General features: G+C 43.5%; 1 protein-coding gene across 2 annotated transcripts; it reads left to right on the forward strand.

Moving 5' to 3' along the window:
* The first annotated feature begins 10,468 nt into the window (after nucleotides 1-10,468).
* On the forward strand, nucleotides 10,469-86,869 carry CRMP1 (collapsin response mediator protein 1). 2 transcript variants are annotated; one of them, XM_075857974.1, is made up of 14 exons: nucleotides 10,469-11,157; nucleotides 56,371-56,459; nucleotides 57,772-57,956; nucleotides 65,324-65,488; nucleotides 65,907-65,968; nucleotides 67,838-67,918; nucleotides 74,249-74,317; nucleotides 78,941-79,061; nucleotides 79,928-80,084; nucleotides 80,619-80,760; nucleotides 81,599-81,769; nucleotides 82,279-82,458; nucleotides 83,469-83,634; nucleotides 85,974-86,869. In XM_075857974.1, exons 1-14 carry the CDS (start codon nucleotides 10,789-10,791, stop codon nucleotides 86,063-86,065), a joined length of 2,049 nt encoding a protein of 682 aa, XP_075714089.1. In that variant the 5' UTR covers nucleotides 10,469-10,788; the 3' UTR covers nucleotides 86,066-86,869. The 2 variants fall into 2 exon arrangements, with proteins under 2 accessions (XP_075714089.1, XP_075714098.1); XM_075857983.1 differs by lacking the exon at nucleotides 10,469-11,157 and adding an exon at nucleotides 33,066-33,259.
* Nucleotides 86,870-144,179: the final 57,310 nt, after the last annotated feature.

Raw genomic sequence — 144,179 nt, forward strand, 5'->3', positions numbered from 1 at the left:
GGGAAAGTGAGCCCTAATCTACCCACCGCCCTGTCCCTGCCTACTTGCAACGACCCGCCCTAGGCGACGAGGTACAACTGGGCGGCGGTCCCTACGCTGGCTAAGTGCACAGGAAGACAAACAGGGAACACGCAAGGGAAGGGGCAGTAGCCACGGAACACCACGAGGGAACGGGGCGGCGAACGAACAGTCAGGACCAGGACGAAGTGAGTACACCCGAGCGGGCACGGAGACAGAAGCAAGCCAGGGGCAAAGCAAAGCAGGTCAAGCAGAACTGCAGCAAGGCAGAAGCACGGCAGAAGCAGGCTGGAGCAAGCAGCAGTGGGGCCAGGAATCCAAAAGAATTACAAGCACTGAGGGAGAGCACAGGGCAGGTAATAAAGGGCAGGGGGCGGAGCTAACTCCGACAGACCAGGCCGCGATAGGCTCTCCCACTCCTGAGCCTGCCACCCTGGTTGGTGGGAGATGGTGTCAGTCGAACAGGTCTGGCCTCAGGTGTGGATTGATTAATCCCAGGAGTATAGCTAGATGAAGTACCTGGCAGATCCCTAACAGTACTCCCCCTTTTATGAGGGGCCACCGGACCCTTACTAAGGGGACCCGGTTTAGTGGGGAAGAGGAGGTGGAACCTCCTGATCAATACCCCAGCGTGAACATCACGGGCAGGTACCCAAGTCCTCTCCTCCGGCCCGTATCCTCTCCAATGGACCAGGTACTGGAGGGAGCCCTGGACCATCCTACTGTCCATAATCTTGGCCACCTCGAATTCCACCCCCTCAGGGGTGAGAACGCTAACAGGAGGTATCCTCGAGGGGGACCAGGACGGGGAGCAGCGTTTAAGGAGGGAGGCATGGAAGACGTCATGTATGCGAAAGGGTCCGGGGGAGCTCCAGACGGAAGGATACAGGGTTGAGGACTTCAATGATCTTATAAGGTCCAATAAATCGGGGAGCAAACTTCCTGGACGGGACCTTAAGGCGCAAGTTCCTGGACGACAACCAGACCAAATCCCCGATGACAAACCGGGGGTTAGCAGAACGTCTACTATCCGCCTGAATCTTTTGTGCGCTCTGGGACGCCTCTAGGTTCTTCTGAACCTGGGCCCAGACAGTGCACAGTTCCCGATGAACCTCCTCTACCTCAGGATTATTGGAACAACCAGGGGAGACGGAGGAGAACCTTGGGTTAAACCCGAAATTACAGAAAAACGGGGAGACCCCTGACGAGTTACTGACCCGGTTATTCAGGGAAAATTCAGCAAGGGGAAGGAATGAGACCCAATCGAATTGACAGTCAGAGATGAAGCACCTTAAATATTGTTCCAGGGATTGGTTGGTCCTTTCCGTTTGGCCATTAGTTTCGGGATGGAAGGCGGAGGAGAAGGACAGATCAATCTCCAACTTTTTACAAAAAGCTCTCCAAAATAAGGAAACAAATTGTACCCCTCTGTCAGAAACTATATTGACTGGGGCCCCATGGAGACGCAGGATGTGTTTCACAAACAAAGAAGCTAACGTCTTGGCGTTAGGTAGCTTCTTAAGGGGCACAAAGTGGCACATCTTGCTGAAGCGGTCGACTACCACCCACACCACCGACTTGCCCTGAGATGGAGGCAAATCGGTGATAAAATCCATGGAGATATGGGTCCAAGGTCTCTGGGGAATGGGCAAGGAACGTAGTAGGCCCGCAGGTCGGGACCTAGGGGTTTTGGACCTAGCGCAAACCTCACAAGCGGCGACGTAAGCCCTAACATCTTTAGGCAACCCAGGCCACCAATAGTTTCTGGTAATGAGGTGTTTGGTGCCCAAGATGCCAGGATGACCAGATAGAGCGGAGTCATGGTTTTCCCTGAGTACCCTCAGCCGGTATTGCAGGGGAACAAACAGTTTGTCCCCAGGGACGTTCCCGGGAGCTGCACCCTGATCAGCCGCGATATCAGAAGCTAAATCAGAATCCGTGGCAGAGACGATTATACCAGGGGGTAAAATACAAGCAGGATCCTTCTCGGAAGGAGGATTGGCCATGAAACTACGTGACAGAGCGTCAGCCTTAATATTCTTGGACCCAGCCCTATAGGTAACCAAGAAATTAAATCTGGTAAAGAATAGTGCCCACCGAGCTTGTCTAGGATTAAGCCTCCGGGCCGATTCTAGGAAAACCAGATTCTTGTGATCCGTAAGGACCGTTACCTGGTGTCTGGCCCCCTCCAGGAAGTGCCGCCACTCCTCAAAAGCCCATTTAATGGCTAGAAATTCGCGGTTGCCAATATCATAGTTACTCTCCGTGGGCGAAAACTTCCTAGAGAAGTAAGCACAGGGGCGGAGATGGGTGAGGGAGCTGGTACCCTGGGACAAGACGGCCCCCACTCCCACCTCGGAAGCGTCAACCTCCACAATAAATGGCTCCTCTTGGTTGGGCTGAATCAGCACGGGGGCCGAGATAAAGCACTTCTTGAGAGTCTCGAAGGCCTGGACGGCCTCAGGGGGCCAATGGAGGACATCGGCACCCTTGCGGGTAAGGTCCGTAAGAGGCTTAGCGACGACCGAGAAGTTGGCAATAAATCTCCTGTAATAGTTGGCGAACCCTAAAAAACACTGTAATGCCTTAAGGGAGGCAGGTTGGACCCATTCCGCCACAGCTTGAACCTTGGCAGGGTCCATGCGGAATTCATGAGGAGTGAGGATTTGCCCTAAAAATGGTATCTCCTGTACCCCAAAGACACATTTTTCAGTCTTAGCAAACAGATTATTCTCCCGAAGGACCTGGAGCACCTTCCTGACATGCTCCACGTGGGAGGACCAGTCCTTGGAAAACACCAGTATGTCATCAAGGTACACAACAAGAAAATTACCCAGGTACTCTCTCAGGATTTCATTAATAAAATTCTGGAAGACAGCAGGGGCATTACACAACCCAAAGGGCATGACCAGGTATTCGAAATGACCCTCGGGTGTGTTGAACGCAGTTTTCCACTCATCCCCCTCTTTGATGCGGATAAGGTTATATGCCCCCCGTAGATCGAACTTAGAAAACCATTGGGCTCCCTGAACCTGATTAAAAAGATCCGGAATCAAAGGAACTGGGTACTGGTTCCTTACGGTGACCTTATTCAGGTTACGATAATCAATGCACGGCCTAAGACCACCATCCTTCTTCCCCACGAAGAAGAAGCCAGCACCTACAGGAGAAGTCGAGGGGCGAATGAAACCCTTGGCCAGGCATTCTTGTATATACACCCTCATCGCTTCACGTTCAGGACATGAAAGATTAAATATCCTACCCTTAGGAAGCTTGGCACCAGGCACCAAATCGATAGCACAATCGTAATCTCTATGGGGGGGCAACACCTCGGAGGCCTCCTTAGAAAACACATCGGCGAAGTCCTGAACAAACTCAGGAAGCGTGTTTACCTCCTCCCGGGGAGAAATAGAGTTAACGGAAAAACATGACATAAGACATTCATTACCCCATTTGGTGAGATCCCCAGTATTCCAATCAAATGTGGGATTATGCAACTGCAACCAGGGAAGGCCTAAAACCAGATCAGACGATAATCCCTGCATCACCAGTACAGAGCACTGCTCCAAATGCATGGAGCCAACCAGGAGTTCAAAAACAGGAGTATGCTGAGTAAAATAACCATTAGCAAGGGGAGTGGAGTCGATTCCTACTACAGGGATAGGATAAGGTAAATCAATACAAGGCATCTTTAGAGAGACATAGCAAATTCCACAGACATGATATTAGCAGATGAGCCAGAATCCACGAAAGCACTGCCCGTGGCAGACCGGCCAGCAAACGAGACCTGAAAGGGAAGCAAAATTTTATTGCGTTTCACATTAACGGGAAATACCTGTGCGCCCAAGTGACCTCCCCGATGATCACTTAGGCACGGAAGTTTTCCGGCTTCTTATTCTTGCGCCTGGGACAGGTGTTCAGTAGATGCTTGTCGTCCCCACAGTAGAAGCAGAGACCATTCATTCTGCGAAACTCCCTACGTTGTCGAGGGGACATGGAGGCCCCGAGTTGCATAGGTACCTCCGAGTCCTCCGTGGAGGGGCGAGGAGACGGGACCTCGGGGGGGATCGCAGAAAAGTCAGAGGGGAGCACACTGAAGCGTTCTAGCTGACGTTCCCTGAGACGTCGGTCAAGTCGTACTGCTAGGGCCATAACCTGGTCAAGGGAGTCAGGCGAGGGGTAGCTAACCAGCAGATCCTTCAGGGCGTCAGATAATCCTAACCTAAACTGGCACCTTAGGGCCGGATCGTTCCACTGAGAAGCTACGCACCACTTCCTAAAATCAGAACAGTATTCCTCAACCGGTCTCCTACCCTGACGTAAGGTCACCAGCTGACTCTCGGCTAAAGCAGTCCTGTCAGTCTCGTCGTAAATGAGTCCGAGGGCAGAGAAAAAACGATCAACAGAGGAAAGTTCAGGGGCGTCAGGAGCCAAGGAGAAGGCCCACTCTTGGGGCCCTTCCTGGAGTCGGGATATGATGATACCCACCCGCTGGTTCTCGGAACCTGAGGAGTGGGGCTTTAGGCGGAAATACAGTCTGCAACTCTCCCGGAAGGAGAGAAACGTCTTACGGTCCCCTGAAAACCGGTCAGGTAACTTGAGGTCGGGTTCTAGAGGTGAGGTGAGGGGTACTACTAAAGCAGCGTCACCCTGATTGACCCTTTGGGCCAGGGCCTGGACCTGTAGGGAGAGGCCCTGCATCTGCTGGGTCAGGGTCTCAAGGGGGTCCATGACAGCGTCAGCGTAGGAGAAATGGTAGACTAGGTAAGGTCTTGTAATTATGTAATGGCAGGAAGGAGGTGAAGGGAAAGTGAGCCCTAATCTACCCACCGCCCTGTCCCTGCCTACTTGCAACGACCCGCCCTAGGCGACGAGGTACAACTGGGCGGCGGTCCCTACGCTGGCTAAGTGCACAGGAAGACAAACAGGGAACACGCAAGGGAAGGGGCAGTAGCCACGGAACGCCACGAGGGAACGGGGCGGCGAACGAACAGTCAGGACCAGGACGAAGTGAGTACACCCGAGCGGGCACGGAGACAGAAGCAAGCCAGGGGCAAAGCAAAGCAGGTCAAGCAGAACTGCAGCAAGGCAGAAGCACGGCAGAAGCAGGCTGGAGCAAGCAGCAGTGGGGCCAGGAATCCAAAAGAATTACAAGCACTGAGGGAGAGCACAGGGCAGGTAATAAAGGGCAGGGGGCGGAGCTAACTCCGACAGACCAGGCCGCGATAGGCTCTCCCACTCCTGAGCCTGCCACCCTGGTTGGTGGGAGATGGTGTCAGTCGAACAGGTCTGGCCTCAGGTGTGGATTGATTAATCCCAGGAGTATAGCTAGATGAAGTACCTGGCAGATCCCTAACACTCCCATACTGTTTTAGAGAGACTGTCCCTGCTTTTAACCCTAGACAATAAAAATTGAGTCTACCTCTATGATCATCCAAAGTCTTGGGAGCTATGTGTCTTAATGCCTTAGATACAGTTACACATGGGTGTGGGCAGTCACAATAGGTGATAATGATACAATTATATCTAAGGTGAATACATGACAATACTGCTACATCAAGAGTAAATACATAATGATACAGATGTAACTGTCCCTTTTTTCCTCTATTTTAGGTATACTGATACCTCTAGACCCCAAATTCTGCCTTTTTGGTATATTAGACGAAGAATTATGCCAACATCACACAAGAATTTTCTTGAGAGCAACTTTATTTCTTGCCAGAAAAAATACAGCATTACATTGGATGAATAAACGGCTCCCGAAATCTCAGGACTTGCATTCGTTTGCATTGTTCCTTATAAAAAAAATGGTATATCAAAACTGCGGTTATCCGCAAAAATTCTCCAAAATTTATGAAGTCTGGAATAATTCTCCACTTACCATTTCACCTACTGACGGTTCCTAAGAGGCGTTCTTGTTTCCCACTATCCTTATTCTTCATGACCACATTTGTTTGTATGTGGAGAAATTGCAGATCCAGTTACTGTTACCATTAATGCAGTTTTATTCATCCATTCAATAATATTAGGTTTTAAAAGTATATGTTATTTTTCTTTCCTCCCAAATGTCACAATGTTTATTATATAGCGTGATATGACATCTAGAATAAGGTTCCCCTTTTTGTTTATACTATTTATATGCCTTTGTGTCCTCTTTTGTATACAATTATCTAGATGTGGTATATAATCCATTTCACTCCTGCATGAACCTCATCCCTGCTGTAGCTGCATTTCAAAAAGCTGAAACTTTTATTTTATGGTACTCTGCTTTCCTGTCTTGCTATATAGTCTAATGTTATCTCAAAGTTTTGTCAAAGTGTTTGATCGTCGTTAAGTTTTATGAGCATCCAGACCTGATAGTTTGTTTGTTTATCTCTGCAGAGCTTTTCACCTCATGTGTCTAGTTGATTTGATTAATAACTGAACGAGCTTAATTAGGCCTAGATCTGAGCATCTACTCCCCTATAAATTTAGATGTAGCATATGGGGAAGGCACTCTTGCAGGGGGGCACGACGGCAGAAGTCATCGCTGTCAAAGTGTCCTTGCAGTTATACATGGCAGTTAGACAGGGTCAGTGACAGGTAAGCTGCATTACCAAACCAGACAAACTAGCCCACGCACTCAATATTAGATTTCTAACTATCTGTAAACAAACATGTTTGCCACCGCTCTCATCATTATAGCTGCTCTTGGTTTGCAATCCTATCGCCCATTTAACACTTGCCCAAAAACAGTCCGCATCAGTCCTTCTCTCCTGGCCTCACCCATGTACAGCTCCCATTCACTATTCACTTTCCTCAGTCAACTTAACCCATCTCATCCCACTGCCCAACATAAAAAACGCTCTCATAAATCACTGAACCATCTGCTGTCTCTCTCCATTCTCCTGCTATTAGCTGCAGGGGACATCTCTCCCAACCCTGGGCCTCCCTTTTCTTCTGCCAAGCTCAACCACTTACCTGCCACACATAGAAACCCTGCAAATCTTCTTGCCATTCCTTGTATGTCTTCTCCTGTCTCTTTTAACTGTGCTCTCTGGAACTCTCGGTCCGTGTGCAACAAACTCACCTTTATTCATGACTTATTCCTTTCTAACTCTCTCAACCTTCTGGCTCTTACAGAAACATGGCTACACCTGTCTGACACTGCTTCCCCTGCTGCTCTATCTTATGGTGGTCTCCAGTTCTCTCATGCCCCCAGACCTGAGAACAGGCAGGGTGGAGGAGTAGGTATACTTCTTTCCCCACACTGCACTTTCCAGGTCATTCCCCCGGTCCCCTCACTCACATTTCCCTCTTTTGAAGTCCGCACCCTCAGACTCTTTCACCCTTTTCCCCTCCGAGTGGCAGTTGTCTACCGCCCACCGGGCTCACCCCGCCAATTCCTGGACCATTTTTCTGCCTGGCTTCCACAATTTCTATCCTCTGAAACACCCACTCTCATCATGGGTGACTTCAACATCCCCATTGATAACCCAATCTCCTCATCTGCCTCCCAGTTTCTATCTTTAACCTCGTCCCTCGGTCTGTCACAACTTACTAACTCTCCTACACATGAAGACGGGCATTCACTTGACCTGGTCTTCTTCCGGCTGTGCTCAGTTTCTGACTTTATTAACTCTCCTCTCCCACTTTCTGACCACAATCTTCTCTGCTTTACTATCAAATATTCTCTGCCTCCTCAGGTCATCCCTACGTATCAGACATACAGAAATCTACATGCCATTAACACTGTGAAACTCATAGACAGTCTACAGTCCTCATTGTCCCCTATCTCTTCCCTCTCCTGTCCCAATCTGGCTGCCAAACTTTATAATAACACTCTCAAAAATGCATTGGATGAAGCAGCCCCCACTACACTCCGAACCACCCGACAAAGACGACGACAACCCTGGCACACGCCTCAATCCCGCTTTCTTCAGCGGTGCTTGAGATGTGCCGAACGACGGTGGAGAAAATCGCATTTGGATGCAGATTTCCTCCATTACAAATTTATGCTCAAAACTTACAACTCTGCCCTTCACCGCGCCAAACAAGTCTACTTCACTTCTCTCATCTCCACACTATCTAATAATCCAAAACGCCTCTTTGATACTTTTCACTCCCTCCTTAGTCCTAACGTGCAGACACCAATCACAGATCTCAGTGCTGAAGACCTGGCCAATTATTTTAAAGTTAAAATTGACAACATCCGACATGATATTATCTCCAGTCCCCTAGTAAGATCGATCCCCTTCCCCCCCCCCGCACTCCCTCTTCTTCACTCTCAGCATTTGACCCAATAACTGAAGAAGAAGTCTCGAGGCTCCTCTCTTCTTCTCGTCCTACTACCTGCCCTAGTGATCCTGTCCCCTCACACCTCCTCCAGTCCCTCTCCCCAGCTGTCACTAGTCACCTCACTAAAATATTTAACCTCTCTCTTTCCTCTGGTATCTTTCCCTCCGCTTTTAAACATGCCATTATAAACCCATTATTGAAAAAACCAACACTTGACCCATCCAGCGCTGCCAACTACCGACCAGTCTCTAATCTGCCCTTCATCTCCAAACTCCTGGAACGCTTGGTCTACTCTCACCTTATCCGCTATCTCTCTGCTAACTCCATTCTTGACCCCTTACAATCTGGTTTCCGCACTCTACACTCCACAGAAACTGCCCTTACTAAAGTCTCAAATGATCTCTTGGCGGCTAAATCGGACGGTAAATCCTCTCTCCTGATTCTTTTGGATCTCTCTGCAGCCTTTGACACTGTAGACCACAAACTCCTACTTAACATGCTCCACTCTATTGGCCTCAAGGACGTGGCTCTCTCTTGGTTTTCTCTCTGACCGCTCATTCAGTGTGTCATTTGCTGGTTCCACTTCTTCTCCTCTTCCCCTTGATATCGGGGTTCCTCAGGGATCAGTCCTAGGTCCACTCCTCTTTTCTCTCTACACAGCTCCTATTGGACAAACCATCAGCAGATTTGGCTTCCAGTACCATCTCTACGCTGATGACACCCAATTATATACCTCTTCCCGTGACATCACCCCTGCTCTAATACAGAACACCAGTGATTGTCTGTCCGCTGTCTCTAACATCATGTCCTCTCTCTATCTGAAACTGAATCTTTCTAAAACTGAGCTCCTTGTGTTCCAACCATCTACTAACCTCCCTAAACCTGATGTCTCCATCTCTGTGTGTGGCACTATCATAACTCCTAAGCAGCACGCCCGCTGTCTCGGGGTTATTTTTGACTCAGATCTTTCCTTTACTTCTCACATACAATCACTTTCACGCTCCTGTCATTTTCACCTAAAAAACATCTCCAGAATCCGCTCTTTTCTTACGGAGGAAACTGCCAAAACTCTCATTGTTGCTCTGATTCACTCTCGTCTTGACTACTGTAACTCATTACTAGTCGGTCTTCCCCTCACTAAACTCTCCCCTCTCCAATCTATCCTCAATGCAGCAGCCAGGCTCATCTTTATGACCAACCGCTACACCAACACCTCTAATCTGTGCCAGTCACTGCACTGGTTGCCCATCCCCTTCCGAATAAAATTCAAACTTATTACTCTCACCCACAAAGCTCTCCACAGTGCTGCACCTCCTTACATCTCCTCCCTCATCTCTGTCTACCACCCTACTCGGGCTCTACGTTCTGCCAACGACCTTAGATTAAAATCCTCCATAATCCGAACCTCCCACTACCGTCTCCAGGATTTCTCTCGTGCTGCACCCGTCCTCTGGAATGTGCTACCCCAGACAATCAGATTAATTCCCAATATCCACAGTTTTAAACGTGCCCTGAAAACACATCTATTTAGACAGGCCTATAACATTCCCTAATCTGACTCCTTTTCATGGCCCTCCATTTAGATTAGTCATCAGAATAAGATTCCCTCACACTCCTTCTCTTCATGTCCGTCATACACGGATACTGGCTGGTGACCGGCTCATGCAGCTTTATGTTACCACCGCATGTGTATAAAAATGGCCGGACCATTGTACAGAACAAACACTATTACACTTTGTGTCTCCCTTATGTCCTCATAGATTGTAAGCTTTTCGAGCAGGGTCCTCACTCCCCAGGTTTGAATTGTAAATGAACTTTGTCACTATGTAATGTCTGATATTGTTTTCATGTTCCCTCTAAATTGTAAAGTGCTGCGTAATATGTTGGCGCTATATAAATAAAGATTATTATTATTAGATTATTAGATGTATTATATGCTTTAATGTGCATTTAGTAAAAAAAAAAAATTATACAAATGTAACTTGTCAGATTATATGCACTGTGGGTCGTCTTGCAATATTGCTTTATATCTATGGATCTTCTCCTGTGTTTGGCTGCAGTCCAGGGTCCAGTCCAGTCCAGCCTTTTCTCCAGCTGCTAGCCAATCCTTCAGGAAGAGGAGGGTCCCATCTATCTCCCATGAGTGGTTCTCCTGAATGAGGTTGCTTCCTAGAGGTGTCCCCCTAGAGCAAGGCAGTGCCTTGAGTAGTGAGTGCCTGCCTGTGCTGCTGCTGTCTCTCCCTAGCAGGCACCAGCCCTTTCCACCAGCAGAGCCTGCTGCCTGCCCTCCATGTGCAGACCACCTCCAGGATTGGAGCCTCCATTCATTGCACATTTCCTCTCCTCATCTGCAGCTGGTAACAATAGGGTCCTTGTGTCTTTCTATCTAGACACCGCACTGCTGCATTTTTATATGAGCATCATCATCACCAGCAGCAGCAGCAGCAAGAGCACATCATCCATCCAGTGAGAGGAGGGCATTAGGGGTGCAGCATGGCATCAGAGAGGAAAAGAAACTGGAATAAAGAAGATGATCTCCCTGTCTATCTGGCCAGACCAGGGACCACTGCCCAGACCCCCAGAGTGAAGTATGGGGGCATGTTTGCCTCTGTAGAAGGGGCTTATGAGAACAAGACTATAGATTTTGATGCCTACAGTGTGGGCAAGAAGGGGACCCGCACCCCAAGAAGCAGCAGCAGGGCGGATCTGGATGGGGATAATTTCAGTGAGACAGCCAGTGATGTGAGTGAGATCTCTGGCTCTGTCATCAGCTCTCCTGGAGAAAGGGAAGACAGGACCCCAGGCATTGAGATCAAGTATTCCGGTGGGAAGGAGCTGCTGCAGGGGCAGGACAATGGCAAGGTACAGTGTGATGAGAGGGAGAGGCTGGGGGCATCTGCACCAGCAGCAGTGGGGGCTGGGATGGGGACCACCACATTGGCCTCAGGGTGCTAATACATTTGCAAAAGGTTAATTGTCTGTTGTTATTAAATAATTTACCCCTTTTGTTTCCAGGTGATATTTCAGCAATATTTAGCTTTTACTTTCCATAATAAACAGACTATATACATATTTATATATTGATGTTTAATATCTGGCATTGTTGTATTGCTGATGTTATAACATCAGATCAAAACCAGAGGCGTTATGCATCAGATTCAATGGTTTTCTAAACCAAAGAGCTAGTAATTTTGTAGCAATGTCTGATAGACCAATAAATGTATCATTTCCAAGGTCATAATGAATTGCTATTTAGTGTCTATGCTCTGATTATTATATCCTATGTAGGTATTTTGCCTAGAAATTGTGTCACCCAAGATGCAGATATTACGGCAAATAATGGGCTGTATATTAATATGACATATAAGTGATAGGCATGGTTACATTATGAATTAATATACCACATTTCATTATTGGACCTGTATGACATGACACTGCTAATGCACATTGCCTATTGGAAGCATGGCCTGGTGTGCAGTAGTCTAGCTTGGGAATGAAATATTGCATTTACGGTCATACAATACATGTTATAGCATTGGCATTAGGCGATAATTGATAGTATGGAGTGTGTCAGTCAATATTTAAGCAGTGGTTGTATCATTTAACCCTTACCTATACCGAGCAGCCTATATTTCCAATGGGTAAGTCATTGCATTCTGGAAAAGTAAGGGTGCTCTCATACTTTGCTGTAGTGTAACAAAGAGAGGTATTGCTGAATCTGGGAGGCCTCCAGACCTCCTCTCCCTATGCCTGCCTTCTGTCCCACCACATTTACTTTGCATTTTAATATCCTTGAACTTGCCAATCGAAGACCGGCTGACAGTATGTTAGTTTATAAAAAGGCCGACATTCATAGGGAAAGCAGGAACAACCGGGGAGGTGTCTTAACCATGTCCTGCCTTCGACAAGTTTTTTGGTTTTTATTATTTTATTTCTCTCTCTTTTTTTTTTGTCAAAGTCTTTCTAAAGTTTATTGTAGATTTGTAGTCTCTCGGAGGTTTTTTGTCAATGTCAGCCCATAGACTTTTCATTGTATTCCACCTATTCAACTGATCATACGAAATAGCCGGTTTTCCCAATACTGCGGCAGTTGCTGTTGATGCATCATTGAAGCTTGCAGCTAGAAATTGCGCAATTGAAGACATTGTCCAGCCCCGGGTAGTCTAATCGGAAAATTAGGTAGAATTCGTATTCCATACTATACCAAGTAGAATTAGTTTTCCACAAGAAATGTGGATGGCTGATGAGGGTTGTTCTATCAACTACAAGTATGGTTCTTAACTTTTTGTATCTGGATTATTATTTTTTTGAGTACAGGTTTTTTTTTATTATTTGGGCACATGTCTGGGTACATCAAAATGTTACTCCCATAGTGTGAAACAGAATTAGCATGTCTTGTCCAATGACTTTTTAGAAATGGCTTCTTAGAAAACTCACAGAAGAGTCAAGGCTGCTAGGATATACATTATATCATATATCATTATTTGGTTGGCAGTTTAAGAGTTATTCATTGGTCACTTTTGTATTTTAATGCCTAAAGGATTGTAAAGTTTAATTACATTTTTCATGTACTTCTGACAAGTCATATAGATATGTCAGAAGTTTTATCGTGGGGGTCCATGCGCAGAGACCTCACACCCATCACTTCACCAAAAGGACTTGCACTTTGGCACTTATTGGTCCCTTTTGGCCTCTTATTGCTACACTCAGGAGACCCGAAGACCATTCATTATAGTCCATGGCCTGTCTACAGGAGCCAACAGAGCCTGGCACTCTGACCAGCACTGCAGCACTTTCGTTATTGGGATTGGTGGGGATCTGAGTGCATGGACCTCAGGAATTCTGGCTAGTGCTAGCAAATAGACACATTTTTGATGTTTTTGAAGTTGGGGGTGCCCGCTTTATAAGTAATTTTTCGTTCTCTAATTGGTCCATTACAAATTTGTCTGAGAGTACTACCCTGACCAGGACTACCACCGACCAGAAGTGCTGACGTGTCAGACACTTTAGCTTTTATGTGCCTTTTACTTACTGATGTATTTATTCACAAGGACTAAGGGTATGTTCACACGTAGTGACCAAAAACGTCTGAAAATACGGAGCTGGTTTCAGGCGACTCACGTTTTTCGAGGCGTATTTTACGCCCGTTTTTGGAGCTTTTTTCAATGGAGTCAATGAAAAACGACTCCAAAAACGTTCCAAGAAATGTCCTGCACTTTTTTTGATGAGCCGTCATTTTACGGGCCGTATTTTGACAGCGACGCGTAAAATAAAGGCTCGTGGGAACGGAACATCGTAATTCCCATTGAAAGCAATGGGCTGATGTTTGTAGGCGTATTAGGGGCGTTTTTTCAGGCGTAATTCGAGGCGTAAAATGCCCGAATTACGTCTGAAACCACTGCGTGTGAACATACCCTCAGTGTCAATTTCTGGGAGTTAGGAATAGTATCTGTTTTAGCTCTGAAATGACAATGTTACCCAATGTAATCCCAAAGCAGAGACCTCAGCAACACCACTGAATGGTTGTGACTCTTTACACGCATGTTGATGCAGCTGGTCTATAGCCTGGCTCCATCCATACAATGTGGTCTCTGCAATCTTGGCTTGAGGACCACATTGAGACACATTGTAGTTGAAGTTCTGAAACATATAACAGAATTGACAGACAGAGTATTTGTAGTGTCAAAACAGATAATGGCGTTTTCTATCTCTTGAAGAACCCATTGAGAAGACCAGACACATTTATTATCATGTGAAGGGTTTTCTTGAGTATGTTATTGCTGGAGAACACAGTTGTGAATGCAGGATGCTGCCAGTCATGGTGAATCCATAAAGACCTTCTTTAGGGAACCATTGACCATACAGTAGAAAACAATGGACGGTTGTCTCCATTACATCTTTATACGGACCATAAACGTTCTGATAATTTGGTTTATGCGATCAACTACTTGTACCAGTGATTGTTTTTATCTGTTTAATTTTTCCTTTTATGAAGGGTTTTAAATCAATTGTCTAAGAATTTCCCATGTGGATTATTGCAGATATTTAAATTGTATTGATTTTTGCTTTTCTTTGGAAAAACATTCGAACAATAATAAAATGATGGAATGCTCATCTGATCAGTGGCAGGTCTTTACGTCTATGGCCAATTTTAACACCACTAAATCAGAAATCCATTGAGTTTCCATTATAGTCATGCACTATTCTACGACGGAGGCTCTTGACAGAGCCTCCAATGCAGATGTGAATAAAGCCTAAGTCTCTGTTCACACTGGCATTCTGGGGCTTTCGTGAGGTTTTCCGTAAGATTTTCAGTTGGCCGTTCTGGTATTCGGGACAGCAAGAATAGCATTATCTGCAGAACTGTTCTTACTGTCAAAAATACCAAAACCCTGAAGGACACCAGTCAAGTCGCTGGGGACTGTGGGCATTTGCCGGTATCCATTTGATAACGGATTCGGAATAACTGCTATGGCTCTATTATTATCTACACAACCTGAACATAACCTTAATCAATATTACCAAACCAAAGGCTTGGGAGCCATGTGTGGCTAGTGGGTTTCTTGCTTTGTAGTTTTTACTACTTTAGTTACTATTGTGCACCAATAGCACCAGTGATGTCATTGTATTTATAATATTTGGTGCCAGGAAATAAATATATCACTGGTACCTGTCTCCTGGGACATATTCATATAGAGTGGGGGCCCAGTCTTGGTTGGTCCCATCCTCTTTACTACTGGGTGTTGAGAACCCTTGCAGGGCTCCTTTCTCTAGTGCAGAAGTGCACAACCTTCCATGGTCTGAGGGCCACATTATCAGATCATGCAACTTCCGAGAGCCACAATAAAACTTATTCCCATCTGAGACAAATATGGCAAATTGATAGTAGGTATCCTATATATCAGGAGAATGGGTGACCTCTGCTTCCCTCCTTGGCTCTCTAAAGAGAAGGAGATAATGTGGCCCCACTGCATGCAGCGATCACAGTGTCCCCATAACAGTGGCAGCCATACTGTGCCCCCCTCATACAAGTGCCGACCACACAGTGCCCCATTACCTCTTAACTGTTCCTGCTTGATGTCTGACACCTTGTTACAACAGGGAGCTTACATGTATCTTTCAAGTCCTGCACTGATATCTGTGATCAGTGCAGGGAAGGAAGTACAGAGCTGCCACCTCTTGATGTACTCTGCATCAAGCAAGACAACCACGTCTGTGTCCTGATGGTTGGGGTCTGCACAGAATAGCATCGTGGGCCAAAGTTTGTGCACCGCTGCTCTGGAGCAACTGCATTTCTAGCAAACAAGGAGATGAGAATTGGCCAAATAGTCATGGGCAAGGAGGTGGAAACAAACACCAGGGTCTTCTGTTTTGTGGGATAAAATCTGGCACTATAATGTGGGGCCCATTATAATATTTTTTTGTATTGCCTTAAGAAAGGTACTTATTATTTTAGTGGCGATCCATCGCGCTGCCGGGTTCTGTAAGAGGATCATTTTCATTGGACAGTTTGTGGAGTGGGGTTTTTGGCTCTCAACACATCTTCCATTTAAGGGAAAATAAATAACTATGTCACATGAAGGCTATTAGAGTGTGGATTCTATCTGTGTGTTTTATCTATCCCTACTGGCTTTTGTTCTGTATAAGGTGGGGGTGGTTATGGTGTGATGGCAGCGCCCCTGCAGGAATGCCATAAAAAAATATGAAACAAAACATAATGTTAGCGTAATCACTTTAACCTTTTACTTTCACCTTAACATTATGAACAGTTCATCTGCCGTTGCTGAAGGTGCACTCCACAAATATTATATACATTCTTATATACATGTGAGAGCTACAGCACTTAGTTACAACTATATACAGGTGGAGCAGGCTTGTTGTTCTGTGCCAGAGTGGCAGAGTCAGGGCCAAGGACACCCTTCCCTTGATGGAAGGAGATGTCTGCTCAGGCCTAGTAGGTCTCAATATGGTGGCTGTGTCTGAATGATTCGGGCCTATTGCCCCTTTTGTAGTTTGTGGTGACTGGCTGCGAACTAAGAAGGCCCCTAAAGACCTATTGTATGAGAACTGGCTATTTCTAAGTCGTTTCCTTATTGCTGGACACTGCAGGCTCAAACTTTACTTTAACTATCCCAGACATCTTCTTTACGTGCCTCCTCTAACCGCCTAGCTAGCTCTCTATACCGGGTGGGCTACCTGTTCAACCACTGCTGGCTCTCAGGGACCCTGCTGCAGCTACAGGTTCTAGCACAGATACAGCCTAACCCGGTCCTCACCGGTCCTCGTATGGCGCCCCAGATTCAACTCTTTTCTCCCAGACTCCTGGCTTCTCTAGTCCAGTCCACTAAAGCAACGGAAATGGCAAAATGCTCACTCCCTCAAAAGCCACTACACTTTCCTCTCTACACCTCACAGAACACAGTTCAGGTCACTCCAAGCTTTCTCGCAACACTGAACACCAGTTGGCAGGCTCACCGCTGTTTCATAGATGCACGCACGTGTGTTCGTCATCACCCTGTTACAGGGCCATGCAAACGCAGCCTAAGATGGCGTCGAGGTTCGTACATCTCCGCACCAATGTGTAAGTGAAAACAAGTCAGTATCTGCCTCACCTCAGTTTATATCAATGCCAATATCAAATGTTGCAAGACAGACACCCTTCTTCTCTATGCAAGTCATCCTCTCCCATCATTGTCAGATCTTGGCGGGTTCATCCAAGACACAAGTGCCACCTACAGTGGGGGGAAAATACAAGACAATCACAATTCAAAAATGCAATCAATATAGCCATACGATAGCACATAAAGACACATTGTCAAAGAAGTCACCACATGACATATACAGGCCCTGAGTATAATAAATCAATACAATCGCCCCATCTACTTGGTAATGCAATTCCCACATCTTACAACTGCAGACGATGTAAACCCCTGTTGTAGAGTTTATGACAAAATAAGGCAAAGTGAAGATGAAGTTCCTGATGTACAACCAAAGACATTTATAATTATTTATATGACTTTAGTGGGAAAAAGTCCTTCCTATCCAGCATTGCAAAACTGGGCAGTCCAATTGTATACGGCATAGATCAACCCTGAGGATGTAGACCATCTGGGTAGGCCAGTTGTGGCCAACAGAAAATTTTAACCGAAAATATAGCAGTAATTTTTTTAGATATCTTTGACTTGTAGGATTCGTCCCCCATGAGATGTTGAACTTTAGCAAGCTCTCTGACAAATGGATGCCACCATGACTGAATGTGAAATGGACATGCAAGTGCCATCCACCTCTGGGACCCTCACCTATCTCTAGAACGGGGGCACCTGATCGGCGTCTTTCCTTCTGCTGCTGCTTTTTAGAAACACCCGAGCGTGTTTTGCTAAGCTGTTTCCGTAACTCCCGTACAAGTGAATGGGAGTTACAGAAATGGGCAGTGGCGTAACTAACGCTGTAGCAGCCATAGCGGATGCTACGGGGTCTGCAGCATGAGGAGGCTGATGCCGCTGGTCGGCATGGCCCCCCCTATGCTGGTGGCTCCGCTAGCAGCCGCTATGGCTGCTACAGCGGTAGCGACACCACATTCAAAAGTATTTGCCACATTTAATAGTATATACTATGTATTGAACACTATGGCAGAGCAGGGAGGTATCTCCCTGTTCTGCCATAGACTACAGGCCACGTTCGGCCTGCAGCCAATCAGGCACAGGGATCCCTGTGCAGGCTGGCGTGATGACATCACTGGCTCACGCTGGCCTATGCAAGGATCCCGCTGGCATTGAAGAGCAATCTAGAAGGGGGGCTGTATAGCACTGTCTACGGGGGGGCTGTATGGCACTATCTATAAGGGGGCTGTATAGCACTGTCTACAGGGGAGGCTGTATAGCACTGTCTACAGGGGGGGCTGTATAGCACTGTCTATAGGGGGGCTGTATAGCACTGTCTACAGGGGGAGCTGTATGGCACGGTCTACGGGTGGGGGCTGTATGGTATAATCTACAGGGGGGATAAATGGCAAAATATACAGGGGGCACTATCTACCAAGGGGGACTGTGTGTAGCACCCAGGGGAGGGGGCCCATTCAAAAGTTTGCTATTGGGCCCAGTGTTTCCTAATTATGCCCCTGGAAATGGGCAACGCAAGCATGTCTGTTTTGCACAAAAATTTGAGACTTTTAGCAATTGTAGACCATGCCTGGCATTTTTCCCAATGGGACATCGCTATGAAAAAGGGGCATGGCCACCACTGCCTGACAGATTTTTAGAATTTTATGCCATAAAGTAACGTAAATTCTAGCAGAAATCTTCGGCAGCTTGGAGCTGACATAGAGTTTACCGTCGGTCCCATGGACAGCAGAAGATGCGGCTAATTTATTAAGCGGCAATAAATGAATTGCATCTTAATGTTACGGGCTACTGCCTAAGACTGGCGTATGAAGCACCAGTCTTAGTACATGTGGGACTATGTGTGAGGAAGCCTTAGACAGTTTTGGCGCCTCTTTAGATAGTTTTGAAAAGTGTCTAGAAAAGAGGCGTGGCTTAGTGGTAAGGGGGGAGTGGCTTAAAATGCACTGAAGTGTGCCGAAATTTTGGAGCAAAATATTGGTCTAAAGTATGCCAACCAACTCCTAGAAATTAGGTGCAGGAGCCTCTCCTATGTATTGTAGGCTCGTACAGCAGCAGCATTTTCTCAGGCATACATAGCAGTAGAGTGGGAGCAGGTTAACACAACAGAATAGAATCTCATAGGCTAGACCAAGTTATAAAGAATTATAGTCTCTTCTAAACATCTCTAAGTATCTCCAGAGTGGCTACACAGGAGTATTCCCTCAGAAATATACCACCATAGACAGGGCCAGCTCTAGGTTTATGTGGGCCCTTGGGCGACACAGACTTAGTAGGCCCCTTTGCGAGGGAACTCACGACAGCAGTAAAATGGCAGAAAACATCACTTTGTGCCCTCATATAGACATTTGGCCCTGTTTATGCCCCATATAGAAGTTAGACGCCGAGTTTGTACCCTTATAAATTTAGTGCCCTCTGTATAGTGCCACACAGCCCCCCCTCCCAGGTAGTGCCACACAGCCCCCTCCCAGGTAGTGCCACACAGCCCCCCAGGTAGTGCCACACAGCCATCCTCCTTGGTAGTGCCACACAGCCACCCTCTCTGAAGGTAGCAAACTTTGGGGTTCCCTCTAGGAGTGGAATCCCCAGCCAGAGCATTGCCGACGCTCTGGCTGGGGATTTCGATTCAGGAGAAGCCCCTGACGTCACTGTCCATATATGGACAGTGTTGTCAGGGGCAACCCCAGAGCCATACTCCCAGGCAGAGCACTACTAGAACTCTGCCTGGGGCCAGGGGCGTAGCTAAAAGCTCATGTGCCCTGGTGCAAGAATTCAGCTTGTGCCCTCCTACCCCTCCCCAACACCACCAGACCCCTGCGGACACCACAGGATAATGCTCTCCATAGCTGCCCCCACACAGTATAATATCCCCCACAGCTGCCCCCAACACAGTATAATGCTCCATTAGCTAACCACCACAGTATAATGCTCTCCATAGCTGCCCCCAAACAGTATAATGCCTCTCATAGCTGACCCTCACAGTATAATACCCCAATAGCTGCCCCACAGTATACTGCCCCTATAGCTGCCCCCACAGTATATTGCCACCCATTGCTGCGACATACAGTATAATGCCCCACGCAATAAAATGCCCCCACAGCTACCTCACGCAGTATAATGCCCCCCATACAGTATAATGCCCCCCTTAGCTGTCCCATACAGTATAATGTCCCCCATACTGAATAATGCCCCCTCAGCAGCTGCCATATGAGCCCCCTCCCATACCCAGTATAATTCCCCCATATGTATGTACCTAATAGAAAAATAATAACATAATTACTTACCTATCCCCGTTCCCACGATGGGTGGAGGATCCTTCTCCTACTCTGCAATGTGCTGTGAGTGACTCGGCGCAGACAGGCGCGATGACGTCACTACATCTTGCCTGCCTGCGCCGAGCCACTTGCGGCACAGTGAATGCTGGAGCAAGGCTCCAGCATTGAACCCAACTAAATCTGCATCCTGCGGACGCAGAAATAAGTTGGAAACGGAACCAGCGTGGTCAGCGCTGTGTGGCCACAGGGGCCCTGTGGGCCCCCCAGGCTTAGGGGTCTGGTCGCAGTTGCGACCCCTATAGCTATGCCACGGTCTGGGACACTTCTGCTCCTGACAACACTGTCAATATTTGGATAGTGACGTCAGGGGCTTCCCCAGAGACGGAGTCCTGGAGCAGAGCCGCTAGCGCTCTGTCTGGGACTCCTTCTCTCCTCCTTACATCACTGTCCATATATGGACAGTGATGCCGTGACGACGGCAGCATCAGCAAGCTGGCGGCAGAGAAGGCCACCGCCAAGTGTAATGGGCCATGGTACTTGCCCGGTTTTGCCGGGTGCGCATGGGCCCTGGCCATATAGTCTCTCTTCTGCACAGCACTCTCCTAACCAGGCTAACAGCAGTATTCCCTCCTAGACAGGCTTCAAAGGGGTTGTCCTGATCATGTGAAGGATACACAGGTGCACGGCTCGTTACAGTATGTGTATCAGGGCTGTGTCTTGTAAAGAGCCGTGCATCTGTGTGTCCATCACATGACCATGGACAGAATTTTATCTACTGGAAGAATGACAACTACTGAATGACAACAAGTGGAGATCTTGAAAACTGTGAGAAATAAATACAGAAAGTAAATTGGAAAATTATATAACTTTTCATTATACAAAAAATAACATTAGTTTGCTAAAACCGCACAACCTCTCCTCCTCTACAGGAATTTACACTGTTTTCTTTCACAGCAGTATTGTTTCCCAGTCAGGTTTACCCAGCAGTAGATTTTTTGTTTTGGTGGTTTACACAGCACTAAGATCGCCATGGCAGTCTAGGCAGGCTAACACAGCAGTAATGTCTCTCCTAGGAAGGTTAGGCAAGCAAACACAGCAGTAATGTCTCTCCTAGGAAGGTTAGGCAAGCAAACACAGCAGCAGAATGCGTGGTGCAAAAAAATATCTGTAAGACATTATAAGATTAAGGGCTTATTTAGACGAACGTGTAAGACGTCCGTGCAACACGCGTGATTTTCACGCGCTTCGCACGGACCTATGTTAGTCTATGGGGCCGTGCAGACTGTCCGTGAGTTTCACGCAGCGTGTGTCCCCTGCGTAAAACTCACGACATGTCCTATATTTGTGCGTTGTTCGCGCATCACGCACCCATTGAAGTCAATAGGTGCGTAAAAATCACGCGGAAGCACTTCAGGGTGTCGCGCGTGATTCGCGCAACAGCAGTAAAAAGTATGAATGAAAACAGAAAAGCACCACGTGCTTTTCTGTTTACAAACATACAAACAGAGTGTTATAATAATGGCGGCTGCACGAAAATCACGCAACCGTGCATCATACGGGTATGACACACGGAGCTGTTAAGTACCTTTTGCGCACGCAAAACGCAGAGTTTTTTGCGCGTGCAAAACGCACCCGCTCGTGTAAATCCGGCCTAAATGGAAAAAAAACATCAGCCCTTTAACCCCTTAACGCAAAATCACGTAACTCTACGTGAATAGGGTTAAGGGGAAGTATAAAGTGAGCTCACGGGCTGTTACACGCAGCCGACACCTCATTGCAACGGGCGGAATCAAAGTTCACTTTGCTTCCGCCCGTTTAACACCTTAAATGCCGTGGTCAATCGCGACCACAGCATTTAAAGTGTTAGAATCAGGAGGGCGCCCCCTGAAACAAGCCATTGTTCCCCCCCGCGGCGCGATCGGCCGGTAACAACGGTTGCTATGGCAGCCTGGGGGCCTAACAAAGGCCCCCAGGTCTGCCATCTTTGTACTCATTTGAAGCTCTGCCTACAGCAGGGCTTCAAATTAGATTGTCAGAATCACGATATACTGCAATACATTAGTATTGCAGTATATCATGCAAGCGATCCAAGGATCGCTGCTTCAAGTCTCCTAGGGTGACTAATAAAAAAAAAAGTAAAAAACAGTTAAAGTCGCATATACCCTAAAATGGTATCGGTGAAAACTACAGCTCGCCCCACAAAATTTAAGCCCTCACATCGCTAAATTGATGGACAAATTAAAAAGTTATTGCTCTCAGAATACGGCGACACAAAAGATTTTTTTAATTTAGCAAATAGTTTTATTTTTTTAAAAGTGGTAAAATCTAAAACAAAACATATAAATTTGGTATCGCCGTAATCGTACCAACCTGCAGAATAAGGTGAATATGTTGTTTATGCCGCCTGATGGATGCTGTAAAAACACAATCACGTTTTTTTGCCGATTTCACCCCTCAAATATTTTTTTTTACAGCCTCCCAGTACATTATGCAGTAAAATAAATGGTACCATGAAAAACTACAACTTGTCCCGCCAAAAACAAGCCCTTGTATGGCTATATAGACGGAAAAATAAAAAATAAATTATAGCTTTTGGAAGGTGGGGAGGAAAAAACAAAAGTGAAAATCCGAAAAATGGCTGAGGAGAGAAGGGGTTAAAGAATCGGGAAGGGGAAAAAATATCTATATATAAGAAAAAATTACACATTGGATATATAGAGCGTTTTTCTATATGTTCCCCCTTTTTCCAATTAGTATGTATTTGCACCCTGTGAATTTGAAGTTGATGAATATCCAACAGTAGCGTACCTACAGGGGGTACAGAGATAGCCGTTGCACTAGGGAATTTGTGCCTCAGGAGTCCAAAATATCCCTCTGCTACATAAGAAGACACCAGTGTTAGAAATGGCGCATGGTAGGTGTAGGGCGTTTTACGGATTTTGCATTGGGGCCCAGGAGCTCCGTGTTACATCTCTGGTAATTAATAATACCAGTGTAGCAATTTTGAGTATATAGTTCCAATCTGGCACAAGTTTAGACTATTTTATCCCTTTCAAGAAAACCATATTTTACACTCAGCATTTGCAACACCAAGGACAAGCCGTAAGGTTATGCAAATCAAGGAAGTAGCGGGTGTCGCTACAATCTGTAAATGATCACATTTTTAACCACCTTGCTCCAATCTGTGAAATGTGGAGGGGCAGAAAAGCCAGATTGAAAGCAAAGTTTTTTAGCCACATGAAACGTCAAAAATCAATTGGTGTGGGATGATTGTGCGATGCCTCCTGTTCGTGGAGTTATCGCCACTTGTCGCACACTGAGAGGGACAGAATCCTTGAACTGAGAGACCTTGGTTTATCACTCCGGCAGATCGCTACGCGCCTAGGCTGAGATGTCAGCACTGTTCAACATTGCGTGTCCCGAAGCTTGGGAGAACAACAACGAACAGGAATGACAGCAAGAGGTGCGCGGAGGAGAACATCTGCACGGACGCATCATCTGATTGGAAGAAAGGCACGTAGGGATCCATTCTGTACTGAAAGTGAAATTGTACATCAAATCCCAAGCCTAGGGCGGCAACCAGTGTCGACACAAACCATCGGAAGGCGTTTGCATGAGACGTCCAGCTACAGGTGTTCCATTTTCTGATGACAACAAATAGAATAGGGAGGAGGGTGAGGAGACCAGATAGGAGTCTCATGGTCTCAAAGAGGAATCTTTGGGATTAATCTTATGAGCAGCCCTAGAAGTGAAATCAGGTGGGGTTGATGGCCAGGTCTTGGTAATGGTTTATCAAGCGGTTAGGAAAGAGGAAGCAAAAACTACATATAGGCTGTATTCACATTGTGCATTTTTGGTGTGTGCTTGTGGCATTTTTGTTGCGTTTTGAAATGCTGCAAAAAAAGCAAAAAAAGAAAGCATCGGAAAATACGCATGTTATTTTAAATGTTAGGGTATGTGCACACACAAACTCAAAAACGTCTGAAAATACGGAGCTGTTTTCAAGGGAAAACAGCTCCTGATTTTCAGACTTTTTTTAGCAATGCGTTTTTCGCAGAGTTTTTTACGTCCATTTTTGGAGCTGTTTTTCTATAGAGTCAATGAAAAATTGCTCCAAAAACGGCTCAAGAAGTGACATGCACTTCTTTTTTGTGGCTGTTTTTTCACGTAAAAAAACGGCCCATCAGAACAGAACGCTGTTTTCCCATTGAAATCAATGGGCAGATGTTTGGAGGCGTTCTGCTTCACATTTTTCGGCCATTTTTTGGCTGTTTACGGCCTGAAAAACAGCCGAAAATAAGCCATGTAAACATACCCTTACAGCTGTAGAATCATTTTAAATGTAGGTTTACAGCTGAAACACTTTGTAAAAAAAAAAGTTTTTCAGATGCATTTTTTGACAGTTTGCAGAAAAAACGCACAATGTGAACACAGTCATATATCCACTCTTAACCAGATTGACAGACAACCAGGTGTGACAAGTTATCTATGAGGATATGCTCACAAGGCTTAGCAAAATACGTCTGAAAATACGGAGCTGTTTTCAGGCGAAAACATCTCCTGATTTTCAGACGTTTTTGTAGCAACTCGCGTTTTTCGCGGAGTATTTTACGGATGTTATCGGAGCTGTTTTTCAATGGAGTCAATGAAAAATGGCTCCAAAAACATCCCAAGAAGTGTCCTGCACTTCTTTTTCGCGGGCGTATTTTTATGCGCCGTCTTTTGACAGCGACGCGTAAAATTACACCTCGTGGGAACAGAACATCGTAAAACCCTTTGAAAGCAATGGGCAGATGTTTGTAGGCGTAATGGAGCCGTTTTTTCAGGCGTAATTCGAGGCGTAAAACGCCCGAATTACGTTTGAAAACAGTGCGTGTGAACATACCCTCAGGCAATAGGCTTTTCCCAGCTAGAGATTGTTTCAAGGAAGGCTCAGTTCACATCCCGCTTTGTGCACACGTCTGTGGCATTACTGCGTGGCCAATAACAGGGTGTTTGACAGCCGCGCTGAACATAGTGCCGGCACGGTTGTTGACCGCGTCGCAACCGTGTTTGGGCCACTTCGTATGGCCTTACCCTCAAATTTATTTTTGTTGTCTCCAACCTCTAAGGGCTTGTCCACACGTAACGGAATTGCTGCAGAAAATTTCTGCAGCATTTCCGTTGAAAGTAGCAGACTTTCCGCTGTGTAAAAAAACGCACCATTTCCTGCGTTTTCACTGCAGAAATTGGTGTGTATTTAGCTGCATTTTTCACAATGTTGGGCGATGGTGACATCTCCTCTGAAAAACGCAGCAATTCACTCACTTTCCGCAGAAGGAATTAACATGCTACAGTCCGAAAAATACGCACCGCAGGTTAATTTCTGCTTGGAAATTTTGTTAAATCTCACCCACTTTGCTGATACTGTATTCTGCTGTGTATTTTCCATCCGCAATTCCGGACGGAAAATACGCAGCATACTGTTAGGGTATGTGCACACATACTAATTACGTCCGTAATTGACGGACGTATTTCGGCCGCAAGTACCGGACCGAACACAGTGCAAGGAGCCGGGCTCCTAGCATCATACTTATGTACGACGCTAGGAGTCCCTGCCTCGCTGCAGGACAACTGTCCCGTACTGTAATCATGTTTTCAGTACAGGACAGTAGTTCCACGGAGAGGCAGGGACTCCTAGCGTCGTACATAAGTATGATGCTAGGAGCCCGGCTCCCTGCACTGTGTTCGGTCCGGGACTTGCGGCCGAAATACGTCCGTCAATTACGGACGTAATTAGTGTGTGTGCACATACCCTTACGTGTGGACAAGCCCTTAAACATGAAGCCAGGGCTATACTTAGATTTTTTTTGTAGCACTATTGATTGATTTTAACTGTTGAGTGACAGCTGCAGTCCATAAGATTGAATGCAACTCAATGTATTCATGTGGACTGCAGCTGTAGCTCAAATATTAAAATCAATCAGTTGCACTACATAAAATCTAGGTTTAGCTCTGGTTTGAGGGTATGTTCACACGATGTGTTTTCAGATATAATTCGGGCCGTTTACGCTTCGAATTATGCCTGAATAAATGGCACCATTACGCCTCCAAACATCTGCCCATTGTTTGTAATGGGATTTACAAATTGCAAAAAAAAAGGTTTTCAAAATACGGCGCGTAAAAAGATGCCGTGTAAAAAGAAGTGCAAGTCATTTCTTGGGACGTTTTTGGAGCCGTTTTTCATTGACTCCACTGAAAAAAAATGGCCGTAAAATAAGCTACAAAAACGTCTGAAAATCAGGAGCTGTTTTCGCTTGAGCCGTGTGAACATACCCTTAGTGTTAGGACTTATTCACACGAACGTGTTAAACGTCCATGTGACGTCACACGGCCCTATATACACCGTGTTCCAAATTATTATGCATATAAGTGTCATAAACATTTAATTATTAGTTTTTCAATCAAACTCATGGATGGTATTGTGTCTTAGGCTGGGTTCACACGACCTATTTTCAGACGTAAACGACGCGTATTATGCCTCGTTTTACGTCTGAAAATAGGGCTACAATACATCGGCAAACATCTGCCCATTCATTTGAATGGGTTTGCCGACGTACTGTGCGGACGACCTGTCATTTACGTGTCGTCGTTTGACAGCTGTCAAACGAGGACGCGTAAATATACAGCCTCGGCAAAAGAAGTGCAGGACACTTCTTTCAGACGTAATTTGAGCCGTACTTCATTGAACTCAATGAAGCACAGCTCAAAATTTACGGCTGTCAGAGAAGCCTCGCAAAATGCGAGGAGCAGCATTTACATCTGAAACAAGGCAGCTGTTTTCTCCTGAAAACAGTCTGTCTTTTCAGACGTAAAAGCCTCTCACCGTGTGCACATACCCTTAGGGCTCTTTGGATCATTGTAATCAATCTCAGACACCTGTGATAATTAGTTTTCCAGGTGTGCCCAATCAAAGGAAAACTACTCAAGAAGGACGTTCCACATTATTAAGCAGGCCACAGGTTTCAAGCAATATGGGAAAGAAAAAGGATTTCTCTGCTGCCGAAAAGCGTGAAATAGTGCAATACCTTGGACAAGGTATGAAAACATTGGATATTTCAAGAAAACTTAAGCGTGATCATCGTACTGTGAAAAGATTTGTGGCTGATTCAGAGCACAGACGGGTTCATTCAGATAAAGGCATAATGAGGAAGGTTTCTGCCAGACAAATTAATAGGATTAGGAGAGCAGCTGCTATAATGCCATTGCAAAGCAGCAAACAGGTATTTGAAGCCGCTGGTGCCTCTGGAGTCCCGCGAACCTCAAGATGTAGGATCCTCCTGAGGCTTGCAAGTGGGCATAAAGCTATTATTCGGCCACCCCTAAACAATGCTCACAAGCAGAAACGGTTGCAGTGGGCTCAGAAATACATGAAGACTAATTTTCAAACCGTGTTGTTTACTGATGAGTGCCATGCAACCCTGGATGGTCCAGATTAATGGAGTAGTGGATGGTTGGTGAATGGCCACCATGTCCCAACAAGGCTGCGACGTCAGCAAGGAGGTGGCGGGGTCATGTTTTGGGCTGGAATCATGGGGAGAGAGCTGGTAGGCCCCTTTAGGGTCCCTGACGGTGTGAAAATGACCTCTGCAAAGTACGTAGAGTTTATGACTGACCACTTTCTTCCGTGGTACAAAAAGAAGGGACCGTGCCTTCCGTAGCAAAATTATCTTCATGCATGACAATGCACCATCTCATGCTGCAAAGAATACCTCTGTGTCATTGGCTGCTATGGGCATAAAAGGAGAGAAACTCATGGTGTGGCTCCCATGTTCCCCTGACCTCAACCCTATTGAGAACCTTTGGAGCATCCTCAAGCAAAATATCTATGAGGGTGGGAGGCAGTTCACATCATAACAGAAGCTCTGGGAAGCTATTCTGACATCCTGCAAAGCTATTCAAGCAGAAACTGTCCAAATACTCACAAATTCAATGGATGCAAGAATTGTGTAGGTGATATCAAAGAAGGGGTCCTATGTTAACATGTAACTTGGCCTGTTAAGTTTTTTTTGGATTCATGAAATGTTTCTTTCTTCATTGTTTTATTATTATGTTATTTTCATATATTTTCCATTTTTATTTATTTATATTTTATTACTTATTTTTTGTTTTCATATCTATGTTGTCATTATTAATTTGCTGTACTGAATAGGTCTTCCGACAAGGTAGACTTGATTATATGTAACAACACGTGCTTTTCTGTTTACAAACATCCAAATGGAGTGTCATAATGATGGCGGCTGCGTGAAAAGCACGCAGCCGCGCATCATATGCTGCTGCCACATGGAGCTGGTAAGTGGTTTTTGCGCACGCAAAACGCCGCGTTTTGGCGTGCGCAAAAACGCCACGCTCGTGTGAGTGAGGCCTTGGTCCGAGAATTCTTCCACCATCAAGAAGTTTACTTTGAAGTTAGAAAAAGGGAAATGGTGTGAGACAAGAAGTCAAATAATCCAACACACCTTTCCAGAACTGAGCACGTTGGTTAAACTTCCAATCAATATTTATGAGCTGGGATCAGGAGGGAAGTCATAAGGTCACTAGGCACTGGCATCCCGTTGCCCACTTTTTTTTTTAGGGTTTGACAGCTCTGCTTTCCCTTCTATTTTTTTCCCTTAGCAACACATCAATATAGATTCCAGCAAAGAAGGAAAGCAGTAGAAGAAAAAAAAAGAGCTGCTGTCATCTGAAAGCCACTCCAGTCTTACTTTCCTTTCTTGTTCATATTGATCAGTAAGATATTTGGCAACAATGATTGTTGTTTTTATCCATGTGTGCTTGTGCAAAAATATTGTATGTTTTTGAGTATTTAACCCCTTCCCCTGCATGCATTCTGGGCCCTAATGACCAAGCAATTTTTTTAGTTTTTCCATCGTCACATTCGAAGAGCTGTAACTTTTTTTATTTTCACGTCGACATGGCGGTATGAGGACTTTTTTTTTGCGGGATGAGTTGTATTTTTCAATGGCACTGCTTTGGGGTATGTAGAATTTTTTTATTAACTTTTTTCTTTGGGGGAGGGGGGGATATAAAAACCCCCCAGCAATTTAGCCATTGTTCTATGCATTTTACTAAATATGTGTAGTTTTTTTTATGTTTTACTACTTTTGCAGAATAAAAACACTCTTGAACTAAAATAATTTCAGTTTGCATCGCTGGTTTCCAAGAGCCATAACTTTTTTATTTTTCCGTCAATGTCTCCATATGAGGGCTTGTTTTTTTGCGGAACTTCATTTCTACCATTTTGGAGTACATTGGACTTATTGATTAATCTTTTATTATCATTTTTGGTGGGGGGAATGGGAAAAAAATAGCAATTTTGCCGTTGTTTTTTTTATGGGGTTCACCTTGCGGTTTAAATAATATGATCACTTTATTTTTTGGGTCATTACGATTGCAGGGATACCATATATGTGTAGGTTTTATTTTATTTTTACACTTTTACTAAATAAAACCATTTTTTTATGGCAAAAGAATGGTTTTATTTCTTTTTATGTGTGTCTTTTTATTCCACATTAATTATTTTTTGAGGGGTTAAACGGCCGTAATCGCAGTAAACTTCAATCGCTACCGTTGGAGCAGGAGCCCGGCTGTCATCAGACAGCCGAGCCCCGGCTCCAGCCTGCACGGGAGACCCGTGCAGAACGTTGATTAGGCCGCCGTGAAGAGGCGGCGGCCTAGAATAAAGCCCATTAATGACCGCGTGAAAAGGCGTATCGGCCGTCATTAAGGGGTTCAAATATTAAAATAGTAGTAACAATAATAAATAATAATACTAATCTTGCCATCATGTTTCATTTCACTTTACAAACAAATGAACAATGAGACAAAAGGAAAGAGGTCCCTGCCCATAAGAGCTTACAATCTAAATGGAATGGGAGCAGTGACACAATAGGGACATGCTGCTAATTTTGTCTGCTGGCAGTGACATAATAATTTTAGCAAACATTTCCCCCCTCTGTTTCAGTGGACATAGGTTTGTTTTTTTTCTTCTATGTTACTGTATGAGACCTCAAATTTTGCAGGACGAGTTGTAGTTTTTAATCAGAACCGTTTTGGGGTACATATAATGTAGTGAAGAACTTGTCAATGTCGCCATTGTTTGTTTTAAGTTATTTTTAAGGCAATCACCTTGCAGTATAAATAATAAGTTAACTTCATTCTACGGGTCGTTACGATTATAACGACACCAAAGTTCTATAGTTTTTCTTATGTTTTACTATTTTTGCACAATAAAACACTCTTTTTACCAAATGTTTTTTTTTTTGTGTTGCAATATTCCAAGATCCAGAGCGTTTGAAATGTTTCTGTTGCCGGAGCTGCATAAAGGCTTGTTCTTTGAGGGACGTTTTGTAGCTTTTATTGGTAGCATTTTTGGGTACAAAATTACTTTTTGTTCCTGATTTTGGGAGCTATTCTGGCTTTGCCTTTTTTGTTTTTCTTTTTAGCGTTAGGCTCTATTCACATGAGCATGTTACGTCCGTAATGGACGGAACGTATTTCGGCCGCAAGTATCGGACTGAACAGCCGGGCTCCTAGCATCATAGTTATGTACGACGCTAGGAGTCCCTGCCTCGCTGCCGGACAACTGTCTCGTACTGTAATCATGTTTTCAGGATCGGACAGTAGTTCCACGGAGAGGCAGGGACTCCTAGCGTCGTACATAACTATGATGCTAGGAGCCCGGCTCCCTGCAGTGTGTTCGGTCCGGTACTTGCGGCCGAAATACGTTCCGTCCATTACGGATGTAATATTCTCGTGTGAATCCAGCCTTATAGTACGGGGTGTTACAAATGTGGCGATACCAACTACGTGTCGTTTTTTTATTCTTTTTTTTTCTTTTAAGAAATAACGCAATATGTAAGGGAAAAAAAGCTTTTATTTTATTCTCTACTGCAAAATCACTTAGGTGCCACGGTGGATTGTGTTGTGGCATCTGAGGGGTTAAACAGCTGGGTCATGGAGTAAAAAAAAAAAAAAGACCCCCATTTGTGACAGAGTAAGTATGTTCTCGGATTAATAAGATGATAATAACATGTTACCCCTCCCCCTGGGGTCATCTGAAGTGATACAGGGACAGGAGAGGGATAACAGATCGTCCTCCTCTCCCTGCACCCTGCATGCACGTCCCCCACTGCCCTCCCCCCTCCCCACACAGGCGGAGTGAGAGCTGCAAGTACAGTATATGCAGCTCCCACTTCAATCTGCTAGGACTCCAGCTAGAATGGGGATAGAGCCACGATCCTGGTCTCATTTTAAAATCAAGATTTTTGGTTTTAAAACTGAAATTGCCAGAGCCTTTAGAGTAGAAGCATGGGCTAAACTGTAAGGACCTTTTCCTGCAGCCCAAGCACAGCTCGGGATAAACTGTTAAGAGGTTTACCATTCTCCCAACCAGTATCTGAGCCAACATGGATATGAAGTGCCGAGTGATGATACAAGGGGAGCAAGTTGGGGACATAGGAGAGTTGAGATATTTGCGACCAGGCAATGTTGTGTGTGGACCATGGACAATTGTTTGTTGCTTAGATAAAAAATAACATGGGATTTCAAGACATACTTAAAACTGGGAATGTTCAGAGCGAGTCTAAGGCCACGTTCAGACGTGGCGGAATTGCTGTGGAATTTCGCTGCGGACAGTCAGCAGTGGAATTCTGCAGTGGAAGTTTTTTACATTTGTTTCTATACATTTTTAGGAAACTTACTTCAGACATTGCGGAAAATAACTGTGCAGAATTTAGGCTGCGGTGCAGAATTTCCCCCTCCGCAGCATGCTCATTATATTGCAGAGAAGAAGTGGAATTTCACTGCGGATTGCAAAAAATCTGAAATCTGTGGCAAGTCCGCTGTGATATCTGCAACGTCTGAATTACCTGTCAAATGTGCAAATGTTGGTGCAGATTCGTTGCGTAATTGCCCCAAATCTGCACCAACATTTGCAGCTGAAAAATTCTGCCACATTTGAACATGGCCTAATTGTCTGGGTCAGTTCTGGGCAGTGAGTTCCATAGAATGGGTGCAGCGCGGAAGAAGTTCTGCAGCCAGAAGTGAATAGATGTATTAAGAGAGCATGAGAGTTGTAGAACATTGGCTGAGCGAAGAGCATGAGTGTGTTGGTAGATTGAGATGAAGCTGAAATATATGATAATGCAGCATTGTGGCGAGGTTTGTAGCCTAGTGGGAGAGTTTTGAATGTTAAGGCTAGGTCGTCAATATTTCTCTGACCTTTGAGATCTTAACCAATCAGCAAAATGAAGGGTCCGCATTGCCACATCCCCTTCACTATTTACACATCGTCGTTGCGTGGCTGTCCTTGGTGCTATAAAACAGTCCATTGACTTGAATGGGACTGAGCTACAGTACCAGACACAGCTGCCTGTTGTGACTGTGTATATGTGGGGGTCTTGTAGTTTGGACCCCACTATCAAATACTGCTGGCCTATCCTAAGTTACAGTAACCAAGGTGAGAAATGATTAGGGCCTAGATTAGTGTTATAACCATATACAATGTGTGTGACATAACTGCACTCTTTACTATAATAATGAATATGGACTATTGTATAATGTATGTACACCTATACCATGTTCAGTGATTGTTATCTATACAATTTAGACATGAGTTAGAATAATATATTTAGTGTCTGACAGTGAGATATAATGCATAGCACACAGTATACACGGCATGTCAGTCCTTTCTATCTGCATGTGTGAAGGAATAAGAGCCCAGTACACTGTCCTGTTATTGGCAGCTGCTTGTGGGATCATGGAGATGCTTAGTGAGCGCTTCCTGGGCTGAGCTTAGCAGAGGAAGATGTAGTGGCACTCTACCGCCTCTAGGAGGAGCTCTATGCAATCTCCAGGGCAGGCTCTGCCTTGCATCGCTGCAGCTGATAAGCTGGCACATATAGATTTATTTTTATATATCTATATCCTATTTTTCTGTACAAGGAACTTCCTGCATTTTTTTTTTTAACTTGTTTTATTGCAAGATAAATCATGTCTTACCAGGGGAAGAAGAACATTCCTCACATCACGGTAAGCAGATAGGGGTGGGGGGAGCGCAGAGATTTCAGCACCAGGCGCTGTCCCTTTGTTAGAGATGCTGGCTGCATGCATTGATGATCAGTGTATAGGATGAATGGGGGACAGTGATCGGGTCATTGTGGGAGACTCCTGGGGGGGCAATATATGTGACAGGAAGGGGAGTCCATTCTATTTGCATTTGCAATGTGTTCTAAAATCCATTATATTCTATTCCTCAGCTATGTATCAAGTATGAGCACCCCCAGATCCATAAATCATGTCTCTGGTTGGAGGCTACCCTTCTTTGCCTGTGTGTAGAAAGATATGATAGTTGGGTGTTACATTGCACAACGCATCTAGTGCTAAGCTGCGATCACTGGGGGGTAATAATCTCTAGGCTGTGTATGTAGAATTTAAGGGTTATTTGTCCTTTAAAGAGATAGAAGCAGAAAGAAAACATATCTGTATACATTATTCATAGGTCTGGTCTCTAGGCTTGATGAAATGTAGGGCATCCAGGGATGGCATGTATGATGCAGATGGCACAGAGCAGACAGGGTGTACAGCTATCAGTCTCACCCTGTCTTATAGTCAGAATTGGAGTGTTATAAAAATAGTTCCTCTTATAGAGACAGAACAGCAAGCGCCATGACAGAGGCAGCACCCCCAGATCTATTCCTTGCACCACCTCATGCAGAGCTATTGAAGTGGAGGATCAGTGGTAGAGTGGACAATGGCTTCTCCGGCATTGAGTTCTCCTAAATAATAGACACTGTCCCTTTAATACATGTCACTATGAATACAGCTCTGCTAAGTGTAGGGGCATTAATAAGACCGGCTTCATACAGAACGTAGCATTAGTCCTGACTTGTAAGGAATAGGTTTTCCAGATAATTGACAGTCTTGGGGAATGATTTACGGCTGACTGATTGTATTGTTCATATGTGGGTCACATCAGTGTCTAACACGTGAACTGAATCGCATAATGAGTAAAAAAAAAAAATTAAAAAAAAGAGGGAATATAATATACATATATATATATATATATATATATATATATATATATTACAAAAACTAACCCAAATTATATTTAAATTTAATTACATTTATACTAGTTTATTGTATATTTTATTCATGAACTTAATTTCATGACATATTTGCATTTTATCAGTATAGATATACTTGTTAAGTGCGTTCCAGAATGTATTGCTATATATTTTTTCCCCCTACATTTAGATACAAGACCCGAACTGTGTTTCATAAATACAGTGTGTATGTGTGTGTGTGTGTATATATATATATATGTGTGTGTGTCTGTGTGTGTATATATATGTGTGTGTGTATATATATATATATATGTGTGTGTGTGTGTGTATATATATATATATATATATATATATATATGTGTCTGTGTGTATATATATATGTATATATATGCGTGTGTGTGTGTGTGTGTGTATATATATATATATATGTGTGTGTGTATATATATATATATATATATATATATATATATATATTATTCCAAATGATAAACAGCAGCACTTTGCGAGATAAATAGCTAAGGGTGCCAATGGATTTGACCTCTATCCAGGGTCCCAAATAATATTGCATGAAGGAATTGCAAAATTCACTGATTAAAGTAATGTATTCTCCCATGTCAATGCAACATTTTAGCCCTATCCCAGGACTTTTTCAATCCCATGACAAAAGCGTCGGGAGACACAAAACAGCCATTTACCAGTCAGCTGGGTTCAAGTATCCTCATGTGCATAAAGTTACTACTGTTGTGTCTACAATAAATCATTGACTGGGGTGAAGGACGCAGTAAGTTCTTTGACTTTAATTACTTAAAGGCTGGAGAAAGCACTCAAAGAGGCTCTGTCACCAGATTATAAGTGCCCTGTCTCCTACATAATCTGATCGGCGCTGTAAGTTTTTATTTTGAAAAACGATCATTTTTGAGCAAGTTATGTGCAATTTTAGATTTATGCTAATTAGTTTCTTAATAGACAACTGGGCGTGTTTTTACTTTTTACCAACTGGGCGTTGTACAGAGGAGTGTATGACGCTGACTAATCAGTGACCAATCAGCTTCATACACTTCTCATTGTTCCAGCCCAGCTTCTTTCACTGCACAATAACAATGGGCTGGAACAATGAGAAGTTTTTCGCGGCGTCGATTACGGACGTTATTGGAGTTGTTTTTCAATGGAGTCAATGAAAAACGGCTCCAATTACGTCTCAAGAAGTGACATGCACTTCTTTGACGCGGGCGTCTTTTGACAGCGGCGCGTAAAAAAAGCCTGTGTGCACAGAACATTGTAACCCCACTGATTTCAATGGGCAGATGTTTGCCGGCGGTTTGGAGACGTATTTTCGGATGTAATTCGAGGCGTAAAATGCCCGAATTACGTTCGTAAATAGGGCATGTGAACATACCCTAAGAGTGGCTCCATGTATTACATTTGTGGCCCAACTGAACGCCAGGGGCTCCAGGATCCAGACCCACGACAATCAACTAATCACCAGGGCAGCTGTTTTTAAAAAGGGGATTGTCTTCATGATGTCTGCCCCCCCTCCATTACCGGGGGTGGGCAACGGAAAGTGTGGGGCTCATGTTTGTACGTTATACGCATTAACTGATTTTGGTGCTTCTGTTAATTACAGTGAAGGAAACCATGGAGCAGACAGTGACCGGTTAATGCTCCTGGATTTCGATCTATGTAGCCAAAACGTATCCGACTGTATGGAATAAAGTTGGATACGTCGCCCGGGGAATGGCCTGGGGAAACTACTGAAGTCACTGTCCATGAACAGGGCTGGTGCCTTCTACTAGCATTCTGTCCAGAGACTATAGCGCTGTTCCTGATGTCCATATACGTAAAGTGACGTCAAAAGCTTTGCAAAGCCTGAGTCCACGGCCGGAGCGTCGGCAACATTCTGACCAGGGATTCCGGCCCTGGAGAATCACCTGACGTCACTTTACATATATGGACAGTGATGTCAGGAGCCTCCCCAGGGACAAAGTCCACGGGTAGAGCACTTGTGATGCTCTGCCTGGGAACTCCGGCATTGGGAAGCTCCTGACGTCAGTCCACATACTAATGTCAGGAGCGGTATACGTTTTTTTGTGATATCTCTCAGGATGGAATAGCAAGGTCTACTACGCTATTCCATCCTTCAAAAATAAGGTACATCGGCGGCTACCAGCCCGACGTAGGCTAAAAGGATGTAATGGAGACCTATGAATTATCGTCTACGTTGTTTATAGTGTACGTTGGGAGATTTCCTGACGTACACAATAAACTTAGGGCAACAACATGATGTGAAGGGGCCTTAAGGGAGGGGGAAGCGCTTGTGAGGATGTGAGGAGAACTAATGCTCCGTTCTTACGTTGCCATTAAAGTTCAATGTGTTTTTCAACTGCAAAAATCAGAGGCTTTCCTTTTGATTTCTTACTCAGATGTGCCACAAGCGTGTACCATATCCGCATGAGAATAAGGCTCTGTTTTTGCTGCATTTTTTGAAGCGGAAACCTCCTATTGATATCAACGGGTGGCGAAGGCCGGAGGCAGAGCTTCAAAGGAGTACAAGGATGGCAGACCTGGGGGCCCCCAGGCTGCTATAACAACCATTGTTAACAGACGATCGTGCTGGGGGGGGGGGGGTTGTGATGGCTTGTTTCAGGGGGCGCCCCCCTGATTCATAACTTTAAATGCCACGGCCGCGATTGACCGCGGCATTTAAGGTGTTAAACGGGCGGAATCAAAGTGATCTTTGATTCCGCCCGTTGCAGTGAGGTGTCGGCTGCGTAGCACAGTCGTCACCCGCTGTGTAGGGAGTGAGCTCAGCCCGTGAGCGCGCTCCATACTTCCCGTACATACCTAACCCGTATCACGTACAGTTACGTGATATTGCGTTAAGGGGTTATTAATCAGCAGCACGTCCTAAATTCCATGCAGATTTTTTTTTATGCTTCACGTGAGTGAGGTTTTGACAAACCCCATTCACATAAGTTAGGCCTTATTCAGACTAACGTGTTAATCGTGCATGTGAAGGACGTTTTTTTTAATGGCTGTCACATGGCTGCATGTTTTTCTATGGGGTTATTCACACGGTCGTTGCTTTAACGGACCGTGTAAAGGGCCTGTAAAAAAAATAGGACATGTCCTATTTTTGTGCATTTTCACGGATCCCTCAATAGACTCAAGTCTATGAGGGATCTGTGAAAATGGGTCACGCACGGGTGCAAATCAGCCGTGAAACACGGCCGTTATTCACGTCTGATTTCACACACGTTGGTCTGAATATCGCCTTATATTGTAATTTGTAGTGAATTTTCAGTGCGCAATCCACACCAAAAATAGGAGACAAGTGGCCTTATTCAGACGTCCATGTTCGGTCTGTGATATACGGACCGTGTATCGGCCATATTTTCCGGACTGACCACAGTTCAGGGAGCCGGGTTTCTAGCATCACAGTTATCTATAATCATTTGAGTCCCTCCCTTCCCGTAGGAATACTGTCCCTGGTCTCATACTGAAAGCATCACTACAATATGGGGCAGTATTCCCGCGGAGAGGCAGGGACTCCTAGCAGCATTGATAATTATGATGCTAGGAGTCCGGCTCCATGAATTGTGATCGGCCTGGGGAAATACGGCCGATACACGCTCCGTATATCACGGACCAAAAAAGGCTGTCTGAATAAGGCCTTAGTATAGTTACATAGTGCGGTCAAATCCCAAAACGTGATTTGATTGCACTGTGAGAATATAGCCTAACAGAACTATTTTTTCATGTCTTGTATCCTTTTTTTTTTATGCAGTTTTCGGAATCACAGCACAAATCACACGGTTTTGCCGTGATTTTTATATTAAAAAAACAAACGCTAGGAAAACTTAAAAAACCACAAACATTTTTTTATATACTCTATTTATTCTACAAGTGGGGTCAGGAGGGATGGGAAGCAGGATGGAGAGGAGGAGACATTCACCAGCCTGCAGGTCCAGTCGGCTGTGTAAAGGAAGTGTCTGGAGGGCGGGATCTCCACACGGAGCTTCTGCATCTCATGCTGCATCTTCCCCTTCTGTTATTCCTCTACGATGCTTAAGTTGGTTTCTTATTCATCCTGTTCGTGAAGTTACAACAGGTCTGCAGGGGGGGGCGCGAGGGTTGCTTTTCTTCAGCCATGTGGCCGGGCCCCTGACGGGGGTACCACTAGTACTGCCCTGATGGCGGCCCTGACTGGACTTATTCTACTTTTATGTCCGGTCAATTAGGCAGGTCAAAATAGAGTGATTGGTGGGGCTCTGAACTCTTGAACCCAAAATATGTTTAAAACTAGGGGCTCCATGTGTAGATATCTACCTGCATTGGCTTTTTTCATCTCTCCCAACTCATCTTAATTGTAGTGACAGAAAGAACTAATTTTTTCTGATGCTCCCATTGATCTATCAGCATTTATACAAGTGTACACAAATGTCCTTCCCCATGCTGACAGTCTTGTGTACATTAATCCTATAGTCACACCTCTGTGGCTTCTTTGATAAATACACAAATGCATCTCCCTTTTCCTCCCACATGACAGCCCACATATATCATAGGAGTTATGAATATGTCCATGTAGCTTATGACTAAAGGCCACAAGAAGCCTTTTAAGGGCCTGTTCATATTAAATTTTTCACTTCCATCAAAGGTATACGAGGAGTCCCGACATATACCTCCGATGGAAGGCACCCACGTATCCCACTGTATAGGCATACAGTGGGATACGTCGCCTGAGATTCCCGGGCACAGCGCTACTTTAAGTGCGGAGCCTGGGGAAGCCCCTGACATCACTCTCCATATATGGACTGTGGTGTCAGGGGCTTTCAACTACGGAGTCCCCGGCCAGAGCATCGCAAGCAGTCTGTATGTGGACTCCTGTCTTGGGAAAGCCCTTGACATCACTGTCCATTAATGGACATGGATGTCTGTGGCTTTGAGATGCCAGATTCTGCTGCTGGAACAGCCTGATGTAACTGCCCATATATGGACAGTGATGTCAGGGGCTTCCCCAATCCCGGAGTGCTCGGCCAGAGCACTACCGATGCTCTGGCTGGGGACTCCATAGTTGAAAGCCACTGACATCACTGTCCATACATGGACAGTGACGTCAGGGGCTTCCCTGGGGCCGGAATCCCCAGGCTGAGTGCGACCTGATGCTCTCCCGGGGATTCCAGCCCTGGGAAAGCTCCCTAAAGTATACATTTAACGTATACCTGTGATGGATGCCATATGTTTTTTTTGCGGGATCTCTCAGGATGGAATAGCGTAGTATACTACGTTATTCCATCCTCCAAAAAAAAGGTATACCGACGTATACCAGCACAACGGAGGCCAAAAGGACACTCTTTTGGACCCGTCAGGCTAATGGAGCCGTAGGGAGCTTTCCCACTGTGCACTCTAAATGTAGGGCCAAAATGTGATGTGAACAGGGCCTAACACTTAAAATATTTCTAGAAATAGTTTGATCTTTTAAACATAATAGACATCAGCTTATATTATTATATTCAATCCTTAACTGTTCTCAAGAGGGCGTTAAAAATCTAAATCCATTCTGACCTCATAAAAACAAACTACTCTGACCCTAATGGCATTGACATTTTGCTCTGTTTATGGAGCCAAATACATTTTTATTTTCTTCCACCCTTACTCATGGTTAAGTCACCATATATCAGACGTGTATTGATAATACATTGTGATCAGTTAACCGTCTCCTTTTTCTGTCCTTGTGGTTTAGGAATCTGTACAGAACAATAATTTCATATTGATCCTTCTCATTGTAATTTATTGACATGAAACGTCGCCAGCTCTTGTATTGAACTGTGTACAGGATTTTTCCATGGTTGTGAGTGCGATGAGACCCAAGGCTGTGAGGCGTGAAATGTGCACGTATTATAATAAATTATCACCTTCCTAGGTTTATTATTCCAAGTCATCTGCCATTACAACTGACAACACAAGCGTGAGGGTCTGGTGTAACAGTCTTAGAATTAGGGTGTCAGATTGGGAGGCGGCGTATACACCGTCACTTATGTGCCAACAGCTGGTTGTAATACCATAGACACATTCCTGGCACTGCACAAACACAAATGCCCCTAGTCTCTGATTTATTATCTTCTGACATTGACTGACTTTATTTAACCCAGTTAAGCATTTATAAAAATTAAGCCTTGTGTAATTATTTATTTTCTTTTGCCCTATTTACTATTTAAAATGGCAAGAAATGTATCACATGGTAGACCAAGAGGAGAAGTTTTTGTTTCTAAGTTGCCTGCAGGCTGTCGTGTGGACGTTCCTTCCATGGTGTTAGGACTATCTTCCCATTGTATACAAAAGCACCGAGGGCACACAGGTAGGACTAGGGGAGCTACACAAACAAGCTTGACAAACATACACACATACATCGAGGGGAGGAGACGAGACAGCAGAGAAGAATCTGAGCATATATGAGTGACTGAGTGACTAAAGAGAGTTCTTCACAGCCTCCAAAATGGCTGACAATCATTGTAACTTTCTCTCCCCAGTTAGGAAGAACATCACTGGAGCGCAAACTGCTGCTTTAACAAGTGAAACTTTGGGGGTCATTGAGTGGTGTGCAAATAAGGCCATATTTATAGGTTCAATTATTTTTAAGTTAGTCAAAAATTGGTAACTATTTTTGTATTTTATATTTAGTAGATCTGTGTAATAAGACTATTTGTGAGTCTACTGAAATTGGTATAACTTGTAAACTTGTACACAGTTTGAAGATCTGAAATGTCGATTTTCCTTTCTATAAGAAATGTCCACATTTTGGGGACGACTTTTATGAATCCAAAATTTGAGATCATAGGTTATTGGGTTGGAGTCATGGGGGTCCATTTGTTTGGGGAGTAACTGGAACAAAGGCAGGACTCAATATATATCATCTTAGTAATATGTTACCTCGTGTATAAATGAAAACATTGCATGAAATATTCTGTTCCTTAATCATCTAATTTCCATTCATATATTTTAATAATATGTTTATTTTGTAGGCGATGAAAAATTATTTAAATGTAATGAATTTGTTATTCATAAACTGAGCTTTGGAATATAAAACTGATACACCATTTGGTTCCCGATAAAAACATATTGCCGTTTCCTCCTCTATGGCCTGCCATCAAACAGCCTGGCACGAAGCAAATCATACTAAATTACCCTTACTACTTCTCCTATCTTTCATCTAGTGCCGCTCCTCTCTGTCAGGCCCTCCACTGGCTGACAATTATCCAGCAAATACAGTTCAAAATAGTAATAGTTACCTACAAAGTCCTCTGCAACCTATGTAGATATTACATACATCCCAAAGCATAACCTCTGCAATGACACAACCATTTCTCTTCTCATATGCCTCGTAACATTCTCACCCCAGATCTTCTCCTATTCCTTTAGCTTTCTCAAACCTGAATCACCCCTTCACATTTTCTCCTCCAAGACTTCTTACATGCATCCCCATTCCTCCTTTCTAAATCACCTCTTCACATTCTGTCCTCCAGGTCTTCTCATATGTGTCTAGTTTCCTCCTTTCTAAATCACCTCTTCACATTCTTACCCCACGTCTTCTTGTACATATGCCTTTCCCCTTTTTCTTCCTAAATCACCTTCACATTCTCACCCCCAGGTCTTTTCCAATGCTTTTACCTGCCTCCTTCCTTAAAGCGAACCTGTCACCAGCATTTCACCTATTGAACTTTACTTATCCCTCACTGGCCGCTGCTATCAAAAGTTCATTGCCATTATCCCCGCTCCTAAACACCTCCTCTAACTGTAAATAACGGTCTGCAAACATTTTGCAACTTTTATCATAGTAATCCGGTGTCCCTTTGTGCGCACACCCCAGAAGAGGACATCAATGCACATGTGTGGGATTTTGTGTGCTGGGGGGAGGTGATGAGCTGTCAATCAAAAGTAAGGAGGCGGGGTAAACTCGGAAAGACTTGAGGATTGAAGATATGACTCTTTTGAGACGAAGATTTGACTCTTATGCTCATTAGCATATGATGTGGGAACACTAAAAAACTGAATACTAAAGCTACAGAGCCGACTAAGAAGACAATTATAGGTTATATAGAAATGATTTTTCACCCACTACCCCCTGGTATTGCTGGTTTAATAGGTGAAATGCTGGTGACAGGTTCCCTTTAATCATCGTTTCACATTCTCACTCCCAGGTCTTCTCATATGCTTCTTGTTTCCTCTTTCCTTAATAACCTCTTTACTTTGTGAATGCCAGGTCTTTTCCCATGCCTCTCCCCTCCTCCTTCGCAAATTGCCTCTACACATTCTCATCCTAGCTCTTATACCATGTTTCTCCCTTCCTCCTCCCTAATTTACCTCTTCACTTGGTCACCCCTAGGTCTTCTTGAATTTCTTTTTCCTCCTTTTCCCTTAACCACCTCTTCACATTCTCACCCCAGGTCTTTTCGTATGCCTTTCCCTTCCTCCTTCCGGAATAATTTTTCACATTTTTTCACATTCTCACCCCCAGGACTTCTCCCATGCCTCTTCCTTTCTCCTTCCTAAATTACCCCTTGGCTTTGTCACCATGGGTCTTCTCCCATGCCTCTTTCCTCCTCTTTCCTAAATCACCTCTTCACATTCTCACCCCATGTCTCCTCCTATTCGTCTTCCCTCCTTCTACCTATATCACCTCTTCACATTCTCCCTTGCTCTGGAATATTCTAACGTAATCCATCCTTTTATTTCCAACTCTCTCCATCCATCATAACCCTTTTGCAAAATGTTGGCTTTTAATGGTGCTGAATAAATCATTATTAATAATACTACAGATGGAAAAAGTGATGTCTGTTTGAAGGAGAACTGGTTACTAGTGAAGACCTTTTTGGATTAGGTAATTTTACAGAACTAGTTGGTGTAATTTCCATGAAATCAATATTGACATAAGACAACCACTGAATAACATCTGGTGTCAGAGGCAGCCGAAATAGCTGATCGTGCGGGGTCTGGCTGTCGGAACCCCACACATCATATACTGATGACCTATCCTGTGGATAGGTCATATGTATGAAAAACCGCCCCATGCCCAGACAACCCCTTTAAGGTTTTTTCCCCTAGATGGATGAGCAGATGAGTAGCTACATATCTAATCACCCCCTGCACCTAATCAGGACATTTGTGGGCTCTGTGACTGAGATATTTACTGGCATCTGGATCATAGAGATGGTGGTAATTGTGTGAAGATATGTGCATGTAGATACAGGCATAAGTGGCATGTATGGACTCCACACACATTACAGTTTTATTTTTAGAAGGGTTGTGTGTCTCAGGCTCTTCTTGGGTCAAACTTTTAGTCTCAAATATGACTTTTTATTAATTTTTTACCAAATGTTACACTTTGATGCAAAATAGCATGGAGGCGCCCATTGATGTAAAGTCCTGGGTGCCATTTTTTCAATATGTAAGGTATCTACATTCAGAAAATATATGGGTAAGGGGTTATAATGTGATTTATTTTATAATTCAGGTTTTATTCGTATGTCAAAAGTGTGAAAATAGTCGTGGCAGCAAATGGATAAGAACTATAAGCCGTTTCAAATCCCACAGGAAAATGAGCAATCAGCAGAGTCTATTGGCAGTATTATTGAATGAGTACTGTTGCCAAGGAGAACCAGTATGATAATAATATTATACAATTCCTTCATTCCATCATTAATGGAACCTTGTCGATGCTGGATTATCAAAGTTCTGGATTGTTGGACATTGTTGGAAAACTATATCATTAGACACTCTGATAATGGTTAAAAGTATAATTTTTTTTCGGTATTAGACAATTAGTTAAAACTAGTTATATGAATTAGACTTGAATAATTCCATGTTACTACTTCATTTAATATGTCCTATAAGTGAGTGATGTTGTAATGTGTATTTTTATCTGAGTGCTTATGGGAGCTCGATGTTATCTACTGACACCTAAACAATCTAAATGTTCAAGAATTTGAAGCACAAAATGTATGTTATCTATTGGTCCTATTATAATCCAGGATCTCCCTCCTGAACAGACTTTCATATATTGAAGGAACCAAAACTATCTGGCCAAAAGTATGCAGACATCTGACCATCAAACCTACAGTATATGAGCTTGTTGGATTTCCTATTTCCAAACCATGGTTGTTAATATGTTCTGTGGCTAACAGCCTCCACTTTTCTGGGAAGACTTTCTACAAGATTTTGGAGTGTGTCTGTGGGAATTTGTGCCCATTCAGCCAAAAGAGCATTAGTGAGGTCAGGCATTGATGCTGGCATACATCCAAACCGTCCCGGATTCAGAAGGACAGCCCCGGATTCCGGGCGGTGTCCCACTGTCCTGGCCTGCTGGTGGTATATCCCGGTGTCAACTGCATTTGCGTCCTCAGGACGCAGATACAGTTGAATCTAATGCTGAAGCAAGGAACAGTCAACTCCTTGCTTCAGTGTGTGAAGCAGTCGTGAGCCGCTCAGCACAGATAGGCGTGATGCAGTGACATCATCGAGCCTGACTGCACTGAGCCACTCATAGTACAGAGCGGAGGAGCAGAGGGATCTCATCCACTCGAGGATGCCCCGGGCACAGCGCTACTTTAAGCGCTGAGCCTGGGGAAGACCTTGACGTCACTGTCCATAAAAGGATGGTGATGTCGGGTTTTCAACTATGGAGTTCCCGACCAGAGCAATGCAAGCTCTCTGGCCGGGGACTCCTGTCTTGGGAAAGCCCTAGACGTCACTGTCCATATATGGACAGTGACGTCAGGGGCTCCTCCAGGAGTGGAATCCCCAGCGAGAGCGTTGCTGACGCTTTGGCCGGGGATTCCGCTCCTGGACAGGGGCTCCCTTTAGGTGAAGCCCCTTTCCAGGAGTGGAATCCCCGGCCAGAGCATTTCCGTCACTGGCCGGGGATTCCGCTCCTAGACGGAGCCCCTGACATCACGGTCCATATATGGACAGAGATGTCAGTAGCTCCTCCTGGAGTGGAATCCCCGGCCAGAGCATTTCCAACACTCTGGTGGGGGATTCCCTTCCTAGACGGAGACCCCGAGCAGCACTGTCCATAGATGGACAGTGACGTCAGTGGCTCCTCCTGGAGCGGAATCCCGGCGACATTCTCTGGCTGGGAATTCCGCTCTTAGAGGGAGCCCCACTGGCGCTATCTTCAGAGGGAGCGCTATAGACAAGGGGGTGGCACTATTTTCAAGGGGTGTAAGGCACTATTTACATGGGCATTGTGGCACTATATGAGCTCTATCTACAGGGGACACTGTGGCTCTATCTACATGGGCATTGTGGCAATTTATATGTGGGCACTGTGGCACTATGTGCACTGTGGCACTATCTACAGTGGGCACTGTGGTAGTATGTGAGCACTGGCACTATCTATGTAGGCACTATTTACAGTGGGCACTGTACCACTATCTTCAGGGGCATTGCGGCATTATCTACATGGGCACAGGGGTGTTTTCAGGGGGTTGGGACAAAATAACCCTGATAAATTAAATCCATCCTTTTTTTAATGGCCATGAAAAACGGATGGCAAATAGCCATTAAAAATGGACAGACGGACTGGAAATGGATGAAAATTTGGAGACACACTGATGCAAAACGTCCATGAAAAACTGACAGTTGATCACTTTTTTAATAACAATTTTTTCACTGTCGTGTGAATGTAGCCTATGTATTTATTTTTTAATTTTTTTAATTAGGCATTATACTGTATGGTGGCAGTTAAGGGGGCATTATACTCTATGGGGCAATATACTGTATGGGAGCAGCTATGAGGGCATTATACTGTATTGGGGCAGCTATGGGGGTATTCTGCTGTATGAAGGCAGCTATGGGGCATTATGCTGTATGGGGGAATTTGTGTGGGCATTATACTATATGTGGGCATCTGTGTTGGCTTTATATTGTATGGGAGCAGCTATGGGAGCATTATACTGTGTTGGGGTTCTATGGAGGCATTGTACTGTGGGGAGGCATTATGGGAGCATGATACTGTGTGGGCTGAACTGGGTATGTATAGGCGGGGATTGTGCGAAGTAAAAGGCGTGGCTTAAAAGGGAAAAAAATGTGTCCCTCTTTGCGATACTTGAAAGTTGGGAGGTATGGATGCTGCTCCAATTCATGCCAAAGGTGTTGAATGGGGTTGAGCTCAGGGCTGTGTTCTTCCACACCAAACTCCTTACACCATGTCTTTGTGGACCTCGCTTTGTGTACTGTTTGTCAAGAATTGTTATACTTCTCGGGTATAAATTAAGAGGCATAGAACATAAACTTGCTAGTAAATATTGGTTGCCTTAAAGGGCTAATCAATTTTAATCTTCTGACACTTCAGAAATACTAGAACCCTTAATTGAAGAGACCACAAACGCCCTGTAAAATTAGGGAAACCCACTACTTAACCTAAAGGAGATTCATCGGGAGTTGCCAGGTTGTCTGTATGGAAGTTCTCTGGAACAGTACAACGTTGTTGTCCTTCTGAGTGAAGGATGCTGGGCCAGCTCCTACCTTGGGTCCTCAGCTGAGTTAGAAATACCACTTCCCTATAGATTTCTATGTATAAGAAGCACAGTAAAAACCCAGATATTCCCTATAAGTGTTAGAAAATAGTCATATACTGGTTGTCACAGTTTAGTTTTTTCGATCTTCTGGAAGCATTGAAGGGGCTGTCTGAATTGAACAACCGTTTCTCACTAACCCCTCTTTGAACAACTGTTATCTCCAAAGGAAAGATCTTAATCTCCCCAGCAGCTCCTATAACATTACACAGCGACCAATGAAAGCAATAGGCCAAGAGTATAATGCATGGATGAGACTGGTTCTCCAGATGGAGAGCTGCACTTTTTATTTTTATCTGTTCACTGCTCTGAATGATAAAGGGGGTTACTAAGCAGGGGACTCCCTCTCAAACATCCACCTGCTATAATGGGATATATGGACAGGGGTGCCTAAAGCAGACTGTTCCTTTAACTGCAAGTCACTTATAGAGTGAGAATTTTAAAACCCCAAAATTTTTAATATTCTTATCTTCTTGATTTGGTGCAATTCCAGCACTGCTATTTCCCCCTGATCCTGATCCTTGTTCGCAACTGTATGTAATGACGTGCTACCCATGTAATGTCAAATCACGTGACCGTGGGGGCTAATCACAGCCACATGATGTAACATCAGGGTGGACAGATCTTTACCACTGTAGGCCTCAACTGGACATGGACAGCACATCATTATGTACAGTTGGTAATCAAAAGGGACCAGAATTGCTGGATGGTAAGGGTATCACAATTTTTTTTTTAACATTTTCTTTCTGAAAATCTTGTCAGAGACATGCAGTACCCTCTGTCACTGAACCCTGATTCAGGTCTTAGCAAACAATACAGCCGCTCTGTATACACAACACAAAGCAGCAGCGTCTCAAAAAGTAAAAATACTGTTTAATACAATGTATTTCGGAAGTTTCACCAATCACTGATCGAAAAAAAAAAAAAAAACCACGATGTGAAAGGTGTACATAGCCTTTAATTGCTATGTATACCTTGTATCTAAAATGAAAAATGAATGAACAATCGTCTTAAAGAAGACTTGTCAGCTCCACTGACATGTCTGCTTTAGTAAATATGTGTACCATGATATAACAATGCTGGAGCATCTTTTCTTACAACTTTAAGGGTATGTTCACATGTGCACGTCCGTTACGGCTGAAATTACGGCGCTGTTTTCAGGCGAAAACAGCTCCTGAATTTCAGATGTAATGGCATGTGCAGGCGTTTTTCGCAGCGTCCATTACGGACGTAATTGGAGCTGTTTTTCTATGGAGTCAATGGAAAACGGCTCCAATTACGTCCCAAAAAGTGACATGCACTTCTTTGACGCGGGCATCTTTTTTATGCGCCATCTTTTGACAGCAGCCCATTAAAAAAATGACCGTCTGCACAGTACATCGTAAAACCCATTCAAATGAATGGGCAGATGTTTGCCGACGCTTTCAAGAAGTATTTTCGGCCGTAATTCCAGGCGTAAAACGCCTGAATTACGTCCGTAAATAGGGTGTGTGAACATACCCTTAGTGTCTTCGTCTCGGTGCTCACAGTCTTAGACTGTGTAGGGACACATCCTGTTGACCAGGTAAATGGTAGCACACAGTTGCCAATTGCATCATACATTTCTTGGAGGAATAACAGAGGAACGTCACAACTCAGAGTTCTAAAGAAAGATGTTCCAGAATGGTTGTTGGGGAAAACAAGTATTTACTAAAATAGACATGTCAGGACAGGTGACAGGTCCTCTTTAATTACAATTTCCTATTTTGTGTCTACACCTCCTATGCAAACCTATGTGTCTACATGGTAACAAACGACAAACAAACTGTAGTCTAATTCTGTCATACTCCCTTCCATCTGCCCCTTACTTCTTAGTAACTTAAGGAACAGAGGGCAGTATGATGGCAGGATTAAACTAAACAGGGATGTAGTCTGTTACCATGGAGACTCATGAGTCTGCATAGAAGCTGTAGACAGATTTTTAATCAAGACTATGAAAAGTTGCATCATTTTTTCTTTCAAAAATAGAACAATACAAAAAAATTATTTTCTAAGAGGGATATAGACTTTAAATCTGGGGTGCACAACCTTTTCTGGTCGAAGGGCATCATTGTCAGATTGTACTGCTTTCATGGAGCGCAATGAAACTTATTCGCCATCTGGAACATTTATGGCATATCGATAGTATATGTCATAAATGGCAGATGGAGTTCCACTTTTGAGGGTGTTTGGCAACTCCCATTAATTACAATGGATAGAACAGCATGCATGCTTGGCCGTGCCTCCACCTTATCTCATTCTCTCCGGAGTACCAATATGCAGATAGGGCATAAATATGTCGGATTGGAATACCCCTTAGGCCTCATGCACACGGCCGTAGCCATGTGCACGGCTGTGATTTTCGGGTCGGACGGCTGCGGAGTGTCACCCGCGGGCCACCTGCAAATCATGGGCCATGCACATGGCCGCGTGCATTCATTTCTTTGAGCGTGGACCGCAAAACACGGCCGTAATAAGACATGTCCGTTCTTTCTGCAGTCCGGGCTCCTTATCCATGCACGGACTGTGGAAACCACGGTCGTGTGCATGGGCCCATTGAAATTAATGGGGCCGCAATTCACCCGCATATTACGCAAAAATATGTTTGTGCGCATGGGGCTTTACACTGGATAAAACTGACGTACTGCATTATGCTTAGTGCAGGACCTGAGGAGGCAATTAATGACAGGGATTCAAAAAGCACCAAATTAAGAATACCAGTCGTGCACTCCACCCTCGGCCTGTGCTCGTCATAACACAGTAAAAGATTATGAGCCCTATACCTGTGCCAGATGCACAGTGTCCCACAGTAGTGTAAACCACACATTGCCTCTAGTAGTGCCAGCCCCACAGTCCCCCCTAAAACAGTTGCAGCCACAGAATGCCGCTGGGGGCAGCACAGAACGGCTTTGCGGGCCGCATGTGGTCCCCGGGCTGCAGGATATCTACCCTTTGCACTAAATGCTGTATAATGTCCTTGTACTTTTATTGCAGACTGTGCTACATTAAAAAGCAGTTTATTAAGAAATAAAAGATTTAGTAATTAAAAAAACCTGTGACTCACCTGGTCCTGTGGCTGAGGGGATTTCATTTATTTTTTTCAAATTTCTTCATTTTGAGAGTGTTTCGGAATTTTTTGAAGCATTTAAGAAAAACGTTTCTTACTTTGTTTAAAAAAAAAATATGGCCGCCTTGAATTGTAAAAATGTAATTCATCACCCGGGACCTCAAGTGACCTTTCCTGTGATGAAAAAGTAGATTACTCTTCTGTGCAATTTTGTTTTCTGCTGTTATTTTTCCTTCAAGGACAGAGATATGTGAATGTTATATGTGAACACGTTACTTACAATTCTGTTACTACAATTTTGTGTAAATTAAGGGTAAACATTGGATATAATATAGAATTTCTGTGAAAAGGTAATGAAAAAATAAACCATTACCTAAGGTGGGAGATGCCAATAAAATACATGAGCACAGGAAAATTATTTTGATATGCACACAAGCAATGGATTCTTCATATTACTGGAATTTTTTAATATCCAAACTATTCGAAAGAATTTGTTAAAGCTTCCCAGAACCTCGTCAGCTCCTCCTAATGAAGGTTCCTGGCTCTTTTTCACACTGACTCTTTTAGGATGTTTTGGGGAGAAATATTGGACCCTCTTTGGCAAAATTTGATTGGAGTAGCCTAACCTTGGGTGTAAGGGAGTCCCCAGGATAGCCTTTGGTGGGTGGAAAACCGGGAAGGTGAGACTGATCCATAGCCACAAATACTGGGGAACAGACAAGAGACACAAACATAACCAAAGTTCCACCGATATGCTGCAACCAGGGAGAAGCTCAAAAGCATGAGCGAAGCAAAGGGTCAGAGCGAGGAACATCCCGGAATACAACACTAGGCATAGACACTCAGATAATGTGGCAGGTTTACTAAGACTGGCATTGCATATGCCAGTCTTAGTCTGAAGTCCGCAGAAGTAAGATGTACCACATTTATTAAGGGGTGCACATCCCTTGATCAATTTTCGTAATAATTTACAAAGTCAGTTTCTGGCATAAATTATAGCAACTTTGACAGGCCACAGGTTTTCTCACCATGTGTGGCCAAAGTGTGCCATAATTTGCGACTTTATAACGCCAAAAAACTGGCATAAAACCCTTTATAAATTCACCCATATGTGTATCTGGAGATGGCGGGTTAATCCCACACCATTGCTTAAAAAACCCCATAAGAAAACACGTTTTGAGTTCACCAAACACCTTGTGGCAGATTCTCCAAACACATGAAGAAGGTTCTCTGGTCAGATGATACTAAAATTTAACTTTTTGACCATCATGGGGAACACTGTGACGCAAACGTAACACTTCCCATCACCCCAAGAACACAATTCCCACAGTGCTGCAGGGTGGTGGCAGCATCATTCTGTGGGGGGCAGGGACTGGAAAACTGGTCAGGATTGAAGGAAAGACGGATGGCAGTAAATACAGGGCAATGTTTCAGTCTGCCTGAGATTTGAGATTGGGAAGGAGGTTCACCTTCCAGCAGGACAATAACCCTTAACATCCTGCTAAAGCTTCACTGGAGGGGTTTAAGGGGAAATATTGAAATGTCTTGGAATGGCCAAGTCAAAGCCCAGACCTCAATCCAATAGAGAATCCGTGGCACGATTTGTAGACGCTGAACACCAACGCAACCCGTCTAACATGTAGGAGTTGGAGCAGTTTTGCCTGGAAGAATGGAAAAAAATCCCAGTGTGTAGATGTACTGAACTAATAGAGACAAACCCCAGGAGACTTGTGTCTGTAATTGCAGCAAAAAAGGTGCTCTATAAAGTACTGACTTTCAGGGGGTGAATACTTATACACAACAAAGTTCTCAGGTTTTTGTCTTAACCCCTTCCCGACATTTGCCTTATATATAAGGCGCTGTCGGGCAGGGCTTCCCGCAAAGCGCAGTACCATTACGTTGCGGTGATAGTGCGGGCTCAGGAACTGAGCCCGCACCATCACCGCCGGGTGCGAGCTGTATGTTAAAGCTGGCACACTGAGGTAACGGCCAGGACCGGAGCTAGCATCCGATCCGGCCGATTAACCCCTCAGATGCTGCGTTCAATAGAGATCGCAGCATGTGAGGAGTTTTTAGCCAGTGATCGCTGGGTTGCCGGTGGCTGCAATGGCAGTCACCATTGCAGCCAGTATTAGGTAAGGCCTCTCGGTCAGCCAGCAACGGAAGCCTCCTATGTCCCGCTCGCCGACGGGGTCTAAAAGGCTTCTGGTACTATCGGCAAGATGGCGCCGGCTCAGCTTCCAGCTCAGAAGCTGAGCCGGCGTCATCCACATTGGCTGTCCGCTGTATGTTACAGTGGATACCCCTCTGTAACGGCAGAAACTGGAGCTAGCTCCGATTCCTGCCGATAACACCTTCGTTGCAGCGATCCAATGCTATCGCTGCATCTTAGTGGTTTAGAGCAAATTGGCAGCCTGCCATGCGATGGCAAGGATGCCAACTGCTACTATGGCAACAGGAGGCCTAACAATGGCCTCCTGTCTGCCATTACGGAAGCCGATTAGGCCCAGATCGGCTTGCTGTCAGTGAACAACTGACAGTTCTAATACATTGCACTACATAGGTACTGCACTGTATTAGAACATCAATAAAACATTTGGACCTTCAAGTCATAAAATAAAAGTTTCAAGTAATAACATAAAACACGATCGCCCTTTTTCCCTTTATCAAGTCATTTATTATTGGAAAAAAAAATACATATTTGGTATCGCCGCGTCCGTAACGTCCTGAACTATAAAAATATTATGTTATTTGTCCCGCGCAGTGAACCCCGTAAAAAAAAAACTAAAAAATAATGCCAGAATTGCTGTTTTTTTTGGTCACATTGTCTTCCAAAAATTGAAATGAAAAGTGATCAAAAAGTCGCACGTATCCAAAAATGGTACCTATAAAAACTATAGCTCATCTTGCAAAAAACAAGCCCTCATACTGCACCGTCGACAAAATTTTTTAAAAGTTATGGCTCTTACAACTTGGCGACAGAAAAAATACATTCTTTGTACAAAAGTAATTTTATTGTGCAAAAAGTTGCAGAGCAAAAAAGTCCTATAAATTTGGTATCACCGGAATCATACTGAGCCGTAGAAAAAAGATAGCATGTAATTTATTATGCGTGGTGAACGCTATATAAAAAGAACTAAAAAAATATGCCAGAATTGCTGTTTTTTGATCACCTTGCCTCAAGTGATCAAAAAGTCGCATGCACCCCAAAATGGTACCAATAATAACTACAGCTCGTCCCGCAAAAAAAACAGCCCTCATACCACTACGTCTATGAAAAAATAAAATAAGTTAAGGCTCCAATAAGTCAGGAAAGAAAAATATGCGGTTGTGCAGGCCCGAGGGGAACATTTCTTGTGTTTCAAGTGGCGATTTATCAAGGCCCTAAAACTAGGGAACCAGGAAGGGGAGGGCCCAAACATATCTGCTGGATGCGAGGGTGCCCGTATTATACCAGGACAACACTTCCAAGCAAAATTCCCCAAACTGCAAAGGTGCGGAGTGTGGACCAAAAGGGGGTTAAGCAAAGACATTTATCAGTGCGACACTGGCCTATGCAGAAAGGATTGCTTTACAGCGTAACAAATATTTATGGATTATTTTATTGTTTACCCCATTATTATACCACCTGGCTGTGCCCCTGATGTACTCTGCCCAGCTGACATATGCCCCACATTATAAACTGAAATACCAGTAAAACTCCAAACAAAACTACTACCAAGCAAAATGCACGCTCCAAAAGCTAAATGGCGCTCCTTCTCTTCTGAGTCCTACAGTGTGCCCAAACAGCAGTTTACTTCCACATATATGGCATCGCTATACCCGGGAGAACCCTTTTAACAATTTTTGGTGTGTGTGTCTCCAGTGGCACAAGCTGGGCACGTCATATTTCCCACTGAAATGACATATCTAGGGAAAATTTTTAATTTTTCCTTTGCACCATCCGCAATGCAATAATTTATGGAAAAGACCTGTGGGGTGAAAATGCTCACAACACCCCTTAATAAATGCCTTGAGGTGTGTAGTTTCCAAAATGGGGTCACTTCTCAGCGTTTTCTTTTATTATTTCATATCCGAACCTCTGCAATTGTGAACCAATACTGTGTAAGTTGCCAAATTAGGCCTCAATTTCTCATGGTACTCTTTCACTCCAGAGCTCTGTCAATAGTTCAGGCAAAAGATTAGGGCCACATGTAGGGTGATTCTAAATCCGGGAAAGACTGCATAATAATTAGTTAGCTGTCTTGTTATGGTGGCACGAGCTAGGCACCACATATTTGCATATCTATGGAAAAAAAATCTAATTTTCACTTTGCACACTAATTTCTGCAAAACCTCTGCGGGGTTAACATGCTCGCTACACCCCTAGGTGAATACCTTGAGGGGTATAGTTTACAAAATGGGGTCACATGTGGGGGGTTTCCACTGTTTTGGTAACACAGGGGCTTTGCAAATGCAACATAGCACCCAGAAACCAATCCAGCAAAATCTGTACTCCAAAAGCCAAATGGCGCTCCTTCACTTCTGAGCCCTGCCATGTGCCCAAACAGCAGTTTATGACCACAAATGGGGTATTGCCGTACTCGGGAGAAATTGTTTTACAAACGTTGTGGTTCTTTTTCTGAAAAATTAAAAATTTTGAGCTAAAGCTACGTCTTATTGAAGAAAAAGTGTTGGTTATTTTCACTGCCCAATTCTAATAAAATCTATAAAACCCCTGTGGGGTCAAAATTCTCACTACACCCGTAGATGAATTCCTCAAGGGGTGTAGTATCCAAAATGGGGTCACTTGTGTGAGGTTTTCACTGTTTTGTCCCTTCGAGGGCTTTGCAATTGTGACATGGCCTCCGCAAACCATTCCTGCTATACTTGAGCTCCAAAAGCCAAATCGTGCTCTTTCCCTTCTAAGCCCTGCCGTGTGTCCAAACTGCCATTTAGAAATAGCCCATATGTGGGGTATTGTTTTAAATCGGGAGAAATTACTTTACAAATGTGGCGGTGCTTTTTCTCTTTTAGTCCTTGTGGAAATGAGAAAAAATTAACTAAACCTACATTTTCTTTGAAAGAATGTAGATTTACATTTTTACGGCCTACTTCCAATAATTTGTGCAGTAAACCTGTGGGGTCAAAATGCTCATTATACCCCTAGATAATTTCCTTGAGGGGTCTATTTTCCCAAATGGGGTCACTTTTGGGGGATTTCCACTGTTTTGGCACCGCAAGAACCCTTCAAACCTGACATGGTGTCTAAAATATTTTCTAATAAAAAGAAGGCCCCAAAATACTCTAGGTGCTCCTTTGCTTCTGAGGCCGGTGCTTCAGTCTATAAACACACTAGGGCCACATGTGGGATATTTCTAAAAATTTCAGACTCTGGGCAATAAATATTGTGTTGCATTTCTCTGGTAAAACCTTCTGTGTTACAAAAAAAATGGATTACAAATTAATTTCTGCAAAAAAAAGTGAAATTTGTAAATTTCACCTCTACTTTAATTCCTGTGAAAAGTCTAAAGGGTTAAGAAATTTTCTAAATGCTGTTTTTAATACTTTGGGGGTGAAGTTTTTAAAATGGACTGACTTTATTGGGGGTTTCTAATATATAAGGCCCTCAAAGCCACTTCACAACTGAACTGGCCTCTGTAAAAATAGCCTTTTGACATTTTCTTGAAATTGTGAGAAATTGCTGCTAAAGTTCTAAGCCTTGTAACGCCCTAAAAAAATAAAACTATATTAAAAAAACCATGCCAATCTAAAGTAGACATTTGGGCGATGTTAATTAACAACTATTTAGTGTGGTATAACTGCCTGTCTTACAAGCAGATACATTTAAATTTAAAAAAATGCTCATTTTTGAAATTTTTCACAAAATTTTGGTGTTTTTCAAAATTAAATATTGAATGCATCAAGCAAATTTTGCCAGTAACATAAAGTCCAATGTGTCACGAGAAAACAATCTCAGAATCGCTTGGATAGGTAAATGCATTCCGAAGTTATTACCACATAAAGTGAAACATGTCCGATTTGAAAAATTAGGCTCTGTCAGGAAGGTCAAAAGTGGTCAAAGCGGGAAGAGGTTAATTATTGTTTGTGTCACAATAAAAAACAGACTTGGTAGACATGTTGTTGTACAAACCCCTCATTTTAATTAAAGGTTATAATGCAAAAAAACAGGAAAAACACCAAGAGGGGGTGAATACTTTTGCAAGGCACTGCAGCCTAACACTGAAATGTTTTTAAATTGAAAAAAAAAAAACCTAAAATCTGATTTTGTTTTTTTAAAATAATTAGCACATTTTTGTATTTTCGGTCTGGAATTTTACCTAGTGATGATTTGTTTTGTATCTGGAACATAGAGAATGTGATCAGATATTGAATATTATATTCTCATAAATAAACCATATATTTATTCTTTTATTTTAGAGTGACCGACTCCTCATCAAAGGAGGGAGAATCATCAATGATGACCAGTCGTTCTACGCCGATATTTACCTCGAAGATGGCCTTATCAAGTATGTGCTTACAATCCCCAATTATTTTTTTTCATGAGTTCACCTTCTGTAATCTTTTTTCTAAAAATAAGTACATTACACATGATACATACGGTGTAGATGATTACCCCTCCCCTTGCCTTGTCCTATTAGGCAAGTCATTGCCACCGGCTATCAGGGTATGCTAGGCATTGTAGTTTTGCAACAGCTGGAGAGCCACATATTGGAGATCACTGCTTTAATATAAAGGAGAACAGATACCAAATCGCCATGCTTTTTAGGGTGTTTTCTACTAAAAAATGTCTTACTGCTGGGCCACTAAAAACTTTAAGGTGGTCCAACTGCTTCCCAAATCCGTCAGAGGAACAGATGAACGGAAAGCAGAACAGAAACGATAGTTTTCGTTTGCATTACCAATTCATTTCAATGTTAATGCTTCTGTTTCAGTTGGATTCCGATTGTTTCCTTTTTTTTTTAACATTGAAATCAATGGTAATGCAAACAAAAGCTGTCGTTTCTGTTCGGCTTCGTTTATCCGTTCCACTGACTGAATAGATGAACGAAAACCCCAAATGGAACCCGACGCTGATGTGAACAGGCCCTTAGGTCTGTTAGAGTTTTCTGTCTCTGAGTAACAAGAATGTTCCTATTTACTGACAGCAAACAGAGAAATTGAAAATGTTGAGGAATCGATACACAAATTGTTTAGATGCAGAACTTTTCATTATACAATGAATACTCTTTAATCTGGGAAAAACTCCTTTTGAAGGTAAAACGAAGTTATTAAAATGGGCATTCCCATCATTTAGGCCTCATGCACACGACCGTATTTTTGCCCCTGAAATTTATCCGCGTTTTTGCTGATAAATTGCGGACCCATTCTTTTCTATGGCCCCATGCACATGAGGCGACAAGCCTTCTTTACCGTGAGAACTGTGAATCTATGGAATAGCCTACCGCAGGAGCTGGTCACAGCAGGGACAGTAGATGGCTTTAAAAAAGGGTTAGATAATTTCCTAGAACAAAAAAATATCAGCTCCTATGTGTAGAAATTTTTCCTTCTCTTGGTTGAACTTGATGGACATGTGTCTTTTTTCAGCCGTACTAACTATGTAACTATGTAACTATGTAACTATGATCGTGATTTACGGCTTCACAAATGCTGGTGATTTGTTGTGGAGTCCGGATGTGACATCGATGAACAACAAGAGTTTCGGACCCGTGGTTTTGCAGACTGCAAAACCATAATGGTTGTGTGCATGAGGGCTTAATGTTAGGATATGTTGCTAAATAACAATAAGCAAAATAACGTTATTTTTTTTTTAACATTTAGACAAATTGGAGAGAATTTGATTGTTCCTGGTGGAGTGAAGACCATTGAAGCCAATGGGCGTATGGTTGTTCCTGGTGGGATCGACGTTAACACATATCTCCAGAAGCCGTATCTGGGCATGACGACACTTGATGATTTCTACCAAGGAACTAAAGCTGCAGTATCAGGAGGAACCACCATGATCAGTGAGTAGATGAAGAGTATATCTATACAGTGCATTCGGAAAGTCTTCAGACCCTTTCAATTTTTTCACATTTTGTTATGTTGAGGCCTTGTGCTAAAATAAAACAATTCACGTTTTTTCCCCCATCATTCTGCACTCAATACCCCATAATGACAAAGTGAAGACAGAATTTTACAAATTTTTGCAAATTTATTAAAAATGAAAAACTCAAATTTCGAATGGACATATTAAGTATTCAGACCCTTTGGTAGGATAATTGAAATTTAGCTCATGGGTCCCCCATTTCTGTAGATCATCTTTGAAATGTTTCTACATCTTGACAATCGGAGTCCACCTTTGGTAAACTCATTTGATTGGACATGATTTGGAAAGACACACCCCTGTCTATATAAGATTTCACAGCTGACAATGTATATCAGAGCAAAAACCAAGCCATGAGGAGGAAAGAACAGCCTGTAGAGCTCAGAGACAGAATTGTGTGGAGGTACAGATCTGGAGAACGGTACAAAAAAACATTTCTGCTGCACTGAAAGTTCCCAAGAGCACAGAGTCTCCATAATTCTTGAATTGAAGTAATTTGGAACAACCAGGACTCTGCCTGAGATGGCCGCCCCACCTGAGATGGCCGCCCCACCAAACAAAGTAATTGGGGGAGAAGAGCCTTGGTAAGAGCGGAGACCAAGAACCAAATGCTCACTCTGAATGGGCTCCAAAGATCCTGTGTGCAGATGGAAGAAACATCTAGAACAGGGGTCGGGAACCTATGGCTCGCGAGCCAGATATGGCTCTTTTGATGGCCGTATCTGGCTCGCAGACAGGGCTCCTACCTGTCTATGGGAGGGATGCACGTTGCAGCCGCACAGCTCAGTATAGTACACATGACTATGAGAGCGGGGCTGCGGCTGTGTAATTCAGCCACAGCCCCGCTCCTGAGTCCTGACATATGCGCGCGGGGTCAGCATCATGTGATGCGGCCGGCGCTGCACTAATGATCTGCGGCATTGAAGACAGAACATGGCGGGCGCGCTACAAAGCACCCCCATGTTGTCTTCAGTGCCTGAACTGCCGCTCATTAGTGCAGCGCCGGCCGCATCACCTCATGCTGACCGCGCGCGCACTTCCTGTCAGGAGCGGGGCAATGGCTGTATTACACAGCCGCAGCCCCGCTCTATAACGCCGGAGATCAGAGAACCTCTCATCTCCGCCGTTATTCCCGTGAATGCTGCGATCACAGCTGACTGCAGCATTCAGGGGAAAGTGAGAAGGGGGGATGCCCCTGGATCGCATCACAGGGAATTCCTGTGACGCGATCGAGGGCCATACCATATATGGGCAGACAGCCCAGGGTCTATTGACGGACCCCAGGGCTGTCTGACCATATCTCTTGTTGTTAGGATATACCCAAGTATGTCCTAACAACAGCCTGTGTGCTATCTGTCCACAGGCTAATGTACTGGCACATATCTGATATATGTCAGTACATTAAAGTTTAAAAATAAAGTAAAAACAAAGTATGGTTACATTTTTAAAAAAATATACACCTTCACCTTTTTTACAATAAACATTAAAATAAGTCTCAATACATAAAATACACACATTCAGTAATGGCGCGGACAACAATGTTTTTGCATCATTTATGATGTGTACGCTGTAAAAAAATGAAATAAACACGGCTTTCATTCACTTATTAATGTGAGGCGCGAGGTGCGATGAATTTACCCTCCATGTTCCTCACATTAATAGTAATTAACCCCATCATGTACCTCGCCTATCTGCGCATGCGCGAGTTCAAAGAGACAGAGAGTCCTGGGTCCTGCCGCCGATGGCCATAGTGAAGCGCTCCTGCACGAAATGGTGAGTATATCTTAAATTCTATATTTTAAGGGTAAAAGTTGGGGGTCGTCTTATACGCCCAGTCGTCTTATACGCCGACATATACGGTAGTTCTTTGATGGCCTGATAAGCATTGGCGGCAGTGGTGAGCGGCAGGGAGCATGGACTACATTTCCCATAACTCCCTGCATAGCCGCGCCGTCTGCAAGCACGCACCTGCGTCCCCTAGTGAAGCGGCATCTGCCTCCTCCCTTGTGTCTCCCTTGGACGTTCCAGAAACCCCTGGCTGTGCTGCTGCTTTGAAGGTGAACATTATAACATGGAAATTGTTACACAGCCTCATGGTCAGCAGCAGTGAGCTGCATCAATAAAGGGGCTGTGTAATACAGTGTGTCCCACCAACCCCCCCTTCCCACTTCACCCCTGAAAATAATCCCACATAATCCATAATATAGCCCCCCCCCCCCCAAAAAAAATAAAAATATGGCCTTAAAAAACATCTGCCACCCATATTACACTCTTGGGGGCTTTAAATTAATCTCTTGTGGGCATAAGAAACTGATTTAAAGGACCACTATCAGGGCAAAAATCTGTTCTGAGCGCTTTATTACAGCTCTGGAGGTCTCCCAGATGGGTCTGAGCCTCTCTTTTTTGTTCATTTTCTGTAAGACCAACACTTTTAAAAGGGCCACTGACAGATACAATTGCTCCAGCGGTCACTTAGTACACAAAGGAGTGTTCCTCTCTGCTGCACTAAGCCACCGCTGGACCTAAACAATAATTCGCTGTAAAATAATAAAATAGATAATTGACATAACTGACAATGCGTTGTGTGACATGTCCAACATTCCAGCTTCTTTCTTCTGCGAATGCCTCAAAGCTGGCATTCTCTCAACATCAGGTGGGAAGAATGCCAGCTTCCAGTCATGCGCAGGAAAAAGAAGAAGCCAGACTGCTGGACTGATGTCATGCATCGCAAGCTCACAATGTAAGTTATTTATTTAATTTTTTTACTGCTAATTACCATTGTTTCAGTCCAGTTGTGGCTTTATACAGCAGGGAGGAGCATTCCTTGCTGTACTAAGTGAACATTGGAGCGATTGATCTGTCAATGGCCCTTTAAACATATTGTACGGCTCTCGCGGAATTATATTTCAAAATATGTGGCGTTTACGGCTCTCTTAGCCAAAAAGGTTCCTGACCCCTGATCTAGAAGGTCATCCATCAATGCAGAACTCCACCAACCTGGGCTTCATGACAGAGTGGCCAGAAAGAAGCCTCTCCTCAGTAAGAGACACATGAAAGCCATCTGGAGTTTGCATAAAAAGCACCTTAAAGAGGCTCTGTCACCAGATTTTGCAGCCCCTATCTGCTATTGCAGCAGATCGGCGCTGCAATGTAGATTACAGTAACGTTTTTATTTTTAAAAAACGAGCATTTTTGCCAAGTTATGACCATTTTCGTATTTATGCAAATGAGGCTTGCAAAAGTACAACTGGGCGTGTTGAAAAGTAAAAGTACAACTGGGCGTGTATTATGTGCCTACATCGGGGCGTGTTTACTTCTTTTACTAGCTGGGCTTTCTGATGAGAAGTATCATCCACTTCTCTTCAGAACGCCCAGCTTCTGGCAGTGCAGACCTGTGACGTCACTCACAGGTCCTGCATCGTGTCGGCACCAGAGGCTACAGTTGATTCTGCAGCAGCATCAGCATTTGCAGGTAAGTAGCTACATCGACTTACCTGCAAATGCCGATGCTGCTGCAGAATCATCTGTAGCCTCTGGTGCCGATGTGTCCTCGCTCGTCTGACACGATGCAGGACCTGTGAGTGACGACACAGCGTGATCTCTCGAGAACACGGCTGTGTCTGCACTGCCAGAAGCTGGGCGTTCTGAAGAGAAGTGGATGATACTTCTATACACAACGCCCAGCTAGTAAAAGTAGTAAACACGCCCCGATGTACGCACATAATACACGCCCAGTTGTACTTTTACTTTTCAACACGCCCAGTTGTACTTTTGCAAGCCTCATTTGCATAAATACGAAAATGGTCATAACTTGGCCAAAAATGCTCGTTTTTTAAAAATAAAAACGTTACTGTAATTTACATTGCAGCGCCTATCTGCTGCAATAGCAGATAGGGGTTGCAAAATCTGGTGACAGAGCCTCTTTAAGAAATCTGAGACTGAGAAACAAGATTCTGATTAAACCAAGATTGAACTTTTTGGCCTGAATTCTAAGCATCATGTCTGTAGGAAACCAGGCACTTCTCATCACCTGCCCAATACCATCCCTACAGTGAAGCATGGTGGTGGCAGCATCATGCTGTGTGGGTGTTTTTCATTGGCTGGGACAGGGAGACTGGTCAGGGTTGAGGAAAAGATGAGTGGAGCAAAGTACAGACATATTCTGATCCAGAGCGCTCTGGACCTCAGAATAGGCCGAAGTTTCACCTTCCAACAAGACAAAGACCCTAAGCACACAGCCAAGACAACACAGGAGAGGCAACTCTGTGAATGTCCGTGAGTGGCCCAGCCAGAGCGTTGACTTGAACCCAATCAAACATCTCTGGAGAGACCTGAAAATGGCTGGCCACCGACGTCACCATCCAACCTGACAGAGCTTGAGAGGATCTGCAGAGAAGAATGGCAGAAAATCCCCAAATCCAGGTGCTCAAACTTCGTGGCATCATGCCCAAGAAGACTGAAGATTTATCGATGCCAAAGGTGCTTTCAACTAAGTCCTGAGTAAAGGGTCGGAATACTTATGTCAATGCAAGATTTTAGTTTTTCGTTTTCAATAAATTAGCAAAAATTTCTAACACTCGGTTTTCATTTTGTCATTATGGGGTATTGAGCGCAGAATGATGGGGAAAAATTTAATTTTTTTTATTTTAGCACAAGACCTCAACATAACAAAATGTGAAAAAATTGAAAGGGTCTGAAGACTTCCTGAATACATTGTATGTTCCTAGTACAATGGGTATTACGGTGTCTTCATTATTTGCTGTCTGCGAAGATGTCAATCAGACATGAAATACATATTGACAGGTAACTATATAGTAGCAGGTGGGTCTATCTATGAAGCCTATAGTCCCTATACACTATGACAATGTCCAGTCAGTGCTGACAGTGTAAAACTGTTTAGGGAACACAGCCTATTGGCAACGGGAATGGTAACACCCAGTTGGCAATGTATTCATACATTTCCAGGAGGAATAACAGAGGAATTGAACAATGCAAAGATCCAAGGAAAAATGCGCCGGAATCGTTATTTTATGACGAATACAAGTAATTGCTAAAATGAACCTGTCAGTTTTATTTGAATGACGCAGCAGGTTTTTTTGTGTGTTTTTTTTTTATCTTTGCATTTTAAAAGACAGAACTATTATATTTTTCTGTCAACATAGCTGTATGAGGGCTTGTTTTTTTTGTAAAATTTGTATTTTTCAATGGCACAATTTTGCGGCACATATAATGTATAACTTTTATTATTATTTTTAGAGGGGGTGGGTTGAAAAAAGCAGAAAATCCGCAATTTTTTGGGCTTTTGTTTTTACGGAATTCACCGTGCGGTATAAATGATATGTTAACTTTATTCTGCAGATTAGTACGACTACGGTGATACCAGATTTATATAGTTTTTATTATGTTTTACTACTTTTGCACAATAAAATTTTTTGGGGGTTTAAATATTATTTTTGGTGTTGCTGCATTCGAAGACCCATACCATATTTACTTTTGTCAGCCTAGCTGTGTGAGGGCTTGTTTTTTTGCAATATTTATTTTTTCGGGTAGATGCAATTACGTTGATATTAAATTTACATAGATTTTTAAATTTTACCACTGTTACAAAGAAGAAACTTTTTTATATTTCCATCGATTGTGCGATTTGAGGGATTGTTTTTTTGCGGGATGAACTCTAGTGTTTATTGTTACCATTTAGGGGTACACACAAATTTTGTTATCACTTTTTATTCCGTTTTATGGGAGGCGGGATAATAAAAAAAAAACTGCAATTCTGGCGTTGTTGTTCAGTTGTATTTTTTTTACAGCGGGATAAATAACGTACAAAGATGGCAGACGTAAGTATTCAGACCCTTTACTCGGGACTTAGTTGAAGCACTTTTGGCATTGATAAGCCTTCAGTCTTCTTGCTTGTGATGCCACCGGGTTTGCGCACCTGGATTTGGGGATTTTCTGTCATTCTTCTCTGCAGATCCTCTCAAGCTCTGTCAGGTTGGATGGTGACGTCGGTAGGCAGCCATTTTCAGGTCTCTCCAGAGATGTTTGATTGAGTTCAAGTCAGCGCGCTGGCTGGGCCACTCAAGGACATTCATTAGACCGGCCGCCATGGAAACCCATCAGCCCCCCTTGATCGCGTTGCGGGGACGCTGATGGGGGACAGAGGAAGCTTAGATGATGCGGTCACTATTATTATAGCTGACACCCGCACTTCGTGTTAAATATTTGCCACCAGCACCGTAAATGTACAGCGTAGGGCGGGAGGAGGTTAAGAACTGACAGAATTTTTTAGCTTTTGCCTTGCCGCATTCAGTCAGCAATAACTTCTTTATTTTTACACCACTCCCTGTGATCACCTTCTCAGAGAAGAGGCTCCCAGCCTCTGATGTCCCAGCCATGTTTCCCACCGCTACGTTTAAACTCATGGTAGGAGACACAGCCGCGATCATCATTGGAGATATCTTGCAAATGTTCTGTTAAAGGGGTTGTACATGATTAGAAAAACATGGCTTCATTCTACAAGATACAGCGCCACACTTGTCCATGGGTTGTGTCTGGTATTGCAGCTCTTCTCCATTTAAATGATTTTCGGAAGAAAGCAGCCATGTTTTTGTAATCCTGTACAACCTTTTTAAAGGGGCATTCCCATCTGGGACATTTATTGCATTTCAAAAGTGTATGTCATGAATATCTGACAGATGAGAGTTCAAATTTTGAGACTCCCACCTACAGGAAAAACACAGCGGCGAGTTTCACACCTCCCATAAACCACAATGGAGAGGGAAGCCTATGTAACTATGTAAGGGATATGACATAAATGTCTCAGATGGCAATACCCCTTTAAAAGATCACTGCTGATTTTGCCTAGTGCAGGGTATGAGGGGCACTGCATAAAACAGGGATTCAAAGACCACCAAAGAGAGCATATCACTCATGCACTGCCCCCTTTGGCCTGAACTAGGCATAGCACAGTAACAATTTTGCCTGGATTGCCCCTTCAAGTTTCTTAAAATATAACTCCTATAGCCATGCTAACTGTGTCCTGAGGGCCTGGGACCCGCAGAGCAAAGCATCACAGGCCACATATTGTGCACCCCTATTCTATATACTGTGGGTCATATATATGCCTTATGTCAAAAGTGGAGTTGTTTGTATTACTTCTGATCCATAAACTCCGGTATATTTTTGTATAAACTTTTATGTACATCAATGACACTGCCATATAAACATACTGATATACAACGTATCCTTGTCCTTTGCTCAAGAATGTTAATGTCTATTTCCTTCTAGTTGACCATGTGGTTCCCGACCCTGGATCAAATATTTTGGCCTCATTTGAAAAATGGCACGAGGTGGCCGATACCAAATCCTGCTGTGATTACTCCCTCCATGTGGACATCACCAGCTGGTATGATGGAATCCGAGAGGAGTTGGACATTCTGATACAAGACAAAGGTATGTACTGTGGGTATACAGAGACCTGTCACTACTTAGTGTAATAAATATCACAAGCAGAAAAGTCAAGTTCTACGGAGTGCAGCTGTGTTAAAGGAGCTGTCCCGCCAGGACAACCGCTGTCAATATACCCATATGCCATACAAGCTGAGGCATGTTTCCCACCTCATTTTACTAGTGAGTTTACTGCTAGAACATAGATCCATGACGGCTTTGAGCTCATAGTATATAGGTAAGGCCAAAACTCCAGCTGCTCCCTCCTTACTCTAGACCCTTCACAACCACATTATGAAAAAATAAAAAATACCGCAATCCAGCGCTCAGTCCAAGCCCCCATCTTCTCCCTGGCTGCTAGGGCTGAAGGTGCTGTTGACATTTATGTATATACACAAGAGCTAACAGTGTTCCCTCTTTACAGGTGTCAATTCATTCCAGGTGTACATGGCCTACAAAGATCTATACCAAATGACCGATAGCCAGGTACCTACATGCTCCAGTATACTGTATATTGTATTTATATGGCAGTAGTATATAAGTTATAGACATTTTATCATTGTAACATGTGGTCCCACCCAACGTTGCACGATGCATCGAAATATCGATACTATTTAGATGCCGTGCACCCTCAAACAGTTCAATACCGTTAATTCATGTATTTCGATACAACGAAACACACCAACGCAGGTGTAAACCCAGCCTCTGAATGTAGTGAGAACGTGGCCGCGGCTGTGTAATACAGCCATTGCCCCGCTCCTGACAAGTGTGCGTGCACGGTCAGCATGATGTAATGCACGGATGACAGGGAACATGACGGTCGCACTGCAAAACACCCCCATGTTCTGTCTTCAGTGCCGGCGCTCATTAGTGCAGCACTGGTCGCATCACCTCATGCTGACCGCACGCGCACACTTCTCAGGAGCAGAGCAATGGCTGTATTACACAGCCGCAGCCCCGCTCTGATCGCCGGCGCTATTCCCTTGAATGCTAAGTAATGTTAAGTTTACATTTTTTTATTTTTTTTAAAAATACACACACATTTTTTTAAATAAACATTAAAATAAAAGTCTCAATACATAAAATATACACATATTCAGTATCGTCGTGACTGTAATAACCTGCACAACAGATTTATAGTGTAATTTATGACGTTTACGCTGTAAAACTTTTTAATAAAAACTGCTTTCTTTCACTTATTAATATGGGGCACGATGTGTTATGAATTTAGTACCTCCATGTGCCTCACATTAATAGTAATTAACCCCATCATATACCTTACACATTAACCCAATGTTGTCCATTATGACTGTGTGAAACATGATGGGGTTAATTACTATTATTGTGAGGCACATGGAGGTTCCAAATTCATCACAACACGTGCCTCATATCAGAAAATGGAAGGACTTTTTTTTAAATTTATTATTGGCAAAGTATTGTTTTGGTATCGATAATCGCAATACTATACAAAGTATCACTATCGAAGTCCCAATACTGGTATCGTGACATCCCTAGTCCCACCATTGTGAATTTTTGTTACTGTGGGGAGTAACTATGAGCTTCCATCTTAAGGCCTCGTTTACACGAGCGTGATATACGTCCGTGCGACGCGCGTGTTTTTCACGCGTGTCGTACGGACCTATGTAAGTCTATGGGGGCATGCAGACAGTCCGTGAGTTTTGCGCAGCGTGAGTCGGCTGAAAAAAACTCACTACATGTCCTATATTTGTGCACTGTTCGTGCATCACGCATCCATTGAAGTCAATGGGTGCGTGAAAATCACGCAGGTCACACGGAAGCACTTCCGTGCGAACAGCGTGATTCGCGCAACAGCAGTCAAACTCTGAATGTAAACAGAAAAGCACCACGTGCTTTTCTGTTTACAAACATCCAAACGGAGTGTCATAATGATGGCGGCTGCGCGAAAATCTCGCAGCCGCGCATCATACGCTGATGACACACGGAGCTGTTATGTACCTTTTGCGCACGCAAAACGCTGTGTTTTTTGCGTGCGCAAAACGCACACGCTCGTGTAAACCAGGCCTAAAGGAGTTGTCTGAGCTTACTTAAAAAAGGTTGTCTGTTTCTTTCAGAAACGGCTCCAATCTTCTTTATTGACGGTGTTTAGTATTGCAGTTTAGCCCTATTCAATTGTTTGGGCCTGAGATATAAAACCAAACAGAATCTACAAACAATAGTAACACTTTTTGTTGGGGGGGGGGGGGGGGGTCAGACTACCTTATTTAATCCCGGACTACCCCTTTACAGTATTTCTATGTGTGATTACTATGCTGTCTCTACAATTTATATATTTCTGTATTTATTACTATATTGACTCTTTGTTCTTCTTTTTAGATGTATGAAATCTTTACCTTCCTCAAGGGACATGGTGCTGTAATTATGGTGCATGCCGAAAATGGAGATTTAATAGCTCAGGTGAGTGAGTTTCTGTTAGTTGGACTTCACACAGAATATTACCAATGAGCAGCAGCATTTTATCACGCAACATGAATCAAATGTGTGGATTTTCTTGTAGTATATGAAAGACTGTAGACTCTCATGTGCATAAATTTGGTGATAGATAAAAAACAAGAACAAAGAAAAATATGCACCGTGCACGCCGCAGGACCTTGGCTAGGAGTCCAAGCGAAGACAAAAGAAGAAAAAAAACAGCACTCCAGACTTGAAAAAGTAAAATAAAGTGGATACTTTATGAACTCATATATGTGATGCTTCACCTCACTCCTTGAATCCTATCTCAAGCAATGAATAGTTGTACAAGGAGGGTATATAAACAAATTAATACTCATTAACGATGATTCAAGGGGTTTTCCCAGAATCATAAGATATCACCTATCCACGGGATAGGTGATAATTTTCTAATCGCTAAGGGCCCCTCCGCTTGGAACCCACCGAACGTGAAAACGGAGGTCCCTAACCGCCAGATCCTCCTCACTGCACCCCCGCAGTGCCTGAATGGAGCGGAGGTTGAGCATGCACACGCCGCTCTATTCAATGTTTATGAGAATAACGGTGACAGACGAGCGCTGTACTTGGCTGTTTCTGTCATTCTGGCATAGACTTTGAATGGAGCGGCAGTGCGCATGCTCGACCGCCACTCCATTCAATGGCCTCCTCACAGTGGTGGAGCAGTGAGGAGGAACAGGAAGTTTGGGACCCCCATTTTCACAAAAGGTAGGGCTCCCAGCGAGCAGAAAATGATCACCTATCCTGTCTATAGGTGATAGTTTATGATTCTGGGAAAACCTCTTTAAATACAATTAGTGTGACATTATGAAAAAGATCATAAGCCAATATATAATGTATAAACAATAAGCATCGTGTGATACAAATATATCGAAACATATATACATCAAAAGTACATATAATGAAAATCCCATGTAAATAAATATAAAGTGCTATCATTGGATGAACGAACTATACAGGGGTACAATACGAGTGAATTACAAACTCACCACCAAACAAAGTTACAAAATAATAATAATATATTTGTCGTCCACCATTTACTTTGAAAAAATTGAGCATGTGCACTTACATAGAGCTAAGGCTTCGTTCACATCTGCTTTGGGGTTCCGTTCGTGGGTTCGACCAGACCTTTCTGTCAGGGGAACCTACGTATGGAAACCAAATGGAAACCATAGCTTTCCATTTGCATTACCATTGATTTCAATGGTAACCCTTCCGTTGCTAATGGTTTCCGTTTGTCTCCGTTCTGTAAGGTTTTGTTTTTTTTGACGGAATCAATAGCACAGTAGATTGCGCTATTGATTTCATCAAAAAAACGGAAATCTTACAGAACAGAAACCTTTTTCAACGAAAGCATTACCATTGAAATCCATGGTAATGCAAACAGAAGCTATGGTTTCCATTTGCCTTTTCGTTGGTAGGTTCCCCTGACGGAAAGGTCTGACGGAAACCCATCAATGGAACCCCGACGCAGATGTGAACAGGTCCTTATAACAATATTCCATTTATTTGCCAATATAATTATAAGTTTCCATTGAAGATCCTGGCATTCTAGATAGAACAACTATCTGTAATGGTGCCGAGGGGCAGCTGGGACCAAAGATAAACAAAATAAAGGCAGAGATAGCCATTGTAAGGCATGTCAAAAACGGCAAAAGTCTTCATATGCGAGTCAATATAACTTTATATAAAGGCGATGTTCCTAATTAGAGATGAGCGAATCATCTCTAAAGGAATTTAATTCGGTCCAAATTTCCCAAAAGTTTTTGGGTTTTCGCAAAAATTCGTAAAAGTCCTAATATACACCACTAAAAAAAATCTAACTAATTGTAATTGTACCCACAGTCAAAAGTAATCGTATATGGCTTTTACAAGGTTTAGGCTAACATTCAATTCAGACATAGGCGAGGATCTCGTACTGCAATTATGTATAACATAAAAATGTACCAAACTCAAAAATTCATGTTAAAAAAAATTAATGTTCAAAAATTGGTCATGTGGACATCTTTACTAAAGCACACATGTTCCATATGTTGAAGACGCAATTGGGTAATATAAGCTCTTTACCGCTGTGGCTCTCTGAGCCTAGTAACTGGCGTATATGCCCTTTTCAAAGATGTCCGCTGTGACACACTTTATGCAAGTGCGCGAATGCTTCATTTTTTCAAAGTGGACGAATGTGCTCCTAACTTTATTGACCTCCGCAATGTGCACTTTATAGTGCTTATGTGTGTATTGCCTGTCATTAGATACAATTGTTTTGGTCTATTTAGACCACCTAGTGCGCTTTTGTTATGCTTGTGGACGCTTTCTTTCTTTAAATGGCGATAATACATTTCCGGTTTGCGATGTAGGGTGACAAATCTATTAATGTTATGTAACTTTGTTTAGATCTATACTGATGAGATTGTAATAACTTTTATTGTACCCGTGTATGCTTCATTGATCTAATAATACCACTTTATATTTATTTATATGAGATTTTATTTATATGTACTTTTGATATATTTGTCACGATGCTTATTGTATATAAATTATATATTAGCTAATGCTCTTTTTTTTATAATGTCAGACTAATTGTATTTGGTCATTGTTAATGAGTATTAGTGGGTTTATTTACCTTCTCCATAAAGTAAGCGGAAATGTTGCACCTATGGGTGAAGGAAGGATCTACTTTATTTCAGTATTTTAAGTCTGGAGCGCTGCCTATTTTCTTTTATTTATTTTTTATTTATTTTTACATAGAGAAATAGATATGAGATAGATATCTATTGGTGTAAAGGATCTGCCAGACACAGCTTCGGGGTTAACTTCCATAGGTAATCAGTCTTCACCTGAGTCTATGTCTCTGAGACTGACTCCAGCTTCCACCACACAGGCTGGCAGGCTTAGGAGTGGGAGAGCCTATCGCAGCCTGGCCAGACTCAGCTAGCTCCCGCCCTCGGTCTATTTATACCTGCCTTTCCTGTTCCTCCTTTGCTTGTGATTCTTCCCCTGTGGTTTCCTGGCCCAGCTACAACTTCTGACTATTTGATCCTGCTCCATACTGACCCTGGCTTACTGACTACTCTCCTGCTCTGCGTTTGGTACCTCGTACACTCCTGGTTTGACTCGGCTCGTTCACCACTCTTGTTGCTCACGGTGTTGCCGTGGGCAACTGCCCCTTTTCCCTTAGCTTTGTTACCCTTGTCTGTTTGTCTCGTTCACTTATTGAGTGTAGGGGCCGCCGCCCAGTTGTACCCCGTCGCCTAGGGCGGGTCGTTGCAAGTAGGCAGGGACAGAGTGGCGGGTAGATTAGGGCTCACTTGTCCGTTTCCCTACCCCCATCATTACAATTGGCCAAATTATCATTTATCAGATCACAAATGCGTGTCTTTATCATTATTATTGTGGTGCTATTTTTTTGGTGTTTTTTTTTCGCGTACTTTGTCCATTATTCCTTTAATTTAGTCATATATTACTTTATTTTGTTTTCAATTGTTTTTATTTCCTGGAGGCAGGCTTTATGAGACCTCGCACCCACTTTTCACAGCCGGGCCTTGCTTTACCATAGAGCCAACAGTCTGTAATCGTAGATGAATAGTAACATCTCCAGCTCTTTACAAATAACCCTATACCCTCACTTTACCCTGTCAGCAATTTACAACCTTCTCCTCACTTTTGTCTATGTGAAAACTGCATATCTTGGTCAGACTGTACAGCAGACTTATATTTTTGTCTATAACTTCTACCTACCAGTGATGTTAAGGTTATGAAATTTAGTGTCACTGTAGGCTGTAAAGTGAGTTTACCATCCTGGAGTGAAGCCTGCTGACATCTAGTGGCAAAGGTTAAAACTGCAATATTTTACTCATTATTTTTACATGGATCACAAAGAAATGAAATGTCCATTTCTAATTATAGTATAACTTTAAAATTGACAAGCTTGAAAGTTAGAAATATAAAAACATGATATATTCATTTAGCAAAAGGAGATCCGATACAACTAAATTGTAAAGTTCTGTAGAATATGTTTGCGCTATATAAAGATTATTATTATTATTATATGTTTTTTATAAGGTTTGGATGTACTTTGTGCCAGTGCAGTGCTATTAACATTCAGGATGTGTGTTGCACACAAGTCATCCAGAAACATTGTAATCTCCTCTCTGTGCACCACTCCATGATTTATAGGATATGGGGTAATCCTTTTTTCCGCAGGAGAATTGCTGCCATTTGGTATTCACCTTTAGTCACAAAGGACGAGATTCACATATTATATCAGTCATTCCTGCTAAGTGTCTTATCCTATATTGATGATCAGAATGATGGCAAATGGATTTAAAGCCTTTTAACAACTCTGCTTTTATAGGCTGCATTAAATAAATGCAACCCCATTGGTGTGTAGATAGATAGATAGATAGATAGATAGATAGATAGATAGATAGATAGATAGATAGATAGATAGATAGATAGATAGATAGATAGATAGATAGATAGATAGATAGATTTCTGTGCAAAAGTTTTTGGCCATTGTGGAAAAATGCTTCAAAAATAGAAGTGTTAACAGTTTTTTTTTTTTTATCAATTAACTAGATACAAAGTGAATGAACACAAGTGAAATCTAAATCAATATTTGGTGTGACCACCCTTTGTCTTCAAAACAGTATCAATTCTTCTAGGTGCACTTGCACACAGTTTTTGAAGACACTCGGCAGGGAGGTTGTTCCAAACATCTTGCAGAACTAACCACAGATCTTTTCTGGATGTAGGCTTTCTCAAATCCTTCTCTCTCCATGTAATCCCAGACAGGCTCAATAATGTTGAGATCAAGCCTCAGTGGGGGCCATATCATCACTTCCAGGGCTGCTTGGTCTTCTTTACGCTGAAGAAAGTTCTTAATGACATTGGCTGTATGTTTGGGGTTGTTGTACTGATTCCTCCCTGATGGTATTGCATGATGGATAAGTATCTGCCTGTATTTTTCAGCATTGAGGACACCATTAATCCTGACCAAATCCCCAACTCCCTTTGCTGAAATGCAGCCCCAAACTTGCAAGGAACGTCCACCATGCTTCACTGTTGCCTGCAGACACTCATTATTGTACCGCTCTCCAGCCCTCCAGGAAACAATCTGCCTTTTGTCACAGCCAAATATTTCACATTTTGACTCATCAGTCCAGAACACCTGCTGCCATTTTTCTGCACCCCAGTTCCTATGTTTTTGTGCATAGATGAGTCGCATGGCCTTGTTTCCTCATCGAAGGTATGGCTTTTGGCTGCAATTCTTCCATGAAGACCATTTCGGGCAGACTTCTCTGAACAGTAGATGAGTGCACCTGAGTCCCACTGGTTTCTGCCAGTTCTGAGCTGATGACACTGCTGGACATCTTCCGATTTTGAAGGGAAATAAGCATTGTGTATCTTTGATCTGCTGCACTAAGTTTCCTTGGCCGACCACTGCGTCTATGGTCCTCAAAGTTGCCCGTTTCTTTGTGCTTATTCAAAAGAGCTTGAACAGCACATCTTGAAACCCCAGTCTGCTTTGAAATCTTTGTCTGGGAGAGACCTTGCTGATGAAGTGTAACCCCCTTGTGTCTTGTTGCTGTGCTCTGTCTTGCCATGGTGGACCTGTGACCCAAAACTTTCTTCCACAACCTCACCTTTGCAGCAGATTCTGGCTGCTCCTCACCCAGTTTTAAACATCCTACACAGCTGTTTCTGTTACAGTTAATGACTGTGTTTCAACCTACATATGAAAATGATGATCATTATTACCTGTTTGGTATAATTGGTTAATCATACACCTGACTATAATCCTACAAAATCCATGACTAGGCAAGTGTACCTAGATGAATTGATGATGTTTTGAATGCAAAAGGTGGTCACACCAAATATTGATTTGATTTAGAGTTCTCTCTTGTTCATTTACATTGTATTTTGTTAATTGATAAAAAAAAACAAAACTATTAACACTTCTACTTTTGAAAGCATTCTTACTTTGCCGCATTCTTTAACAACTGCCTAAAACTTCTGCACATCTAGATTTCATCTCATTTGTGGAAGTTGGCAGAAGTTTAGATTGACGTTGGTTGTTTGCCGAATAAGTTTAGAAATCAGAACCTCGAGACTTGTGCAGAAAATAGACAAAATGTAAAATGCAGGAAAAATTTATATAACTGTATAGCTAATATTTGGACAATCTATTTCTTTATTCATTAGGAAATCATATATTCTATGTTTAGGAAGTTTTTTACTGTTTCAACATAAAAATAATATATTTACATTTTTAATAAATAGGAACAAAAGCGGATATTAGAAATGGGCATTACTGGACCTGAAGGACATGCTCTGAGCCGACCTGAGGAGGTACGTTTATTGGGCTACAATGTTTTGTGCTTATTTCCAATCGTGCCTTTCAAGCTTTTAACACTTGTCAAACTTTTTACATCCAGAAAATATAAGAAACCTTAAAGTAATACGTTTTTATATCTTTATAGTGAATACAGAACTCTAAATGCCCTGCATAGACATAAATGCATTAAATAACATTCTTGCTGCCTGCAGTCACTGCATACTGAGTTATTATTAAGTTCAATGTATATACAGTATTCAGTAAGCTCCCCCTAGTGGAAGCTGCAGGCAGCCAGAATGTTATCATTTAAACATACAGTGAAGGAATTAAGTATTTGATCCCTTGCTGATTTTGTAAGTTTGCCCACTGTCAAAGACATGAACAGTCTAGAATTTTTAGGCTAGGTTAATTTTACCAGTGAGAGATAGATTATATAAAAAAAAAAAAAAGAAAGTCACATTGTCAAAATTATATATATTTATTTGCATTGTGCACAGAGAAATAAGTATTTGATCCCCTACCAACCATTAAGAGTTCAGCCTCCTCCAGACCAGTTACACGCTCCAAATCAACTTGGTGCCTGCATTAAAGACCGCTGTCTTACATGGTCACCTGTATAAAAGACTCCTGTCCACAGACTCAATTAATCAGTCTGACTCTAACCTCTACAACATGGGCAAGACCAAAGAGCTTTCTAAGGATGTCAGGGACAAGATCATAGACCTGCACAAAGCTGGAATGGGCTACAAAACCATAAGTGAGACGCTGGGTGAGAAGGAGACAACTGTTGGTGCAATAGTAAGAAAATGGAAGACATACAAAATGACTGTCAATCGACATCGATCTGGGGCTCCATGCAAAATCTCACCTCGTGGGGTATCCTTGATCCTGAGGAAGGTGAGAGCTCAGCCGAAAACTACACGGGGGGAACTTGTTAATGATCTCAAGGCAGCTGGGACCACAGTCACCAAGAAAACCATTAGTAACACATTACGCCGTAATGGATTAAAATCCTGCAGTGCCCACAAGGTCCCCCTGCTCAAGAAGGCACATGTACAGGCCCGTCTGAAATTTGCAAATGAACATCTGGATGATTCTGAGAGTGATTGTGAGAAGGTGCTGTGGTCAGATGAGACTAAAATTGAGCTCTTTGGCATTAACTCAACTCGCCGTGTTTGGAGGAAGAGAAATGCTGCCTATGACCCAAAGAACACCGTCCCCACTGTCAAGCATGGAGGTGGAAACATTATGTTTTGGGGGTGTTTCTCTGCTAAGGGCACAGGACTACTTCACCGCATCAATGGGAGAATGGATGGAGCCATGTACCGTCAAATCCTGAGTGACAACATCCTTCCCTCCAGCAGGACATTAAAAATGGCTCGTGGCTGGGTCTTCCAGCACGACAATGACCTGAAACATACAGCCAAGGCAACAAAGGAGTGGCTCAAAAAGAAGCACATTAAGGTCATGGAGTGGCCTAGCCAGTCTCCAGACCTTAATCCCATCGAAAACTTATGGAGGGAGCTGAAGATCCGAGTTGCCAAGCGACAGCCTCGAAATCTTAATGATTTACAGATGATCTGCAAAGAGGAGTGGGCCAAAATTCCATCTAACATGTGTGCAAACCTCATCATCAACTACAAAAAAACGTTTGACTGCTGTGCTTGCCAACAAGGGTTTTGCCACCAAGTATTAAGTCTTGTTTGCCAAAGGGATCAAATACTTATTTCTCTGGGCACAATGCAAATAAATATATATAATTTTGACAATGTGATTTTCTGTTTTTTTTTTAATATAATCTATCTCTCACTGGTAAAATTAACCTAGCCTAAAAATTCTAGACTGTTCATGTCTTTGACAGTGGGCAAACTTACAAAATCAGCAAGGGATCAAATACTTATTTCCTTCACTGTATGTCTATGCAGGAGATTTTGAGCTTTTTATAAAAAATAAATAAAGATACGACTGCTTTGAAGATATATTAAGAAATTACTCAGCACAGAATTTTGAAAATAAATGATATTCAAGGGTGGAAATTTACCTTAAGCACTGTGAGTGATCATGAGACTGCACTGGCGATAAATATATCTCTATATTGCATGGCGGTTGTGAAAATGATTTATTTATTAAGAATTAAATTGATAAAAGCCTTACACTACTCGTTCTTGGTGATAGTCACTGAGTGGTGCCCTGCTGCATAAATAAAAAAATAAGTGAAGACTTTTCATGGCTGGTGGTTGCTGGATTTTCTCTTTTTTACTGTGAATCAGCAAAATTTTGAGCTGTGAATTATTTAGGCTCAAACACGCTCATCGCTCTCATGACTGTCCTTGAAAGATCAAGAGTCTGTTTTTAATTTAAACTTACGATGTGGAAGATAAAATTTTCATCACGCTCCATGTAGAAACCCTCCCTCTGGGTGTCCTGACAGCAGGTTTTTTTTTGCAGTTTTGAATGTTTTTTTTTTTTTCTTTTTTGCCATTTCAGAAGTAAATACTTCCCATTACGGCTTCCTAAGAAAAAAATATTGGTAAGGCCTCATGCACACGACCGTAAAAACTCCCGTTATTACGGGTCGTAATTACGACCCGTAATAACGGGCTCATAGACTTCTATTGGCGACGGGTGCCTTCCCGTTTTCTCACGGGAAGGTGCCCGTGCCGTTGAAAAAGATAGAACATGTCCTATTTCAGGCCTCATGCACACGACCGTATTTTTTCCCACCCGTAAATACTGGCGTAAATACGGGTCCGGTGTCACACGTATTCGACCCGTTTTGCACCAGTATTTACGAACCCGTGCCCGTAAATATGGGTCCGGTGTCACCCGTATTCCACCCGTATTTACGGGCACGTTTTTGGCGGCAAAATAGCACTGCACTAATCGGCAGCCCTTTCTCTCTATCAGTGCAGGATAGAGAGAAGGGACAGCCCTTTCTGTAATAAAAGTTAAAGAAATTCATACTTACCCGGCCGTTGTCTTGGTGACGTGTCCCTCTCTTCACATCCAGCCCGACATCCCTGGATGACGCGGCAGTCCATGTGACCGCTGCAGCCTGTGATTGACCTGTGATTGGCTGCAACGGTCACATGGCCTGAAACGTCATCCAGGACGTCGGGCCGGATGTCGAGAGGGACGCGTCACCAAGGCAACGGGCGGGAGACCGGACTGGAGGAAGCAGGAAGTTCTCGGTAAGTATGAACGTCTTTTATTTTTATTTTTTACAGGTTTATTCTGATCGGTAGTCACTGTCCAGGGTGCTGAAAGAGTTACTGCCGATCAGTTAACTCTTTCAGCTCCCTGGACAGTGACTATTTACTGACGTCGCTTAGCAACGCTGCCGTAATGACGGGTGCACACATGTAGCCATCCGTCATTACGAGAGCTCCATAGACTTCTATGGACTGTCCGTGCCGTGTTGGTTTATTACATGTAAGTGCAAGGCTTTATGATAAAACCAAAAGTCTACTAATATCTACTCTACCGTATGTTTTGGAATAATTTAAAGAAATTTAAAAAAATTTCAATATCTCCCCAAATCTGGATTCACACAGATGTGTTATTTGCCAGACCTTGTTCCTTTTTTTTTTTCTTGCCAAAACTGGGATCAGATCCAAAAGTGAAGAGACCAGTAAAACTTTATACCTTTACGTGTAGATTTGATTAAAAATTTTTTTTTCTGGGAGGGGGGGATTAAAGCCCAGTCTTGTCCACATTTTTAACAGAATGTCATTTTGAGGTCAATTTTCTGTGCTGATTTTCTTAATATATCTTTATAGTGGCCAGAGCTACATTGCCCTGACACAGCGCTCCAAATAGTTAGACACAGTGTTGAATGTGATACAATTCAGGCTGCCTTCAGCCACCACTAGAGAGAGTTTAAGAACTTACTGCATACAGTTTTAGTATTGAGTTCAATGTATAAGTTGCATGGAAAAAGCTCCTTAGCTCCCCCTAGTGGTGGCTTCAGGGAGTATGAATTTTGTTATTTAAATCTATGCTTATGCAGGAAATTTGCAACTCTGTATCAGAAAAACTGAGCTTTGACCGCTATAAAGATATATTAAGGAATTAATCAGGACAGAATTTTGGATCTACAGAATGGAATCCAAGGCTCGACATTCACTTTAAATGGTATTTTGCTTATACGGTTATAGTAAGATAGATGTTTTAAAATGCAGTAATTGATTCATAAGTAGCCTTTGCTGGAATATTTAGGCCCCTTTTACACTTTGGGGTTAGCACATATTCTGGCCACTGTGTTATTCTATGTCCGTGGCCAAATATTATATGTTTATTGGCCAAGAAAGGGCATTTTCTATAATATATTGTAGAATTTTTAAACCCTAACATGCACTATCCCTCCTATTTGTGTATTGTTTTGTCAGCATTGTTTTTTTTTAACATATATGGTTGTCATAGTGGTGAACAAGGCCTAATAATGGTTTGTGTCAGAAGCACACACATTACCTCTACTGGTGACCATGGATATTGCGTCTATTACCATTATAGACCGTGTTGTCACCAATACAGGAAGTTCCTTACAGCTGGAGAGAAGGGGAGAACATGGAGAAAGGGGAGGCCTGAGGGGGATTTATTTTATTAGATTACTGAAAAAAATATTATTTTTTTTCCAGCTTGAAGCTGAGGCAGTATTTCGAGCCATTGCCATAGCAAGCCAAATCAACGCCCCTGTGTATATTACCAAAGTCATGAGCAAGAGCTCTGCTGATATCATCGCACAAGCCAGGAAGAAAGGTAATCTATACCAGTCATAGTAGTCCTCTAGGCATCATAGTGGTCACTAAATTGGTCACTTTGTACCACAAAGGATATGATAAATACTTGTAATACATTTTATAAAAGAATAATCTGGTCTAGATCAGGGGTGGTCTTCTCCAAGGGGTGGTCTTTTGGACCTAATCTGATAATGTGCATAATTTTTTTTTCCTGTATATTGGTTTCTATTAAAGGGGTTGTCCAGGCATGGGCAACAGATGACCTATCCACAGGATAGGTTATCAGTATATGATCTTTGGAGGTCCGATACCCGGCCGCTATTCTGTGATTGGAGCCACCTGCTTCCGGTATGGACATCCGGTGACTTGAGACAACCAGAGCAGCTGATCGGTATGGAGTCCGGGTGTCGGACCCCCACCGATCATATTCTGATGACCTATCCTGTGGATAGGTCATCTGTTGTCTTTTCCTGAACAACCCCTTTAACACTGTGCACTGAGGCCATATAAAACGGTGACCATAGGACTGTGCAGTAACTTTTGTTACTGTTCCCCTATGTCTACAGTGTCATGGGGGCTTAGTCTGGTGGCAGTATTGTAGGGTTGCTTGGTTGCTTTGTGTCAAGCATTTAGCCTTTGAGTAGGGACCCACTTGTCTTCTCATGTCCACATGTCCGTTTTATTAAACTTTACTTACTATTGATAGATCAATGATTTGGATGTGCAGACCAAACTCTTTCTCTGGTCTGTATTTACAAACATTTTCCTTAGTGACCCGTAGGCTGAATATTGATGATGTCTTTACTTTGATGGTAATATGAACACTGACGTCTGACTACCTCTTACTACATCATTTTAAAACAGATTTTTCTTTCTTAATTTAAGGTGCATTGGTGTTTGGTGAGCCTATTACTGCAAGTTTAGGAACAGACGGAACTCATTACTGGAGCAAAAATTGGGCAAAAGCTGCATCTTTTGTCACTTCCCCACCGCTCAGCCCAGATCCCAGCACACCTGATTACCTGAACACTATGCTAGCATGGTAAGAAATAAAGTAGTTACATACCTAAATGTTTATAACATACAATATTTGGCCAAAAGTATATGGACACCTATCCATCACACCTACTACATCACTCCCCCTAGTGGTGCCTGCATGTACTGGAATTCAATATTAGAAAAGTTTAAAAAAATGTGTTTGACCTCTACAAAGATAATTATGAAATAAATCAGCACAGTAGTTTGAGCTTACTTAGATAAATAATACATAATATAACAAAATGGTGTTCAAGAGAGGATATTGCCTGTAAGTATTCTGTGCGTGCTCCTTATATGTTGGAAAAAAGAGCTTCTCTTGTTTCTAGTTTACAATTTTGTTACAGTCCATTTTTTTTTCAATAGATTTTTTCTCACCAGTTCGTCCTTGTAGCAATGTGTGTGTATATATATATATATATATATATATATATATATATATATATATATATATATATAAAACATGCCAGTAGTTCTCTAGAATATGCACAAAACTATAAATGCATATAAATACTGACTTAACGTGAAAGCTTTTTTCCAGCGGAGATCTCCAGGTGACTGGAAGTGGACATTGCTCCTACAGCACTGCCCAGAAAGCCATAGGAAAAGATAACTTCACTCTTATTCCTGAGGGGGTGAATGGAATCGAAGAAAGAATGACGATTGTTTGGGACAAGGCAGTGGTAAGAATTCAATCTAATCTACTTCAGAAAAGATGCCTATTGCATTACATATACATTATAAAAGACTGTATGTTTTATATATACATGTTAATCCAGCATTCTTCTAAACTAAATTTAATCTATTATGTTTAGTCTATATGCAAGAGCATATGTACCATAAAGGAAGTCTATGTGGCTGCTATGGGGCCCCTGGAGAAAGGGAACCCAGGTTGGTCTCATCCCCTTTGCTATTGGAAGGTGAAAGGTGGTAAGGGGTGTGAGGGTTTTAATCAGTACACGAGATTTACCCAGTTTAAATCCTTGCTATGGTGCCCCTTTTCCTCTAGTGGGCCCCTGGCTATACACTACTAATGGATGTAATGCTGCTGACTGACAATATAGCATCATTCCTAGTCACATTGGGGCAAATTTACTATTGCTGTCGTGTCCGAATTATGGCCAAAGTTGCACCATTTTTTTCTGGCGAAGTTTGCGCCTCACTAGACACTTTTGAAGTTTCTAGAAAAGACAATCGCAATTGCTTAGCGGAAACGAGGCATGGCTAAAAATCCGGCAAAATTGCACCAAAATGTTAATGGAAAAATTGTATAAATTAAGCCAACCAAGAGGTAGTATAAGATAGAGAAAATTGCGCAAAATTGATCATACAGCATGCGCCACTTTGATAAAATTGACGCATAGTCTGACTGCCTGGTCTAGGTTTACGCTGTCTAAATTCTAGAGAACATGAGTAAATCTGCCTATTATGTTTACATTGATTTACGTGTCCCCCTCTTTTAAATGGTCCAATTATTGTCTTCCTTTTACAGCATTGTCTTGCTTCTTTTTTTTTTTACAGGCTACCGGTAAGATGGATGAGAACCAGTTTGTTGCAGTTACCAGTACAAACGCTGCTAAAATATTCAACCTATATCCCAGAAAAGGGAGAATCGCAGTCGGCTCTGATGCTGATGTAGTTATTTGGGATCCAGACAAGATGAAGACAATTTCTGCCAAAAGCCACAAATCAGTAAGTTCACAAGTATACAGACATGTACTGGGCAGTGGGTTATTCCTAGTCATACCCAGCCACCGGTGTCTGTGTGGGCCCCATGGCTCCACTGCCAACTGGAAGGAAACCAGGGATGGCATGTGATAAGTGAAAAAATGTGGCACATTAAAGAGGTTGTCTAACTATAGATTTTGCCGGGGGAAGTTGGGGCCAGCCAGACATTTCCCCTCCATCAACTGCAGGCCATCCATGTGATACATGTATGGCTCGAGCCCACCAGGCTCTGAGCCATAATGGGATATATGGACAGGTGTTGTCTTCAAGAGACAACCCCTTTAACCCTTTCCTTAATAGTTGGGGGAACTCTACCACTCAGGGCCCAGGAGCGTCATGTAATGGCTCTGTATGTGTAGTTGACGTTGCTATGAATGAATATATAAATATTCAGTGTCATATGATAATACTATGATATTTGGTACGTGGAAATACATATATGGGATAAATATGCTTTTGCTTTTGATCGACAGGCGGTGGAATACAACATCTTTGAAGGAATGGAGTTACACGGAGCGCCACTTATTGTTATTAGCCAGGGAAAGATTGTGTTTGAAGATGGAAACCTGCATGTCAACCAAGGAATGGGAAGGTTTATTCCCCGAAAACCATTCCCAGAATATATTTATCAGCGTATCAAGACAAGAAACCAGGTATATTAATCAATCATTAAAGCGTACCTCCTGCCAGTAATGAAAACTTGTCTATTCTCCAGAATCCTTATGTACAGTAACTGTGTGTGGCAATATTCTGTGGTCGCAGTCCGTAGGAAACTTTCTGACTGCTACCGTTGGCAGCCATATTGTCTCTCATGGGGCTGCTTTTTCTGTCACCTTGTCACCTAGAAGGCTCCTCTTTAAAGCTCTTCACTTTCTCTGGCAACTAATCACAATAAGAGAGCCCCCCATCCCTCTCCAGGCATGCTTAACCAAATCTATATTTGTAAAGTGTAAAACATGATCTGGTATCAGAGACCAAATGTTTATATGACTATCAAGGGTGTGTCAGACAGACCGGAGCCTTCACTTTTAAATACTTTAAAAACAAGGAATCCTGGGAAGTGTAGGTTATTGGTTATTAGGTGACTGGGCACCATCCCCTCTACCTCCACAGCTGCATGGACATGGATGCCTTTGTACCGGTTACTGCATTGAAAAATCTCTGCAGATCAGTGGAGCCACCAGTTCGATGGATGGACCATTAGAATTATATCCTTGAGAACCCATTTACAAATACTAGAAATAAAATCATATACCAGCTTACAGACATTTTGCCCCCTCTTGTGTTCTGTATCGGAAGTGATGGTGGACAAACATATTTAGGCCCATACTGAACAAACAGCAGACCCACAATATTATTAACTAAGGAATCTTTCGGATTGCCTAATGAATAATTACAATAGGAAAGTCCAGTTTTCATTGGAGGTTCCCTTTAAGTGCAGGGGTTCAATATTCTGTTATATTTCTTTATATTGTGACAGCAGTTTTTATTTTGATGCATTGTGATACAGTTCCATTGATTTTTATGGTAAGTAGAAGATAGAGGGTGGCACTCTAATTGTTTTAATTATAATTTATTATTTGTTTTCAACATCTAAAAAAAATGCTGTATCCATATATTTTAAGCATGATTACTAATATTATTACTGCTGAATATATTATAGATGAGTGGTTTGCAAGCCGTGTCTCGTGGGATGTATGATGGGCCAGTGTATGAAGTTCCAGTCATTCCAAAGTATTCAACCCCCGCCCCTTCAGCTAAATCTTCACCCTCCAAACCACAGCCTCCACCTATCAGGAATCTTCATCAGTCAAACTTCAGTTTATCAGGTAAAAGTGAAGACTTTTTTCAGTTGGCATGGTCATGAATTGTATTTCTTCTTCTTTATGCTGTTCTATTCTAGACAGTACAAAAACAGGCGAATATAAATCAATGGGATCCATCAGGAACCCTTGGAATCTGGCACAAAATGGATCATAATAACAGATTCGTCAAGGCCCCTATCAAAATGGAACAGAGCCTAAGAAAATAATCTTGCTAGAAGCCCAGAGAGGTTTAGGGATGTGCTAGTAAAAGATCAAAAAATTGATATCATTATTATATTGTTTTTTATGTGATAATATAAAGCTAGTCTCCTAGGATTAAAGAGTATCTCTGTTCAAATAATTAATGTTCCTCTTCTCTGGGGTTCACTGGGCTATTGTCGCCCACTATTACTACCTCCTTATATTAGGGTCACCAGGGTTATGCCTAGCTTCCCTACCTTTTTCTCTGTATCACACTTATATTCTTGCCTTGCTACTGAGTGTGTGTGTGTGGCGCGCTGGTTCACGACACATGTGTATAGCAAACAAAGGTTTATTACCAACACAAATCACACACCGTTATTAAACACCAAACACAGCACATTTTATTTCTTTTATATATATATATATATATATATATATATATATATATATATACAGTCCAAAAATGGATGAACACAGCACTCCAATATTACCAAATTCAGGCCATGTGCTCGTCACCAGGGGATGAATCACTTCCCCAATTTGGAATAGAGAATAACAGAGAACACAGTAACGGCACCAGGACTTCAAGGTAGATGAAAAGCAGGGTGGATTTATTCACCTCAACACAGCAACGTTTCGGTTCAACAGGAACCTTTCTCAAGCCATAAAAAACTGAACAAAGTGTCAGGTATAAATAGGAGGAGCATACATTAATCAGCAATAAAGTAATCATATGTACAGTTCCAATAAAACGTGCATACATATACATCCCAGTGTATCAAAAAATCGATCGTGGAGTGCACATATTTTTTCAATATAGAACATACATAGACAATATGCATTTTATCCAGTGAAACACATAGGGTTACATTAGCACGACGTTCGTATACAACAACAAAAAATTATATGGAATGGCTTAGTAGACTATTCTATTCCATACAAAGGCAAGAAGTAAAAAAAAACATCACAAATGATACAGTATATGTTGTTTTTTTACAATGGGATGCTATGACTGATGTATGTCATCTACACTCCTCAACATTAAAATTGCAACACCAAGAAGGAAAAGTTTTGGAATTGTGGAAATCACAGGATCGATAGACATGTTAATGATATGCAAATGAGAAAAAAAATGGAAACAAAATATTCCAAACTTCTTGATTCAGTATCAAGTATGAGGGCTATGCTCAGAAATACACGCACTTACACGCGTTGGCATAATATCAATGAGGTTATTAATGGTTGTCTGAGATATGTTATATCACGCTGAATGCACTTGGGCACTCAAATCATCAAGATTGGTTGCTGGCAACTCCCTTTGCAATTGCCGACCAATGACGTCCCCGATGCCCAATGACATCCCAGATGCCCCTCCCACATGCCACAGATTGGAGCTAGGTGCTTGAAAATTTGATTGTTTGCAGATCTTAGCGACACCTTCTACTTCCTCGATTTTCATAACGTTACGGCTTGCCCTTCTTGGTGTCACAATTTCAATGTTGAGGAGTGTATTTAACATATAAGTCGTGAGTTTTTAAAGGAGGCCATAGACGTGATGTGAGGGCCTAATCCTTACCCTTGAATGCTCTAGTCACACTAATGGATACTAATGAAAATCACTCATGGTATACTCCATAGTGCCAGCCTCATACTAAGGTTTCTAACCACCCATGTTTTTACTGACTTGAAATTTGAGTGTGGCTTGATATAGTAGGCTTCAACTCTAGGCCTGCTACAAGCCAAGTGGTCTGAAAAATAGTATGGTGCTGGAAAATATGGCTTACCTCCAGTTCGTGTGGTCATCTTCTGACAAGAGCTACACTAAGACCCTGTTCACCTCACAAGCTTTTGACGCATATGCCGGGAATAACCCTCGCAGGAAATCTGTATATCTGCTAGACCTATTTGGACCCATTATTGTCTCAGTCTGAGCCCACCGGAGAATCCTTCGGTGGGCCAGTCTGACCCTGGTAGTATCTGTATGGCATGATATCAGGGGATAGTTGGGGGGCCAAGTCTATTGTTTGGACTGGGTCTTAGAAAGGTACAAGCTTCGTGGAACACCTCTGCTACAGATATTTCCACTAAATTTCACCAAAACTGATGGACCATAAAAAATGTGTTGAATTGTAATGTTTTATTATCTCATTGAAATTCAGGTGCACAGATAGACGATAGTAACCCTCGCCGCACAGGACACCGTATCGTTGCTCCACCAGGAGGTCGCTCAAACATCACAAGCCTGGGCTGAATAAAAGCAATGGGAAAAATTGATGAGGAAGTTCATCACCGGAACATTGTTCCTTTCTATGTCAGTGTTATTGAGCCCACAATGTTTTTGCTACTAATGAAAAACGAGAAAAAAATATGGTCTGTTTTGTATAGGATAAGATGGTCATAGTATGGTGAAGTGCTTGGAATGACTTGCCTCACGCTGTCGATAGTCACCTTAAAGCATGGAACACACCCATCGCTGTATTAGACTAGAGACATCAGCTTTGTCTTGTAGCTATCTGGTTGTTATTTTTGCACCATTTAGTTGTATGTTGGGTCGCTAGTGCATGGTTTTTACGTTATTTATTTATAAATGTAGCCTGTGAGTTTAATACATGCCAACCGTCATCTAGACACAATGCCAAGAACGACTTTGCCACCGATAACTAAGAAATGTGAACAATTTTATGTATGCGGCAGAGAAAACATTGTATCATGTTTAACTTATTTTTAAGTCTTTTTATTGTAACTATAACACAGCAGGAGATATTATTCATGTAAAAAAATCTGACTAACTGTACAGTACTGTATGTTTTATCACTGGGAATACTCACACACACAGCTTTCTTTAAGCCATGCAACACAATGACCACTTTTGCATGGGATTTTGATACTGTTAGTCCAATGTAGCCGCCTAATTTTTACAGTTTTGTACAAAGATTTTTTTTTTCTGTTTGTAATTCACATTGCATTTTTACTTAACAGTTGCGTATGACGTTCTAGATGTGATTCTGTTACAGAATTTGAAGCATATGAAATAAATAATGAGGAACATTGTAAATGGATCGTGATTTTCTGTTTTTATACAAGTCTGTGGGCATATGGAGCACAGCTGAGTTTGTCATATGCAGTAGATCACAGCTCACAATGGGGCAGAATTATTAAAAAAAAAACAAAATGGCATAGAAAATTTAGTATACATTTTATAAACTTGGCGGATACTTGTGACAAAGTAGACCAGACCACCAAACTAGAGGAAAACACGCAAAAAATAATGTCCGGATGCTTTCTATATATAAACCGTTCAGCCATAGCATAAAAATCACCTGCCTAATATTGTGTAGGTCCCTTGCGCCACCAAAACAGCCCTGACCCATCGAGGCATGGACCCCACAAGATCTCTGAAGGTTCCTGTGGTATCTGGCACCAAGACGTTAGCAGCAGATCCTTTAAGTCCTGTAAGTGGTGAGATGGGGCGTCCATGGATCGGACTTGGTTTTTCAGCACATCCTACAGATTATCAATCGGATTGAGATCTGGTGAATTCGGAGTTCCTCAAACCATTCCTAAACAATTTTTGCAGAGTGGCAGGTCACATTATCCGTAACCATGAAGGGGGGTACTTGTCTGCAGCAATGTGTAGGGAGGTGGTACTTGTCAAAGTAACATCCACATGAATGCCAGGACACAAGGTTTCCCAGCAGAACATTGTCCAGAGCATCACACGGCCTCCGCCGCCTCGTCTTCTTCCCATAGTGCATCCTGGTGCCATCTCTTCCCCAGGTAAGTGACACACACGCACCCGGCTGTCCACATGATGTGAAAGAAAACGTGATTCCTTCTTCCATTACTGCATGGTCTAGTTTTGATGCTCATGTGCCCATTGTAGGTGCTTTCAGCAGTGGACAGGAGTCAGCATTAGCACTGACCGTTCTGCAACAAATACAGTAGCAGCAAAGTGGATGAGATTGAACAAATCTTATCCACACGCTGCGGAAATACCGATGACCTGTGGTGTGGAAATTCATTCTGCTGCATGTCAATTGTCTTTATGTAAATGCTGCTTATATGTTGTGGGATTTCCCCAGTGAATTCAATAAGAATGTAAATCCCGCATCAATTAGCAGTTTTTCAGATTTTTGCCGTTGATGCAGGGAATGTCTGCAAAAAAACTAACTATATAAACTTACCTAGCAGTCTGTGTCTCATCCTCCTGGGATGACACTTCCTCTCATGTGACCGCCGCTGCAGCCAATCACAGGCTGCAGCGGTCTCCTGGGATGAGATGTCATGCTAGCAGGCCAGCTTTAGTGCTGCAGTTTTTTGCAGTGGAAATTCTGGGCGAAAAACTGCACCACAGTTTGGTGCGCTTTTTCACCTGGAATTCCTTGCGGCGCCTAGGGCGTATGAGTTGCATGCTATTACGCAGTGTATCAAAAGTTGTTCATGTACTGCACGGGCCGGTTCCAACAGAGCCGCTAAAACTAACTGGCTATCTGCTCTGGTTCATACAATGCACACATGCATATAGATATACACACGCTGTATACAGACTGCACATAAACACACACACACTAAGGCTGGGTTCACACAACCTATTTTCAGGCGTAAACGAGTATTATGCCTCGATTTACGCCTGAAAATAGGGCTACAATACGTCGGCAAACATCTGCCCATTCATTTGAATGGGTTTGCCGACGCACTGTGCAGACGACCTGTAATTTACGCGTCGTCGTTTGACAGCTGTCAAACGACGACGCGTAAATGGACTGCCTCGGCAAAGAAGTGCAGGACACTTCTTTGCAACGTAATTTAAGCCGTTCTTCATTGAAGTCAATGAAGAGCAGCTCAAGATTTACGAGCGTCACAGACGCCTCGCATATTACGAGGAGGAGCTTTTACGTCTGAAACGAGGCAGCTGTTTTCTCCTGAAAACAGTCTGTCTTTTCACACGTAAAAGCCTCTCATCATGTGCACATACCCTAAGGCTGGTTCACACAGAGGTTTTTTGCAGGAGGAATTTTGAGGCAGATTTTCCTCTGCCTGCACGCCGATTTTCGCTGCGTTTGAGCTGCATTGAGCGCCGCGGGCATAAAACTTCGCGAAATACGCTTTCCCTGCCTCCCATTGATGTCAATGGGAGGTCAGAGGTGTAAACGCCCGAAGATAGGGCATGTCCCTTCTTTTTCCCGCGAGCAAGTTTTTTTCCGCTCGCGGGAAAAAAACGCCTCCGCCTCCCACTGAAATCAATGGAAGGCATTTTCAGCCATTTTTTGGCGCGTTTTGCGGCGCGGTTTCCGCGTCAAAAAACTCAGTGTGAACACCCCCTATATTTGCCACTTTTCCTCCCCAAAAATAACGGCCAGGTCCACATGCGTAAACAAGTGGGTGTGGTTTTGGGGTGTGGCTTCACACCGTGATTTTAAACGTGGAGTTTCAATGCATTTTTGGTAGAATTGGCCAAAAATATCAGATGAATGTCGGACGAACCTGCCAATTTCGACCGACCATCTAATGTATATGGGAATGTCTTAACTGCCCCCTGACAAGAATTGGGAAGTTGGATTTCAACATGTCCGATCCTTTTGTTCTTTAGGGAGAGATGACTAATCTCCCTTATGAAAATACACGGATGCTAAAATAGCTACCTGGAAGAGGGGGATGCACAGGGCTCTCTGCCCTGGTGCCCCCCATCCTGCAGCTATCTTATGTTTATTGCAGCAATGTATAAAAAAAGCTTGGAATGGAAGCACAATGGATCCTTCAGTGATTTACCTGTTAGATGGCAACCTTACTGTGCCAGCATTGTGGGCCCCAGGATGCTCCTCTCCATTATTAACTATAATTGCTAACATCTATCTTTAATTTCAGTTTCTGCAGTCAAGGCCGGGACAAGGTATTTTGGTGCAGTCTGGGCAGGGACAAGGTATTTTGGTGCAGTCAGGGCTGGGACAAGGTATTTTGGTGCAGTCTGTATTTTGGTACAACAAGGCAAGCGTAATCTCGTTTTAAATGACAGTTTACAGCGTAATCTCGCGAGATTACGCTTGCATTGCTGTAAATCTCACACAAACGTTACCGAAGTGTCAGTATTCTGAATAGACATCACATCCTGGCTGGAGGTGATGTCTATTCACTGTCAGGACACTTCAGTAACGTTAGTGTGTGTGTATGTGACTGCACATCATGATCTAGTAAGATCACTATGTGCTGTGTAAATGAATGGGGAGAAGTGTATGACGCTGATTGGTCACTGATTGGTCAGCGTCATACACTTCTCTCCACAACGCTCACTTGGTCAAAAAGTATAACACGCTCAGTTGTTCATTAAGAAAGTCATTAGCATAAAGCTAATATACAGTGAAGGAAATAAGTATTTGATCCCTTGCTGATTTTGTAAGTTTGCCCACTGTCAAAGTCATGAACAGTCTAGAATTTTTAGGCTAGGTTAATTTTACCAGTGAGAGATAGATTATATAAAAAAAAAAACAGAAGATCACATAGTCAAAATTATATATATTTATTTGCATTGTGCACAGAGAAATAAGTATTTGATCCCCTACCAACCATTAAAGGAACAGTGTCATCACAATTTTTTTTTAAATATGTTAAAGATGTTAGTGCTTTATTAAAAACGTTTGGATTAATTTGTGTGTTTGTGTGTTACTTTTTCTTATTTTTACACTTTTTCTTCCCTATGGGGGCTGCCATTTTTTTTTCCATTTCTGTATGTGTCGATTAACGACACATACAGACATGGAATACGGCAGCTCCAGTCCCATAGGGACTGCGAATGGGTCCCGTCCCATCCACTTCTGTGTACGCCGTCTGTGTGGGAACGGCGCATGCGCCGCTCCCACACAGTCCAATTTGAAATGCGCGCCGTCCGGCGCCATTTTCCTGTGGACCGGAAGTCGCGGCCGGACAGTAAGATTACTACTTCCGGTCGCGGCTTCCGGACTTGTGCACTTGGACCAGCGGCAGCAGACGGAGCGGACGGGCCGGAGGGAGCCGCGGCGGCAGGAGCAGGTAAGAGATTTCTATGTATGTTCGTGTTTTACTGTGTTTACTACTGTATGTAAACCTACTACACTGTGTGTTAGCTCAAAAAATGGCGACACACAGTGTAGGAGGTTAGACCGTTCAATCCCCTCGTTTATCCCGGCACTAGCCAGGATAAAGGAGGGGGGGATTCTCAGAGCTCACTAGAGCGAGTGCTTTTTTCCAAATTTTGCAGCAAAAAGCAATGTGGTTGCTTTACCACAAGCAACCACATGCAATGCTGCAATTTTGTGAATAGCTCCATCTAGTGACCAGTGCTGGGAAATATTATAAATTAGAATCTAATTTATAATATTTCCTGACTCGTGAAAAAAATTTGAACAATGTTTAATCACCTACACACTAAATGTTTAACTAAAAAAAAAAATACATGTTTTGCTGGCAACACATTCCCTTTAAGAGTTCAGCCTCCTCCAGACCAGTTACACGCTCCAAATCAACTTGGTGCATGCATTAAAGACAGCTGTCTTACATGGTCACCTGTATAAAAGACTCCTGTCCACAGACTCAATTAATCCGTCTGACTCTAACCTCTACAACATGGGCAAGACCAAAGAGCTTTCTAAGGATGTCAGGGACAAGATCATAGACCTGCACAAGGCTGGAATGGGCTACAAAACCATAAGTAAGACGCTGGGTGAGAAGGAGACAACTGTTGGTGCAATAGTAAGAAAATGGAAGACATACAAAATGACTGTCAATCGACATCGATCTGGGGCTCCATGCAAAATCTCACCTCGTGGGGTATCCTTGATCCTGAGGAAGGTGAGAGCTCAGCCGAAAACTACACGGGGGGAACTTGTTAATGATCTCAAGGCAGCTGGGACCACAGTCACCAAGAAAACCATTGGTAACACATTACGCCGTAATGGATTAAAATCCTGCAGTGCCCGCAAGGTCCCCCTGCTCAAGAAGGCACATGTACAGGCCCGTCTGAAGTTTGCAAAGGAACATCTGGATGATTCTGAGAGTGATTGGGAGAAGGTGCTGTGGTCAGATGAGACTAAAATTGAGCTCTTTGGCATTAACTCAACTCGCCGTGTTTGGAGGAAGAGAAATGCTGCCTATGACCCAAAGAACACCGTCCCCACTGTCAAGCATGGAGGTGGAAACATTATGTTTTGGGGGTGTTTCTCTGCTAAGGGCACAGGACTACTTCACCGCATCAATGGGAGAATGGATGGAGCCATGTACTGTCAAATCCTGAGTGACAACCTCCTTCCCTCCACCAGGACATTAAAAATGGCTCGTGGCTGGGTCTTGCAGCACGACAATGACCCGAAACATACAGCCAAGGCAACAAAGGAGTGGCTCAAAAAGAAGCACATTAAGGTCATGGAGTGGCCTAGCCAGTCTCCAGACCTTAATCCCATCGAAAACTTATGGAGGGAGCTGAAGATCTGATTTGCCAAGCGACAGCCTTGAAATCTTAATGATTTACAGATGATCTGCAAAGAGGAGTGGGCCAAAATTCCATTTAACATGTGTGCAAACCTCATCATCAACTACAAAAAACGTCTGACTGCTGTGCTTGCCAACAAGGGTTTTGCCACCAAGCATTAAGTCTTGTTTTCCAAAGGGATCAAATACTTATTTCTCTGTGCACAATGCAAATAAATATATATAATTTTGACAATGTGATTTTCAGGTTTTTTTTAATATAATCTATCTCTCACTGGTAAAATTAACCTAGCCTAAAAATTCTAGACTGTTCATGTCTTTGACAGTGGGCAAACTTACAAAATCAGCAAGGGATCAAATACTTATTTCCTTCACTGTAGGTCATACCTCCGTCAAAATGATCGTTTTTCTAAATAAAAAACACTGCTGTAATCTACATTACAGCGCCGATCATATTATGTACAAGATAGGCCACTTATAATGTGGTGACAGAGCCTCTTTAAGGGCCTGTTCACATCAGCGTTGGCTTTCCATTCCAGGGTTCCGTCTGAGGTTTCTGTTGGGTGAACCCCGCAACGGAAAGTAAAACTGAAACCACATCTTCTGTTTCAGTCACCATTGATATCAATGGTGACGGCAACATTGCTAATGATTTCCGTTCGTCACCATTCCGGCAGATTTCTGTTTTTCCGACGGAATCAATAGCGCAGTCGACTCCGCTATTGATTCCGTCAGAGAAACGGAAACCTGCCGGAATGGTGACGAACGGAAACCATTAGCAATGTTTCCGTCACCATTGATATCAATATGTGGTTTCAGTTTTACTTTCCGTTGCGGGGTTCACCCAACGGAAACCTCAAACGGAACCCCGGGAATGGAAAGCCAACGCTGATGTGAACAGGCCCTAATACTGTCTGCTCCCAATAAGGTAACTTTTCAGCCACTTAAACAGTTTAGCACATTTCTCTTTTCCTTCAGCTCAGGGAAACGGGTTTCAACAGGCCTAGAAGAGGAGCAGCGGTGAGAGAACGATACACTATTCCAGATTCATCAGCTAACACAGTCCTCTGAAGTAATTCTCAGCAGTATCAGATCTCACACAGACGCCATTACCAGTGTGGGCACCAGGTTACACAGGGCACTTGTATCAGGTGCTGGCCAGCTTCAAGGCTTATCCCTCTTCCAGTACAGCTTCTCCCCCTGGCACCTCCTCTGGTGTTCTCTCATCTCTACACCTCCCAGGCTGGCTCCCTCCTCTGTCTCCTCGCTTCTCTCTACATCCTCTCTCTTTCTCCACCGTGTCACATGGCAAACACTGTCCTTCGCTTCCTGTCACACAGCCCTGTCTCTTCAGTCACTGGTCCTGCAGTGACACCTTGTGGCTGCTAATGACATGGCAGGCACACACTAGATAACACATATAGTAGGTGCAGATAAAACAGAAGCAGTCATCACTCCAGACAAGAGGGAACACAGAATGAAAGTACCACTAATCATGAAAGATTCACAGGGAAGACAGTGCAATTTAAAAGGGCAGTATCACCCCCTTACACCCCCACCTCCCCCTTGTAGATAGTGCCATACATCCCCCCTTTAGATAGTGCCCCCTGTAGATAGTGCCGCCACCTTTCCCTTGTAGTGTCATACATCCCCCTGTAGATAGTGCCCCCCTCTTCCCCTTGTAGATAAAACCATTCAACCCAGCTGTAGATAGCAGCATAGAGCACCCCCTGTAGATAGCACCATACAATCCCGCATGTAGCTATGGCACCTACCTCCCACTTGTAACTACGCCCCAACCTCCCCTTGTAGCTAGCGCCCCCCCACATGCCCCTTGAAGATAGTGCCATACAGCCCCCATGTAGGTGGCACCATACAGCCCCCCACTGTAGATAGTGTCACACAGTCCTCCCTATAGATAGCGCCCCCAAAACAAAAAGCTTTATACTCACCTAGGCTCCGTTCCCACGACGAACGGAGCTGCTCCAAAGCATCAACACCGACAGGATCCTTTCGTAGGCCGGCGTGATCCAGTGACATCATCACGCCAGCCTGTGCAGAAATCCCGTCCCTGCACCTGATTGTAGGCCAAACGTGGCCTGTAGCCTGTACAATGACCCGGTGGTGATGGGGTAGTGCGAGGGCGGTATAGGGACACTGTGGTGATGGGGTAGTGCGAGGGCAGTATAGGGACACTGTGGCTGGGCCTTCAAGCACTCCCTGCGGAGCCGTTACAGGGAAATGGAGGGGGTCTGCACTGTATGGTGAATGTTGATGGTAGTAGTTGTAGTTTTTTTTACCCCCTGGGGCACACCCTGTTGTACAGCCTCCCGGTCTGATGGTATTTGGGGTGCCCTTGTTGGTAACGTGGGTGCAGATTGAATACACGGGAGGCGGTTGAATAACTTGTAAATAGTAACTTACGGTCCTTTACTTCAGGTTTGGTCGGGTACAGATGCAATGGCTGCAGGCTGGCAGGTGAGGAGACAAGGCAGGATTCCTTCTGAACTTTCTCCTTTGATTTGCTCTCTGTGGTGATTACACAGCTGGATTAGTTGTGTGTGTTTCTCCAGGTTTGATCCAAGATCTCTAAACTGGATTTACTCCTCAGCTGCAGAGTTTCTCCTGCAAAGGAACTACTACTCCAAACGTTACTTGGCTCTCTCAGAACTAACTCATTCAAAACTACCAGGGATCCGCCTTGACTCCTCCCCTCAGTCCGGCCTTAAAGGAACAGTTTTAAACACATATTTTTACATACAATGTCAAAAATCACAGTACATTGCTGCAGTGTATCTGGGACACTGCATACACCCCCTTTTTGAAGAGAGCCATCCTCGGCGTCTGTGGACCTATAAAACATGACATGTACAAATATACGGCAAACATTTATAAGTCCTTTAAAACTTTAAAGGCACAAAGGTGTAGGTAATGGGGCGATAACTCTTCTAGAAGGGGAACAGGGTCGCAGATAATCAATCAACGTAACTGGGATAGTGTCCATAGTCCGGCACTAAACTGGAAACATGGGCGCTTAGGCCCATCTGGGACGTAGCAGAGGCAAATGTTCTTGGTCTCTCTTCAGCTTTAGTCAGCCAATTGAATGGATGAACACTGACCAACAAACGCAGTACGAGAGTTCTATAAGAGTTCAATCCTGATACCTGGCTGGCATCTTACCTCTGGTAACTCTCTCGGATCTTGTCAGGGGCTCTTCTGTCACAACCTCATGGTCTATGCATTCTTCCGGATGAGGTCTGGACTCTGTTGCTGAAGGCGGCAGGATGGTATTCATTGCAGGAATAACACTGGGGATGAACACGGACATCCATGGCTTGAGGAACCAATCAAAAGGACGGAACATCGGCTCATCTTTGGAGGGCTGAGAATCTTTAGTTGGAGGAGATTCCTCTGTGGGCTGTGGAGCTTCTCCAGCGGTAGGAAGTTCTTCAGTCGACTGATTTTGTAGGCCCGTCCTCCTTCTGGTAGGGTTTAAGCCTGTTGCGATGTACAACTTGAGGATCTCGGCCCTCTCGCTCAATCTTGTAGACATCAGTACCTGGATATGGGATAGACTTTACAGTGTAGGGTTCCTTCTCCCACTTGACGTCTAACTTACTGGTGCGATGGTTGTTTTTCAGCCATACTCGGTCTCCGATTTGGAATGGCTTTGCACGGGCATTCTTGTCAAGATCTGCCTGTTGCTTTTGACGAGCATCTTCCATCCGATTTTCCACAATCCCGTTAGCTTCAGCCAGGCGACGTTGGTGGTCACTCAGCCACTCAATCTTTGGCAGGGGATTGATGGTGTCTGGCACCTCGACATCCAAGGCCATATCTGACGGTAACTTTCCTAGTCGGCCAAACAGGAGATAGTAGGGTGTGTACTCTGTGGAACAATGGATGGTATTATTGTACAGGTACACCAGTTCAGGCAGTAGACTTGGCCAATCAGCTCTCTTCTGGGATGGAACAGTTCTCAGCATCTGAATGAGCGTCTGGTTCATCTTCTCACACAGGCCATTTCATTGTGGATGATAAGCTGTGGTTCTGAGCTTCTGGCAGCCATGTAGGGAACACATCTCGTGGAACAGTTGCAACTCGAATGCAGATCCACAATCAGTCAGACTCTTGTCTGGGCAGCCATAAGGAAGCACGAAATTCTTCCAAACGATGGCAGCAGTTGACTTGGCAGTCAGGTGGTCTTTCACAGGCAAAGCAACAACAAACTTGGTGTAATGGTCAATGATTGTAATGGCATAGGCATACCCTGAGCGACTTGGTTCCATCTTGACATGGTCAATGGCTATAAGCTCCAGAGGTTTATGGCTGATGATAGAATGGAGTGGGGCTTTCTGGTCTGAAGGCTGTCCTTTACTCTGGGCACAAATAGGACATTCCCGGCACCACTTCTCTATGTCAATTCTCACACCCGTCCAGTAAAATCGTCTGCGGATGGTAGCTCCAGTTTTCTGAACCCCAAAGTGTCCTGATCGGTCATGATAGGCTTCCAACACTGTTTTGGCATCTCGCCAGGGTACTAAAATTTGAGAAAGACCCCAATTAACAGCTAAAAGGAGTAAAACTTTGAGCGACCATTTGGTCCGGAGCCATTATACTGCACCAAACTCTAACAACTATTTGTATGGCTCTAAGGGGGCAAAGTGGGGATCATTCCCCTGTGGCCATTGCTCCATCTGTAATCTGATAGTCAAAACTGACACATTTTCTGATTCTGAAAATAAAAAATGTTACAAGATTGTACATTTTATCAATTGCAGTACTTCTGGGGTCGTCTATAAAGCAACATGCCCGTGTGGTCTCTCCTACATTGGCATGACTACGAGAGAACTCAAAATAAGAATCCAGGAACATGTAAGGGACATTAAAAAAGCAGGAAGAATTGAAGGAAATGACTTGGATGTGATTAATAAACTTAAATCTATCCCTAGACATTTCCGTGACCATCATAACAACAGGTGGCAAGATCTCAAAGTGCATGGCATTGACAAAATCATCATCGGATCACGTGGTGGGGACACCTTTCAAAAACTTGAACGTATCGAGTGTAAGTGGATAACAAAGCTAAATACCAGTTCACCTTACGGTCTGAATGAAAAGATGTCTTTCGCATCGTTTTTGTGATATATCTCCTGGGCCCCATAGCATCGTTTTTTATTTATATTTATTTTTATTATATTTACCTGCATGGTGGGATAATATGTGATTGATTCATATCTTGAAGATTATAGTACTGCGTATGGGACGCAATTGTATGTTGGTCTATTATGGACACTAAGATATACTCATGTTAATTATCTGTCTATTTGACACCATTTTTCATACTTTTTTACAGGTGTCATGGGCACTCATGTTTTATTTGGCAAAGTTCATCGGTGAAGCTTGTGTATAATGTCCAATGTTTTGATATTAATGGCTTTGACCCTTTGATGGGGTTTTTTATGCGAGAATATTTTATATGCATATGGGAGTAGGGTTGTACGGTCCGCGTCCTGTTTGTGCATTAGAACTATAATAGACGAGTTGTGTATATCTGTATTTGACTCTTCTTCACGCTCTTCGGCTTTCTCAAGGGGTAGGTATTGGTATTTTTTGGTACCTAATATAACTGTATCTTTATTACTGTAGACTATTATTATTGGCATATTATGACACATATTTATACGTCTATATTTATATATTTAATAAAATTTATGCCATATGCTATTGATGTTATGACATATATTTGTACGCCCAGTTATATGCACTTTATTATATCGAAGCAATATGGGCAATCAATTGATTAGGTATATATTGTGGTAGTTATATTTCATTATGTCATATTTCATATAATCTTATGCACTTTATTACATCTAAACAACATTGGCATTCAAATGACGAAGTATACATTACGGTATCATATCAAAATATAGATGCATTGTTCAATTTAGATTCATATTAAATATTTTTAATAACTGCACCTTTATATGTTTATATATACATATATTTTTCTATTTTAGATGCTTTTTATGGCATATTATGTTGATTATTTATATGTATGCACTTTATGATACACATATATATATATATATATATATATATATATATATATATATAACACATTTCTATATTTGTGATTTTTCTATATTTACTACATATATTTATATATACAGTTTTATATTTTGTTATTTTTCCATAGTCTTATTTATCACATATATTTATAATACATATTTTTTTATTTTCATATATATCTTGCACCTATATACATATATATATGCTTTTCTAGCAAACACAAATAAGTATAATTATTTGCTTAACAAGTATGTGACAATCCTGTCTGTCTAACAGTGTTATATATTTTTCAGGTGCAGTCTTATTTACTTCTTTCACGAAAATGTTTAATTATTTTGCTTTATTTATTTTTCTCTCTATTTTATTTTGTTCACTTTCACGGACACGTGTGTCGCTCACTCTATTCACTGTATTTATATTATGAATTTACTTATATTAAATATTTATATATTCTTTATTGTACATTAAAGTGGTCTCTATTCAAGGTGTTTTTTATTATTAATTTTTCTACATGAGAGGATTTGGCTATGGATGTGGTGTATATATGTATATATATTTTTTCCTGTTGCAGTGTACATATATGAATTGTGACCATAATGTTTATGCTACAGATTATGTCAATTTATACATGAAATGCTGATATACTTATGGAGAATGTCGATACATAATGTCTACTACTTAACATAGCGTGTTTAGGATGTAACTATGGTTGCTTGGTGTTTAGATGCAATTTGTTTATAGTTTAAACGTAACACTTGGGTGTCTGGCATGACGCCAGCTTCTAAAATGGCTAAAACCTCCCATACATACAGAGAACATGAATAACTCTGCTTCTCCCTTAAATGGTCCGGCTACGTCTGGCACTTTGCCAGCTTCTAATATGGCCAAAACCCTTTCACATTCAATGAATGTTACAAATCTCCTCCCTTAATATCTTGGCCGTGTCCGAAACGCATGCGCAGTATGCACCCTGTGGTGCTTCTCGTCACGAGCACTAATTTTGGCACCCGGATGAGCGTTACTGCGCACGCGCAACTGAAGGACTATGGTGCTCGCAGTCATGATGTGTGTTCTAATCCTGCGTTTACATCTTCCGGCTTTAAGGTATGGTAGGCGTGTTTTCACTAATGTTTATAATGCCTTCAAGCTGCATGTATTCTTTGCCCATTGGACAGTGACATAATTTACTCTGAGTGCGTCTCATATTTAAAGTGACCAATTATCCCACTGGTCAGTACCCCTTGAGAAAGCTGACGGCGAAACGCGCGTCGGGGGCATTTAGTGTGGAGATACCTTTGGTGTGACACATCATGCAATCCACGGGTTGGTATAGGTTTTTGAGCTTTGCACTTTAAGCTCCTCTCTTTATCTTTAAATAGTGTCAGTAGACTGTGTATGGTTATAACTGTGCATAACTGTCTATATGCCTGGTCAGATTTATATGACAACTATGCTGTCTATACTGCATATGTTATACTCTTTTGTTGGTATGTAGATCTCTGTACCTTACCACATCATTTGATGTTTATATTTCAGTGGCATGTCATCCATATGTGTCTTTGCTGTATCTCCACGCTATCCTTTTATTGCTTGTATTATTGATTTTATCTTTTGATGGCCAATATGTCATTATGTGTATTTAAATAAAGTTTGTTCATATTTTCATGGTACATATTGTGTGCTGTGTGTCATTCATCCAGTTGTGGATACATGATTTGTCCTCACAATTCGTGATAGGTATTGAGTTTTGATCTTGTGTTTTGTGTGGACACATAATCTTTTGGCGGAAGCCTAGGGTCTATACTTTAATAGGTATTTATTAATTTGATGCAGATGTTCACCTGTAATAGGATCTAGAGCGTTCCCCTGTACCAGCCCTCTTGACACGAAGAGGCGATTCCTTTGTTTCCATAGATGAATCAATTCTAGATCAGCTTTACCGCTTCGTATTCGGTCAGTCTTGTGCTGTAGAAGAGAAGTCCGGAGTTCTCAGAGAGTTCGACTTTCTCTTTGGATCTTAACCCATTGTCTTGGATCCTTAGAAGGGTCAGGAAACTCTGGCTCAGAGTGATCTTTTCTTTCTCTGGCGATCAGCGTATTTTGTGCAGCAAACTGGGCGTGGAAAGTTGGCATCTCTACTTCTTCCCACTCATCTTGACTTTGGGCGATTTCATCTTCAACGGGCAATCTGGACAGGGCATCAGCATTCTTACTGCACGTGGCAGACCGGTACTTGATTACAAACTGGTAGTTTGCCAGTCTGGATGCCCATCGCTGTTCAAGAGCTCCGAGTCTGGCGGTGTTTAAGGTGGGCTAGCGGATTGTTATCTGTGTAGACAATGAAGGGTGTCGCAGCAAGGTAGTCTTTAAATTTCTCAGTGACGGCCCACACAAGTGATAGGAACTCCAGCTTGAAGGAACTATAATTCTGATCGTTCCTCTCAGCTCCACGAACAGCTCTGCTGGCATAAGCAATGACTCTCTCCTTTTGGTCTTGTACCTGCGACAGGACTGCTCCCAACCCCTTGTTGCTGGCGTCTATGTACACTCTGAAGGGTTGCTGATAGTCAGGATATCCCAAGATTGGTGGTTCAATCAGCAGTTGTTTTAGCTCCTTGAAGGCAGTTTCCTGGGCTTCGGCCCACTCAATTGGGATTCTTCTCTTCAGGGCTTCTTTGGACTGTCCTCTTAACAATCCCTGGAGCGGTTCTGCAACCTGGACGAAGTGTGGGATGAAACGCCTGTATTATCCTTCAAACCCAAGAAAACTTCTCACCTCTTTGACGGTCTTAGGAGTTGGCCAGTTCTTCACAGCTGCCACTTTCTCTGTATCAGGAAGCACCCCATCTGCACTGATGACATGACCCAAGTAATGGACTTCTGGTTTCAGGAGATGACACTTAGAGGGTTTCACTTTCAGGCCGTACTTTATGTGGGTCTGGAATACTTCAGCCAGATGCTGCAAATGGTCTTCATACGTCTTTGAGTAGATGATGATATCGTCTAGGTACATGAGGATGGTCTCAAAGTTCTAATGATCCAGGCAGCGTTCCATCAGTGTCTGGAATGTTCCTGGGGCATTGCAGAGTCCAAAGGGCATGTCATTGAACTCGAACAATCCCATAGGAGTAGTGAAAGCAGTCTTTTCTTTGTCTTCAGGGGCCATGGGTACTTGCCAATACCCGCTGGTCAAGTCCAAAGTAGAGAAATAAGCAGCAGACCCCAAGGCAGTCAAGGATTCTTCAATGCGCAGCAAGGGATAAGCATCTTTGTGGGTGACCTTATTGAGTTTCCGGTAGTCCACACAGAACCTGATATCACCATCCTTCTTTTTCACCAGGACTAGGGGTGCAGCCCATGGATTGTAACTTTCCCGAATCACATCAGCATCCTTCATCTCCCGAAGCTGTTTCTTCACCTGTTGGTACATAGCAGGTGGAAGTACCTTTCCTTGATGGGTGGATGTGAACCCGTGGGAATGGTATGCTGTATGATGGTAGCTTTTCCAAAGTCCATGGAATGCTTACTGAAAGCTTGCTGGTGATCTTGGGCTACTGTTAGGACTCCTTCAATCTGTTCTTCTTGTGTATTGGCATCGCCAACGTGGATCTCGGTCCACCAGGGTTTTGTTGTCTTCCCAGGCGTGACACGACTCTGGTTAGCATGTTGGGACACAACAGTTTCTGGACTCCAGATGTCTTCCACAAAGATCTGTGACAGCTTGGCAATTGGGTAATGCTTCTTCAGCTCCACATCTTGATCGCCAAGATTCAGGAGGCGGATGGGTACCTTCCCATTGGAAACGGTCACTAGGCTTCTAGCTGCTTGTACTGTTGGGTGTTCTTCCAGTGGAAGAGGTTCCACTAGAGCTTGATAGTCTTTACCGTGTAAGCCTGAACGAGCTCTACACCACACCATGGTTTCTGTCTCTGGCTGCAGAGTCACTGGTTGGTTGTCCATAATACGAGCACGGCAAATCTCACCCTTTTCATTGCAGAATCTCTGTTGAGCAGTCAGTCGACGTATGGCATTCTGAAGCGCAACTTGCTTAGAGGTAGAAGCTGTAGGAAGGGCGCCATGTAGGGCATCTAGCATTTCTTCATAGCAATTGTGGAGTATGTTCATGCCCAGCACCATTGGTGGAAATTCATCATCCTTCAGATCTATCACAATTACGCCTTGCTGTGGTAGTTGCATCTCGCTCACCTGGATTGTAGGTTCCCAGTAACCATGTAGTGGTATCGACTGTCCATTATCAGCTATGACTTTCAGCCATAGGTCTGGAGGTTGTAGCAGCTGATCAGTGTCCCAATGTTTCTCAAACTCCTCTCTTTACAGTGTGGTGACCTGTGAGCCAGTGTCCAGTAAGGCGGGAATCGGGACTCCCTCTATGTGGATGATGATCGCTGGACACTGCCCAACATAGCGGGGTATGCTTTCTGGAGTTGATGGACCTAGTGGCCTTCCTCCCGAGGGGCGGTCCATTGCCTCGGGGGTTTGTCGTTTAACTGACGGCATTCTCTCTCAAAATGGCCAGCTTCTTGGCACCTGCGGCAAATGGGTCTTCCCTTAGCATCAAACTTGTCAGTAGGGAGCCTACCCGGATTCTGGTAAGTTAACATTCTTCTAACAGGTCTATCACGGAACCTGTTACTGGTGTACCGGTGGCTTTCCTCTTGGTGCTGCTTCAGATCTTCCAAGCTCTGAGACACTTTAGTGAGGCTTTTGGTCAAAACAGCAACTTGTTCTCTCAGTCCGGCAACTGAATCTGGCACTGGCTTGGGGGTTGACGTAGCAATAGCAGCTTGACTTCCCAAGGTAACTCGGTAGTCAGCGGGAAGCTCATGGGGTGTCTCTATGGAATAAGGACAAACTTTAGTTGGAGTCGATGCAGCTTCAGTCCCCAGGATCCTTAGGACTAGTTATTTAAAGTCCAGGAAAGTACAGTCTGTGTTCTGGGAGGCCAGCATTCTGAGCTGGCTTTTTAGGGCTTCAGATCCAGCACCCTCCACAAATTGCTCTCTTAAGGCCTTGTCAGCAGCTGCAGCCTCCATGGGCTCTACCTGCATAATTGCTCGTAGCGCCTCCTGCAGGGATAAAGCAAAGTCTCTCAATGACTCACCGGGCTGCTGTTTTTTCCCAAAGAATCTTATCTTGGTTTCTGCCACAGTTCTCACTTCAAAAATGGCTCGCAACCGGTCCAGAATTTGTTCAACTGTCTTTCTCTCCGTTCTGGGCCAGGATTTCACTTCTCTCAAAGCTGTGCCCTCTAGCTGTCCAGTTAATATCTCAACCTTCTGTTCTGTGGAGAGAGGATACAAGCGAAACATGGACAACATCTTCTGTCTCAAATCTTTCAGGGAATGATTTTTTTCCCTGGTAGCGGGGGAGCCATGGTGCTCCAAAGTAGTAGGGCATCACCTGGGCAGCTGGGGGTAATCCACTGTTGCTGGGAGAAACTTCTTCTCCATCGTCAGACATTTCTGCTATATTTGTAGTCCCTTATCTGCTCACCGCGGTCTCTGATTGTGGTGCGGTAACTTCCGCGGCTGTAGGACACTTCCACTCTTGCAGGGCTAAGTGGGAATAAATTCTTTATCTTTCTCAGCAGCGGCAGCTATTGCGGCTCCGGCTGGGTAACTTTCAAGATGGCGGTGCGCAGGGACTTCCGGTAGTTGCGGCTGGTGTTTTCCGTCCCCGGCACAACAAGAGGTAGGAACTTTGGTTCCGCTGTCCACGTGATGTTTCACTGTTGCTAGGCAGATTCTAACTCTCCCCACCAGGAAGTGGGCGGGCTGTTACTTGGCGGTTATTCTGGTGTCCGCTTTCCCGCTGTAACACTGTCGACTGGTTAACCCCTCGTGGGCTGGAACAAAATGCGGTGGTGACGCAGCAGACAATTTCTAAATCAAATTCAGTCTCTAATGCCACTTTTTCTTCACACAAACAGCGATATCTTCCTGTAACACTCTCGTAATGCACCCTGGAGGGGCCACAGTAAATGTCACACACAAAGTCGCAGAAATCCCCCTGCTGCTGCTTAAACACTGGGTTTTCCAAGATGGCTGATTAACCCCTGTTTTACTGGTTGCAATTGTTAGAAGAATTTTCCATACTTATCAATAATGATTCAAGTTTTCATCCCAATAAGAGTTTTATACTCATCGATGAGGAGACAAGTCAAAATCAGCAGTTGTCTGCCGTCATTCCATAAGCACAGGATTATATACACATATCAATGCATATTGCAGTACAAACCAAGTGAAAAACCGTTTGTGGCTTTCCTGTCACATGAAATGTTACACTTCAGAATGAGATTAGGCCACGTTGGACTTCCTCTGGAGATTGCAATCTTTATTAAGAAGTCCAACCGCCTCACACACTTAAGAATATAACATATTTAACCCTTTGTCAACTAAAGCATTTTATGAGAACCCTGCATGCACATTTAATATCTATTACATGAAGTAACAATAAATTTAAAATAAAACTTTTCTAACATTCCCTCCTCTTATAAATTTATGTAGACATGTTCTGTAAGATTATCCAGGACAGGTTGTCTTCTTTTGAATCTCTTGGCACATTGTCTTTGTTACTGAGGTCTCAATTAATCTTTGGATCAATCCTCTTATGCAGAGTGTCGCATCGACAAACAGTCAATATACTGGCAACAACGGCAATGGTCATGAGTACAGATGTTACCAGGCCAGTCCATTTTCCAAACTATCCCTCAATCCATGAGGTGAAGATGTCATTTATTCTGGAGTTTTCCTGCAAGCTCTTCGGACAGTGAATTGAGTCCTTCCAATGCCTTGGTAATACTGCCATCAGGAGCTGTATTATTGGTAATAAAAGTTCAACAGAAGATACAAACAGTTTGCAGACACCCCCTTTTTCTGCTAGTAACATATCCAGGGCCATTCTATTTTGCCATGTCATTAAAGATATAGGTCCCAACTGATCTGCAATGCCCTTTATTGCATCTCTGGCATAATTAACAAATCTCTGTTGATTGTAATAAATATAATTAATCCAGTCGACATTCTTATTTATCGTAGACCACCAGAAAAGTACAGACTCGCAGCCTGATGCAATCTGATTTTGGGCCTTAAACTCATTTGGCCCCCTTCGGGGTACTCCTATTTTCTATGTATATTCTATGGTCAAAGGAACCTCCATGGATAGACCGCTTATAGCGATTCAGATAGTCTCCAGGGCGTTTTCTCATTCTCTGAAACTCAGGTGCTAAAAACAAGTGGAATGGCATCAGAAGCTGAACCAGAGCACAGCCTCCCTGCCACTTGGCCAGTAGCCTCCACATAGCCGCCAGAGATCAGTCCTTGTCTGGTTGGTAAACCAATTAGAGGAGTAATTACCATTATCGGTCACAAAATTGTTCAGTGAGGTTCCCTACTTTCTTACCTTGCCCATTCCTCAGAAAGCAGGTGTAGTTGCCTGGGTAAACAACTACTAAGGGAGGGATTTCATCTCTCCTCACAGGTGGGTACAATAAAGAGAATGTCTTACATAATTGATCACCTGGATTATATGATGCATTATATAAAGATAACATGCATTGCAGACATTGTGGGTTCTCCTTATCTGATAGCCTGAAAGATATAGTAGCCGGATGTGGTCTGGCTTTTGCACAAGCGATACAGTTAGTTCTATTATTTCGGATTGCAGTGTATCTCATCCAGACTAACCATTCATGTTTATCACTGTAACCTGTTTCTAATGCCAATTTATCTTCATAAGTGAAGTTGGCCAGATAGACTATAAAGGGTCGGTCTATCTTTGGAGCGAAAAAACTTTCAGTTGCAAGAAATGCCCTATAGGCCAGTACCTGAAACATCAATTCCTATATCATATAGTCCCTTATCTTTTTTATTAGGGTATTTACATAGATAGTACAAATGTATTTATCTGAATATGCGCTAGTTTGTAAGCTATGTTTCTATCCTTGCATTGATCTATAACACAGCGCGGAAATCTATTTCATACATTGCAGTCTTACTTTCAGTGAAATTAAAATATTTAACTCTTTAAGCTAAGTCTTTAGGAAATCATACTCTGACCCTGTTTCCCAGGGATCCCATACCTTTGGTTGACACACCTTGGACCCCCATAGAATACCTAGAATAACTAATAACATTTTGCCCTGTCTCCTCCCAGGCTCTGGATGTTTTCTTCGCTGAAGTTTGAGACCAGTCACTTCTAATAAATGACCACCCTTTGTAATCAGTCTTTTATAGCCTAGGAGGATAGTGGCAATTCCCTAACTACCTTACAGTGTTATAATTGTATCCAAGAGGTACGTTCAGCTATCTGTACGGCCTTAAGTGTGGTAAGCAGAACCGGATATGATGTTTTTCAATGAAAATAATATCCAATTTCCTGACTTCACAGATTCAGGTTCAGGTACACCTGGAATACAATTAGAGATAGAAACTTCCTTGTTGGTTAGCATTTTTGACATAAATTCAGCAAGTGTAAAATCAAACTCTTCATCCATCCTAGAGAATGGATATAACTATTTTAATAACATGCGAAATCAGCATTAATATACTTGTCTTAAAGGAACAATGTCTTTATTATTCACTACATAAGAACAAGATGGGGTTTACAGACAAGATGGCTGCTGCACAAAATAAATTAATCTAAACATTATTTTAATCACTTTCATTTTTCCCACCTTTTGTTTATTTTAGGACATTTTGTACCCAAGCCAGGTACTTAAAATAGGGCTTATCCCCCTTACGGACTTTATTTTCTTAGCTTGCTCTACGGTCATACTTGTCCTGCATAATGCCAAAAAAGGTCTATACAGTGGCAACAGGCTGGGCCAACTACTTGGCAAATGCCAAGGGAGCAGTGTTCAATCTGTCGGCCACTTTCTCTACATTATGAGCATTCTTTACTGCTAAACCTACTAACATTGTCAATAATCCAAACTTCTCCTACCATGGTACATATTGGTCATAATTGTCGCACTGTCACTTACTGTCCTAATTCGACTTTTACCCCTGTAGATATAACAGGTCATGGGCAGCATCTTTCTCAAACCTAAAGACACCCAGGTGACATAACCTCCGGGCTCTCATTGCTGCCATGTATTTCTTACATACAAGTGACAACAACCTGTGACCTTCACCTCATAACTCCACATAAAACTCCTCAAGTTGTTATTCACAATACCGCAGCATGTTTACATACATTATAATTCTAAACCTCAGACAATATAAATAATAGGGTCTCAACTAATAAAAGAATACTATCACCAATCTCATGCTATCACCTCTCATGTTTGGGTGTCATCAGTTCATTGACAAGTCCTGTATATCAAATCAAACAAACACCTTTATATGAGAGAAACTTCTCTGTCCCTCTGGACAGGGCACGTAGAAATATGTAGTTACTGGGTACATTTTACGTCATACTTGTTACTCTTTTCAGCAGGATTTGTACCTTAATCTGAGCTTATTACCTGTAACATCTACTCACAGAAATATTCACAGATACCATACGTTTATCTGACAAGTGTCTCAAACCAAATTTTTTACTTGCCTACTCTGAGATTCAAATTAACACCCTTATACATATTCCAAATATCTTAGGAAGCAAAGACAACTTCAATGAAATCAATACAAATGTGTTAGAATGGATATTGTGGATTTGGGAACTGTCTTCTCTTTGGTCTTACATTCACCTGTAGATTATGTTTGGCGCATGTTAAACAAGTTAACCAAAATTTTTTTTTTAGAGTAGTTAGTAAAGCCATATGCCGTGAACACTTTAGACATGATTTCTACCATCCACCCTGTTGAGACATGGCTTGTCCCATGGCTCAATATAGCTGCACATCTGAATAAGTTGCTGGGTAGGATGTATTTGTTCTTAAAGGAGCCATCTACAAACAGAATGAGATCACTATTTGGTAGTGGAATGTCTTTAAGATCTGATCTTGGTAACACTCTTTCTGCTATGGGGGATAGGCAATCATGTGGTTCACCATCCTCCGCAGTAGACATCAAGGTCTAAAAATTTAAAGTGGTACATTTTTTAATCATAAATAACATTAATGTAACGGAAGCTCTTATAGCTTCTGCGGCGGCTACAACTGATTGAACACGGGTAGGTAAGGCTCCAGCTACAGGGTCGAGTTTTGATGAGTAGTAAGCTAGAGGTCTATCCTTTCCCCCATACTCCTGTGTTAGCCCCGAAGTCATATATCAATTTTTACAATCTAAAGTTTGAATAAAGGTTTTTTCTTTTTTTAATAATCAGTTAGTCCAAGCACTGAAGAGCCTACAAGAACCTGTTTTATCTGAAAAAAAATGCCTCTTCATAAATCAAAGACAACAATGGTCCCGTAATAGTAGCCTAATTGGCTATCCAACTCCTGCAGAAGTTAGTCATACCCAAAAAGGACATCATTTGTCTTTTTGTCAGAGGTTTCGGTTCTTGGAGTATTGCTGACTTTCTTCCTTCATCTAGATGTTTACCTTCTTGGGTAATATGGTGTATGGAATGCCTGTATGATGCCGAGGCTAGTAAGTATATGCCCTAATACTTCTCCTGTTTAGTGGGTTCTTCTGTCACTCTCGATTACTTCAGGACCCCATATCAGCATACTACTTCACTGAGTATTTTCCTAGCAGTGTTTTTAGCTATGTTTTTTGGTTACTGGCCATGCCTCAGGTCAATTTGAAAACATTTCAATAGATACAAGGACATATTCATATACACCTACCTCGAGTAGCTGTATGTAGTCCACCTGCAGTCGCTGGAAGAGGTAATCAAGGCAGGGCGTGCGCTTACTGGGTGTTTTTATCATTTTACCAGGGTTGTGTCTGACGCATGTCAGGCAACCCTCTACATGTTGAGCAGCTGCGTTCTGAAATCCAGGTGCAAACCAGTGTTGTATTGGTTTGCCTGCTGCAGTCAGAAAGCCTCTTGCACCATATTGTGTCATAATCGTGTGAGACTCCAAAGGTGTACCTCGAGTCTATATAGACATTCACCCTTTTACCTGTGCCCAACTTACATGCTTCTGCGAGTGCCATGAGTTCTGCTTCCTGGGCAGAACTGCTGGAGGGCAGTGACTTTTGCAGCACTGTCTTACCTTCCTGGACTACTGCAAACCCGGTGGTGAAATGTCCTGTCTGCTCATTCCAGTATCTGGATCCGTCTACAAAATACTGAACATCATAGTTAGTCAAACGTTCATCAGTGACACCTGGTAACCCTTGGGCGTCAAGTTACATTAAACTGTGACAATCAGACTCATGTTCCATATCAAACAAGTCTTTGTCATTTGCAAATTCGTACATTAAGGAAACTGTATTTATAACTTTAAAACTTGATTTTTATACAGCTAACTTTAATTAACTTCTTAAAAAGTCAGTCTATTTACACAATCTTGTACTTTAGTTCAATGTTCTAGGACTTTTTACACACTAATTTTACATATAATAATAATAATTTGAAATTCAATTAATTCAGTTCTTAACCTGGATTGAGAAAAACATCTCACATCAAACAGTACACAATTTCATTTCCTCCTCAGACTAGTCTGCAACACACACCCTGTATACACGAACACACACCCTGTATATACACGGGGACGCACGCTGTATACATGTCTACATCATACTTCTCGTCATCATCCACCTTATTCATTGCAATGTACCTATCTGTATTACTCTTTATCACTAGTACAGTCAACTGTTATCACTTTTATTCACATACTATACATCTCAACATTTATTGACACACTCTTCTATAGTTCTGCTTTTCCAATCATTTCATGGTCTTTCAACCAGCCAGCATTTTGTTCTATGAAAGTTTTTCATCTTGAACTATATAAACAACCTTCTTTAACCCCTTAGTGACCAGCCCATTTTAGGCCCTAATGACCAAGCTATTTTATTCGTTTTTCTATAGTCGCATTCAAAGAGCTATAACGTTCTTATTTTTTCGTCTACATAGCTGTATGAGGACTTGTTTTTTGCGGGATTAGTTGTGCTTTTTAATGGCACCATTTTTAGGTACATATAATTTTTATATTAACTTTTATTAACCTTTTTGGGGGGGATTATAAAAAAAAACTGAAATTCCACCATTGTTCTATGCGTTTTTAAATTGACGCCGTTCACTGTGCGACATAAATAACATGTTACCTTTATTCTATGGGTCAGTACGATTACGGCGATACCACATGTGTAGAGGTTTTTTTTATGTTTTACGACTTTTGCACAATAAAAACACTTTTGAACTAAAATTATTTGTTTTTGCATCGTCGCTTTCCAAGAGCCGTAATTTTTTTATTTTTCCATCAATGTAGTGATTTTTTGGGCTTGTTTTCTGCGGGACAAGACGTAGTTTTGAATGGTACTGTTTTGGGGTGCGTGGGACTTATTGATTCATTTTTATTATGACTTTTTTGGGGGGCAATGGAAAAAAATTGCAATTTCGCCATGGTTTTTTGCGTTTTTTTTTTACGGTGTTCACTTTGCGGTTTAAATTACATATTAACTTTATTAATGGAGTCATTACGGTCGCGGCGATACCACATATGTGTACTTTTTTTTTTTTTTTACACTTTTACTAAATAAAACCACTTTTTATGGAAAAAATGGTTTTATTTATTTTTTTACTGTACTTTTTATTATTAATATTTATTTCACTTTGATGACTGATTTTATTAGTCCCACTAGGGGACTTTACTGTGCGATATTCCGATCGCTGCTATAATGCTCTGGTATACTTCGTATACCAGAGCATTATTGCCTGTCAGTGTAAATCTGACAGGCAATCTGTTAGGACGTGCCTCCGGCGCGTCCGAACAGGAATATGTCCAGGGCAGACCTGGGGGCTTTTATCAAGCCCCCGGCTGCCATGACACCCCATCGGAGACCCGCGATTGCATTCGCGGGCCGCCGATGGGTGACAGAGGGAGCGCACTCCCTCTGTAAACAAAGTTAAATGCCGCGGTCGCTATTGACGGCGGCATTTAACGGGTTAAACGGCCGCGATCGAAGTAAACTTCGATCGCGGGCGTTGGAGCAGGAGCTCAGCTGTCATCAGACAGCAGAGCCCCGGCTCCAGCCTGCACGGGAGACCCGTGCAGGACTTAGACTAGGCTGACGTGAAAAGGCGTCAGCCTAGCCTAAAGTCCATTAGTGAATCACGTAAAAAGGCGTATTAGTGGTCACTAAGGGGTTAACATTCCTTATCATTTTAACATTCTGTCAACCTTCTACCTTGTTCTCCTTTGTGAGATTCTTCCAACCGTCGTCTTACATAATCAAAACCACACTTCTCTTTTTCCTTCACTAAATTATAACATTCAATTACCCTTAAAGTCCTTTTAAATCCAAATTTGCCACACCCTTATCATCATCATCATTGTACATTCACCAAATCTAATTTGTGCATATACTTAACATCCCCTTCTAAAGGAATATTTTAATACTTTTTAACACAAACAACAACATGTTGAAGCTGTTCCTGATACGTTACACATGTTACAAGCAGTGTCCTTTTGAAAGGAAATCTAATTTAGCAATTTTAGTATATGTCGATCTCTCTATTTAATGGACACCTAAATAGTTTTTTTTTCTTTTTTCTAGAATAGGAGTCTTACGAGCACTTTTAATATGAAAAGATTTGATTAACTTTGTATCCTTTATCAATTATTTTGACTATTCTCCAACCTCCAGTAGAAATAGCCAACAATCCAAACAGACAAATTCGATATGAATAACAAAACCTACTATCATACTCTATATTTCTGTATACCTCGTATATCTTCACCACAAGGTATTTTCACCAAAGTTTCACAGTACACACACAAAACACAACAATATTTACAAGTATTATGCTGATCAGTCATATACTTAATGTTCCTGGGTGTTTTAACAGTATTTTTCCTACTGATTTGTCCTTGTAACAATTTTACAAAGGACCATTCCTAATCGGACTCCCTTATACACACAGGACTTTATTTATTTAACCCTCATACATTCATTCTTCACAGTCAAGGAGTCTCATATATGTTTCATCTATAACAACCATTTCTTTCAACTGCACCAAAGAAATACTTGATTACCTTAAGGCTGGGTTCACACGTGGCGGAATTTCACTTAAATTCCGCTGCGGACACTCCGCAGCGTTAATCCGCAGCGGAGCCGTTTCTGCATTGACTTCCACTTCTATTTAGAAGTGTTCGTTTAGACGATGCGTAACATTCCGCTGCGGAGCATAGGCTGCGGAGCGGAATTTGGTGTCCGCAGCATGCTCTGTCTGTTGCGGAGCAGTGGCGGACTCATGGCGGAATTTCTCCATTGACTTCAATGGAGATTCTAAGTTCCGCAATGAAGTCCGCAGCTGTCATGCACATGTTATGTGTGCTGCGGATGCGTCTTGCTTTTTTGCCATGACATTTCTTCATTCTGGCTGGACCTATGTATTTCTAGGTCTACAGCCAGACTGAGGAAGTCAATGGGGCTCCCGTAATGACGGGAGCGTTGCTAGGAGACGTCTGTAAATAGTAACTGTCCAGGGTGCTGAAAGAGTTAAGCGATCGGCAGTAACTGTTTCTGCACCCTGGACAGTGACTACCGATCACAATATACAGCAACCTGTAAAAAAATATAAGTTCATACTTACCGAGAACTCCCTGCTTCTGTCTCCAGTCCGGCCTCCCAGGATGACGTTTCAGTCTAAGTGACGGCTGCAGCCAATCACAGGCCAAGCACAGGCTGCAGCGGTCACATGGACTGGCGCGTCATCCAGGGAGGTCGGGCTGGATGCCGAAAGAGGGACGCGTCACCAAGACAACGGCCGGTAAGTATGAAATTCTTTTACTTTCACTAGGGAAAGTGCTGTCCCTTCTCTCTATCCTGCACTGATAGGGAGAAGGGAAGCACTTTTCCCGCAGTCCGCAGCAGCTAGTCCGCATCAATTTACTGCACATTTTGTGCAGATCCGCAGCAGAATCTGCAACGCAGATTCTGTGCGGCATTGATGCGGACAGTTGCGGAGGAAATCCGCCACGTGTGGTCATGCCCTAAAACTTCTGGTGTCAGGGGCGTCCAGAGACAATAAGAGGCTGGTCAGACCAGCAGCAGATGTCCTGGATGAGTCTTTACACCACAGTCTGAAAGTCTTTATCTTTCTTTAACTTTGTATTTAGTTTATCTCAATCATTCAATACTTTTAGTCACAATCTTAAACTTTATAAAACAAACAATCCTAATACTCTATAAGAAATAATCATAATACTCTATAATCTATAGGAGATCCTCCAAATCTCCAAGTACTTTAGATCTTTTACGTGCTGCACGGAGTTATTTATTACCTGTAGCCTTCTCACACAGGCTATGGACTACTAACCTCAAGAACCACTATTCCCAGGTTTTTATATTAAGACCTGTGCTTAATATAACTAAGACCCAGTCTTAGTACCTAAGATCCAACTTAGGTTTTTTTCACATAACCTTATACATCTAAATATGAAAAATAATAAAAACACATATATACAAAATTATATTACCGTTATTCAGATGAAAACTCGAATCCTCAATTCTCCTTACTATGTTCTTTTAAAAACCGTCATTCCACACCTCGTCCCTCCGTCTGACTGGCCTCTTTTTAACGGTAATTTAACCGGAGGTCTTTGAATTAAGTGAGTATTTTGATGACTCACCCCGTGCACGGTGTACAGTCCTCGGGTGGACGAGGGTCTGGAAATATTGGTTTCCGGCTTCGAAGGACCAAGATGTTAGAAGAATTTTCCATACTTATCAATAATGATTCAAGTTTTCATCCCAATAAGAGTTTTATACTCATCGATGAGGAGACAAGTCAAAATCAGCAGTTGTCTGCCGTCATTCCATAAGCACAGGATTATATACACATATCAATGCATATTGCAGTACAAACCAACTGAAAAACCATTTGTGGCTTTCCTGTCACATGAAATGTTACACTTCAGAATGAGATTAGGCCACGTTGGACTTCCTCTGGAGATTGCAATCTTTATTAAGAAGTCCAACCGCCTCACACACTTAAGAATAGAACATATTTAACCCTTTGTCAACTAAAGCATTTTATGAGAACCCTGCATGCACATTTAATATCTATTACATGAAGTAACAATAAATTTAAAATAAAACTTTTCTAACAGCAATTCTCTATGCAGCGATTTTCAACAGCAATAAAGTCTCTTAGCAAATTTCTTTAGGAGGCACAGAGGTGATATAACAATCCTGTTCGTGACGCCAAATTAACATGCAGCTGCCCGGTGGTGATGGGGCAGTGCGAGGCGGTATAGGGACACGGTGGTGATGGGGTAGTGCGAGGTGGTATAGGGACACGGTGGTGATGGGGTAGTGCGAGGGCGGTATAGGGACACGGTGGTGATGGGGTAGTGCGAGGGCGGTATAGGGACACGGTGGTGATGGGGTAGTGCGAGGCGGTATAGGGACACGGTGGCTGGGCCTTCAAGCACTCCCTGCAGAGCCGTTACAGGGAAATGGAGGGGGTCTGCACTGTAGGGTGAATGTAGATGGTGGTAGTTGTAGTTTCCCCCTGGGGCACACCCTGTTGTACAGCCTCCCGGTCTGATGGTATTTGGGGTGCCCTTGTTGGTAACGTGGGTGCAGAGTGAATACACGGGAGACGGTTGAATAACTTGTAAATAGTAACTTACGGTCCTTTACTTCAGGTTTGGCAGGGTACAGATGCAATGGCTGCAGGCTGGCAGGTGAGGAGACAAGGCAGAGGATTCCTTCTGAATTTCCTCCTTTGATTCTCTCATGAGCTGGATTTGCTCTCTGTGGTAATTACACAGCTGGATTAGTTGTGTGTCTTTCTCCAGGTTTGATCCAAGATCTCTAAACTGGATTTTCTCCTCAGCTGCAGAGTTTCTCCTGCACAGGAACTACTCCTTACTCCAACCGTTACTGGGCTCTCTCAGCACTAACTAACTGATTCAAAACTACAAGGGATCCGCCTTGACTCCTCCCCTCAGCCCAGCCTTAAAGGAACAGTTTTAAACACATATTTTTACATACAATATCAGAAATCACAGTACATTGCTGCAGTGTATCTGGGACACTGCAATACTCTCTCCTGATTCTTCTGGATCTCTCTGCAGCCTTTGACACTGTAGACCACCAACTCCTACTTAACATGCTCCACTCTATTGGCCTCTCTCTTGGTTTTCCTCCTATCTCTCTGACCGCTCGTTCAGTGTGTCATTTGCTGGTTCCACTTCTTCTCCTCTTCCCATTGCTATTGGGGTTCCTCAGGGATCAGTCCTAGGTCCGCTCCTCTTTTCTCTCTACAAAGCCCCTATTGGACAAACCATCAGCAGATTTGGCTTCCAGTACCATTTTTACGCTGATGACACCCAATTATATGCCTCCTCCCCTGACATCACCCCTGCTCTAATACAAAACACCAGTGATTGTCTGTCCGCTGTCTCTAACATCATGTCCTCTCTCTATCTGAAACTGGATCTTTCTAAAACTGAGCTCCTTGTGTTCCCACCATCCACTAACCTCCCTAAACCGGATGTCTCCATCTGAGTGTGTGGCACTATCATAACTCCTGGGCAGCACGCCCGCTGTCTCTGGGTTATTTTTGACTCAGATCTTTCCTTTACTCCTCACATTCAATCACTTTCACGCTCTTGTCATTTTCACCTTAAAAACATCTCCAGAATCCGCCCTTTTCTTACTGAGGAAACAGCCAAAACTCTCATTGTCACTCTGATTCACTCTCGTCTTGACTACTGCAACTCATTACTAGTCGGTCTTCCCCTCACTAAAACTCTTCCCTATCTAATCTATCCCTAATGCTGCAGCCAGGCTCATCTTTCTGACCAACCGCTACACCAACGCCTCTACCCTCTGCCAGTCACTGCACTGGTTGCCCATCCCCTTCAGAATTAAATTCAAACGTATTACTCTTACCCACAAAGCTCTCCACAGTGCTGCACCTCCTTACATCTCCTCCCTCATCTCTGTCTACCACCCTACTCGCGCTCTACGTTCTGCCAACAACCTCAGATTAAAATCCTCTATGATCCGAACCTTCCACTCCCGTCTCTGCTGCACCCGTCCTCTGGAATGCGCTACCCCGGACAATCAGATTAATTCCCTATATCCATATTTTTAAACGTGCCCTCAAAACACATCTTTTTAGACAGGCCTATAACATCCCCTAATCTGACTCCTTTCCATGGCCCCCCCTTTAGATTAGTCATCAAAATTAGATCGCCTCACACTCCTTCTCTTCATGTCCGTCATATACGGATACTGGCTGGTGACCGGCTCATGCAGCTTTATGTGTACCACCCGATGTGTATAAAAAATGGCTGGACCAATGTACAGAGCAAACACTGTTACACATTGTGTGTCCCTTATTTCCTCAAAGATTGTAAGCTCTTGCGAGCAGGGTCCTCACTCCTCTGTTTTGAATTGTAAATTAACTTTGTCACTATGTAATGTCTGATATTGTCTGTTTCATGTTCCCTCTAAATTGTAAAGTGCTGCTGTTAAGGATCTGCCAAGCACAGCGTCTATATCCACGCCCATTGGCAATCAGTCTGCACCTGCTTCTATGTCTGTGAGACTAACTCCATCTTCCACCACTCAGGATGGCAGGCTTAGGAGTAGGAGAGCCTATCACAGCCTGGCCAGACGGAGCTAGCTCCCGCCCTCTGTCTATTTATACCTGCCTTTCCTGTTCCTCCTTGCTTGTGATTCTTGTTTTGTTTCCTGGCCCTGCTGCAGCTTCTTTAACCATTTGACCCTGCTTCATATCGACCCTGGCTTACCGACTACTCTCCTGCTCTGCGTTTGGTACCTCGTAAACTCATGGTTTGACTCGGCTTGTTCACTACTCTCCTGCTCTGCGTTTGGTACCTCGTACACTCCTGGTTTGACTCGGCTCGTTCACTACTCTTGTTGCTCACGGTGTTGCCATGGGCAACTGCCCCTTTTCCCTTGCTTCTGTGTACCCTTGTCTGTTTGTCTGTCAAGCACTTATTGAGCGTAGGGACCATCGCCCAGTTGTACCCCGTCGCCTAGGGCGGGTCGTTGCAAGCAGGCAGGGACTGAGTGGCGGGTAGATTAGGGCTCACTTGTCTGTTTCCTTACCCCCATCATTACAGCTGCGTAATATGTTGGCACTATATAAATAAAGATTATTATTAGTTATTATATAGGCCCCTATTACTATAGTAACTTTTATAGATGTGGTGGGGGGGGGCCGCAATTGCGACCGCTGCGACCCCTATAGTTATGCCACTGCATGAAGGGCTGTACTTGGTCTGCAGCAATATTTAGGTAGGTGGACAAAGTAACATCAATATGAATGCCAGGACTCAAGGATTGCCTAGAGCATCACACTGCCTCCGCCGGCTTGTTTTCTTCCCATAATGCATCCTGGTGCCATCTCTTACTCATATGGCCATCCACATGATGTAGAAGAAAACGTGATTCATCAGACCCAGGTCCAGTTCTGGTGTCTATTGTAGACACCCTCGGTAATGGACAGGGGTCATCATGGGCACTGACCAGTCTGAAACTACACAGCACTATATACAGCAAGCTGTAATGCTCCGTGTGTACTGACACCTTTCTATCATAGCCAGTAGTAACTAGTTCAGGAATTTGTTCTACTGTAGTTCTGTGTTATCACAACAGACGGGCTAGCCTTCACATCTCACGTGCCTCAATGAGACTTGGGTGCCCATGACCCCGTCGCCGGTTTAGCGGTTGTCCTTCGTGTGACAACTTTTGATGGGTACTAAACACTACATACCGGGAACACCCCATAAGACATGTGGACCTCAAGTCTACTGTATTCCGTTGTTCTTGTTCACCCGTCTTCTTTCAGGTAGTATGTGTAGAAGTGATACTTAGAACGGGAGTTAACATTATGACATATAAATGGGTGGAGTGATGTTTTATTAGCAGTCGGCATATGGAGTCCCTTAGAATTACTGGTCCTGCAGCAGCTGCATGCATTTGTTCGGGGGCCGATAAAACTTTTTATGTATTTATACTTATTAGATCTGGACTTTTATAGCCAATGGAGTGAATTTATCAACTTTTCTACACCAGTTTTCTGACGTAAATTATAGTAGAAATCTACACCAGCTCCTAGCTGGCGCAGATTTAATTTAGTTGCCAAGAGCATAACAGGGTAGAGGAAGGCCCTGTACTGCCCCCTTAATCAGATCAAATAAATTAATCTGACCCCACCCCCTGATCTCCTCAGGCTCTTACATTAGGCTGCGTCGCGTACAAGTTCCTGACCCCCGATAGCGTCATGGCCTCGTTCTAACACTGCCTGGCGTCAAATCCTTGTATGCGCTGCGGCCTGTATGTGGGAGTCTGAGGAGATCTGGAGGGAGGAGTGGAGCTGTGAGGTGAGTAATTGTTTTTTCTTTTATATCCAAAGGGGGGTAATGTGGGGTAGTGCGACAGCGATTGCGGTAGACCGCCACATGAATGATGCAACACTTTTTTTGAAAAAGCGTTAGTCTCTTGATAAATGTGTCGCATCGTACTCCAGTGAACTGTGTATTAAGACTGGCGTATGAAATTTCTGTATTATAACCCCCCGGCCCATATGTGTTCTTTACCAGACAGATCATCTATTGTATACTCTCTCTGGATCCTGAGACTTTGACTTTAACATATTCTAAAGCTCTGAGGCTCAAACGTTGCTCCTACAGAACGTTACCTGGGCCGTCTATTCCGCAGGATGGACAAAGAATAAGGACCCCTATATACTATGTTTGGGCGCTGCATTTAGCGTTTATGTCCGGAAAGTTCAGACGTACACTGTAAAGACGTACATTTTGGCCTCTGTCAGGCTGGTATACGTTATCATATATTTTTTTAATTTGTATTATATACCATAGAAGACTTCTCTATTCCATCCCAGGGATCCCCAAAAATATTCTACTACGCAGTATATGCTTTTTTTTTTTTTTACATGAGAGCCTATGGGTGGTCTATGCCACTGTATGGCACACGTCACAAACATACGTTTAACGTATACAACACAGGCTTTTAAATACATTTTCATGATGTATATGGGAAACGGATTCCATATTAGTCTATGGGTGACAGTATCTGATAGTGCCTGATAGTTACATCCGTCACCCATAGACTATAATGGTATTCGTTTAACGGATATGTCATGAACTCTCATGACGCCAGGTCATAATGTCTCCGTTTAGGATGAACCATTATAGTCTTTAGGGTTGGATTGCCACGGTTAGTGCGTCCGTCACAGCCTACTTTTAACGCATATGTTGGGAGCTTCTTCGGGCGTATATGTCAAACATAGACAAATGAACGTGGTGTGAACTAGGCCTCACCGGTGAAGTAATGTTATAGTTTTCCATTGAGTATGGAGTGGCAGTGATCATACTCATCATGGTTACTGTGTGCAGAGAAAATACTGTGTTCCAGACAAAAAACAAACTCCAAAATTTTTTTAATTTTTAATTTATTTTAATTAAAATTATCAGCAGTGTCATGTAAATATTGCTGACACTTTATACCATTACATAAAGGATCACAGTGACTCTCAGGTCAGTACGGTGCAGACCACAGAACTTGCTGCGGTTATTATCACTAGTCCACCATTGTACTGAGCTGAGAGCCACTGGACCCGGAGATCCAGAGGAAGGCGAAGAAACCCCCCGGAGACTTATACCTCAGGGGGGGAAAAAATTCCTTCCTGACCCCACAAGTGGCGATCGGATATCACCCTGGATCAAATCTATGCTGCTGAATATTGCTAAAAATCGTTATAGAATTATAAGCTCAGGAGAGCCGACAACCGAGAGAAAGCGACACATACAACCTGCTCCTAAGAGCTCACACTCTAATATAACTTCTCTGCTCCTAAGAGCTTAAAATCTAATATAACACTCTGCTCCTAAGAGCTTACACTCTAATATAACACTCTGCTCCTAAGGATATGTTCACACGTGGCGGAATTGCTGTGGAATGCCGCTGCGGACAGTCTGTCCATAGGTTTCCACATCTTTTTAGTTATCTTCGTGCAGACGCTGCGGACCATAGGCTGCGGTGTGGAATTTGGTGTCCGCAGCATACACTGGCTGTTACGGACTTGATGCGTACTTGTGGCGGAATTTCTCCATTGACTTCAATGGAGTTGCAATATTCCGCAATGAAATCCGCAGATGTTATGTGTGTTGCGTTGCGGATTGCTTTCACGAACAGGATATTTCATCATTCTGGCTGGACCTATGTGTTTAGGCAAAGGCGCAACGGAATCTGCAACGCATATTATGTGCGGCATTGATGCGGACAGTGTCTGCAGAATTCTGCCACGTCTGAACATGCCCTAAGAGCTTACAATCTAATATAACAATACTCTGCTCCTAAGAGCTTACACTCTAATATAACACTCTGGTCCTAAGAGCTTACACTCTAATATAACACTCTGCTCCTAAGAGCTTACAATCTAATATAATACTCTGCTGCTAAGAGCTTACAATCTAATATAACACTCTGCTCCTAAAAGCTTACAATCTAATAGAACACTCTGCTCCTAAGAGCTTACACTCTAATATAACACTCTGCTCCTAAGAGCTTACACTCTAATATAACACTCTGCTCCTAAGAGCTTACAATCTAATATAAGACTCTGCTCTTAAGAGCTTACACTCTAATATAACACACTGCTCCTAAGAGCTTACAATCTAACACTCTGCTCCTAAGAGCTTACACTCTAATATAACACTCTGCTCATAAGTGCTTACACTCTAATATAACACTGTGCTCCTAAGAGCTTACAATCTAATATAACACTCTGCTCCTAAGAGCTTACAATGTAATATAACAACACTCTGCTGCTAAGGCCCTGTTCACACAGAGTTTTTTGCAGGCGGAAAAATCTGCCTCAAAACCCCTTCAGGAATTTTGAGGAAGATTTTGACCTGCTGGTAGAATATTTGCCGTGTTTTTCCGCTGCGTTTTTCGCCCGCTGAGTGCCTTAAGAAAAAACTGCCACATTATACGCGACCTTTGCCTCCCATTGATGTTGATGGGAGGTCAGAGACGGAAACGCCTGAAGAAAGGGCATGTCATCACTTCTTCTTGCGAGCGTTTTTTACTGCTCGCGAAAAAAAACGCCTCCGCCTTCCATTGAAATCAATGGAATGCGATTTCAGGCGATTCTTGGCGCTTTTTCCGACGCAATTCCCACGTCAAAAGCAGCGCCAAAATACTCTGTGTGAACTAGCCCTAAGAGCTTACGATCTAATATAACACTCTGCTCCTAATAGCTCACAATCTAATCTAACAATACTCTGCTCTTAAGAGCTTACAATCTAATGTAACAATCAATACCCTGCTCCTCAGAGCTTACAGTCTAATATAACAGACACTTTGCTCCTAAGAGCTTACAATCAAATCATTTTAGGCCCAATTGACGTCACGTTTTTGCCCTACATTTAGCATGTACTCCAGAAAACTCCCGACGTATGCGCTAAACGTGTCCATAGGGCACTATTAGCCCAACGGAGGCCAAAAGGGTATCTTCTTTTGGCCTCCGTCCGTCTGGTATACGTCAGTATGCCTATTTTTTTGTATGGAATAGTGTAGTAGACTACGCTATTCTATACAACAGGATCCCGTAAAAAAAACAACTTGTTTTGAACGGTATACCTTTTGTATCATGGGATCCTCTGGGTGACGTATGACACCGTATGGCATAAGTCACAGGCATCCGTTAAACGCATACGTCATGAGATTATCCCGGTATATACACTAAACTTTGGCCAAAAAACATGATGTGAACAATGTTCACATTAAGTTTTTTTGTCTACGATTAGCGTGTATGTCTGGAAGACTCCTAACACACACGCTGAACATGTTCATAGGACTATATTGTCAGACAGAGGCCAAAAGAGAGTCCTTTTGCCCACCGCATGGCTCAAGAGGCATCCCACGAAGTCCAGCAAAAAAATGTACACATTATACGATAGGAGCCCCGACATATACCTCCGCAGTGAGGTAGCGATGTATCCCACTGTAGAGGTATCGCAACCACTCTGGCCAGGGACTCCAGTTCTGGGGAAGCCTTTGCCGTCACTGTCTATACAAGGACAGTGACATTACAAGCTTTACGTCTTCAGAATTCCCGACCAGAACGTCAGCAATGCTCTGGCCAGGGATTCCGCTCCTGGAGGATCCCCTGACGTCGCTTTCTGGACAGTGATGTCAAGAGCTTTAAGATAGTGGATTCCCGTCCAGACAGTCGGCAACGCTTTGGCTGGCGATTTTGCTCCTGGAGGAGCCCCTGACGTCACTGTCCATACATGGCCAGTAAGGATATGTTCACACGACCATTTTTCGGGCTGTAAACACCCCGAAAAAAGGCTAAAAAATGCGGTGGCTGAACGCCTCCAAACATCTGCCCATTGATTTAAATGGGAAAAACGGCATTCTGTTCCCACGGGGCGTTTTTTACTCAGCCGTTTTTAAAAACATCCGCGCAAAAAAAGATTTGCATGTCACTTCTTGAGCAGTTTTTGCAGCCGATTTTCATTGACTCAATAGAAAAACAGCTCTAAAAACGTCCATAAAAAACGCAGCCAGACTTCTGCCACATCTGCCGGAAATGTAGGGCACTCCGATTGCGGCATCTAATGTGACCGCGGCATCTAATGTGTTTGACAAAGGGAAATCTTTCAGGAGTGACACCCCTTTCAGGAGGGAGCTATCACCCAATCGGCACCCTCGCAACGAGATCGCTGGGTGCCGATGGGTTTCCATGGCAGCCGGGGCCTATGAAAGGCCCCAAGGTCTGCCTTCAGCAACTGCCTAATAGCACCCTGGACAGTGAATTCCGATCAGAATATAGAGTAACCTGTAAAAAAAAAAGACGTTCATACTTACCGAGAACTTTCTGCTTCCTCCAGTCCGGTCTCCTGGCCGTTGCCTTGGTGACGCGTCACTCTCGACATCCAGCCCGACATTCCTGGATGACGTTACAGCCCATGTGAGCGCTGCAGCCAATCATCGGCTGCCGCGGCCTCTGCAGCCAATCACAGGCTGCCGCGTCAGAAAAGAAGGTCGGACTGGAGGAAGAAGAGGGACTCGTCACCAAGACAACTACCGGGTACGTATGAAATGCTTTTGATTTTATTTTTAATCAGCAGCCTCTTTTCTCTATGAGTGATTGATAGAGACAAGTGGCTGCCGATTTGTATAATATTTTTGACCGTGTTCGGTCAAAACGTGTTCGGCCGAACCCGGTGAAGTTCGGATTCGCTGCGAACCGAACTTTTCCCGATGTTCGGACCGAAACCGGGTTCGGTTGTCCCGGTTCGCTCATCTCTAGTCACAGACATCAGTTAAACATATACGTCATGGACTTTTCATTACATAAATATTATACAAATGCCATAATTGTCTATGGGTGCATCCGTCACAGGCTACGTCTAACGTGGACATTGGGAGCTTATCCTGGTATATACACTAAACCTGGGCCAAAAAACGTGATGTGAACAGGGCCTATAGGCTAAACATGTTTATAGGATTATATTCTCAGACAGAGGACAAAAGAGTGTACATTTGCCCACCGTCTGGGCGGTGACTGCAGTACAAAATGTACACATTAAACGTATACGCTATTTTAACATGTTAGCCTACTGGTGACGGATGCCACTGTATGGCATACGTCACAGGCACCCGTTAAATGGATATGTCGGGACCTTTTTCCGGTGTATATCTTAAATAGAAACAAAAACTGTGGTGTGAACATAGCCTAGACCAGATGGACTCTTGCTTTGACAGCTTCTTCAAAAACCCTGCATCTGCAAAATTTCTGAAATCAGTCCTAGGGATGGAAATCAACACAATAAGAGACATTAAGACATTTATTGTGATATACTAGACAATATATTGTGACAAGTCATGATACAAATTTTAAGAGCTATTTTTTGTATATCAAAAAAGGACCAAAAACATCTGACAGCAAAAAATGAGGGAATTTTACAAATAATTTATGTTACAGAATATCTTGATTCCACAATATAGGCAAAGCTGCCCTAATAGAGCCTCATGTTATAAAGGTTGTACCATCAGGACAACTCCTTATCCATTTGCCCTATAACGGTGCAGTCACACGTGGCATCATTTTTGTTGCGGAAAAATCAGCTGTGGGAATTGACACCATGTATTCCTATGTAACACATAATCAGTAATTCCGCTGCTGAATTTGCTGCGGAATTACTGTTGTGGATTTTGTGGCGTATTTTCACGCCACATTTGAATGCACGTTTAGAAGGAAGTCCCTTGCTCAGGACCTATGTCTATTAGGTAGAGTGGAAAGCTGCTGAAAAGAGCAGCCTTTGATCTAAAAGACTTGGTGCCACCATATATTACATGGTAGCCCATTGATTTCAGTATTTGCTGTGTAATACCACATCGATCAAGGAAAATGTACAAGTGGCAGCAGCTTCTCCAGGCAATGCCAGCTGAGCACTGGGGAGCAACAAAAGGAGAGTTGTACTCATGGGACAACCCCTTTAAAGGGGTTGTCTGGGCAGGGGGTGGTTTTTCATATTGATGACCTTTCCACTGGATAGGTCATCAGTATATGATCGGTGGGGGTCTGACACCTGGAGCCCGCACCGATCAGCTGTTCCGTCTGGCTCTGGGTGCTGGAAGTTATGCAGTGGTCGGTGCTGGAAGCATATGGCGGCTTCAGTCACTGTATAGCACATGCTGGGTTACTGCAGCTCTACTCCTATTCACTTGACTAGTAACAGAGTTGCAGTACTGCAGCACGGGCGCTATACTGTGACTGGAGCCGTCATTATGCTTCCGTTACAGACCACTGCATAACTTCCAGCGCCCGGAGGCAGCCATAACAGCTGATCTGTGCAGGGTCCGGGGTTTTGGACCACCATGGATGATATACTGATGACCTATCCAGCGAAAACAGCTCCTGATTTTCAGAAAATTTTGTAGCAACTCGCGAAATATGCCGCGAAAAACGCGAATTGCTACAAAAACGTCTGAAAATCCGGAGCTATTTTCGCCTGAAAATAGCTCCGTATTTTCAGAAGTTTTTGGTCACTGCGTGTGAACATACCCTAAAAGGCTGGGTTCACACATGGCATTTTTAGCAGTTTACATACGTTACTGCACATTTTCCCATAGAAATACACCTAGGTACAAAAAATGCCCAGACAAGCACTACAAAAAATGCCCTGACAAGCACTGCAAAAATAAAATTAAAAAAAATTGGTGCACTAAAGGGGTTCTGTGATATTAGGGAAAGGGGTCTACTTTTTACTTTAAAAACATCAGCAGTCTTGTGGCGAGACTGTGTCTGGTGCTGCAGCTGAGCCACATTACAGTCATGTAAGATCAGACTCTGCAGATTTGGGACGTCTATGCATAAAGTGCACGGCTGCTGCAGGGGAAATGTCTGGCTTCACCCAGCAAAATCTGCTGTTTCCGGGGGTCTCGGGAGCCGGACCTGCGCTGACCAGATGATTGCGGCAGGAGCTTCCTTATTAAAGGGGCCGTCTGTGATGAGACAACCCATTGAATGGTGCAGTGTCTACACTATGTGTGAATGAGGCCCATGAATGGGGAGCGAGTACATACCTGGACGTGTCCTGCTCAAGCTGTCAAGTGAAACGACCTGCTTCAGTTTTAGAACTTTACACATCCGGTAACTATAGGTGACTAATTGTGATGTAATGAGCCTTGTGAGGTCATGTAGTGCTCTGGGGTGTCTATGATGTCATGTGTCTGGTGATGTCATTATGTGTTCAACTTCAATTTTTGTATTAAGATTAAAGCAACAGTTGATTTGTTATTCAATGTGGAAATAATTATAATATATTATGTATGTAATTTGACAAAAGTAGCTAAATAAACCAAATAAGCTGAATAATAAACATACAAAATCTACAACCTCTCAGATATATAAAATAAATCAACATACACATGTATAGATAACCAATTCATTAATAATTAAACTGTAAAAAATATGGTGATACATTAACCCCTTCCCTCCGTAGTCGTGTTTTTATTTTTGCGTTGATATAGCTGCATGAGGGATTGTATTTGCGGGACAAGCTGTAGTTTTTACGGCAGTATTTATTGTACCATAATATACTGGGAAACTGGTTACAAATTATGTGTGGGGTGGAATGGGGAAAAAACAGTGATTACTAAGAAGTTTTTTTAAGTTTCGTTTTTACAGTCTTTACTGTGTGGTAAAATGTTCACTTCATTCTGCGGGTCAATACGATTACGGTGATACCAAATTTATTTCGTTTTTTTACGTTTTACCACTTTTACAAAGAAAAAAACATTTGTTAAAAATAATATATTTTTGTGTCGCCACATTCTGAGAGCCGTCACTTTTTTATTTTTCCATCAATTGAGCGTTATGAGGGCTTGTTTTTTGCAGAACGAGCTATAGTTTTTATTGGGGCCATTTTAAAGTACATGCAACTTTTTGATTACTTTTTATTCAATTTTCTGTGTAGCTAATGTGACCAAAAAACAACAATTCTGGCATTTGTAAATGATTTTTTTTCCGACATTCACCGTGCAGGTTTAATAACATTATATTGTAATAGTGTGGACTTTTACGTAAGCAGCTATACCAGTTATATTAATTTTTTATTTTTTTAACATTACTTTAGGAAAAATATAGGAAAATCTTTTTGTTTTAACTTGTATTATTTTTGTACTTTAAAAAATACAGGGGTGGGCTATATCTATAGGGGGCTATATACTGGGCTGTACTATATGTGGAGCACTATAAACAGGGGTGGACTATATGTGGAGCACTATTTATAGGGGTGGGCTATATCTACAGGGGGGCTATATACAGGGGTGGGCGATCTATGTAGCACTGTATACAGGGGTGGGCTATATCTACAGGGGGCTAAATACAGGGGTGAACTATATGTGGAGCACTATATACAGAGGTGGGCTATATCTACTGGTGGGCTATATACAGTATATACAGAGGTGGGCTATATACAGGGGTGGGCTATCTGTGGAGCACTACAGGGGGAGCTATTTGTGGGACACTATATACAGGGATGGGCTATATGGGGACACTATCTATGGGGGGCACTATCTACAGGGGGCTCTATGGCAGGCACCATCTACAGGGGCACAGTGTGTGTGAGACACGGTGTATGGTGCTATTATAATTGGAGGTGCAGTGTATGGTGCTATTATAATTGGAGGTGCAGTGTATGGTGCTATTATATTTAGGGGCATAGTGTGTGGTATAATGAGAACTTTATTTTTATTTATAGGTGTGGAAATGTTGGAAAAGTGAGAAGCTGAAGACATCTGAGCGGCAAACTGCAGAAATGGGCTGTGACCGGGAGAAGTCATCATAGAGCTCTGGATCGGATGGATAAAAAGAACTAGAATCTGAGACGTCACCGGTGAGTCACTTAATGTAAATGTTTATTCTGCCTCTAATCAGCACTGTAGTCACTGTATGATCTGCAACGAGATGATGGGTGGTATGATTATGATATCATTTCTTTTTTTGTGAAACAGCATCTCCCAGCATATCCTTATCATTGTTCAGGCCATGCTGGGAGCTGTAGTTTTACGCCGTACATACCTATACGGCAGGGGTTGCACTAAATTGAGCTGTATTTGTGCTGGTGTTGTATTTATGTACTTAGCTTGGTTCTGGTGCTGTATACATCGCAAAAGTAATATCTCCAGATCTGTGCCAATAATAGTGTCGGGATGTAAGAAGAAATTAAAACACTCAACCGCACCACAGCAAGTACTTCCTCTTACAACATTTTCTCATATGACAAAATTCTGTGCCCAGTTGGCATTCAGTACATACCAGACTGGTGCAAAAACAGACGTCACTGCACCACAGACCGGCACATTTAATCATGTATTGCTTAGTTATCTCATGTTCAATACTACACAGCAACCAACCACAAGTTCGTGTCTACTAAAACCAAGGTCATTAATGGGTTCTTCTAGGTATAGACTGTTGTGTTATTTTTATTGTGTATATATATATTTCTCGCTTTATGTATATGCGCTTACTTACCAATATTGTTATTAGAAATTATGCCGCTGCCCCTGAAATAAAATAAAGAAACGTTCTGCGCCCGGAAAACCCCCGGAGACCTAAAACTGCCCACTGTTATTCCTAGAATAGGAATCCAAGTGACTTACCAATATACTTATATACCAATATACGCCGCCCGAAAGCCCAATCACGTGATGCAAGAAGCTCTGTTGTTTCCTTCTACATGATGACGCGCCGACACAGCCCACGTGACTTCTGCCTTCTCTTCTCCTATTGTTGGTGTCGGCGCATCATCAATCAGGTGACCTAGAGGGGCTGGCAATGCGACTGCTGCTATCTTAAGTCATCCCCCTACTTAGTCACGGCCGCATGCACCGCCTATCAGAGGGAAGGAATGGGCGGGGAATAAGCAGTGGTCAGCTAAGAAAAGCATGATGGGATATGTAGTTTATCAATGCAAGCTGAATCACTCAGTCCCGGAAGTAGAGGAGTGCTTGTGCCGCCATATTGCGGGTAAGTTAATGGCACTAAATTCTTATTTTCTTTCAGGAAATTATGTAGTACCATAAGGGAAATTACATACATGTTTTGGGGGAGTTATTTGTATGGGCCGTCGGATAACACCTTTCAGCCGTCTGGTTTAGACAACCCCTTTAAAATCTCCTATTATAGTATTATTTAGGTTAATGAGGGTGTCCCTGAGAGAACTCCCCGCTAATAACCAGGGTAGCCGGCACAGTACAATGCTTTTCTTTGACATCAAGCAGAGGTTTTGAAAACTGTACTGGAAAGTTCCATAGCTGTGATTATAGGATGAATAAGATTTACTTTCATAATTATAGCAGCTAAAGGTCCAAGCAGCAGAATCATCACCAGGGGACCTACAGTATGAAAAAGGGTCTGTCCAAACTAGACAACCGAATTAAAGCAAGTATTTTATTGGTCACTATAATTCGCCATTTCCTAAGGTGTAACTCTGACTAAAAATGAGGTCTTTCTGTTCAAAGCTCGCTCTCATGCCCCCAGACCTGAGAACAGGCAAGGTGGAGGAGTAGGTATGCTGCTTTCCCCATACTGCACTTTTCAGGTCATTCCCTCGGTACCCTCGCTCACATTTCCCTTCTTTGAAGTCCACACCCTCAGACTCTTTCACCCCTTTTCCCTCAGAGTGGCAGTTGTCTACCGCCCCCCGGGCTCACCCCGACAATTTCTGGATCATTTTGCTACCTGGCTTCCACAATTTCTATTCTCTGAAACACCCACTCTCATCATGGGTGACTTCTACATCCCCATTGATAACCCAATCTCCTCATCTGCATCCCAGTTTCTATCTTTAACCTCGTCCCTAGGTCTGTCACAACTTACTAACTCTCCTACACATGAAGATGGCCATTCACTAGACCTGGTCTTCTTCCGTCTCTGCTCAGTTTCTGACTTTATTAACTCTCCTCTCCCGCTCTCTGATCACAACCTTCTCTCCATTACTATCAAATATTCTCTGCCTCCTCAGGTCATGCCTACCTGTCAGACATACAGAAATCTACATGCCATTAACACTCGGCAACTCATAGACAGCCTACAGTCCTCATTGTCCCCTATCTCTTCCTTCTCCTGTCCCAATCTGGCTGCCAAACTTTACAATAACACTCTCAAAAATGCATTGGATGAAGCAGCCCCCCCTACACTCCGAACCACCCGACAAAAACAACCCTGGCACGCGCCTCAATCCCGCTTTCTTCAGCGGTGCTTGAGATGTGCTGAACAACAGTGGAGCAAAAATCGCATTTGGCTGCAGACTTCCTCCATTACAAATTTATGCTCAAAACTTACAACTCTGCCCTTCACCGCGCCAAACAAGTCTATTTCACTTCTCTCATCTTCACAATATCTAATAATCCAAAACGCCTCTTTGATACTTTTCACTCCCTCCTTAGTCCTAAAGTGCAGACGTCAATCACAGATCTCAGTGCTGAAGACCTGGCCACTTAGTTTAAAGTTAAAATTGACAACATCCAGAATGATATTATCTCCCAATCCCCTAGTAACATCGATCCCCTTCCCTCCCGCACTCCCCCTTCTTCACTTTCAGCATTTGACCCAATAAAATTAGTCTCCAGGCTCCTCTCTTCTTCTCGTCCTGCTACCTGCCCTAGTAATCCTGTCCACTCACACCTCCTCCAGTCCCTCTCCCCAGCTGTCACTAGTCACCTCACTAAAATATTTAACCTCTCTCTTTCTTCTGGTATCTTTCCCTCCTCTTTTAAACATGCTATTATAAACCCATTACTGAAAAAAACAACTCTTGACCTATCCAGCACTGCCAACTACCGACCGGTCTCTAATCTGCCCTTCATCTCCTAATTTCTGGAACACTTGGTCTGCTCTCGCCTTATGCGCTATCTCTCTGCCAACTCCATTCTTGACCCCTTACAATCTGGTTTCCGCACTCTACACTCCACAGAAACTGCCCTTACTAAAGTCTCACATGATCACTTGGCGGCTAAATCGGACGGTAAATACTCTCTCCTGATTCTTCTGGATCTCTCTGCAGCCTTTGACACTGTAGACCACCAACTCCTACTTAACATGCTCCACTCTATTGGCCTCAAGGACGCGGCTCTCTCTTGGTTTTCCTCCTATCTCTCTGACTGCTCGTTCAGTGTGTCATTTGCTGGTTCCACTTCTTCTCCTCTTCCCCTTGCTATCGGGGTTCCTCAGGGATCAGTCCTAGGTCCGCTGATCTTTTCTCTCTACACAGCGCGTTTTGGACAAACCATCAGCAGATTTGGCTTCCAGTACCATCTCTACGCTGATGACACCCAATTATATACCTATTCCCGTGACATCACCCCTGCTCTAATACAGAACACCAGTGATTGTCTGTCCACTGTCTCTAACATCACGTCCTCTCTGTGTACCACCCCATGTGTATAAAAATGGCTGGACCATTGTACAGAACAAAGACAGTTACACTTTGTGTCTCCCTCATAGATTGTAAGCTCTTGCGAGCAGGGTCCTCACTCCTCAGGTTTGAATTGTAAATTAACTTTGTCACTATGTAATGTCTGATATTGTCTGTTTTATGTTCCCTCTAAATTGTAAAGTGCTGCGTAATATGTTGGCGCTATATAAATAAAGATCATTATTATTATTATTTATTATATAGGCCCCAATTACTATAGTAACTTTTTATAGATGTGGTGGGGGGGCCGCAGGCCGCCCTGGCTTCAGGGCCCGGTCGCAATTGCGACCCCTATAGTTACGCCACTGCATGAAGGGCTGTACTTGGTCTGCAGCAATATTTAGGTAGGTGGTACATGTCAAAGTAACATCCATATGAATGCCAGGACTCAAGGATTGCCTAGAGCATCACACTACCTCCGCCGACTTGTTTTCTTCACATAATGCATCCTGGTGCCATCTCTTACTCATATGGCCATCCACATGATGTAGAAGAAAACGTGATTCATCAAGACCAAGGTCCTGTTCTGGTGTCTATTGTAGACGCCCTCGGTAATGGACAGGGGTCATCATGGGCACTGACCAGTCTGAAACTACACAGCACTATATACAGCAAGCTGTGATGCTCCGCGTGTACTGACACCTTCCTATCATAACCAGTAGTAACTATTTCAGGAATTTGTGCTACTGTAGTTCTTCTGTGTTATCACAACAGATGGGCTAGCCTTCACATCTCACGTGCATCAATGAGACTTGGGTGCCCGTGACCCCGTTGCTGGTTTAGCGGTTGTCCTTCGTCTGAACACTTTTGGTGGGTACTAAACACTACATACTGGGAACACCCCACAAGACCTGTGGACCTCAAGTCTACTGTATTCCGTTGTTCTTGTTCACCCGTCTTCTTTCAGGTAGTATGTTTAGAAGTGATATTTAGAACAGGAGTTAACATTATGACATATAAATGGGTGGAGTGATGTTTTATTAGCAGTCGGCATATGGAGTCCCTTATAATTACTGGTCCTGCAGCAGCTGCATCCATTTGTTCGAGGGCCGATAAAACTTTTTATGTATTTATACCTGTTGGATCTGGACTTCTATAGCCAATGGAGTGAATTTATCAACTTTTCTACACCAGTTTTCTGACGTAAATGATAGTAGAAATCTACACCAGCTCCTAGCTTGCGCAGATTTCATTTCGTGGCCAAGAGCATAACAGGGTGGAGGAAGGCCCTGTACTGCCCCCCATATTCAGATAAAATAAATGAATCTGACCCCACCCCCTGATCTTCTCAGGCTCTTACATTCGGCCGCGTTGCGTACAAGGTCCTGACCCCCGGTAGCGCCATGGCCTCGTTCTGACACTGCCTGGCGTCAAATCCTTGTATGCGCTGCGGCCTGTATGTGGGAGCCTGAGGAGATCTGGAGGGAGGAGCGGAGCTGTGAGGTGAGTAATTTTTTTTTCTTTTATACCCAACCGGGTGGTAATGTGGGGTAGTGCAGAAGCGATTGCGGTAGACCGCCACATGAATGATGAAGCACTTTTTAAAAAAAGCGTTAGTCTCTTGATAAATGTGTCGCATCGTACTCCAGTGAACTGTGTATCAAGACTGGCGTATTAAATTTCTGTATTAATAGCCCCCGGCCCATGTGTGTTCTTTACCAGACAGATCATCTATTGTATACTCTCTCCGGATCCTGAGACTTTAACATATTCTAAAGCTCTGAGGCTCAAACGTTGCTCCTACAGAACTTTCCCTGGGCTGTTTATTCTGCAGGATGGACAAAGAATAAGGACCCCTATATACTATGTTTGGGCGCTGCATTTAGCATTTATGTCCGGAAAGCTTCAGACGTACACTGTAAAGACGTACATTTTGGCCTCCGTCAGGCTGGTATACGTTATCATATATTTTTTCTTTTGGTATTATATACCATAGAAGACTTCTCTATTCAATCCCAGGGATCCCCAAAAATATTATACTACGCAGTGTTTCCTTTTTTTTTTTTTTTACATGAGAGCCTATGGGTGGTCTATGCCACTGTATGGCACACGTCACAAACATACGTTTAACGTATACAACACAGGCTTTTAAATACATTTTCATGATGTATATGGGAAACAGATTCCATATTGGGTTGCTTGATAGTATCTGATAGTGCCTGATAGTTACATCCGTCACCCATAGACTATAATAGTATTCGTTTAACCCGTTAGTGACCGGCCCATGGTGTTTCTACGTCGGTCACTAACGGGCCTTATTCCGATGCCATAGACTTTTTACGTCGCGGCATCGGAATAAGTAAACAGAGCAGGGAGCTGTCAAATCTCCCTGCTCTCAGCTGCCAGAGGCAGCTGAGGGCTGGGAGCGTCCCTGCTCTGCCAGGTGAGATCGATATTAGTATCGATCTCACCTGTTTAACCCCTCAGATGCGGTGCACAATAGCGTGCACCGCATCTGAGTGGTTTTGGAGAGAGGGAGGGAGGGAGCTCCCTCTCTCTCCCACCGACACGATCGCCGAGTGTCTGTGTCTCCAATGGCAGCCGGGGGTCTAATAAAGGCCCCCAGGTCTGCCTGGAGTGAATGCCTGCTAGATCATGCCGCAGGCATGACCTAGCAGATGCCCGTCCGTGTTAAACGGACAGGCAGTAATACACTGCAATACAAAAGTATTGCAGTGTATTATAAATGCGATCCCAGAATCGCATATTATAGTCCTCTAGTGGGACTAGTAAAAAAGTGAAAAAAAAGTTTAATAAAGTTAATTTTAAAAAAAATGTGAAAAAAATGAAAAACCCAGCTTTTCCCCTTACAAAATGCTTTACTATTAAAAAAACAAAATAAAGTTAAAAAGTTACACATATTTGATATCGCCGCGTCCGTAACGACCCCAGCTATAAACCTTTTACATTATTTAACCCGCATGGTGAACGCCGTAAAATATGTAATAAAAAACTATGGAAAAATTGCTGTTTTCTGTGAATACTGACATTAAAAAAATGTGATAAAAAGTGATCAAAAAGTCGCATCTACTCCAAAATGGTACCAATAAAAACTACAAGTCTTCCCGCAAAAAAAAAGCCCTCACACAACTGCATCGGCGAAAAAATAAAAACGTTACGGCTCTTCAAATATGGAGACACAAAAACAAATAATTTTGAAAAAAAAAGCGTTTTTACTGTGTAAAAGTAGTAAAACCTACAAAAACTATACAAATTTGGTATCGTTGCAATCGTAACAACCCGCTGAATAAAGTTATTGTGTTATTTATACCACACGGTAAATGGCGTCGATTTAAGACGCAAAAAAGAGTGGCAAAATTTCAGGTTTTTTTCTATTTCCCCCCAAATAAAAGTTAATAAAAGTTAATCTATAAATAATATGTCCCCCAAAATGGTGCTATTAAAAAATACAACTTGTCCCGCAAAAAACAAGACCTTATACAGCTATGTCGACGCAAAAATAAAAAGGTTATAGCTCTTGGAATGCGACGATGGAAAAACTTAAAAAATGGCCTGGTCATTAAGGTCTAAAATAGGCTGGTCATTAAGGGGTTAACGGATATGTCATGAACTCTCATGACGCCAGGTCATAATGTCTCCGTTTAGGATGAACCATTATAGTCTTTAGGGTTGGATGCCACGGTTAGCGCGTCCGTCACAGCCTACATTTAACGCATATGTTGGGAGCTTCTTTCGGGCGTATATGTCAAACATAGACAAATGAGCGTGGTGTGAACTAGGCCTCCCCGGTGAAGTAATGTTATAGTTTTCCATTGAGTACGGAGTGGCGGTGATTATACTCATCATGGTTACTGTGTGCAGAGAAAATACTGTGTTCCAGACAAAAAACAAACTCCAAAATTTTTTTAATTTTTAATTTATTTTAATTAAAATTATCAGCAGTGTCATGTAAATATTGCTGACACTTTATACCATTACATAAAGGATCACAGTGACTCTCAGGTCAGCACGGTGGGGACCACAGAACTTGCTGCGGTTATTATCACTAGTCCACCATTGTACTGAGCTGAGAGCCACTGGACCCGGAGATCCAGAGGAAGGCGAAGAAACCCCCCGGAGACAGTGGCGGATTAAGTAAACCATGGGCCCTGGGCTGTTCCACAAGCTTGGGCCCCCTTCTCCACCACCGCCCTGCCACGTCATGTCTATATTAAACATCACCTTTCTGTGTGAGCATTGACAAATGAGTGCTACGATTCCCCTTGTCAAAGGGCTGTGTCCCTACACACTGACAGTCTCCAACCTTCGCTGACAGTATCACACTGTGTAGGGACACATCATCCTGACAAGGGGAATGGTAACACACATTTGTCTATTAGTCCTGGGTACACAAAGACTTTATGTGGAATACAAGGATTTCCGATAACTGACATGTCAGGAGAGGTGACAGATAAATGCAATGACTCACAGGAGACGTCTTCACTGATGGGTCGTTCTCTTTTCTTCTCCATCTGACACAGACCGTTATGGCGACTTCTCCTGATGACTGCAGAGTTTCCTGATGAGAAATCTTTTCCCCTTGATTCTGTAGCCATTTTAAGCGTCTATAGCAACATAAAAATTCAGAAATAAACACCATAAATTGTCTTATACCCCAGACCCCTAAGCAAATTAAGACCCAGGCCCATACATTAACTCAAACCAATAAATTCAGTCCCCAAGAGGTAACTAAACTTTTAAAAAACATTTGGCGTGTCATAGTGAGAGTGATATGTCAGAAGTTTTGATTGATGGGGGTCCCAGCATTGAGACCACCACCGATCACTAAAACAAAGCAGCAGGAGTGCTCGGGTGAGCGCTGTTCCACTTTATTTCTGATTGTCTTTCCTCGGCGCGGTGTACGGACTCATAGACTTTCTGTTGTGCCCATAGACCGCATGCTCGGCTATCAGAGGAAAGACGATCAGAAACAAAGTGGCAAAGCACTCACCTGAGCGCTTCTGGCACTTTGTTTCAGCGATTGGTGGGGTCTCAGTGCCCGGACCCCCACCGATTAGAACATTTGACATGTCACTATGACATGTAATTTTTTTTAAAAAGTTTCGTTAGTTACCCTTTAAGCAGTCAGACACCCCTCCCCAGTGCATCTGACTGACTGCTGAGTGCCCTATGGGAGGGTCTAAGTGTCTGACACTTAGGGCGGATTTACACGAGCGTGTGCGCTTTGCGCACGCAAAAAATGCAGCGTTTTGCGCGCGCAAAAGGCACTTAACAGCTCCGTGTGTCATCACCATATGATGCGCGGCTGCGTGCCATTCGCGCAGCCGCCATCATTATGACACTCTGTATGTTTGTAGCACCTGGTGCTTTTCTGTTTGCAATCATAGTTATACTGCTGTTGAGCAAATCACGCACGTGCCACGGAGGTGCCTCCGGGTGGCATGCGTGATTTTCACGCACCCATTGACTTCAATGGGTGCGTGATGCGCAAAAAACGCAGAAATATAGGACGTCGTCAGTTTTACGCAGCGGACTTACGCTGCGCAAAAATCACTGACAGTCTGCACTGCCCCATATACTTGCATAGGTCCGTGCGACGCGCGTGAAAAGCAGGCGCGTTGCACGGACGTATTACACGTTCGTGTAAATCTGCCCTTATGGCTCTTGGGGGGGGAAGGAGTTATTCCCCTATAGAACCCTGAACAGTCAATCAAACGCTCTGACCCCCCCCCCCCTGCAGTATAATAACTACTGAGGGCTCCATGGGGGAGATTATACTGCAGGGGGGGGGGGGGGGGGGGGGGTTCTGAGCATCTGACTTACTGCAGAGGGCTCTATGGGTGGGAAATTATTTTGCAAAAAAAAAAAAGTGAGATTAAACACCCTATATACAATTCACACTAACACCACACACTATATATTCAAACCACACACACTATATAGACTTACATTATAGACACTATAAACACAGCACACACTACATACACAGAACACACTACATACACAGCACACACTACATACACAGCACACACTACATACACAGCACACACTACATACACAGCACACACTATATACACACAGCACACACTATATACACAGCACACACTATATACACAGCACACACTACATACACAGCACACACTACATACACAGCACACACTACATACACAGCACACACTACATACACAGCACACACTATATACACACAGCACACACTATATACACAGCACACACTATATACACAGCACACACTACATACACTATATAGACTTACATTATAGACACTATATACACAGCACACACTATATAGACTTACATTATAGACACTATAAACACAGCACACACTACATACACAGCACACACTACATACACAGCACACACTACATACACAGCACACACTACATACACAGCACACACTATATACACAGCACACACTATATACACAGCACACACTACATACACAGCACACACTACATACACTATATAGACTTAGATTACAGACACTATATACACAGCACACACTATATACACAGCACACACTATATACACAGCACACACTATATACACAGCACACACTATATACACAGCACACACTACATACACAGCACACACTACATACACAGCACACACTATATAGACTTACATTATAGACACTATAAACACAGCACACACTATATAGACTTACATTATAGACACTATAAACACAGCACACACTATATACACAGCACACACTACATACACAGCACACACTACATACACAGCACACACTATATACACAGCACACACTATATAGACTTACATTATGACACACACACACTACATAGACTTACATTATATACACTATATACACAGCACACACTATATAGACTTACATTAACTAACTAACACACACACACACACACACACACACATACACACACACTTACCAGTCTCTTCCTCTGCGGTGCTTGTCTCTGGCAGCCTCCAGGACCTTAATCATGTGACTGTGACGTCACCACAGGTCCTTCACCCTCTAGTTTCAGTTTTGCCGTTATCAGGCAGCTGCTGGAGGTTTAGACAGGAGGGACAGTGTACAGCTACACAGAGGAGCAGACTGTCAGGGAGACTCCAGCACCTGCCCATCACAATCTCTGACAATCTGCTCTCTACAGCTGATGTTCTGTGCCCCTGTTCCCTGGCCGCAATTGACTCCCCCTGCACATTCCCCCCGCCTCTTCATCAGCACGTGGGACCGATGATCACTAGAATGCGGCCGGCAGCAGCAGCCCTGGAGAGTTTTGTTTCACTTGTGTGCGGTGTGGGAAGCTATGGGCCCCCTGCAAGCCTTGGGCCCGAAACGCCCATATGGGGATCCGCCACTGCCCGGAGACTTATACCTCAGGGGGGGAAAAAATTCCTTCCTGACCCCACAAGTGGCGATCGGATATCACCCTGGATCAAATCTATGCTGCTGAATATAGCTGAAAACCTGAGAGCCGACAACCGAGAGAAAGCGACACATACAACCTGCTCCTAAGAGCTTACACTCTAAGGGCAGATTCACACGAGCGTTGCGTTTTTGCGCGCGCAAACAACGCGGCGTTTTGCGAGCGCAAAAACCATTTGACAGCTGCGTGTGTCATGCGTGTCTGATGCGCGGCTGCGTGATTTTCGCGCAGCCGCCATCATAGAGATGAGGCTTGTCGACGCCCGTCACTGTCCAAGGTGCTGAAAGAGCTAACTCTTTCAGCACCCTCGACAGTGAATGCCGAACACAACAGCGAAAAACCTGTAAAAAAAAAAGATAAAGTTCCTACTTACCGAGAACTTCCCGGCCGTTGCCTTGGTGACGCGTCCTTGGTGACGCGCCTCTCTTGACATCGGGCCCCACCTCCCTGGATGATGCGGCAGTCCAAGTGACCGCTGCAGCCTGTGATTGGCTGCAGCCTGTGATTGGCTGGAGCTGTCACTTGAACTGAAGTGTCATCCCGGGAGGTCGGACTGCAGGAAGGAGACAGGAGTAATCGGTAAGTTAGAACTTCGGGTTTTTTTTACAGGTTCATGTATTTTGGGATCGCAAGTCACTGTCCATGGTGCTGAAACAGTTTAACTCTTTCAGCACCATGCACAGTGAATCTCTCCCGACGTCGCGGACCGGAATTTTTTTTGCCAGGTTCGGCCAAAACGAGTTTGTCCGAACCCGGTGAAGTTTGCCTCGGTTGTCGGGGTTCGCTCCTCGCAAAGACACTCCGTTTGGATGCTTGGAAACAGAAAAGCACGTGGTGCTTTTCTGTTTCCATTCATCCTTTTGACAGCTGTTGCGCAAACACGCAGTTTGCACGGAAGAGCTTCCGTGCGACCTGCCTGGTTTTCACGCACCCATTGACTTCAATGGGTGCGTGATGCGTGAAATACGCAGAGTTATTGAACCTGTCGCGTATTTTGCGCAGCGAACAAACGCTGCGCAAAATACACGGACTGTGTGTACTGCCCCATAGACTTCTATAGGGCATTGCGTGCCGCGCGAAAACCACGCGCCCTACACGCTGCCAAATCACGCTCGTGTGAATCCCCCCTAAGGGTATGTTCACACGAGGGCGTCCGTTACGGCTGAAATTACGGGGATGTTTCAGCCTGAAAACATCCCCGTAATTTCAGCCGTAACGGCATGTGCAGGCGCTTGAGCGCCGCGTCCATTACGGACGTAATTGGCGCTGCTATTCATTGAAGTCAATGAATAACGGCTCCAATTACGGCCAAAGAAGTGACAGGTCACTTCCTTGACGCGGACGTCTATTTACGCGCCATCATTTGACAGCGGCGCGTAAATTACGCCGCGTGTGAACAGACAAACGTCTGCCCATTGCTTTCAATGGGCAGATGTTTGTCAGCGCTATTGAGGCGCTATTTTCGGACGTAATTCGGGGCAAAAACGCCCGATTTACGTCCGTAAATAGGCCGTGTGAACATACCCTAAGGGTGTGCACACGATGAGAGGCTTTTACGTCTGAAAAGACAGACTGTTTTCAGGAGAAAACAGCTGCCTCGTTTCAGACGTAAAAGCTCCTCCTCGCATTTTGCGAGGCGTCTTTGACGCTTGTAAATCTTGAGCTGCTCTTCATTGACTTCAATAAAGAACGGCTCAAATTACGTTGCAAAGAAGTGTCCTGCACTTCTTTGCTGAGGCAGTCATTTTACGCGTAGTCGTTTGACAGCTGTCAAACGACGACGCGTAAATGACAGGTTGTCTGCACAGTACGTCGGCAAACCCATTCAAATGAATGGCCAGATGTTTGCCGACGTATTGTAGCCCTATTTTCAGACGTAAAACGAGGCATAATACGCCTCGTTTATGTCTGAAAATAGGTCGTGTGAACCCAGCCTAATATAACAATACTCTGCTCCTAAGAGCTTACACTCTAATATAACAATACTCTGCTCCTAAGGGCATGTTCACATGTCGCGGAATTGCTGTGGAATTCCGCTGCGGACAGTCCGCACTGGAAATCCGCAGCAGACAGTCTGTCCATAGCTTTACACATCTTTTTAGTTATCTTCGTGCAGACGTTGCGGACCATAGGCTGCGGTGTGGAATTTGGTGTCCGCAGCATACACTGGCTGTTGCGGACTTGATGCGTACTTGTGGCGGAATTTCTCCATTGACTTCAATGGAGTAGCAAAATTACGCAATTAAATCCGCAGATGTTATGTGTGTTTCGTTGTGGATTGCTTTTTGACAAACAGGATATTTCATCATTCTGGCTGGACCTATGTGTTTCGAGGTCTATAGCCAGACTGAGATGGAATGTTTTAAAAGAGAGCAGGATGTACTCTTCACCTGAATACGCAAGGACTCATCCGCAGAAATTTACTGCACATTTTAGGCAAAGGTGCAACGGAATCTTCAACGCAGATTATGTGCGGCATTATGGGGGCTCACAGGCATATAGCCGCTGAGCCAGGGACCGTTGCAGTGAAGGGGTTAAGTGAGGGGAAGAGTTGTCTCCCTCCCCCTCCCTGGGGATTTGGGTGAGTCAGTTAGGTAGGGGCGTTGGTGGAGGAGAAGGGGTGGGCTTAGGGTAAGGGATTGGGTTTATAGGGGCCTGCTTACCGGTAGTGCGGCCTCTTTGGAAGAATTTTTCATCTGCCATGGATCGTCAGCATCTTCTTCAGGCGCTGCGCACCACTATCGCCGCGGAAGGGAGCGACTGGCTGCAGTCCCTGCTAAGGGAGTCAGCTGAGTCTGCTCCTGCTGCTCTGGCTGGACGGCGTCGTTCAGCTCGGGCCTCTTGTCCGCCGGTCCGGCTCTCTTCCTCCACTTCCGGTGAGGTGCGGTCGGCGGCGAGGGCTGCGAGCGCGGTGCATATTACAGCCCCTCCCCCGTCGGTAAGGCTGCCTCCTCCGGCGCCGGTGCTTCCGGGACCGGGAGTGTCGGCGGCCGTTGTGGGGGATGTGGTTCCCCCGACACAAGACTCCAGGGGAGCCACGGGTGTGGTGGGCCTTAGGCCCCGCCCACTGACGGAAGGGGATCCGTGGGGCAGGCCCTGGCGTCGGCCTCAATTTTAGCAGCTGCTGCTGCTTCCCTGGCTGGGAGCGTGCCGTTGCTGCTTGCGTCAGAGGGACGGGAGGTGGGGGGGTTTGAAAGGGAGGGGGAGGAGTGGGTGGACGAGTCGGGGGCGGAGGTCTCGTTTGAAGGCTCGGAGCTGTTCTTTTCTTTCCGCTCAGCTAGGCTGGTGGCACGTCAGGCGGTGGCCCCTCCCGCTGATGTGATGCCGGTGCTACCTGGGCCAGTGGCAGAGGTCACGGGGTCGGCAGCGAGTATACGGGTAGAGTGCCGGTATCGGTCCCATAGCAGGCACGGGTCGAGTAGGGCTGGGTCCGGGCGGCGCCGCGTGTCCGGTTGCAGTCGGTCTAGGAGGCATCGGCGTAGGCATTATCACGTTATAGGCGGTCTCTGTCTGACTCTTCGTCGTCCTACGACTCACGGGATAGCTGTCGGGCCGCACGGAGTGGAAGCAGGAGGGTTCGCGCCACGTCTGAACGGGGGACGCGGAGTCGCCGTTCCTCGGTTGGAGCACCGGGGGTCGCGCCCCCTCCGCCAGATGTGGTCTCGGTGGCCCCGGTGGCCGTGCCGCACCAGGAGGGCGTGTCTGCTGCTGGACACGGTGAGTATGCCTGCCTTCGGGCTTGGAACGCTGATAACATGTCTGCCACTGATTTATTGTCTGCGGTGCAATCTCTGGTGGCGGGGGCCGAGTCGTCGCCTGTGGGACCGTCGTCGCAGGCCGTGGGGGCGAGGTCCATGGTGGAGTCGTCCACATCTATGTCCACTCCGTCGGTCCCCGCTTTCAGAGATTCTTATTTTTGTAATGTGTCTCCATTAGGGGCTCATGTGTCTGATGATGTGCGCGAGAAAATTGTGAAGAATGCCTATATCGATATTTGGTCTCTTTTGTCTCTTTTTATACCTCTTGTAAATTTCGGCACGAGTGCTCCTCATGTGGAGGTACCCACGCAGCGGTCAGGTGCTCCCGCCGAGTGGCAGTGTTCGCCCGCCCTGCGGGTGTTGGTCGCGGGGAGGATGCCGGTGCGCGTGTCTGCGATGCTCCCGTGGTCAAGCCGGTATCCCAAGATGGCGGAAGCCGCCCTGCTTAGAGTGGGTTTTTGTTTTGGATTTTTTATTCTGTTTACTGCGAAGTCGGACCCGGTTATGTCACGGAATTTGAAATCGGCGGAGGAGTTTCCAGCCGTCATTAGGGAAAAGGTGGAGAAGTAAGTGGAGCTTGGCCGCATGGCCAGCCCATTTGCTGCATTGCCCTTCCCGAATCTTAGGGTGTCGCCCCCGGGGGTGGTTCCTAAGAAGGAGCCTGGAAAATTTCGTCTGATTCACCATCTGTCTCATCCTAAGGGGCGGTCGGTGAATGACGAGATTGATGGTGATTTGGCGACCGTTTCATATGTTTCGTTTGATCGGGCGGTTGAATTGGTGTGTCGGGGGAGGGGGGCGGCCGGCGCCCTTATGGCCAAGTCGGATATTGCATCCGCTTTTCGGTTGTTGCCTGTTCATGCAGATTGTTTTCACCTATTGGGCTGTGCTTTGGAGGGGTTTTTCTATTATGATATGTGTTTGCCGATGGGCTGTTCAATTTCTTGATCGTATTTTGAGGTGTTCAGCTCGTTTTTGGAATGGGCGGTGCGGGATCTCACTGGTTCTGGGTCGGTGACTCATTATCTGGATGATTTTTTGTTCGTGGGGACTGGGTCCTCGGGGCAGTGTCAGTTTTTGCTGAGGTCCTTTCAATTTCTTGCTCAGCGTTTTGGGGTTCCCCTTTCTGAGAAAAGACGGAGGGACCGGTTACGGTGTTGTGTTTTCTGGGCATTGAAATTGACTCGGTTGCTATGGTCTTTCGCCTCCTGGCGGATTGGACCTGGCTGTGGCTGCGCGGAAGTTAGAGTTGCGGCAGATTCAATCGTTGTTGGTTTTTGTTGGTAATTGCGGGTCGGATTATGCCCATGGGGCGGGTGTTTGCTAGGCTGTTGTCCTTAGCTACAGTGCGAGTTTCGGTGCCTACTCATCATGTTCAAATTTCCAGTTCTGTTAAGGCGGATTTGCGCGTCTGGCGCATGTTCTTGGAGGACTACAATGGGTGTACGTGTTGGCGGGCGCCTTCTGTTTCCAGCGTGGACTTGGAATTGTTTACGGATGTGGCTGGCGCGGTGGGTTTTGGGGCGTTGCTGGGGTCGGTGTGGTGCTCGAAAGCTTGGCCTGATTCCTGGCGGGATAAGGGTTGGTGCGCTAATCTGACGTTGT

The sequence above is a fragment of the Rhinoderma darwinii genome, chromosome 1 (genome assembly GCF_050947455.1).
Source record: "Rhinoderma darwinii isolate aRhiDar2 chromosome 1, aRhiDar2.hap1, whole genome shotgun sequence".
Classification (NCBI taxonomy): Eukaryota; Metazoa; Chordata; class Amphibia; order Anura; family Rhinodermatidae; genus Rhinoderma; species Rhinoderma darwinii.

Bases quoted from the DNA above. Each gene is read 5' to 3' on its own strand.
- CRMP1 (XM_075857974.1), top strand. From the start codon at position 10,789: ATGGCATCAGAGAGGAAAAGAAACTGGAATAAAGAAGATGATCTCCCT. The intron at 80,085-80,618 runs GTAAGAAATAAA...GCTTTTTTCCAG, and splicing joins CTGAACACTATGCTAGCATG to CGGAGATCTCCAGGTGACTG. The intron at 83,635-85,973 runs GTAAAAGTGAAG...ATTGAAATTCAG, and splicing joins GTCAAACTTCAGTTTATCAG to GTGCACAGATAGACGATAGT.